General features: G+C 44.7%; 4 protein-coding genes across 5 annotated transcripts; 1 reads left to right on the plus strand and 3 right to left on the minus strand.

Moving 5' to 3' along the window:
* Positions 1-2,139: 2,139 nt before the first annotated feature.
* On the minus strand, positions 2,140-18,840 carry SUCLG1 (succinate-CoA ligase GDP/ADP-forming subunit alpha). 2 transcript variants are annotated; one of them, XM_041470223.1, is made up of 10 exons: positions 18,694-18,798; positions 12,952-13,020; positions 9,871-9,974; positions 8,913-9,029; positions 8,194-8,406; positions 8,048-8,105; positions 5,650-5,733; positions 4,885-5,036; positions 4,135-4,323; positions 2,140-3,201 (listed from the first exon to the last, which is right to left on the minus strand). In XM_041470223.1, the coding sequence occupies exons 1-10, from the start codon at positions 18,743-18,745 to the stop codon at positions 3,175-3,177; spliced, it is 1,065 nt and encodes a 354-aa protein (XP_041326157.1). In that variant the 5' UTR covers positions 18,746-18,798; the 3' UTR covers positions 2,140-3,174. The 2 variants fall into 2 exon arrangements, with proteins under 2 accessions (XP_041326157.1, XP_041326236.1); XM_041470302.1 differs by lacking the exon at positions 12,952-13,020 and having other exon boundaries at positions 18,694-18,840.
* A 17,013-nt stretch (positions 18,841-35,853) lies between these two features.
* Positions 35,854-53,055, minus strand: RPIA (ribose 5-phosphate isomerase A). Its single transcript, XM_041484648.1, has 9 exons — positions 52,791-53,055; positions 47,340-47,400; positions 45,248-45,303; positions 41,360-41,419; positions 40,456-40,520; positions 40,063-40,131; positions 39,415-39,556; positions 38,843-38,942; positions 35,854-37,040 (listed from the first exon to the last, which is right to left on the minus strand). The coding sequence occupies exons 1-9, from the start codon at positions 52,971-52,973 to the stop codon at positions 36,943-36,945; spliced, it is 834 nt and encodes a 277-aa protein (XP_041340582.1). The 5' UTR covers positions 52,974-53,055; the 3' UTR covers positions 35,854-36,942.
* Positions 53,056-60,402: 7,347 nt separating this feature from the next.
* EIF2AK3 (eukaryotic translation initiation factor 2 alpha kinase 3) lies at positions 60,403-103,357 on the plus strand. Its single transcript, XM_041458658.1, has 17 exons — positions 60,403-60,799; positions 67,428-67,557; positions 82,266-82,460; positions 84,095-84,225; positions 86,426-86,660; positions 86,915-87,077; positions 87,962-88,099; positions 88,627-88,749; positions 89,298-89,518; positions 89,849-89,961; positions 91,042-91,164; positions 92,386-92,535; positions 93,593-94,361; positions 98,118-98,285; positions 98,801-98,902; positions 101,068-101,130; positions 102,160-103,357. The coding sequence occupies exons 1-17, from the start codon at positions 60,537-60,539 to the stop codon at positions 102,334-102,336; spliced, it is 3,264 nt and encodes a 1,087-aa protein (XP_041314592.1). The 5' UTR covers positions 60,403-60,536; the 3' UTR covers positions 102,337-103,357.
* A 2,451-nt stretch (positions 103,358-105,808) lies between these two features.
* LOC121363005 (histamine H2 receptor-like) lies at positions 105,809-117,862 on the minus strand. The gene is made up of 5 exons (XM_041485020.1): positions 117,841-117,862; positions 117,207-117,386; positions 110,104-110,377; positions 107,637-107,813; positions 105,809-106,481 (listed from the first exon to the last, which is right to left on the minus strand). Exons 1-5 carry the CDS (start codon positions 117,860-117,862, stop codon positions 105,809-105,811), a joined length of 1,326 nt encoding a protein of 441 aa, XP_041340954.1.
* Between the last annotated feature and the right edge of the window lie 24,436 nt (positions 117,863-142,298).

The raw sequence follows: 142,298 nt of genomic DNA on the forward strand, positions 1-142,298 counted from the left end.
CCCGTGCTGGCGTATAATCTTGGATAGAGAAATACATTTTAAACCCCTTATTCAACAACTCAGGAAAAACAATTATTTAACAATATGGCCAGTAGCATAATCCTAATTTAATTGCTACTGGAGTGCTGCAAGTTGATGGCCAAGCAACTTTTTGGGGGGTTTTTTGGGTTAAAATTTCTGTGGAAAGCATGAAACCTGGACTCTTCCCTCTTCACCAGCTATTTCTAGTCATCCCAAAGCTAGAGGCTGTCTCAGCACTCCAAGCCATGTGCAGATGCTCCAGGTGTGTACACCACCCAGAACCTGCTGCTGCCAGGTATCCACAGCAGCACAGCTCCTTTTGCCACCCTCCAAAATCACCTGCAGGCTCCTAGACCTTCCTAGGAAAAGCTGTCATCTAATCCTGACCAGCACCAGGCGGTGGGAAAGGGAAGGCAAAGGTGATGGTAAACTGAGCAAATAGTTATGTTGGAGCACAAGATTTAATTCCACACTTTCAGCAAAATTAATACTTTGGACAACACAAGATGGACATTGCTTTGAAACCACCAGCACAGAAGTCAGTCTGAAATTCTTATTGAAATGTATCTCTCATGGCTCAGATCCTGGCATTTTCTGGCCCAGTTTGCATTGACACCTGGCTGCTACCAGGGAATCCAATCACTACAAAGTGTTAGGGATCGTCCAGAACCAAGCATTGTCCAGTAAGAGGAAAAATCCCAAGGGGCTCTACATCCTTCTCTCTTTGTTGAAGAAAATCAGCGTGGCAGTAAACTTCCCTGACCAAAATGAACTTACACAATTCATCTCTCAAAAGTGAAACTGATTTATGGACTGACACCACTGTCAAGTGTAGATCAAGAAATACAAGAAGGACTATTTCACAAAACATGGAAACACCAACTTTGGCAGCATTTCTCTTGCACATAAAAACTCTCTGGGTTATACCAGGTTATAGTTATATAGGTTAATTACTAGGTTATAAAGTAGCAACTACTTTAAGGCTCAACACTAATTTAAGTTTGCCTTTTAAAAATGAATAAATAAACAATTTTCCAGATCAGATTACTCAAAATATTTATCCACAAGAACATATGGTACTAAACAGATGTGAACTTTTTCCAAATAGATGCTGTCATTAATTAGCCAATATTTGTCAAGTGCACATTTTTAGGCAGCAAGAAAAAAACTTGCAAACCAAATCTTTCTATCAAAGGTCAGAGTCCTTCTCCATCCTGAGGTGACATCAGTGCCAAGTTAGCACAAACTGCTGCCCAGGCTGGAGCAGATCCAGCAGCTGCTGAGGCACAGCACTGGACACTGCTGCAAACCTCAGAGCCAGGGGTGAATTGCTAAAGCCATCCTCAGATCTCAAAACAGAAGGAAACACTTTCTCAGGGTGCAGCAATCACTGGAGTTTATAGCTGTCTTCTAAAATAGCTGGTTCCTCTAAAAGAGCTCCCAAGGAGCAGTCCTTAGCAGGAAACTCCCTCCACCTCAGCTATCCTGGAAGAGCATCTGTTACAGGGATGAAATTCAGGCAGTTCATCACAGAGCATTGCCCATCCCAAAGGGCACAAGCACAGCACTGCCATGAATTACTCTGATTATCAGGCTCATAAGACTGGCTGCAGTTCCCTGACACTCATTGCTGAGGAACTGCACCCTTGCACAGACTGAGACAATTTAGCAGTGCTATGTCTCCAAAGGGCACCCATCAGTCATTTTGCTCCAGATTAAAACAAGCACCACCAGAAAACTGAGCAGATCTAGTAAAAAAACCCTTCTCTGCTGTCACAGGCTGTATCAAACGATTTACTGCTCAGTGCTGCTTTCAGCTGTCCAGTGACAGGGTGTCAGGTTCCTTTCAGTAAATCATGCCAAGGTGAACAATGCAGCACCTGGTCTCTGTGTCCCAAGGCTGGATCACCTGGCTGGTGCCAGACCATACATCAAGTGCATGAATACACCTGCAGTGTGCAGAGATGTGACCTGTCCCTTATGCACTTCACCAGGGCTTAGCTCCAGGAGCTGCAAATGTCACTACTGACACACCAGATTGCTTCAGGAAGAGAAATTCCACAGGGATTTATTTGAGTAGGAAAACCAAGAACAGTTTTAAATAAATAACGACACGGGTTTTCGTAACAGCACCTTTATGGGAGACAAGGTTAGCTTTAAACAAGTGCCAGGTTACATGAACTTTCAGTCCTCTATATAAAGCAATCTGGGGTTCAATCCATCCTGATGAAACTTGCAACATTTATAGGCACAATACTTGGGCTATATCCACAGTAAAAAAAAAAGAGGGGTATCCATTACAGTGCTGGGAGTGGTTAACAAGAAAGTTACCTTATTATGTTATTTTCTAGAGAATAATAATTGTTCTCCACTATGTCCCATTGTTACTTGGATTTCAGAATACAAGCAGTGCAATGCTAGTTAAGATAAAGATAAAGTGAAAGTTAGGGTAAAAGCAGCTAAAGACCAAATCATCTTCATAGTTCATACAATTTTGAATATATATTTTGCATGTGAAATTATATTAATTTTTATCAGTAACAATTCAATTTTATACACAACAAACGTAACTCCTTGCCAGTAGAGGACTGCACTGTGCATGGCTAATCAGCCTTGAAGAGGAAGTCTGGACCTCAGGCATATCCAGCTACGTGGATCAACACCAATCCCTCCAGATCCAGCAGCTTTGGTTTAATGGACGGAAACTTTGGCCTGTTGTTCAAAGGTACTGGCCAGCAACAAACGAGCAGGACTGGACTTCTTAAAAATAAAGCAAAGTGTGGTATGTGCATAAAGTCAGTGCCTTGATCCTTAAAAGCAGCTCTACAAGCAACTTCACCTTAAAAAGGGGCAGTGCTTAAGTTACAAAAGATTTTGTTTATGATGACTGAAGAAACGGCTCTGCTTCAGGAATTCAAAAGATGGATCAGATTTAGTAGTAGGTTTATTAATTTGCTGTGATTTACAACAGGGTGACAACGTCTGAAACAAGGAGACACCAAAAGAGGTTTAGCCAGGAGGTTTATGGCTTCCCAGTCAAATTCATTGACCAATGTCAAGACATTGGGGCAACTGAAGATTAGCAGACAAAAGATAAGCGGAGGCCGGGTGCTGCACTGGTGTTTTGGAGAAAGTATTCCAGAGTGTCTTCTCTTACAGCAATTTCCTTTTCTCAAACTCCTGCAAAGAGCACACAGATGTTACCAGCAGGAGAAACAGAAAATGCTTCTATTATTCTTTTCTATTTTGAATTACTTTGTATCTTAGGAAGTCTGATGTTAAGAATTAAAAATTAAAATATAAAAAGCATAAAGTGTGCAAGTTAGCGGAAAATGAAACTGTGCATTCTCCCACCTCACATTAACAAGCCAGATATGGAAAGCCAAACTGCAGTCACTGCCAGACTGTAATGCTGTCAAGGAATCATTTGCTCCCAGACACAGCCTAATGGGCTTGAAAAACACCAATTCTGCATCAGAAGTGCAGTAGAATCCTTACGGTGAAGGACTTAAGCCAAGGAAGCAACAAAATCAACATTTTCATTTCAGTAAAGAAAAAGCACAACAAAAGAAGGGAAGAATCCCACAGCAGCCTGTGGAGATGCTGTACTATACAGTCACCACAGGAAACAAAAAACACCTAACAAAGCTGAATTATGCATCTCCTCTAGCTGTGAAGCAATTTCCTTTTTTGGATATGAATTAAGTAAAATGCAAATAATCCCATTCCACACCTCAGTTTTTTAGCAGCATATATTCAACCATAACTCTGAATTATATGCCAAGGCTCTCCTTCCTCAAACACCCTATTTGGAAATAATGTTCTCATATTTTACATTAATTCAGGCTCTTTGCATCCAGAAAATAATTTCAACAAGTCGCTACGCTTGAAAGCAGAATGTAATTTCTTCTCTATTTTGCTACGTTTACTTTTCTATAAAACAATATTAAATAAAACTGTGTGCACATATCTTTTATGTAGCAATTTCAGCTTGTCCAGCAAATAGAGTTCCTATGTTTAAGCAAGTTCAGAGCAGCAGTGTCTGGGTAAGAGATGGACTCCCAGCTCGTATTCCCTCCGAAGTGGCTTCTTGCCAAAGCCTGAGGAACCAACCTTGTAGATGGTGCTGCCCAGCTGGGCAGGGGACATGCTGACCACAACCCCTGCACTCTGGAGGGCTGCAATCTTCTCCTTGGCTCCCCCCTTTCCCCCAGCAATGATGGCTCCAGCGTGGCCCATCCGCCGGCCCGGAGGAGCTGTCAGGCCAGCTATGAAGGACACCACTGGCTTGGCATTGGGGCCCTGGAAGAGATAAATGTGTTATGTGGAGGAGGGTAAGAGGAAAAGAAGTTCCAGGTGGCAAATTGCTCATTTTGTTCATTTTTGTTTTGTTATTTTTTTTATTTAAATTGTTCATTTTTAATTTCAATATCAACTCGCCAGGCAAAGTTATTAAATAAATAGCTCACACAGCACAAAGAAGTGTGGAGTACTTCCTCTCCTGATAATCATCATAAACCAGAAGCAAACCAACTTTAAATCTTTCTACAGACCCATGCATACTACAGAAAAAAAAAAAAAAAAAAAAAGAAATCACTACAAATATTGTTACAGGAATAAAATTCTGAAGTTGACAATGCTCTCCCCATCACAGAACCACAGAATATGCTTGGAAAGACCTTTAAGATCTTCGAGTCCAACCTCAACAACACTCTTAATTTCAACTCTTTTTCTCTAAAAACCCCATGACTCTTTGTGGTTTTTGTAAACAGAGATGAGAGACTGAAATGAGCTTTCCTTGATGTGGCAAAAGAAGCTGGCTAACTATGAAAGTGTCTGGAAGCAAGGTGTTTTAAGACTTACGGAATTATTTTCTTTCAAAAATGCTGCTGCATCTTCTTCAGCATTTCCTCCAATCTCCCCAATCAATATGATCCCCTCAGTATGAGGATCCTTCAGGAAGACATCAAGGCAGTCAATAAAGTTAGTTCCATTGAAGGGATCACCTCCAATACCTACAAAAAAATATTAAAACCATAAAAAAGAGGATAACTCAGGATATTGCACTTACAACTGAAGTTGAGAAGTAAATTTCAGCATGAGAGTATTCCCAAAGGCTCATAAGACAGGCAGCTCTGAAGGCTCTACCCAAGTCAGAGCATGTCAAACTCCTGCTCCAAATACCTCCCCCACAATTCACAGAAAGCTCTGACACCTGAGTGTTCACCTTTCAAACCATAAACCAAATGTTAAGAACACAGCAGGCCCAAGATGCCAGCTCCACAATTTTGGTGTATGAAAACTGAATTTACTTAACACACCCAACTAAATGCCTAAGAATGTCCTAATCCATTATAACTAAACTTCTTGAGACAGTCTGTTTCCAAACTGACATCATATTTGCTGGCAGTTCTCTGTTCAAAGCTGGATTTAAGGCTTTTATTAACCCGATGTGGAAATGATAACAGAAAAGAGCTGTACTCTCCACAGCACAAAGGAATCCCACTTGTCAACACAACTGCCATTCAGCAAATTCTACACTTGCAAAAAGGAATTATTTTGGATTTACACTTGTGAAAGAAAAGCAGATTAGTCCAGGTCCAAGAGGCAGATTCTGAGGGAACCTACCAACACAAAAAGACTGCCCCAACCCAACTTGTGTTGTCTGATGAACAGCTTCGTATGTCAGGGTTCCAGATCTTGACACAATACCTTGAGGAAAGAAAAGAAGATAAACTTACCACTAACACAGCACATAACCAGAGGCAGCTGTTCTTATAGTAATGAAAATCACCTCAGTAAACAACATGAGATTCCAGGTTTTCCAGCTGTCCTTGCCAAAACACTGTAAGATTCTTTCTGTACCACTTCTTGGTTTTCACCTTTTGACACTTAACTCTCAATGGACTAAAGCTGCCCAGAAAGTCAGTAATGTTTTTGTCATGCTAAAGCCTTACCAGGGAAGAAAACTGAAAAGCAAATAAAAGAAAATACTTCTTATCTTGTATGTGAGTAGCTAATGCATGGGACTTAAAACAGAGTTGCAGCTCAACAGTTAACAAAAGGATTCTGTATTGATCACATCTACAGTATGGCCAGGCACACAAGAGATCTTCCATAACAGGAAAATGCTGCACAAATGCAAGTTATCACTATTCAGGTATTTGTTGCTGCTCAACAGAACACACCTGGCATTTACACTGCAGTATCACAAGAGACCCAGTTTTAAATTCAGGATGGAAGGTAGCACAGAGAGCAGGGGCAAAATATTTGCATGGTTTTTTGTTCATTTTTTTCAAGTCAAGACTTCTGTTAGTACTACAAAAGGAAAGGTTTTCAGGAAAAACAGAGACCATCTTCCATCTACTTCAAGCCATATAACAAGGAATATAACACATACATTGCATGAACAGAGGAGAAAATACACCACTAGACTAAGAACCTTAGTTTTATCAACTATTTATACTGTTGGCCAGCTCAGATGTGTTCCAGCACAGGGTTTTTTCCTTGCTATGTTTGAAAAGGCCTCCCTGTTTACCACTAAGATCAGATTGCCTCAGAGAAGCTACAGATGAAAGTCCAAAGACTGTGGCTATTTTTATACCTTGCATCACAGTATATTCAGATGATTATTGGATGCCTCACAGTAATAGAAAGCTGGAGAGCACATCTCACCAAAGGTCACACGTTAGATGAAATTGGGAGGGTGGCATATCTACATTTTTATTCTTTGATTCTTGGATCACCATTGAAAACATTTCCAGCAATGGCAGAGCTACTGGATTCAAGATGTTAAATATTCTTTTGCACTTGATGTGTCTTGCATTCAGATTCTAATAACTTGTGGCTGCAACACATTTCTTGTATATATTTAGAAAATCAGAACAGAACTTTGATTCAGAAGGGAGCTCAGAGTAACACTGGTTGATGTTCCCTTTTACAGTCATAGAGCAATGTCTCAGTGGTTTTTATAAAGGGCCTAATTGCAGCCATTTGATTTTTCACTTCCAGGTTTATGGGTACTTGTGAAAGCTGATGGTGGAACATGAGTGCTAACACATCTTCCAGCATTCCTTAGGTGCAGTCTAGTCTCAAGCCAAGAGTGGTCACATAGCAGAGGGAGCTCCTCATGATAAAAAAATGCACTGAGTCCCTGTAATTCAACAGCACTGAACAGGCTTTCCCACAATAAACACATTTTCCATCAAAAAAAAAGGAAATGCTGCAAAGGGTACTATTGTGCTCAAGTGAAACTAGTTCCCTTGCTGACAGGCAACAGCAGCATGTGCTGTTTACAGAAATATTTCTGAAGCTCTACGTAAGTACAAATGGACATTTCAGAAGAAATCTCTCTACAGGTCTTGAACTGCATTATTTGAAAATAAAAAAATCAAGTTGTTATTTCTATAGTTTACAACAAGGAGCTGACAGAAGTCAGGACAAGAGACTTGCATGTAACAGGGTGTGTAACTCATTACACACAGGGGCTGTGACCAATACTGATTATGAACAAGTCACTGCCTTCCTGCCCTTTACCACACTGCCTGAAAATTTGGTATATTTGTCACTTCCACTTGTGATGGTTTCATAGTTGTCTAAATTGTGTTATAAACTTCTCTGTAGTCTCTTCTCTTTGCTGAAGTACTGAGATCACCAGAAGAGTAGGATCCCAGTCTCAAGCAGCCAAGCTGGTGGAAGGAATAGTGTTGGAGAGCTTAGTGCTCTCAAATCTCAAGAAAAATGAAAGATACCGAGAAAAGTGGACGAGATCAAGTCAATCACATTACCTACAGGAATTCCCAACTGCTTTGCCTCTACCATCAGCACCCAGTGTCTACTGTGGAAGAATTCCAGATTTGGGCCTTCAGGATTGATAATGCTAAAATTCATGTACAAATTGAGGACAGAAAAGCTGTCCCACAGTGTTATCAACTCTCTCCAGGGCAGGATGTGCCTTGCCTCAGAGGAAGAACACTAGAGCACCAAACTTGTGTTTTAGATGACGCATAAATATTCAACAACTCACCAATTCTTCCTTTCTTGTGAATGTGACCAGGCATGATACCAATTTTACATTCTCCAGGCTAAGGAAAGAGTGGGAGAAGTCAGATGGAACATTCAAAGCACCACTAGGAACAGTTCAGCCTTGGACCAAAGCCAGAGGTGACTTACATTGATGACCCCGGGGCAGTTGGGGCCCACCAGGCGGGTCTTGTTCTGCCGCAGCAGCCGGTGTTTGACGCGCACCATGTCCTGCTGGGGGATGCCCTCAGTGATGCACACCACCAGGGGCATCTCTGCATCGATGGCCTCGTTGATGGCAGCAGCAGCAAATGGGGGAGGGACGTAGATGACAGTGGCTGAAGCACCCGTTTGTTCTTTGGCCTGCAAGGGACACAAGAAGAAACACATTGTGTGTTTAGCGGGGCTGAAGAGAATGTTTTTAACAACAGGTCATTTAAAATACATCCATTCTCAGGCATGAATTAAGGATTTGTATTAATCTACTATCATCTAAGCAAGTGTTAAATTCCCTGAAGACGGGGCACAACCAGGAACTGAGAACTGACCACTGTCTGGGAAGGATCTGCCCTGTGATCACCATCATAAATGCTCTTACATAACAGTTTGCTAAAAATTCTTCATGCACAGCAGAATCAATCAGAAACTAGCTGCATTCATAAAGCAAGTGTACCAGGCTCTGTGAACTTCACAGTGGAAGCCAAACTGGTGCCTGACCACCCTGAATGCTCTCTCTTTTACAAGGCTTCTGTTTCACTCTGTGCCCAGTGACATCCACGGCTCAAATATTTGTCTCTCCAGTGTGAGTCATGAAATAAGGAACCCTTCAGCTTTAAACTCTGTGCCCTCCAGTCACTGCTGCAAATTACCTCCTTCACAGAATTAAACACAGGCAGACCTAGATGAGTTTTTCCCCCTTTCCCTGGAGAAATTCCTCCAACTAGATTGGTGCCATAGTCCAATGCCTGCTGGCTGTGAAAGGTGCCCTATGAGAAAGAAAATAAGTAAATTTAGAAGGCATGCAACAGCAAATAAACTTAACCAAAAACTTTGATGTTATCTATAATTCTGAAGGCAATTTATGTCACTGAAATTTGCAATAAGAAGGGAAGTTTTCACTACACATACATATATACATATATAATAACGTATTTTGGCGAGTGCATCCACATGTTTTAAATGCATTTGGAATATGCTAATATGGTATTTTTTTCAATCATGGCACTGTAATTTCATGCTTAAGAGTATTCTGTTGTGTGCTGCTAACACACCTGCAGACACAGCAGCCAGTTTCTTTCCCACATCAAGTCTGGAAGATGACAAACACTACAGTGAAATAGAAATTAGCATGCTCATCCATGACTAGCTGATAGTCTAACAAAAGCAGCCTTCTCTGCCTGCAAATTTGCAAAAGAGTGAATCTGAGAAAATTATTAAATATCCTGAAATAAAAACAGAAATTTAGTTCATAGACATTGATATTGAAATGCATTTGTGAAAGAAGCACTTTGAAAATGGGAAGGTTTTTGCAGTTTTTTTGCAAACAGCCTTTTACAAAGAAAGCCTTTCAGCTGTATACAATATGAAAAAAATGAAAAGCACTATAATAGAGATGACTCAAAACCAACATTCAAGCTTGTGCACAAGTATTTGGGCCAAGGAATGTAAACTACAGTGCTGAAGGGACCTTCCTGATGGTGAAGGAACTCCAGCTTCCTATCAACACAGACAAAGGCAGGATATAAACCATTTCATACATAACTATGTTTTCTGAGCAATTAACCTTCTGACTGAAAGGCTGATAGAAAACATGACTTACAGACATACCTGTTTGCCTGTAAAACCCTGACAGATAACCTTTGTGTTCTTGTTAACATATAGGTTTTTCCTGGATGCTGTGTAGGAGCAGTGTCGGACTCCATTCTGTTGGACTGGAGAGAAAAGAGAAGAGAGCACAAACCATTAATCCTCTCCTTTGGTAGACTCTGAGTCAAAACATGTCCTGCTAAGTAAGTGCATATCAGTCAATGCTTGTATCAAAAAATCACGAGCAGCTCATGTTTTCAAGAAACCTCATTCAGTGCTTGTCAGGCTAAGACATTAAACACCTGTAGCTCACCTATTATGCCAATTACTCAATTTACTAGAAATTAGGAGAGGTTTCTCATGCTGAGTACTCGGTTTCAGGATTCCTCCCGACAGAAACAACTTCTTAAGCACCTCTTTCATTTGCAAACAAACACGTTTTTATCTTCTCAGATACTCTGCAAAGTGACAAAGCAGAGCTAATATCCTGATAAAATCTTGAGACTGTTACAACGCTGGTACTATGTGACACCTCCTGTGAACAGAGCACAGTCCAGAGCAGACAATGAGAGACACTGAGGAGCTTAAGGGTCCCTCAGCCCAGGAAAAACCTGATGCTATGTAAGACAGCAAGAGATCTTTTTCCAAGATTCCTAGCTATGGCATCACTGCTGGACACACATTTGGGCTCAAGAGGAAACACAGCTCTCCAGATACTCCACTAGAGTGATTTTCAATTTAGTTCTCACAACTAGAAAAAGAGCACGGTGTGTGCTGGCAACAAAAAAGCCAAGGGGAATGACTGCATCTGTGCTGAAGGGAAAGGAATGATGACAGCAAATGCACAGAATGTTACCACAGAAGAAAGCCTGAGACGAGAAGAGAGGGCTTCTGGTATAAATAGGATGCACACCTACATTTATTGCCATATGCTTTTTCAAACACCACAGTTTTGAGGGGATCAGAACCAATTTATTCCTTGCAAGTGTCTGACAAAATAAAGCTTAATTTATACATAGAGTGACCCTGGGAAGGCACAATCCTAATACAAGATCTCCAATATATACACCAAAATGTTACTGTTTACCCCTTCAGCTCTTTTAAAACTTTAGCAATTAAGACTTAAGAAAGTAAATAGTGCAGTTGAAATCAAAATAACAGACCCTGAATCATGGTCCCCAGACTGTTCCATATACGTACTCAGGCACATCTGAACAAGAGAATATTTTTTTCCTTTTTCTCTTTTTAGGAAGGGAGTAAAAGCTTTTAAGGAGAAAGAAGCAAAAAGTATCTTTATGATAATACACAGAATTTGTTAAGATGCATTATTAAATTATTATAATAACAGAATTTCTATGGGTTGTAAATCTGCAGAAACATACACACACATTTCCATCACAGAACTTCACGCTTCTCTCTTGCCAACTAAAGTTTAGTGCTACACTGCTTTTATGCTTCAGTTGTATTCAAAGGAGTGAACAGAAAAACCAAACCATGCCAGAAGCAGCCTACACACATCAGTGCTACTGCTAAACCTAAAGTCCTTACTCCATTCTTAGAAAGTGCTGGCAAACCCAGGGTTTAACTCCAGCCACCTTCTGTTCTCTAAGGAGCTGTAGCAAATCCTCAACTTCATGCAGACACAAAGTAAAACTCCACAAAGAAAGGAACAGCCTAAGATGCAGCAAACTTGTGAGAGAAGTGGCAAAAGTGCACTTCAGCTTAGTGACCTTCAGGGTTTTAACCTAAACCACAACAAATACTGCTGCAGAACTTGTTATGCCAGGAAACACAAAGCAGTAACAGACAAAATCCACCTGAAATCCTTAGGAAAAGCCATAAAAACAAACAAACAAACAAACAATTGTATACTGGGCTGCATCCAAAGCAGCGTGGGCAGGGTGAGGGAGGGGATTCTGCCCCTCTGCCCCACTCAGGTGAGACCCCACCTGCAGAGCTGTGTCCAGCTCTGGGGCCCAGCACAGGAAGGATGTGGAGCTGCTGGGGTGAATCCAGAGAAGGGCAGGAAGTTGATGAGAGAGATGGAGCTATGAGGATGCTATGAGGAAATGCTGAGAGAATTGGGATTGCTCAGCCTAGAAAAGTGAAGCCTTTGGGGTGACTCAATTCCCTTCAGTACCTGAAGGAAACTTACAGGAAAGATGGACCAAGACTATTGACAGGGGCATGTAATGACAGGACAAGGGGGAATGGCTTCAAAGTGGAAGAGAGCACATTTAAATTGGGTATTAGAGAAAAAAGCCTGTACTGTGAGGGTGGTGAGCCCCTGGCACTGGTTGTCCACAGCCACGGCTGCCCCATCCCTGGAGTGTTTCAGGCTGGGCTGGATAGGGCTTGGAGCAACCTGGTCTACCTTTGGGGTGACTCAATTCCCTTCAGTACCTGAAGGAAACTTACAGGAAAGATGGACCAAGACTATTGACAGGGGCATGTAATGACAGGACAAGGGGCAATGGCTTCAAAGTGGAAGAGAGCACATTTAAATTGGGTATTAGGGAAAAAAGCCTGTACTGTGAGGGTGGTGAGACCCTGGCACTGGTTGTCCACAGCCACGGCTGCCCCATCCCTGGAGTGTTTCAGGCTGGGCTGGATAGGGCTTGGAGCAACCTGGTCTAGTGGAAGGTGTCCCTGCCCATGGCAGGGGGTGGAACAAGATGATCTTTAAGGTCACCTTCCAAGCCAAAGCATTTTGTGATTTTATGATTTTATGAAAATATGTCTAAGGTCGAGATTTAATGAACAAAGGCTACCAGGCTGGCTGTAGGAGGGGAGAGAGAAGCCACTGCTACAGAAGACAGCACAGGATAATCTTTGTCCTAGGCTGAGGACTTGGTCTTCCTAGGCAGGGCTGCAAGGCCCTGCCTGCAAAGGCACATCTGGTGAAGAGCAGCCTGCCTCCAGAAAGGGGAGAGGCAAAACAAAACCAGGAACAGCTGGAATGCTGGTCAGGAGAGCAGGGAATGATCTACCTGAGCCCAGTCACTCAGGCAATCCCTCACTGTCAGATGTGCCTGGGTGACACCCAACCCTGAGGACAGCAGAGGATGATTCCCCTTGAGAAGGAGCTGTTCCAGTCCTTACCACCAGTGAGGCCTTGGGGAGAACACTCCAGGCTTCCAGGAGAATGGCAATGACTGTTTGAAAATGGGCCTGCAAGGGGAAAGAACAAACAGGCAACATAAACTGATTCAGATCTAAGTTTTACAGAGCCTGTGCCCAATCACTGGCAAATCCAACTGCAAAGAGGAATACTTGCTAGCCACCTGTCACTGAGCAATTTCAGTACTTTGAAAAACATAAAAATCACAAAATGGGTCATGTTGGAAGGGATTACAGTGGGTCACTGGTCCAACCTCCCTGCTCAAGCAGGGTCATCCTACAGCACATTGCACAGGATTGTATCCAGATGGTTCCTCAATATCTCCAGTGAGGGAGACTCCAGCGCCTCCTTGCTGATGACAAACTCACAAATAGTCACAATTTCTCTACACCTTATAGCAATTGTACACTCCCAGTTCAACTGTTCATTCATTCAGATCTAGTTTCAGATTTCTACAACTTTGCACAAAAATGTTTTTGAAAGCTTAAGTTTGCCAGTCCTCCATTTTCAGAAGACAGTAATAATATATTTTTCAAGGACAAAAAGCTCTTGAGCATTTTCTAAACTATCAAAAAAAATTTAGGCACTGATATCTAAACAGCATTAAATTAAAATTTAAGCTTTGTGTGGATTTACCCTTAAAATCCATGTGCTTCTTGCAGTATGGCCTTGCTTCAGAGAAAATATAGCTGGTTCAAAAATCCTGGCTGTAGATTTGAGCCCTTTGCTGTCTCCAGAGGCAGGCAGCTTAGCATGGGCAAATGTCTGGAGAGCAACATATTTTTGACGTGATTTATGGAAAAAAAAAAACCTAAAAATCACCTTGCAGTCTCTGGGCTGGATGAGTCTGAGTTTCTGTGTTTTTTCAAATGGTTTGATACAGTTCTGTACTTGTGCTCCTGGCCCCAGCTGCAGCAGCAAGGTTTGCCTCAGTTATCAGCAGAGGGGAGCAGCAGCAGGGCCATGGGTCAGGATGAGGTTCTGCTCCACGTGGCACAAACAGCAAGCCCTGGGTGCAAGCAGCTGGCAATTTCAATAGTTAAAGACAGATCCAAGATGAGAAGGAAACAGGTGGAAAGTGGAAATGGCATGCCCAAGTTCACAGCAGGTATGAGTCAGAAATAGAAGCCAAGTCTCAACTTCCACCCAGGACCTGCTTCACAACTTCCAAATCCATCCAGACAATTGATTTTACTACAAAAAAAAAAAATCTGGGTGCTTAGGTGTAAATGCATGCTGCTTCATGAAGACTGGAGGAAAAATAAAATTTAAAAAAAATGTTCTTCAGCTGTGAACCAGCAAGGCCAAACCCACTGGTGATGCTATTTTAATGCTCTCATCTAAATTACAGGCCAAAGGTGAAGGCTCCAGATGAAGTCCTAGAGCATAAGGACAAGTCTTATCAAATCCAACTTTTCCCAAAAGCACAGGGAAAATGTTACATTTTGTCAAGTCAGAGTTCTAAGATAACATTACCATGTCCAACAAAGGCCTGTAATAGACTTTTAACAAAGTGTATTAAAAATAAAATAAGAGTCTGGACAATCTTTCCAGACACAATATTCATTTCTGCCCCACCCCTGTTCAGTTTGTGGTTTAAAAATAAAGTTATACAAATAACAAGATTATTTATTTTGGCTTTTCAGTACTTTAATTCTACTTAGCTAAAAAGTGAGATGTACTGTGGCAAGAGCCTACTTTGGTCCATTGTAAAGGAAAACAGTTATGAAAAGTGCTCAAGTACCCAACCTCTGCCATCTCAGGGGAGATTTGAAAAGCAATATCTAAATTTAGCAGTGGGGCATAAGCCTGCATATGGAACACCAGCTGTTTTACAGTCAAGAAACCTTATTAGAAACTAAGGGACAGAGTTACTCCAACACCACACACTGCTGCTGGTTCCTCTGGCATTTCCAGGCAACGAGGCCCCAGCCAAGAGCAGAACTGCTCTTGTACTCACTGCAGTACAAATAATTGGAAAATCTACCTCATTTACCTCTTAGGAAAAAATCTCACAATCCCAAGGCTCAAGCAGGACTTAAAGCTCACTTGTGCATTCCAATTAACAAGCCTTTCTAGAAAAATACCCTATTATATTTATCATGGAGTCCAAACAGGAATTTACACGTTAAAAAGAAAACTGATCCATTTACAAGGTATGTTAAAGAACACAGGGTATTTAAATACCATTTACACTGAGCTTTCAGGCCCTCCTTGAGCAGCAACACCTCTCAGGCTCAAATGTCATTTAAAACAATGCAACCCAAGCTACATTTCATGGAATCACAGAATGGTTTGGGTTGGAAGGGACCTTTAGAGGTCAACTAGTCCAAACCCTTCTCTATTTGGGTTGTTCAAACAGTGACAGCACAGATCCTAAAGGCTGAATCTCTTCTTCATCCAAACTATACAAAGCTCAGAACTTACTATTTTCAGGTCTTCTTGTATGATTTCCTATGGACACAAATCCAATCAAAATGTCTCCTTCTTACCCATATTTACCCCAGATTAAAAAAAAAAAAAAGAAAATTTGGAAGCTGAGGTAGCATCTGTGGCTGTTCATAAAAGAAGCCCAGTATAAGAGGAAGGTGAAACAGCAAATTCCTCTCCACAATGACCTGAGCTGACACCAACATTGCCAGAAGACTGAAATTCTTCCTCTATTGCTCCTTGAAATACCCATAGAACTTGGGAGATGAAGGAAGATATTCCCTTTCTTTTCTATTACCCATTTAAGGAAAGAAGAATAAGTGAAATTCTTCCTCTATTGCTCCTTGAAATAGCCACAGAACTTGGAGATGATGGAAGGTACTCCTTTTCTTTTCTATAACCTATGTAAGGAAAGAAGAAAGCCTTAGAAATCATAGGAGCTCCAATGTAAGTGGGGAAAATGGAGGCCAGTGTAGGGGAAGCTCAGGGAAGGACTGAGGTATGAGGAGAGCTACTTAAAATGCTGTGTCTTTTTTACACACACACATCCCAACTCCTCCTCTTTATCTCCCATCAGTTACGGGCCTTCAGCTTGCTCCTCAGAGTTCCTTCCAATGTTTTCTACAAATTTAATTTACATTTTTATGACCATCTCCTTTCTCCTTCCTCTGCCAACAAATGCAAGGCCCGAGGAAGACACATCAGGAACAGTTGTGGGGAGCTCCTGACAGTGCAGAGGAGCATAAACCCATCCCCAGAACTCACTGAGAAGTTATCAGTTACATTAGCAGAAGATGCTCCTTGATGACAAAGAAGCCTTCATGCTATTGAGGGATTGTTCAAAATATCCTTTAAGAGGATTATGCACTCCAGGATTCCTGTTTATCAGTCCTCAGGTTCTCTCCTCTCACCCTTCCTGCCAAATTCCTGTTAATGACGGAAACCCAGATCTGTGACCATGAAATAGGAGTTGAGGAATTAAGTAAATTAATCAGGCTGCAAAGGGCAGATGCAATGCCTACACTACACCCATCACATTAAAACAAATTGACAACCAGTGGAAGATGACATTCAGAAAAATTTCAGTTCTTTCAACACATCTCTTTCCTAATCCAAGTCTCTCCTCAGTACAAATCCACTACTTCCTACAAGCCAACAAGCTGCTTTTCCCCAGGGATCCTCCACCAAGAATGTGAGCAGGTAAAGGTTTGTGAGCTTTCCTCCCTCCACACTGTTGACATAAAAACAATTAAGGCATTCTTCAGTTTGGGTTGTTATTTCTGCAGCAATCCTTTGCCAGGGTTACTCACATAATTACTGTAATCTTTTAATCTAAGAGCTCTCCAAAGCCTTCTAACACGTCCAGGACATGGAACCCCTAATCCTGACTCTCCAGTCAGTTCAGATGCCTACAAAAACTCTTCAAGGGTATGGACAAGCACAGATCTCTCCTAATGCTGTCCATACACCAGCTGTGCTCTGAGCTGACCTTTGAACAGCACTCACCATTTATTGACAGATTTCATACTCCATTTCCACAGCTTTCTCATCTCAACCTTAGGGATACACACCCTGCACGTTCCTTCAGCAATGCACCAACAAAAACAAGGTTTGCATCTCTTTTGCAACAGAACACACTGGGCACTCATGATTTCAAATCATTCAGAGAAGCAGATGTTAATTGTTAGTGAAAATGTACATACAAAGCTCAAATTTAAGGTTTCAGCAGTCTTTAAAGGGTAAAGAGTATCAAACTAAAGATTTCTAATGAAGGACTATTTCATCTTGCAGGAGTTTCTGTAAAAGACTTAATGAACAGCTGCATAAAGACACTTCTTGAGCCACTTAGATTTCTTCCTCCTTTCTACCCCCCAAAATGATTTTATAACTATTCCCTGTATCTCTTACTGCTGTTTGTAAAGGGAACAATGTGGGGTTTTAACACATAAAACCGCACTCAAGACTAGCTTTGCTGGGAGTATAAATTAAACTAAATTGGAAGGTGCTACATTCCCATCTGTTCCCCTCCATCAGAACCAATTCTTATTGGGCCCACGGGAGCCAATTCAAAAAAGCTGAAGTGGCAGAAATTAACAGCACAAATAGTTTTCTGATCTTGCTTGTGGATAACAAGAGGCAGGAATGGATACCCACCTGGAGAGTAGGTGTGCCACAGGAACTACTCAGAGCAGCCTGGGGTTGTGAGATCACATTACCTGACCTGCAAGTCACCACACCACCGAGACAAAAACACTTTACGTGCAGTCAAATGAGGTAGGTTTGAGTTTGTTCATTCATTTTCAGCTACAAGAACCACATTAATGCACCTCTGTTTACATTCCTAGTAACTGCTCTTGTGCCTGGGCATACCCACACTGATCTCATAGAATGGTTTGGGTTGGAAAGGACCTTAAAGACCATCTCATTCCAATCCCTTGCCATAGGCAGGGACACCTTCCACTAGAGCAGGCTGCTCCAAGCCCCATCAACCTGGCCTTGGACGTGTCCAGGGACGGGGCAGCCACAGCTTCTCTGGGAAACCTGTTCCAGTTTCCTCACTGTAAAAAATTTCTTCCTAATATCCAATCTGAACTTACTCTCTTTCACTTTGAAGCCACTATCCTTTTTCTATCACTACAAGTCTCCTTTTCAAGAGGATGCAGCCAAAGAAAAAGCACACTGGAAAGAAGAGGAAAAAAAAAGAAAAAAAAAAAAAAAAAAAGGAGAAAAGCACTTTATTTTCCATTGTGATGTTCAGAACAACACATATTAAAAGTTTCGAGCTGAAGTACTAGTCTCAGACTGCTCGCATTCTCCAAAAAGGGAAGTCTACAACCTTATCCTTGGCAACAGAAAGAAGTTTAGCAAGCTGTGCTGAAACCACAGGGTAATTCAAGGCCCTCCAGAGGCCTCCAGCCCCAGCTCTACGGGCTCCCTCCGGCCCTTGCCTTTGGAGTCTTTCCGGGGAAAACCTCCCCGTGCCCCACACGTGCGGCCGCCCACCCTCCACGGGAAACTTCCCATTACATTTACAAACAGCTCCCTCGCAGCCAGGCGTGCCCCTGCCCCGATCCTGCCCGCTCCCAACGCCCAGCGATGCCCGGAGCAGCGCCGGCAGCAGCGCGGGTTCCCTCGGGGACAGCCCGAGTCCCGCCCCGGTGCCCGCGGGCCGAGCGCGCCCGGCCGCGCTCCGCCGTGACCTTGCCCGGCCCCTGCCCTGCCCGGCCCGGCCGGGCCCCGGCGCTGCCCCCGGCTCCCGCGGCGGGGCCGGGAGGGCTCGTCCCGGTACTCACGGCGGAGGAAGCGGCCGAGCAGGCGGGCGGCGGCGGGGCTGCAGCGAGACATCGTCCCGTCCGCAATGACGGCGGCGGCGGCCCCGAGCTCGGCCCGCCCCGGCGGCGGAAGCGGCTCCGCGCGGCCTTCTGGGTGTTGTAGGCACGGGAGCCATGAGGGTGGGGAAGGGCTCCGGGATCAGCGAGTCCGAGCTGCCACCCTGCAGCTACGAACACGTCGGTCTGTCCTCAAACACCGCCAGGGACGGTCACTGCGAGGGGCTGTGGACTCCCTCAAAGGCAGGGAGGCCCTGCAGAGAGACCTCAGCGCCTCACAGAATCACAGGAGGGGTCAGGTTGGGAGGAACCACAGTGCATCACCCGATCCAACCCATGCCATCAGCTGCCTCCAGAAACGTTCCTGTAAATATAATGGGTACAAATAATTGTGTATTTTTGGGCATAGATGGGGTGGGGAGGGCTGTGGGAGTGGTTGAGAAGAGAGAAAGTATTGCTTTGGAGCAAAAATAAACAAGCAAAGTCATGCTCTGGTTTCTTCCTGATTTATTAATTAATTGTGTCCCTAAAACTGAGTCTGGAAGGAGGCTGTAATAAATGAAGCATCCAAATGTTAAGCTTCTCATGAGGTACCCCATTAGGTGGACACACATGCACTGATTTTATAAAGAACTCCCTTACTACTAAAAGATTTATACCTGGATCCATTTCCAAATCAATTTTTCCTTGAGGCTTTCACTAAGACTCTTGTGGAGATTACAGAATTTGAGTTAGCTGCCAATGCATCATCATTCTGTATACAGAAACATTTCACTTTTTCAGTGTTTTTAATAGGATCATGTAAGATGAGGGTAGGGGTTGTTGGTTTGATGGCTTGGTTTTTTTAAACCTCAGTAGCAGAAACATCTCTTCAGTCCTTTTCATTCAAACCTTCCTGTGTATGGAGTCTTTTGAGTCTGTAATTAACATCAATGCAAGGCATCATCACTCTAACTGTTGAAGTTTCAGGGTATAGAAACGAGCTGTACAATATGTTAATTGGCCAGACATACATGGAATTGAGGAAAAATAAACTTATTTTCAATTTTTTTTTAATGCAGTGGTTTGGTTCCTGTCAGAGAACACTCTGTCCAACCAACATTAATTTTGCTGATTTATTCAACTGCCTAAAAAGAAACCATTCAGCCCAGGGAGAAACAATGCAGCAATTATCAACACTCAGGTAGCAGTGACAGGGGCTGCCTCACAAAGCTCAGGTCAGAGCCAGTTCTAGTGGCCAAAGGACTCCTAGGATGTTTGCCCCTTCCTTATGCCACAAACATTGTGGTGAACTTCCCACCAGGCAGAAATCCTTCAGGATAATCTTGTTGCCCAGAAAAGCTGTGAATTCCCCATCCCTGGAAGTGTTTGAGACCAGACTTGCTGGGGCTCTGAGCAGCCTGGCCTAGTGGGAGGTGTCCCCACCCATGGCAGGGGATTGGACCTGGGTGGTTTTTAATGTCCCTTCCAAGCCAAGCCATTCTGTAATTCTGTGGCAGGAGTCACACACTCGATCCGTACAATAAACTCAGACATATTAAAAAACTTCAGGTTGTGTTCAGCCTGGCATCTGTACAAACTACACAGTGGGCACAACCACAAAGTGGACTCTGTGGGCAGGTATTTAACAGCATCAAATATACCCCTGATTTCCCATTCAGAACCCAAAGCAGGTTTGTCTCCTGGTGTTGGCCAGAGCTAAAAGACATCCCATTGACAAATGCAGGTTCCAATAGGGAAGGTTTGGCAGGAAGGCCAAACCTTTCCTTTCCTTGGAGGGAAAGCCTGTATTTAGGGAATTGCTAAACCAGGGACAAGTTCTTGAGCTGGTTTTGCCCTTACTCACCTCAGTGATTACTCTGGATCTACATTTCTGGCATCAGCTGATGTCTGATTGCTGCTGACGTCTGATCTGAGGTATGTCTTATCTTACCCTCAATAAAACAACCCAGCAGCTTGAAATCCTCAGGAGGTTTGTTAGCTGTAGTGGCATCATCACCTCCTATCATTGGAACTTAAGGATGTGCAAACAAATTGGTTATCCCCCACCATCTCCCTGGAATCAAGGCAGGAACCCAAGTGTGAAGCTAAACCCTGGCTCACATCTATCCAGCTTCCAGCAGCTAAGAGGAGCTGACCCTTCTAAAAACAGATGAGTTTGTGGATTTCTATACTTAAATTTATAGGCTGTAAGTAAAAATAATCCCAGCATCTCAGCCCTGGGAAAGTGACTGGGAGGAGCTGGACCACTGCTCTCCTTTCCTTCAAAAAGAGCATAGAGAAAATCAGAGCTGAGGATTCCCTCTGGAGGGATTAGCCACACTTGTGCTTTAACCTGCTTTATTTTTAACTTGGAGCCTGTGGTTTTCAGTAACAGAGCTATGGCTGAGAGCATCTGCTAAGGAATTAGTTAGTAATTAACTTTGCTGGGACTTCTGTAACTCCAGAGAGCAGAGATAAGGAGCAGTGGAGAGTTACGGCAGCAAAGGTGTAGGTGGAGCAAGAATCATCCAGCTTGCTCTTTTTCTGTACAGTCCCCATTATGCTTTCAGCAAACAAATTCTATATTTTGCTTCTGAAAAATCCTGCAAATGTTTGTGCTACTATTAGTATAGTTACTGTGGAGGGCTCAGTATTATTAATGCCATATGAAAATAAAGAAGCACACAAACACTACCCCTCATCCCCTAAGCTGTGTCTTGGTGTTTCTGAAGAGGCTGACATTTCTACAGTACTTCACAAACAGGAGATCACATTTCAGCTTGGCACCAACTGTGGTCACAACATCAACATCAGAAGCACTTCAGTGGCAAGTCCTGAGGATGGACACCTGCAGCCTGCTGGCCTCAAAATGATCCTTTCAGGTCCATCATGGCTTGGATTTCTCCTGGAAGGAAGATGCTGCCAAAGACTTGTGATTTTCATCTAAATAGTGGGTTTTTTATTCCCTTTGCTCTGTGATTTGAACCAAGTCTGGCTCTGTCACATATCAGGGGCTTATCAGAGCTTAGTCATTTTATTCAGTAAATTTTGCCAGAAATGCTTCAGCAGCTCCCGGTCTTAGAGAACAGCTTGACATTTGATGGGGTTTTGCAGCAGTTCACTGGGCTGCAGCCATACACCTCCCACTGCCTTTGTCCCTCCTGGAGACAGGGCAGCCAGGCACAGCGATCTGGTTTATTGAAAACACGGGTGTCAGACCTGGGGCTGCCCCACAGAGCTGGGAAAGGTCACATCCTGCAGACCTGCACTTCCAGATCATCAGGTTGCACTAATGGTAACAAGGAGTGAAGCAGACCTGAAGATGGGAGGGGTTCATAAAGGGAAAACAGCAGATTTGGACAAATTCTGTTCTCAGATACCCTGCATGGGCTTTTCCTAGTGTTGGAGCAGGATACAGGATCCTGCAAAGCCTCTGCCACACAGAGAGAAGCAGGAGCAAAATGGTATGCAAGTTCCTTGAAATGCTTATGCCAGAAAAGCCTCTGGCCGTGACTTGCCTCCATGTTGTCAGGAATTGAGTTTGGCTGTTAATTTTTCGTAGAATCATGGAATGGTTTGGGTGGGAAGAGACCTTAAAGACCATTTCGTTCCAATCGTAATTCTTTGCCCTGAAAAAGACTCCATTGAATACCAATGAATCCCTGTGTGATAAATAAACTCGTCTTCTTCCCTGGAGGCCACATTGATTTTTAAGGTTTCTGGATTGTGGGGTGCATCTCAGCAGGAGTTAAGCTGAAAGCTGATAAAACCCTGACATCTAAGAGCCAGAACTGCAGCAGTGGAAATAGGAACATTTCTTTTGACCTCAGCATCCCAGAAATGCTGTGGTTCATGTGTCTCTGCATAATTAGTCATGGAGCAATGACATGGAGCAGTGATCTTTTTTACCCCTGTGGGGTTTAAGAAAGACATAACTCTGAACATCAGCATCAGAAAATAAGAGAGTGGTAAGGACTAAGAGCACCCAAAAGCCACAGCCAAGAGGAAGGTCTCAACCTGGCTAAATATAGCACAGCCTACAACAGATCAGATCAGATCTGGTCTGGTGTCCCCAGATGTCACAAACACATGGAACAATGTGTTCACCTTCACCAGGGAGAGCAATAAATCCAGCTCCTTCCCTTTTGCCCTGTTCCCCCATCATTGTCATCAGCTATTTCACAGGCAGATTGGTCGGGCCACTGCAGAACAACTGGGCTGGGCAGAGCAGGGCTCTGGGGTCCTGCAGCAGGAACTGGTGGCTTTTCCTATCCCCAGGTGACAAACTTCTCCCTCCAGCAGTCTCCTGGGCCTATTCCCTTAGTTCTAGTGATGTTCACCCATCTCTCCTGGACACACACACACAAAAGCACAAAGAGAAGCTCAGCTGCAACTCTTATTTAATTCTGCATCATCAAGCCATAGAATGCCTTGGGTTGGAAGGAACATGTAAAGGTCCTCTAGGCCAATTTCCTGTCATGAGCAGGGACATCTTGCACTAGACCAAGTTTCTCAGAGCCCTGCCCAATCTGAATATATGTCAATGCCTTAAGAAATGCTGAGCTGACAAATTACACATTTTTACTCCCTTTTATTGGATGCCATCAGCTCAATTTCAGTGGTCAGACAGGTCATGTGCAGTCTAGAAATCCCAGAGCTGGCCACAGCAGCTTCACAAACACATCTGTTGGGTTTTTTTCTGCACTAAAATTGCTTTTCTTTTCAGGCACTGTGGGATTGATGAAGAGTAGAAGTTCTCTTGAGTCCACCATTTCTCTGGAGGTTTAACAGCCTCCAGAATAAAATATGAATATAGGTTTATTCCATGTCAAGATTTGTCTTCACCTAAAGAAAAAATTAATTTTGCTCAAATTCGTTGTTACACTGAGGCCAGCTTTGTCCTTGTAAAAGTAACTGAAAACATTAAAAGAACCCAGATTCTTTCTAAAAGGAAGAGTTTTATTTGAGGTTTTTAATTTTGCAGAAATTGCAGAAATTTTGCTGACAGAGCAATGTCAGTGTGCAAAGTTCTGCAGGACCAAGTTAATGTTCTACTGAAATCCTTTGCTTCAGAACTAGTTCTTGAACGTCTACAAAATGTGTACAAATGTCTAAACTAAATCCACAGGGGCTAATCCTCATTTCACATCCTTGCAGTTAAAGTTGGAGCAGCAGTGGTGAAGGCACTGCAGTGCCAGCACTTGAGACCTGGTGACCTTTGTGAGATCCCTCTGATTATTTATCCTTTGAAGCACAAAATCAGTTTTCACTAAGTATACCTATTTTTCATTTTTAATATTATTTAGTATATATTTTTCATTGGCCAGAGAAGCTGTGGCTGCCCCATCCCTGGAATTGTTTAAGGATGAGGCTCTGACCAGCCTGGTCTAGTGGAAGGTGTTGCTGCCCATGGCAGGGGTTTGAACCAGGTGATCTTTCAGGTCCTTTCCAACCCAAACCATTCCACGATTCCCGGATTTTTCCGTGCATTGTAACAGCCACAAACACCACTAGATGTCACAACTGCTTCACTGTTTGACTGCTCCCTCCTGAACTGCCTGGGCTGAGAACAACTTTTGCAGGTTTAACTGAGGAGCAAAATACAAACTAAGCAAAACCAAGGTTTTGTCCTCAGGAAGTGCAGGGTGCTTTAGGACACACTTTTCTTAAAAAAAAAAAAAAAAATCACGTGTTTCTCAAATCGTCTGATTTTGGGCACAAAAAGGCTCTGCAGTTCGTTCAATATGAAGGAAATTCGTGTGCAGGACCACCCTGACCCTTTGAAACTACAGCAAAAAGCTGTGGAGAAGAAGTTGATGTGGAACACAAAACACTGTGCTGGAGGCAGGAAAGCAAAGTGACCACAGGATATTATTTTTGCCTTAATTCTGATAATTTCAGTGCTAGCAGTAACTTCCCTGCACTTTCCCTGGGTATGGCATATGGCATTTGTGTTGTCACTGTGGCTGTTGATGCTTGATGGTCCTGGAACACACAAGCAGCCACCCACCTCCTCCTACTGAAATAGTGAAGAAATAGCAATAACATCAACTGAACTTAATGAGGCCAAACTCGAGGTGTTTTCTGTTGCAGGAGCTAATTTTAGATGCCAAACTGCCACAGAGGCTGGCTGTATCTCTGCCCTATTTTAGCAGCTCGTGGCAGAGAGGCAAATGATTGGAAGGTGAAGGAGCAAGCACAGTTGCTTCAGCCCATGTGAAGGTCAGAGAGGAATATTCTTCCTCTGTTCCCAAGGCAATCTGATTTCTGTCTCTGCTGGTGTCATCCATAGGAACCTGTTCATCCTCAGGTCTTGGCACTGAGGTTGCTACAAAAGAAAAATACACTGTTTTCAGGGGGAGGTTCAAACTAATTATCTCCCACAGGCTTTTAGAGAATTTTTCTCCCTCCCCTAAACACACTGTAGTCAGTGCACCAGCCTGTGCCACCATTATGTGCATGAAAATAATAGCAAAGCTGAAGATAATGAATTCATTTATTCACTCTCTCATGACCAGTAATTGCTCCTGTGGATTCTTTTTTCACTCCAGTGACAACAATTATTGCAAACAAAACCAAAACTGAATTCCTGTGAAATTGCTGTTAAAGCATTCCCTGAAGGTGAAAAAACAACCCCCCCCCCCAAAAAAAAAAAAAAAAAAAAGGAAAAAAAAAAACCAAAAAATCAAAAACTGTGTCAGGAAAAACCAATAAAAAAGTAAAAAGAAAAAGAAAGCAAAAGTGATTGTCAGAACAACAGCACCTTACAAGAAGCAGTGAACATCTTGATGGGGGTGTTCTCACTGTGCTGAATTGTGAAAAAACTTCTTTGTGAGGGGAAAATGAAGGGCAGGCATTGATCTCTGCTCTGTGCCAGGGGACAGGACCCAAGGAATGGCCTGAAGCTGTGTCAGGAGAGGTTTGTATTGGATATCAGGAAAAGGCTCTTCCCCCCGAGGGTGGCTGGCACTGAACAGGCTCCCCAGGGCAGTGCTCACAGCAGCAGCCTGGCAGAGCTCCGGGAGTGTTTGGACAATGCTCTGGGGCACAGGCTGTGACTCCTGGGGATGGTGCTGTGCAGGGCCAGGAGCTGGACTGGGTGATCCTTGGGGGTCCCTTCCAACTCAGCTTGTTCTGTGATTCTGTGAAGAACCTGGTTTAACTTCATCCCTAAAATGGACATGAAATGGGAAAGTCCAGGAACTTCAGCTAAATCAGTTCATATCCCAACTGTCCTTCTCTAAAAGCTGAGTGCATTTAATGGGAAAGCAGATTTAAAATGCCACAGAAAATAAATGGCACTTTTACCTTGAGAGAGCTTTGAGTCAGACCTGCAGTGGGTTCCAGAGGAACCCACTGGAGGTGCTCCCATCTCTCTGGGAGATGTCCCATCACAGCGCATTGGAAGCACAGGCAGGAGCCTGCTTTTCCTGAGCAAGGGGCATTTTTCAGCTCAGTGGGGTTTCTGCTTGGCTGCACCACAGTGGGTACCACAGAGGAGTGTTAGCTGTCTGCTCTCACACTCCACTGAAACACCCAGGCACATTTACCCTCAAACTGAAATAGTTTCAGTGTTTAAATTCACTGGGATTATTGACAGGTTTTGAATGAGACAAGCGCAGGTCCTGTAGGAGACCACAGTGAAGCACCACTCATACACCTGCATGTGAGAAAATATGATTTTTATTAGATTTACCTGTGAGAAATATTTGAAAGGTGAGGTTTTAAATGGCTCGTTCTGGCTGTGCTTCCTCCACGTTGGGGTGGACTGCAGAGGAGGTGAACCACAGAGCAGGGCTGGACCATGGGTTAGGACCCACATCTCTCCACTGTAACAGGAACCCAGAGTGGCACAAAGGTGTGTGAACTGCCTCAGGCCTGGGCAGAGGTTCCCAGCCTGCCTACACTCACCTAATCTGCATGACTTGCCCATCACAAGATTAATTATTACAGTGGCTTTAGTCAAATTCCTGTTCCTCACTTTAAAGCAATGCTTTGTCCATCTGACTTCAGATGCAGCCTAAAACCAACTGAGGGCAATGAGTCTGTTCAAGCTGACAGGCTTTGCTAAATGAGCTTCTCTGCTGGACTCAGTGGTGCTTTCTTTTGAGATGACACCAAATCACAGATCACCCCAGCCTGATGCCAGCTCCCTTTGTGACTGGAGGGAAGAGAAACTTGGCCCACAATTTGCCTGGGAGAAAAGAGGAAAGAAAAGGAAGAAGAGAAATATTTTCAACCACACCCCCATCCTTAATATGTAGCCCAGCTTTTTCTAAATCAATCTAACAAATCCTAGATGAAAACATTAATCATAACTGTAGATAGATATAGATGATATATATATATATATTATATGTGTAGATATAGATATAGATGATATAGACATAGATTAGATTTTGATGTAGATATAGATAGATACAGATATATAGATATAGATTATATAGATTAGATATAAATTATAGGTATAGATGTAAATGATAGATATAGATATAGATATATAGATTAGATATAGATATAGATATAGATATAGATAGATAAATGTAGCCCCTCCTCTGCCCCATGTCAGCCTGGGAAGCACCCTGTGAGACCCAGGTAGCCTTCCTTCCTTTGGTGAACTTCCCAAGCTGTGCCCATTGGACCAACCCATCCTCAGGGCTTGGGGCTGTATCAGAGATGCCCCTGATCATCCTCAAGACACCAAAGGTTCCTTGTGTGTTTTGCTTTGACTGTTTGGGCTACATTGCATATATTTGTCCAGAGAGGCCTTGCCTGTTTCCAGAAAAACAGGATGATTTCAAACCATCTGTTTATCAGCAGGGGTGACAGCTACTACTGCCAGGTGAAAACTGAGATGCTCATCTCTTTTGTCTTCTTGGAACTGTATTGAAAAACAAACAGCCCCATGGCCGGTCAGGTTTGGTCACAACACAGAAATTCTCTTTAGCAACCTGGCTGCTGGCACCTGAGTGTGTTAAATCAGACTTTTGTGGGTGATGAAGGCAATGACAGGGCTGATCCTGGATGTAGGGAGTGACTGGCAAACAGCCCGATCTCCAGCACAGCCACTGTCACCATCCCTGTGATGAGGAGATAAACAACACAAATTTGAATGTTTTGGCTTCATCTCACTCTCCAAAAATCACCTGTCGTGTTTCTGCAGTGACCTGGCTGGTTCCCAGAAAGCATCCCCCGCTCCCACACTGGTTCCATGGAATTTTTCAGCACATGAATCTCCATATCCTCCCCCTGATCACACCTCTGCACAGAACAAGCCCAGTGAATGGGTCCCATCAGGGATCTTTCTGTGAAACACCTTGATTTTTAAAACTGCATTTCACTCAATCTTTCAAAACATCTTTCCTCTCCATCTGGGACTCCATCTGCAGCTGACAGTGATTTCTGGCTCATCAGCTCCACCCACTTCACTGGAGCTGTTCCTGCTGGGTGTGGAGGTGAGGAACCCTCACCGTGGGTTGTCACCCCTGATCAGTGGAAGCCTTTTACAAGATCACATTTTTCCTAGCAAGTAAGCAACAGCTTGGGCCAACATGAGGTACTCTGTGTACTTGAGCAGATCTGAAAAAATTTCTCTGCATCCTCCACTGAATATTCTGAATTCAGGAAAATCTTGTAGGCATCCTTTCTTCTTCTACACATCCCTCCTAGAATCACATTTTCTGCTCTAAGCAATGCAACACTTTGCTAAAGTGTTATTATAGTTCTCTGGTGTTGAGAGACTTGTAGGCAGGAGGGGATGTGGGTTGCCTTTGTCTGGGGTGGGCACCCCCAGGAGATGAGGGGTTCTGCCTAAAATAGATGGGGTGAATCCATTTTGCTCTTTCCATAAGGCTCCAGGTTTGTCCAAGCTCATGTAGCTTTTGAGTGGGAAGTTATGTGAGATAAATCCTATTACTGATGTGGGAAAACTAGGAATAAGTTGTTCCTGGTCCTACCCTATCCATCTGTTTGATCAGCAAAATGAGCACAGAGATGGATCAATAGACAAATAAACGAATTATGGCAGACAGTATTTGTCTGTGCTTGGCCAACCATCTGGCTAAATAGCAATATTGATCCTGTAAATAATGACATCCCTGAAATACCTCACTTACTCCTCAAGCAATAAATACAGGCCTTAGGGCGTGAATTTCTCCACTGAATTTTTCTTGGGGAAGGCAGCCATCCAACACAGAGTAACAGCAACGTGTGGATTCTCTCTCACACATTGGTTTTATCTTACCTATTTCTCTTAAATTAGTCAAATGAAGGCGAGAAAGCATCAGGCTTTTTTTCTGTCTCATTTAGTGAATATTCAGTTTGGAGCTCTGAGCATTATTTATCAATAGAAGTTTGAGTTTTCTAAGCATTCATTGACCAAACAAAGCTTATTTTCCCCTTTATGACCAAAATGTTCCCAAAGTGGATGACTGAAATAAACTTCAAGAACTCGCATTTGGCACTTGGTGACTGCACCACTTTTAGGCAGCCGAGTGGAAGAGCTGCATTAAAACAGAGAACAGCTGTAGAAATGATCCCCTACGTGAGCTGCCCCCATCAAGGCTTGCAGATAAAAAAGGCCCAAGTCAGTCCTGATCCAGAGGGATCCAGGAGTCCAGAGTGAGGGTCTCTGTGGGGCTGTGTGGGAGGGGTGGGATCAGACCAGCTCGGAGGGGAGAGCAGGGGCTGTCCTGTGCTGGGCACAGCCAGCTCTGGGTGCTTCCATGGTTCATGGGGTGTTCCTTTGTGACAGAGGCGTGTTCCAGGGCTCTTTGTGACACAGGGGCCGTGCTGTGCCCAGAGGCCACTGTGACCTCTGGGGGGTTTTTGGGGCACTGAGGCCTGAGATGCCACTGCCCCAAAGCACCTTTCTCAGGAGGCAGCAGCTGCCTGAGAACTCCTGCAGGAAAGCATGACAGAGACACCCAACGGGGAGAAGGTGAATCCCAAATCCCTGCCCACCCAGGGGCTGCTGAGCCTGAAGCGACAAAGGATGGGGCAGGACAGAGAGGCTGGTGATGGCACAAGGCTGGGCTGGAGCTGTGCCAAGACAGCCCCTCCACCCCATGCCTCCTCTGTCCCACAGATGGACTTCAAGCAGCCCCAGGAGGACCGCAGGCAGCCACAGAACGAGAAGCACTGCCCAAATCCTCCTCCTGAGGCAGCAGAGGCAGCAGCCCTGGGCGAGCAGGTGTCCTCAGCAGGGGCACAGAGCCATGTCCCACCCCTGCAGAGCCCCTGCTCTCTCCCAGGCCCCTCATCTGCCCAGGGGACAGCCCAGACCCTCAGCGAGCCTGGCTCAGTGCTGGAAGCACCAGAGCCCGAGGAGGGGTCGTGGGCCTGCGAGGAGGAACAGAGGGAAGTCTGCCATCCCCTCCAGCCCTGCCGAGGGGAAAACCACACGGAACAAGAGCTTTCCCAAGGGGAAGTCAACAGAATCCCCAAGCCTTCCCAAGGGGAAAACAACAGCAAAAAAATACCCCCGCGTGAAAAATGGCGACAGATCACAATCCAGACAGTCTGGGTCAACCCCGACTACCCGGAGCTCTTGTGGGACCCCCTCCAGGAGGAGGCAAAGGCAGCAACTCCTTCTGCCTCAGACGAGCAGGTGCCAGCAGCAGGGACACAGAGCCCTGGCCCGGACAGCCCCTGCTGCTCCCCCTGTTCCTCACGGACCCAGCTGGCAGCCCGGACCCTCGGTGCCCTGCGGGGTGTCCACAGGCAGCCCTCCAGGCGGGCTCTGCAGGCTCTGTGCACCCTGCTCTGGTGCTCCTGCATGGAGCTGCGGCTGGATGATTAGTGCCCACTGCCACACTCAGTTCATTTGGGATAGTTCAGTTGTCAATAAATTTTTTTTTATATTTGCAAAGGGCTCTGGAGAATCGTCGTTGTCCCTCGTTACTGCACAGAGACTCAAAGCAACCAACACCTTTCCTGCAGGAGGACACGCCAATAGAAGATGCTGATTGCCAGCAGTGCTCAGTGAGCCACCTCAGGACCCTGATGGGTTCCAGCAGCACCAGAGATTTGAAAATCAGTGTTTTCATTGTTGTTGTGGCCAAGACAACCACCAATCACCGCCTCACCCATGAGAGCCTCTCTGGGAACAAGTAGCAAAGCACAGAGGGCATCTCTCCACATTAGCTCCCGTGGCCCTCTGCCAAGTTGTCATCCAGGTGTCTTGGGAATCTCCTGGACCTGTCTTTTCCCAGTTAACATCTGGCCAGTGGAATTGCCCCACATGGACAAGGGTGGTTGGGTTGGTGTACTGAGAGCCCTTAAAGAATAATTCCAATATGCCATGTCCTGGCTGGAATAATGAACAATATCCTCTGACTGGTGTCCAGAATTCTGGGCACTTGAAGTGAAGAAATGTCACTTTGAGATAAAGGAGCTTGGATGAAATATACCCTGCTGACCTGGCATATGGGAGATGTAATCAACTTTACTTTCAGTTCACTGTCTCTAGAACATCCATGATTTTTAAGGCTCAGGTATTAGATTTACTCCAGGGGAAAAAAAATCCCAGCTAAGTAACCAGATGGGTTTTCCTCTTCAAAACTTGACACAGGCCAAGCTCAGCTGTGGAGAGGGAACATGGAACTGTGCCTGCCTGCCTGCCTGGGAGCATAAAAACATGTCCTTCTGTTTTTAAAAAAACAATCCTACTTTTTTTATCCTTTATACATGCCCAAAACTGATTTAGTTGAAAAACAGAAGAGGCAAGAAGTTGCCCAGGCAGGATGGATTAAATGACACTGAACCTCTGAGTAATGTTTTGATGTGATTGTGACTGTCACATGTGGCAAAACCTCCAGCTGTACAATCCAATGAGCAGAGATTCTTTTTCTAATGATTCTACAGCTGAGGTTGTTCAACCTGCTAAAAGTTTTTTGCTGACTTGCTTTAAAAGTGATAAAAGCTCTTGGCCAGCCTTGCTGGTGCTGAGGCAATGGTGTTGGTGAGGCACAGCATCCCAGGAACTGGAAATTAAGCCCATGGGGCATCTGTGGGCATCAGAGATATGAATTACAGCAAAGCAACTCCTTGAGCAGCTTCCAAGGATCAGATGAGGGAGCAAAAATGGCCTTGGGCTGCTGGGCAGCCTCTGGAAGGAGGCTGGAAAAGGCTGTTGATAGCCAGGGCTATCACAGCAGCAAATCCAGAGGAAAAACACAGAGCCTGAGCAGGAACCCTCAGTGCAGCCCCTAAAGCCCAGCCAGGGTCAGCACATGCTGCTTGAGCTCTCAGATAAGGATGAAAGAAACATTTCATAAATGATAAACCACAGCCCACAGTTGACCTGCAGAGAAACCTACAAGTACCCTGTCCAAAAAGTGGTGGTCTGTGGCAAAGAGGCTGAGTTTGCCCAAGGTGCTCATATGCAGTGGATCATACCCTGAAAACCCTCTCAGTACAAAGTGTGATTATCTGCTTGCTCTTCAATTAGACAAGGTTTTGGTACATTACTTATGAGCTGTTGGATTTGACTCTTCACTGATCTGTCCAACCCTCATTAAGTTACATATAAAAGTAAAGGAAAGAATTATAATCTCCTCTTCAAAAAATAATACTTATTTAAGGGTTCAAATGAAGGCAGGACTTTTTTTTTTTTTTTTCCACAGCAATAAATTAAAATAGTAAGAAAAGCATCCCAGTGTACCATCTAGATTTACAGCAGGGTTTTTCAATTTCATTTGTCATTGCCAAATACATTACACTGGGATTAAACTGTACAGGTTATTAAATACTGATTACAAGAAGACAGCGTGCTGTGGCAGGCAAATAAAACTTGCAAGTTACTGAAATGAAGGCTTTGAAAATGTTTTAAGGGAATTAATGTTTAATTAGAGATTTTGATCTGTAAGGCATTCTAGTAATAGCTTCAGTAGGAGATTACACAAACCTGTGAGACATTTATAAGTGGAAAGGATACTTGATGTAGTATTTTCTTTAATTAATCCTGCACTGGAAGACCACCACGAGGGAATTTAGAGTTTGGTGCACAATAAAAAAGATCATTCCAGTCAGCAGGCACTTCAGCTTCTGTGGGGTTTTTTGCATTACCAAATTCATGTGCACGTATTTTTAACAATACAGCATGAAATGAACTTTGAATTTAGTGTGATTAAGAATATTTCTAACTCTACATCCCCAAGGGAACTTGGATATTGACATGTTGGGAGGTTTACAGATCTGAGGTATCTGGCTTAATAGTCACTTTTTTCCTCCTGCTGAATTTCATCTTTCTGTTACTGACTTCCAGAAACAACATAAATCATCAAAAGCATTTTGCTTTCCAACATGATTGATGGTTTTATCTTTCACTCAGACATTCTTGTACAAAGTCTTCTGTTTCCACTAAAAAAATAGTTTATGTAATTTCCTGTAGTCAAACCCAGTGACTGATCCTTTACTGTTTTGCTCACTGCATTTAATGTTGATGGTCTGACATGAATTCCACAAGGCGAGAAGTGTCATTAAGGAAGTGTAAGAGGTGTTTGTGTTGGTAGGTGTAAAAATACAAACACAAAAGTCTCATGACTTTTGAAAGTCTCATGAAAAAAAAAAAAAATTCCTGGTCCCAGCTACCAAGGTTATGGAGTTACAGGGATGATAAAATTCCCATCAAAGTTACTGGAAGGGGAAATGAATCAACTTCACAAATTTTCAGTAGAAAAACCCATCAGTTTTAGGTCTTTAAGTTCATCTTTAATCTGAAATGCATCACCTTTCTGCCGATGTACTGAGTGAAATAAGGCTGCAAAGACATTTTTGAGGATTCAAAGGGCTGGATAAATTTGAAAAATTACTTTGAAAACGAGGACATCTTTCCTTTTCCTCCTCCTTTCCAGGTGCAGCTGGACCACGGACAGTGTCATTACACCATTTTTTGTTAAATCCACACAGTTAAAAAATGGATCAGGCTTTATGTTTCAAAGATATTAATACATATTACAGCTTACTAATATTCCTCACAGCTAATTTTTATCACTGGTTATGCTATGCTGATTTTTTCCTCATCACTTTAGCTGTAATTGTTTGGTTTAATACCCAGAGCACACATCCTCTATGCTGCCTGCTTAATTATTTTCACCTCTTTTTGTGTCACATTTCTCAGATCAGTAATTATGTCAGATCATAAACCCCATCCTACACTGACTATAATAACTTGATAAATAGTAATACTTTCTATACAACATGGAATAAGGTGAGTTGGTTTAACAAAACATCATTTCTTTCTAGTTAGTTTAATAATCTTAATTATTTAACCTATTAACCACAGGTTAATTAAGTTAAATCTGATGCACTCTCTTACTATATTTATATTGCTTTTTTTTGGTTTTTTTTTTCCTGAATGGGACTAGTGTTTCATTACCTCTGTTGCTCATTAATTTTAGTGCTGCTGTTGCTCTTTCTTGAAAGGTTTGTTTCCTCCAGGGCCAAGTTAATCCATAATTCAGAGCTAATGGTAAATCTCTGTGCATTACCCACCACGCACAACCCAAAAGGCAATGGGGGTGGGCTGGATCACATCAGGTAACAGAACCCACTGCAGGAATGCACCCTAAATAGCCACCACCAGCCTGCCTTGGGTGTAAAAGGACACCTCCTTCCACCTGCTTTTGATAGCAATTTTTTTCCCAATGCCATCTTCTAAAAATATATCCCTGCTTTTCTTCCTAGGGTGCAAGGGAGCAGGGGGAGAGAAAAGTGGCAGCCCTCTCTAAAGGCTTCTGAAGGCTCTTTTGAAGAGCACCTTGAAAAACCAAAGCCCAGAGCAAATGCCACAGTGAAACCAGCCAAGGTGGTAAAATCAAATTCAGCCAACTCAGGTTCAGGAGCAGCTGCACTGCTTCTGCCCAAGGAAGTGACAGGGAGCTGCAGTGCCTGCCCTCAGCTGCAGATCCACCACAGCCTGCTCATCTATGAACTGTTACCTCTCCAAAAACATATATAATTATGGTGGTAGCCTGGAAAAGCAAGGACCAGGACCAGGGACTAGAAACACCTCTGCTGCCTGTACACTTCACTTTCTTCAAACAGGCTTGTGGCAAGGCAGCTGAGCATCAGAGTAAGTGGGCTGTGGTGGTGACAGGGCAGAGCCAGGGCACAAAGCCACCCCAGGAGGGGATGGAATCCCTGCACCACGCCTGGATGTGCTGGCAGATGAAGATGAGGGTGGTCATGACAGATGAGGGAGCCTGGCAGCCTCCAAGGGAAAGGACACAACCATTCCCAAGAGCCCCTTAAGTCAAACTCCATCTAATCACTCTGCAAATGTCAGCTGGGGGAGCTTGCACAAGGATCCAGACACTGAATTTGCTCCAGGGGTTTTAATTCCACACAGACATTTTATTTCCACCTGTGTGGTACAGTGCACACCGTGGCCATAACCCACAGCCCAAGACCCACTCAAAGTCCCACCCCATCAGGGGAATCTGCTGCAAAAGCCCCCACAGGATCTACCCCAGCACCCAGAGCAGCTCAAGAGTCAGAGCTGCCCATCTTCAGGCTATGGAGCCCCTGCTAAGCACAAAGCTGAATGAGATCACAGCTGGTCCAGGGCCAGAAAGTAATGGTGCAGTAATGGGTTTATTGGCTTTTTGAGAAGGAGCTGTTTGATTTCAGGCAGAGGAGAGTCAACAGCAGCATTCACTCCTGCTAATCTCATTTCCAGCAGCACACTGAGTGAGAAGGCACTTGGGCACAAAGCTGTGCTCGATTGCTCCCTGTTTATCCAGGATTACATTAGGAGCCCAAGAGCATCTGAAAACGCCTCTAGCCAGAGCTAGGGCTTTGCAAATGGCTTCTGCAGCACTTGGCTTGTGGGAAAAGAAATCCCAGTGTTTCCAGCAAGCTTCTGGCAGTTTGCTCAGTACAAGGTTGCACAGATTTTAGATGTAAAAATTGAAGACAGTGTCTGTTGAGGAAAGTACTGCAGATAGCAAGTGTTGACAGATACTTTGGTTCATTTTAAATAATTCATTTACTGTAAGCAAAAAGAAATCAAATGCAGAAAGGGTGGATTTGGCAAGGGTGAGGGATTCTTGCAAGGGGGAGGTTAGCAGAAGTTGGTCTGACTGTGATCTGCCCCATTATCCACAAAATAAGTTACTCTGAGAACAAAATTACCACCAATCTGGTACAAGAGCTCTTTATTTCAGTGTCTAAAACACAAAGAGAGGGCTTGCATTTCGACATCAGAACCATGCAAAGCACCTACACACCAAAAATGAGATACTGAACGAGTGTCTCTCTCCTGCTACACGTTGAAAATTTAGGCAGGAAGACTCCGTTTTCCTGTGCGTTCTGCCCTATCCTTCCACAAATCAACCAGCTGTGAGGGGTGATAATTAACCTTCATTCCACACCAGATCATTTGCCACTGAACACTATTCCATGCTGCCCTAAGCTGCTAAAATATGCTCCTGTAAGCTTCATCAAGCACCCAGTTCTGCTCTCAGTCTAAAAGGACAAAGTCCCAAACATCTCCAGCTACAGGACAGACTTTAATCAGAGGTACTGAATTAAATGAGAGCAAAGTTTGGCTCAAAGGATGAATGTCTCCTCCATACAGAAGCCCAGAAAAGGCCCTTATTAGTTTCCCAGAGAGGGGGATGTAGAGACCACCCTAGGCTCAGAGAATTGTCATGTGCACAGAGGACAACGAGACATCCTGAACTGTTAAAAAACAGTGGTATAGAAAAATAAAAGGCATAAAATACTGAACCAAAAAGGTTCCAAATAAGGCATCAGCAGGTCCCAACTGGATGTGCTCCTGTTACATACATCACCCTCCCAGCCAGGACAGTTAGGAACGATGCATTAAGATTGTATTTCTGACCTCCATCATTAAGTGCTATGAGCAACCCGAAGGGTTCAAGTTCTCTTTGAAAAAAAGAAGAAAAAAAAAAAACAAACCTCCAAACACAAAACCAGGGAGTAATGTTTTTGGTAAGTATTTCTTAGAAAAGAAAACAAAAATGTTAAAGCAATTCATTGAAACGACTCATTAAAAAAAGACGACATTCCTGTAAAGTAAAAATATATATATATAAATAGAATCTATTTTTTGTTTGTTTGTTTTTCTTTAAAAAAAGACATTCAGTATCACATCAGCGGATCCTGATGGGCTTTCCCGCGGGTCTCCTGCGACAGCCGCTGCTCCTTAAGGCAAAACGTGGGCTTGGCACCGGCGGGAAGCTGAGTCCCCGTGGCAGGGCCCTGTCAGCAGGGCTGCTTCTCCCGCACGCTGACGGAGCCGTCCTCCATCCCAAAATACACCACCTCGGCCATGTCGATGAACAGCCCCGTCTCCACCACGCCTGCGGAACGAGAGGTCGCTGGTTACCGCCAGAGCCACCCCTGCTCGTGTCCTCTGCCCTGCCCTCTGTGGTTTGGCTCGTTCAAAAGCACCAGTGTCTCCATCGGAGGTTTGGAGACGTGTCCAGCCTGGATCGGCCACACTGGGAGCTTCTGGGAAGTGTTTTCCATGCAGCCACTTGAGCAAAAACTCTCCAGAGACTGAGGAACAACTCCCAAAGCTCCCCCGACACTCACGCTGCCCCAGCCACCACTGTTGCACCAACACAAACATGAGAAAAGCATTTCCTGCTATCTGATGACCAGTGGGAGCAAGAGGAAGCTGCACACACCCACAGGAGTGGGGATCACTCCCTTTGCCTTTAAACTCACCTGAAAGACTTCCCTGTAAGAGATCACCTGGCTAACATTTGTTTCAAATGTTAAGACTCGGCAGCTCTGGTGCTACCTCTGCAATTTGCAGCCCATTTGTTAACGTACTTTTGACTGCATTTAACTATGGGGTGCTCCTAACTTCACAGTGATCACTGAGACACAGCCAGAGGCCAGGAAGGTGGATAGAAATGGAGGACAAGGGCTACCACAAGCACAAAGTGGACAAAACCCTTCTACCAGCACTGCATTTAGGCTTTAACAGCCACACATTTAGGCTCATCTACTTCTAGGTAGGGAAGATGCTCTTCTTCCCTGAGCAGGTCCATTTCTGAGCAGAAAATAGGTCCCATTATTTACTATTCCTTTCTCAAACAACAAGAAATGCAGGGAAGAAGCTCCTGCTGTGCTGAGCAACCAGGCACTGTCTGCCTCTTGCACAGACACAGCTCTAATGACAGAGATTTGTACAGCCATGGGCAGCAACTGGGTTAGGATACAGAGCACTGCACCAGGGGCAGCCCAGACCTGCAGAGATCCCTTCCAACCCCAACAATTCTGTGATTCTGTGATAAACACGACTGAGGGAAGCAAAACCACTGACCAGAGCCTCTGCCTGGCCTGGTGTTTCACTTGTGGAGCCAGGACAATATATGGCTGCTTTGTGGGGATGTTGGCAACTCAGTTTGCGCAAGAAGATCCCAACCTGCTCCTGCACGTTCTGGCAGCACATGAGCAGTCAGTGAAGGCAGCTGTGTGAAGGCAGGACTCCAGGGACAGGCTTTGCCAAGATAACCAGAAAGACACCCAGATGCTGCTTCCCTGAAGTTAAGAGAGTGGCAGTGCCCCTGGGCAGACCCAGATGGTCCAGAGGCAGCTCTTGCCTGGGCAGCAGGTCTCATACAAGGCAGGAGTCCTTGCAAAGAGGCTGTTTTGTTTGCAAACAGAGCACTCAGCCACTGCTGCTCGAGCCCAGCAAGAGCTTGAGTACACTTCATCCTCACAGCAAGGCCAGCAGGGAGGGCTTCCCAATGGGAATGGGATGCAGAGCTGTGAGCATCTCTTGGAAAATACCATAGCACAGTGCAAACCCTCCCTCCAGAGTGCACTGGTGTTTCCACTAAAGTCCCTCTCTAAATGGGCACAAGGAGAGTAAGGAAGAGGACAGGACTGTTGTGCCTAATGGGAAACAGTGTCAACATCAACCAGCATCACTCCAGGTTTTCACCACTGTATGGAAAAAGCCACATGGGCACAATTGTACCAACTGAGCTGACTGCTCTCGAGTAGAAACAAATGTAAGGACCTGCAGGAGGGCAGCAAACACACACACACACACACATACATTTCCTCACTGCCACAGTCCAGGTTACTTATCACACACCAAGCCTCAGCCAGCTTTTGTGGTTTTTAAAAAATCAGCAGACATCACCTGGTATCATTTTGATAGCAGAGTTCACTTCACGCCACTCGTGAACCTTGTCAAACTTCCAGTCCAAGATGAAGTTCCCATTGTCTGTCACCACAGGGCCCTGGAAGCAAACCCAGTTATCATGGCCTGATCCCAGCCAGGGACTGTCACAGCCCTCACTGGGACCAGCTGTCCCCACTGCAGTGGTTTAGAGTCATCATTCACATAAACTGGGGCTGTCCCCACAATAAATCTGTCAGTGAAACCATCACCCCCAACCTGAGACCCTCTTTGGCAGCTCAGACTGCCCTGCAGCCCCCCCAACACCCCCAGAGCAGGAGGTCAGACCCAGGCTGGCAATTCCTCTGCTCCCTGCTCCAGGATGTTTCTTTAGGAGTCACAGCCAGAGAGGCTTTCACTGAGCAGCCTGAACACATAAATACACAATCCAGTAAGCAAAGTATAACAAGGAGGAATTACACAAGATGTCACTTGTGGGAGTGAAAGCCCAGATGAAGGGCCAGACCTCTGGTCCTCCCTTTGCCCACGTTCAGGTAGGTCCCCAGGGAAGCAGGGCTCACAGGGACACTCACTGCTTTGTTAACAGCCATCCGTAGCTCCACGACACCGCCAAATTTTTTGGTCAGGGCTTTGGTGACAGGGACATAAGCCATGGGGATGACCTCGATAGGAATTCCCTTCTTCCACTGCTCCCCAAGGCTGTCAGATTTTTTCCTGAGGGCACAGTTTGAGGTGGGATTAGTGCTGGACATTACACTGCTGACACCATTAACAGCACCCCAAGCCCTTTGCAAACCCCTCAGGCACAAAGCTCAGGAGGACACAGGGTCAGCCCATGTGTGCCCTGGTGCAGCAAGAGCCAGTCTAATGCAGGATGCTCTATCCACTCAAAAGCCTGTTTTGGCATGTTTTGGACAAGCAGAACAGGAGTTGTTTTCTCCACAGCCCCATGGCTGGAAAATTTATCCCATGCTGACAATCACTGAGCTCAGAGAGCAGAACTGCCACTTCCCCACAAGCTCTGCTGACTCCCAAGCAGGCCTGCTGAGTTGAAAATTAAGAAAAAAAGATAAATTGAATTGCTGAAATACTGGGAGCCAGGCTCATTTCCACCCATTCCTGCTCTCCTGTAACCATTGGAATGACAATAATGGCCTAACACAGCACCATCTGAAACCTCCCATGGAGGAGAAAGGTATTATGAACTGTAATATCTTCACCTGTAATCAGCAATAACAATGAAGCACTTTGCAAATCCTGCAACTATCTTCTCCTGTGTCAAGCAGCCACTGCAAGGGGGAAAAAATAAAAACAAAACCAGAAAACATCAGACTGCTCCTCACTGTGCCTAATGGCCTTGCAATCCAGTCCCCTCTAATATGCTCTTGCTGGTTTTGGTGCTGCCATTGCCCCACACCTTACCCTCCTTATCCTCACCCCTCACTTTGAGCCCCTTGTCCCTGGCAGCCTTGGCCAGGAGCCATCTCCCACTGTGGGTGCACACACAGCCCTGCACAGGATCCCCTCCAGCCCAGCCCAGACACCCACAGCCACACAGGGATGCTCAGAGCTCCCACCAGCACTGGGACAGACAGACAGACAGCAAGGCTCACCCGCCACCTTTGATAAGGTTGAGGTCACAGTCCACCTCATCTGCTCCGTCAATGGCAACATCAAGCTGTGGGAAGAAGAGAAAATGGCTGTGGGAACCCCTCCTGTGCAGCATCCAGGCCCTCTCCTGGTGCAGCTCCAGGGCTGGAGTGTCCCAAGCACCAGCCACAAGTGTCACCAGAGCTGGGAGCACCCTGCTGCCAGCCTGACCAGAGACAAGTGTCTGATGGGCCAGCCAAGGATACCCTGAGACCACCCAAGCCCCTCCAACAACCACAGGCATGTGAGAGGAGGAGAAACCCAAACCAAGTGCTGGCCTGCAAGGCACATCTCTTTAACCTCTGGTGTTGTTTAAGGACCAGCAGGCAACATTTTCCCAGGAAAAATCTTTTCCCTCTCTCAAACTTCATCTTGGAAGAGATGCCAAGCACTTGGAGGCAACACAACCCAGAAGCCCTCTTGGCATCTAAAGGGACAAGAACTAAGAAAGAACTTTGGGGAAAAACAAACTAAAGCTGTTCAAATCACAGAATCATTACGGTCAGAAAACACCTTTAAGATGATTTAGCCCAGTCATTCAACAAACCCTGCAGATCCCCACTAAACTATGTCCCTAAGAATCAAATCTACATGTTTTTTGAACAATTCCAGGGATGCTGATCCCACCACTGCCCTGGGCAGCCTGTTCTAGTGATTGACCAACTTTCCAGTGAAGAAATTTTTCCTAATATCCAATCTGAACCTCCTGTGGCTCAACTTGAGGCTGTTTCCCGTTGTCCCAACTCAAGTTCTGCAGTGTGGCTGCCCAAACTCAGCCTCAGGGGAGGACTAAGGAGCCTGGATGCTTTCTGAAGGACCAGGTGAGAGGAAGATCAGCTGAGGTCTCACCTCTGTGGTCCCACTTACCTCTGGATTTCGGTCCAAGTCACTCAGTGTTAAACCATTCTGCAAGATCAGCTGACGAGCCTGTGCACCAAGAAGAGAAAAAGCACCATTTACCAGTGGCAGGAAAGGAAAACAGACTCTTGGTGTCCTTCCCTGGCTGCAGCAAGGATGGAGCCTCCCTAGGAGAGCTCCACTGCTCGTGGAGAGGCTGCAGCAGGAACACACAGCAAGGAGAAAATGATGTTCCCACACCAGAGCAGTTTAATCAAAAGAAAATCCTGCTGCTGATTTGAACTAAAATGCTCAGGTGGTACAACAGAACTCCTGGGTTTGGGTGTCTCCATACTAAATAGCAGGAGGCCTCAACAGCTTGGTGGGAATCACTTGTACCTAAGCACTAAAGCAGATATGGAATTTTTAAATCCTATGTTGTTTCAGCTTGGACATCATTCTCCCTTACACCTATCTAGCCCTTCTTATCTCCTCTGGCTGAAAAATGGGACAGAGAAAATTAAATATTTACACTACAGCAATGTGGAACTAACAGAGAAAATATTTCTCATATTGGAAATAAGCTAAAAAGTAAACAAGAAACACACAACTCACGGGGAAAGTGTGAGAAGCTGCTGAAACAGCTGCTTGGTGGCTCTGATCTGTCTCCTGCAGTGGCTGTTTCCCTCTAGTGGCAACACAACACAGGGCAGCCAGAGCTGCCCTTGGCTCAGTCCCTCAGCTTGGACAGGCAATCACAGAATTGTTTAGCCAGGTTTGCTAACACCAAGTCCAGCCCTTAACCCAGCACTGCCCAGGCCACTGCTAAACCACGTCCCCAAGTGTCACATGTACATGGCTTTTACATCCCTCCAGGGGTGGTGACTCCACCACTGCCCTGGGCAGCCTGTTCAGTGCTTGACCACCTTCTCAGTGAAGAAACTTTCCCTAATATCCAATGAAAACCTCTCCTGGCACAGCTTGGGGCCATTTCCTCTTGTCCTGTTATTTCTCACTTTGGAGAAAAGACCAACCCCGATGTGGCTGCCCCCTCCTGTCAGGGGGCTGTGGACAGTGGGAAGATTCCTTTCCTGCAGCCCCTCAGCTGCTCCTCATCACACCTGTACTCCAGCCCCCTTCCTTCTCTGGAGGTGCTCCAGCCCTCAGTGTCCTTGTCATGAGGCACAAAACTGAACACAGGATTCCAGGTGTGAAGCTCAGACCCTTGGTCTTGGTCTGTCCATCCATCCATCCATCCATCCATCCATCCATCCATCCAGATCTCTCTGTAGAGCCTTCGTGCCCTGTCACCCTGATTTTTTAAGATTTTCTAAGCCTTCTGATGTTTACATTCTTGTAACTAACTTTCTCACACACTTTATGTAAATAACTTATTGTTTTGCATTTTTATGGAGGAGAAATTTGATGGACTGTTGGTTTGTCCAGTGTCATTGGAGAGGTGGCACTTTCACCCTCCAATCCACTGTCACTTTTGGAAATTTATAAATGCTGGAGTCAGAAAACAAAAAATCCTTTTTACCTTGGAAAGAGCAGTGGGTCCGTGTCATGTTGTTTCGTGTCCTTTAGTGACACTGTCCTCCAGCACATCAACACTCCCACCCAACTTGGTGTCATCTGCAGAATCCCTAACTGGTTGAACTTTCTATGTTACAAATCATCATTCAAGTGAGATTCCCTCCTTGCACAGACTCTGCTCAGTCCAAACTTGCTACCATGCTGCAGCTGGACCAAGAAACCCCAGTGCAACAGCCTGGATCAGCTGATTCCCCTGAATTCCACCCACTAACAATAATAAAGTGCATCAGTCACAGGTACTGGCATCCCAGAAACATCAGAATTAGAGGTGACACTCCTGGCAATGAGATAAGATTTGGATGGTTTATCATGGCATTTCATGGCATGCAGTTTTAACACCCATGGGCTGTGGGGCCCTAAGGACACACAAAATGATAGGAATAAAAATCAGTGGGTTGGCATTCATCACATGGTGTCCACAAAAGGAGATTTCAGGGATCTGGGAAACTCAAAAGCATTGAAAAACACTGTGCTGCACATGCAGGCCAGACCCTGAACAGGCTGAGTCAGCGGTGTGGCAACGAGGTGGCTTGGCTCTCTCCAGGCTCTGCTTGCAAGGCAATGGGAGCAGTGGGAATCAAAAGCAGAGCTCCCATAACTGAGGGAAAAGTGGTGGTAACTGCACAGCACTCGACAGGAGCAGTCCCACTCCGTGCTCTCGGCACACGTCCCGGTGAGAAGAGAGAATGCAAAGGCCAGGGACAGATACTTACCCTGCTCTAGTTTACTGATGGTGATGCATTAATGACCTGACAACAGGGAAGGGAGGAGTATAAAAGCCCACTGAAACCAACTCTTCCTTGCCAGTGACCTCAGGCAGCCATCTACACCTGTACACAGTGAAAATAAAATGCTGTTTTGCTGACCTGGGAATGCTCCACTCAGAATTGGTTGAGGTCTAAGGGACTGCAAGAGATACAAGGCAGCCCCGTGTAGGAATTTTGGCTCCTGCAGGTGTACAATCTCTCTTTTCCCTTTAACAGCAACTTTTTGTTTTTCTGGTAAGAAACTTTGTGGTGTTAAATGAACTATGACAACTTTTCAAGGCAGGACAGGCTCCAGCCCCCGCTCACTACAACAGCTTCATCAGTATTTTCTTTAAGAACTAATGACTCAACTCAGAGCACTTCTAAATTCAAAGGGGACATGGCATTTCAGGGTGGGAATCATTAGAGACAGCTCAAAGAGAGACTCTCACCACAGTCAATATAATCAACAGAAGTACCAATATAGGTTAATTTTTTTTTCACTTTCTGGCCTTTGCAGCACCTTGCACTATACCCCAGTTGTCTGCAACAGCTGGGAAGAGAGAGCCCTGTCACCCCCACACCTATACAACTGCAGGCTAAGAGGATGTTAGGTTTTCCTAAGATTTTAGGATAATTCAGCTTGGTCTCTATCCAACCTGCAGGTCAAAGCAGGGTCAGCTCCCAGGTTGCTCAGGGCTGTACCACCCAGTCCCTGAAGACCTCACAGGACAGGCTCTGCCCGGCCTGCCACACTGCCTGACTGCCCTCAGGGTGACAAGAGTGTGACAAAAGTGCAGTCCCCAGGCCCACACCAGGACCATGACAAGGACACATGCCCAATTCCTTGACTGGGGTATTGCCTCCCAGCCTTGAAGACCCCTCAAGTGGTTGCCATTGTGTCACCTCTGCCTGCTCAAAAGAAGGCTCCCACCTCAGGGAACAGAGGCAAAGAGACCAAAGCCAGTTGCCAGAGGCATGGGAGATGCTCAGAAGCTTCACCAGCAGATCTGTATTCCACCACCAAGCCAGGTTCTCCCTCTCCCTCCAGCCCTCTCAACACCTGGCTTAGTATGAACCAATTCCTGCAAAGGCTGCACAGCCAACGAGAGGTTAAGCCAATTTCTCTTCTGCAATCTCTCATCAAATCCAGCTGATGCATTTCAAGTTCCTGCTGAAAACACAAGAGCTTACTATTATTCTTTACAGCTGTCAGGGCTGATACAGACTCAAAGGAGACAAAGTGTCTCCAGCGAGCTTTGCACTACGAGTCTGGTTCGCCACTAAGCAGCATTTTCCTGCAAGTGGGATCCAGAGGAAGCCACACACCAACCCTGACACAACCAGCCTTACCACACTGGCTCCAAATACACCTCCCAGCCCCAGCTCAGGTCAGGGTAACACAGCACCATCACTTTCTTTGGGAGATCTTTCTGTAGGCTGCACCACAACTCCTTTCACTGGTGCTTTTGGCCACTGTGAACCAGAGAGAGGCAAGGTGGGCTCCCACAGCCCAGCGGGAGATCTCCTGCAGGAGTGTTTGGACTGGCAGGAAGCAAAGGGGGAAAGCACTCACCTGAAAGGATGTAGGGATGCAGACAATTGTCAGGTTCTCCTCCTTAACTCGCTCAGCTGCAGGCAAAAAGCAGAAGCCTTGGTTTGCTCATTGCACAAGGCAAAAACACAGCAACTTTCTCTTTAAGAAACCTCAGTTCAGCACAGCCCCTCTGATTCACTGCAATTACTTGCTTGGCTTGCAAATAATTCAGTCACGCTCAAAACGCAAACAGGTGCCCCCTCCATAGGCTGAGGCTCAGTTTCAACAGTCAGAAATGTTTAAACACCCACTCTGGCCCAGCCCAAGCCACCAAGAGCCATTAACCTTTATGTCTCCAGCAGCACAGGAGCCCCATCAGCAAATCCTCACCTGGGAAATCAGCCCCATCCCCTCTCTCACTCCATCAGACAGGCTTTTGCTGCTCTCCATGTAAACACAGAGCTCCAGCAGCTGTCTGAAAGGTTTGCTGGCTTGTTGCCCTGGGGACATCACATTAATTTATTATAGAACATTTAAATATATAGCAAGGAAAGAACTAATAAAGTACAGTATTCCATTAAATGGAAGGAAATATTTCCTCCCCCAGGCTAACCTCAAATGACTAAAATCTATTACTAAGATATCATTATGGACAAAATGTTATTTTAGTAATTACAATACCCAGGCACAAGCCAGCAGCCCAAGAGCCAGCAAGAGCTCATGCACCAGAGCAAGCACATGAGCTACATGCTCCAAGGTAATGCTGCTGCTGGAAGGATTGAACATGCAGTACATGAGGCTGGATGTTGTTACAAGCCACATCCCAGTTCTAAAGCAATCAGGGGACGTGAAAAGCCAGAATTTGCAGCCTGGAACAGCCACTCCTCTTCAAATACAATAGCCATTTATTTAGAGCTTGATTCTGTGCTCAAGGAGGGAGTGGTTGCAGTAGTGAGCCAAGCCCAGAAGGCTGAACAGCAGCTCCCAGACAATGAAGTGCATCACACACAGAGTGGGGAAATGGGCGACAAGGGGCAGCCCCAGCCGTGCTGTGTCCCTGCACAGCAAAGGGCTGGGCTGTGCTCAGAACTCAGCCTGCTCTGGGCTGCAGGACAGCTCTGCCCAAGGGAGCTGGAGGTCACCAGGGGACTCCCCAGACAGGCAGAGCCACCCAGGTGGGGCACACTGAACTGTGCTGCCCAGGGAAGCGGTGCAATCTTCACATCTGAAGTGTGGCTGTAGCACTTGGGAGTACGGTTTGGTGGTGAACACAGTGGTGCTGTGTGGGATTTGAGGATCTTGGAGGTGTTTTCCAACCTTAATGATTCTGTGTTTCCCCCTCTGTACCCAAGCAAGACCCCCAAGAACAACAGGGCTGATCCTGCACTCCCAACCCACCATGGCCCCACAGCTGCTCTGCTCTGCATCCAAGGACATCCACAGTTTAGCACTTCCACAAGCAGGGCTGAGACTGCTCTGCAAAGGACCTTTAAACCTCTGCACTCTCTGTAATGAGCCGTGACAGTAATTACCCTCACACTCACTCTGCAAAACTGCATTTGCCTCACTTGAATATTTTGCTGAAATTTTTTGAATCACTCCCTGAGCAAATCCCTGCACCTGGAGCAAGCAGGTAAACCTGGCTGCGGGGTACATAAAAAAATGCAGCAGGATTTCACATTCCTCATTTTCATTACACCTCAGCAGGGCCCTCAGTGTGAATCCTGTGGATGTGGGGAGCAAAATGAGCCACAGGCAAACGGGCTCAAGGAAGCAGAGCAGCTGCATGGCCCCGAGCCACACAGCAAGTCAGCACTGGGCAGAGCTGGCAAAGCTGGAACCAGACCAAGGAGTTCAGCTCCAGTTTGTGGTGGGTGCCAGTGGAGAGCTTTTCCTGGCTGTCAGGAACAGGTGGCAAATCATTACCTCCTCAGGACTCTCAGGCAATAAATTTGGAGCCCAAGGCACGGTTTTAACCTTCAGCTTCAAGCAGGACAAAGCAGCCGGTGAACAGACCAAGGCATCAGCTCTAAGTCAGCACCCAGGTGATTTAGGGTGTTTTTCAAGTAGCTGGGGCAGGTGGAAAAGGAGATTTTTTGTGGTGGGAGGGACAGGAAGGGGAGCATCCTACCTAATCGTTGCACCGCGTGTACAATCGTAGATCCGCTTCCGATCCCAAGAACTTGATTGTTCTGCAAGTCAAAGAGAGACAGAGGAATGCTGTTACTGGAGGCTCCAGACTCCACTTTCCCAGTAAAACTGGCATTGTAAACACATGCAAGAGGAGCCTTGTCCAGGGATGCACGTGGACACAGCATCTCAGCACTCTGCAGGCAAGGGAGGGAACACGCTGTGCCAGCAAGGGCACGGCCGTGGTCTGCAGCCAAGGGATTTTAATCAACTCTCCCTCTCATTAAAGGACATGTGCTTGCTAATTACCAGCACAGTCCGATCTCAGGGAGTTCAATGCACGCTCACTGGTGGTTGCTGGCATTCCATGAAAGCTCTCCTGCAGGAAAGCTGTGAATTTCAGACAATACCACAGAGGAAGAAGGGGAAACAACCTCAAGATAAAATCTCCCAAGGAAGCCACACAGTAAAAGGCTGCATTTGCTGCCAACCATATCATTAGTAAACAGCACAGATGCACCAGCAGCCAAAGCAGAGAGCACAGCAGCTGTTCCTGTGAATAATAAAGAATGTTTTCCAAAACAGAGTGTAAAGCTGCCTATAGAAGAGTCCAGCAAAACTTGGAAAGTGGGTGAACCTGGCAGCATGTGCTGAAGAGGATGAAATTTTAACCACAGCTCCATCTTGGCCTTTCTCTGTGTATTGCCTGATTTAAGAAGGATCACTGCCCTGCCATCTGTAACACAGATACACTCCTAAAAGGTGCTGCAGGCTGAGGGTGGATGGGTGCATTTGTGTTACTTCTGCAAGACATGTTCTCTGCCACGTCAGCCTCTGTTTATTATCAACTCAGTTTCCCATCCCCTGTAAGTGACCTGCAGCCTTCTGCACTTCCCATTTTCAGTGTACTTAGTTTTCTTTGGATGGGATCCAAAGCTTAAATTGACTTAAAGAGGCCCAGTATCACCACAGAGACTTCAGATGAGGAACATATGTACACAACCAGAGATGCAGGCACAGAGCTGTTGTGCATTATCTCTTGGACATTAGACAGATCTGGAGCTCTTTCCTCGTGTGCAGCAAATCCAGAGTTCAGCAGCTGTGGAAAAAGCCACACCTGCAGCACTTCAACCAGCTAAAATCTTGCTGTCACTCAAGTTTACCTGGAAAGGTGAAGTTCAAGACAAGTCACACTCCCCTAGGATTAGTCATTTCTCTTGCTTCTGCAAGTTGAAAGCTTAAAGAAAACAGAAGTTCTCCAAAACCAGAGGCTCAGCTTCCATCCCGGCCCTCACTAACCACTGTGACTCTGCAAAAGCTGGGCACAGAACAGGTCCCTGCTGCACACACCCCAACAGCTCCTGAGGCTCTCGTGTCACCCACCCAGCAGGCAGAGCCGAGCAAGGCCAGCCAAGGAAGGGGCAAGCAAAGCTGTGCAGAGGTTGGCAGGACATGGGCAGTACCAGTGTTCCCAAAAGACTTGTTCTGACCCGGGGAGAGGCAGTTTCTTCTCTTTGCCCTCATTTCTGTAGGGTGGGACAGCTTCTTGGAGCAGCTGGGTACCCTAAAGGGACGGGGAAATCTTCAGCATGGGCAACTCCACTGTAATGAAGCAGGAAGAGCTCACAAGGGTCCCAGCCCATCCGTTTATCAGTGATTAGAGGTGAAGCAGCACTTTTAATCAGTCTAAACTGGTGCTGTCACAGCCCCTGCCTTACCGTGACTCCCACCTCTCCCTCCTCAGCTCAAACCCCAGCCGAACCAGGGGCAAAACCAACCACAAAACATTTTAAAAACAGGGGCAGGGCAAACACTGGTGAGAAGCAGAGCACTGAGGAGCAGCACCTCATGCAAAAAAAAATTACATTTCAAGTTGTTTACCATAAGCCCACCAAACAAAACCCAGGCACTGAGCCACAGCACAGCTGAGGACCCTTTTGGGTGAAGTGGCAGCGACCACAGCATTTTCTCAGCCACCCCAAGGGTCTGAAGTCACTGCCCAGCACCACAGAAGCCAACACACATGGAGCAGTACCAGCAGCACACAGGCACTGGCCAGTCCCACCGAAGTTTCCAAGGTCAGAGAACAAAGAGCTCCATCTAAAAGCAGTAGATCAATACAGAGCAAAGCCCAAAGTTTGCTCAGTCTCTCTGGGGCAGTAGGCCATAGGGCAGTACCTGTAATTTCATTTCTAACAGAGGCGCTCGCAGGGCCCGCCCTCAGAGGTGTTGTGTAAACGCAAAGCCAGCTCTCCCCAAGCAGCTTACAGCTCTAAAGCCCCAGCCCTGTGCCAGCCCCACTCCCCCAGGCTGTCACAGCCCCACGGCCTCTGGGGCTGGTCATCTCAGTGTCCACTCCACACCTGGGGAACGCTGCTCCTGCACCTGCCCAAGGACAAGTGTTGTGGGTAAACACACTGATCTAGCTTTAATTTAAAAAAAAGAAAAGAAAAAACAGAAAAGTTATCCTCTCCTAATCCCCCCTCCCACACCCAGGTTTACATCTGCCACACAAGGAGCTGCTGTCCTGGCGAGGCAGGGATGGGTGTGAAGGTGGATGCCAGGTGAGGAGCCTCATCCAGCAGCAGTCACAGACTGATGGCACAGTTAATCAAGAGAGATTTGTCCAGCACAACCAAACCCTGGTGTCTCCCACACCTCCCTGCTGTACAAGGGAAGCCTTAGCTTTGCTTTCAGAGATAACATTGCTCCCCGCGAGAGCTCTAACAAGCAAACACAAAGGTATCCATTACAAACAGCAGCTGCCCCCTGCCAGTGCAAACTGACAGCTGAGACCATCCAGCTCCTGGGCAGTGACCCTGAGCTCCTTCTCCACCATTCCTTGAAGCCAGTTTGCATGAGCATTGCTGTGCTACCCCAGACACTGCCTAATTTACTTAACCGGCATCACAAGCTGGACATTGACCTCTAATTAGCTGGGACACAGCCAGAAACATTATCCTAAATTTGCCTGGCCATAAAACAGCACAAAGGCCAGCAATTTCACTGTTAAAGTCCAAAAGTACTGGTTTTACTCCAAATCAAAGGAGCCCCCATTTATGATACCTCACAGCAACAGTGGTGTCTTGGCTCCACGCCTTGTGAGACGAGTCCTTCTCCCATGACCCCTAATGCACAATTTTGGCCTTGCCTTGGGTAAGAAAGGGGATTTTTACGCAACTGCCAGAGCCCCCAGGCTCCCCCATCTCACAGACTGTTCACTTTTGATGGTGCTGGCCTGGCAGGGGCTGGGTCTCAGGCAGGTACAGACTGCTCAGAGGAACAGCTGCACAACAAGCAAAACTTTCAGGGGACATAAGGGAAGCCATCACAACTGAACCTCAAAACACTACCCCAGCGAGAGGGGAGCGGGAAGGAAAAGGGATTTTTTTTTTTCCTCCCCTAACTGCTAATATCTACATTCTTAGCAGGAACTCCTCACCCCGATTTCACCACTGCTATTGCGAAAGGGCTGGCACAGAACGAAAGGGCTGGCTGTGATAAAAGCCCTGCGTGACTGTAACTGTTGATCGCTGGGCTTCCAAACCAGGCTGTGCCAAACCTCAGGCAGCTCCAGCCCTATCTGACATTCATGGGGCTGAATCAAGCCCCTGGCCGCATTTCCCTCCCTGCAGAGGACAAGACAGAATCCCCTGGTCAGGGACTGTTGCTCCTTGCCTGGGTGCTCAGAAATGGGGTGTAGCAGCAGCGCATCCACGATTTGGAGAAAGAAGCAGTACTTGGCATTAGCCTGAACTCCCACCATAGCCCAGCTCGCAGGAGGGTGCACAGTGAAAGTCTGAAGGTGCAGACATGACCCTAAAATTCCGCATATACAGTGCTGAGCTGGATCAGGTATGAAGCTGCTGCTAGGGAGGCACACACTGGGGAAGGAAAAGCAGTTTTCTCCCTTTGCCTCAGCTAAAGGGAGTGAAGTCCAAAGCGAAGGAGAAAGAGGCTCAGCAGGACCTATCTGTGCACCCCAGGGTCCCTCTTTGCACCCAGGACTGTTCATGCTCCCAGTGCGGGGGGTATTCTCAGTGCCCCCCACTGCATCCATGAACCCTGGGGCTGCTCTCTGCACTGCAGGAGTCCGTGCCACCTGGAACCCATCCATGCCTTGGGAAGTTCGGTACATCCCATGGCCATTCCATACACTTGGGGAGCCCCGGCACTCTACAGTCTGTCCCTGCACCTGGAGCTGCCACAGCCCTGCGTCTGGCCGTGCACTGGAAGGCTCCGTGCATCCCTATGTTTTGTGGCCAAAACATAGGGATGTTTGATGTGTTTTGCGCCGTCCCAGCACCCCCGGGTCCATCCAAGAACCAGACATTCTGTGTACTCCACGGCCCCTCTCCGCATTGCAGGGTCCCAACACCCTAAAACCTCTCCCTGCACCCGGAGCCGCTCCATGAACCGCAGGGTCCATCCGTGCTCTGGGAGAGTCCGTGGCTGCTCTGTGCTTTGGGGTGTCCCTGCACCCCAGAGTCGCTCCATGCGTCCCAAGGTCCGTCCGTGCACCGCGGGACTCTGCACTCCCTGTGGCCGCTTCGTGCTTTGGGGAGTCCCGGCATCCCAGAGCCTCTCTGTGTGCTGGAGATCCGTGCATCCCGCAGCCTGTCCGTGCACTGGGAAGCTCCGTGCACTTCACTGCCGCTCCGTGTACTGGGGGGCCCCGGCACCGCACAGCCTGTCCCTGCAATCCAGAGTCGCTCCATGCACTGCAAAAACCCTTGCACCCCGCGGCCACTCTGTGCTTTGTAGAGTCCTGACACCCCGGAGCTGCTCCGTGCACCGGGGAACTCCGTGCAACTCACGGCCCCTTCGTGCATTCCGAGTCCCAGCACCCCAGAGCCTGTCCCTGCGCCCGGAGCCGCTCCACGCAGCCCGGGACCCGTCCGTGCCTCTGGAGACTCCGCGCACCTTGTGGCAGCTCCGTGCATTAGGGGGTCTCTGCACCCCGGAGTCGCTCCGTGCACCCCGAGCTCCGTCCGTGCACTGGGAGCCTCCACGCACCCCGTGGCCCCTCGTGCACTGGGGGGTCCCGGCACTCCGGAGCCAGTCGCTGCACTCCGGGATCTCTCCGTGTACTGGGGACTCCGTGCACTCCAGAGCCTCTCCATGCGCTGGGAAGCTCCGAGCACCCCATGGCCGCTCAGTGTACTGGAGGTCCCGGCACACCAGATCCTGTCCCGGCAGCCCGGAGCCACTCTGTGTACTGGAGGTCCCGGCAGCCCAGAGCTTGTCCCGTCACCCTGGAGCACTCCATGCCCACTGCATGCATTGGGGGACCCCAACACCCTGCAGACACTCTGTGCTTTGGGGGGTCCCTGCAGCCCCTCCGTGCACTCCGGTCCCGTCCGCGCTCCCGGAGGCTCCGCGCACCCTGCGGCCGCTCCGCGCCCCGGGGCTCCGAGCCCCCCGAGCCCCGCAGCACCCCGGGCTGCCTCACCTGGACGTGCTTGTCCACGGCGGCGAAGGCGGCCCGTTTCTTGGCCTCCTCTGCCATGGTGCCGCCGAGCCGCCCGCGGGAGAAGCCGCGCCGCGCCGCCGCCCGCCCCGTTCGGACTCTCCCTGGCGGCCGGGCAGCCAGGGGCGTGCTCCGGAGCAGGGCGAGCCGGCCGGGGAGCCGCATGCCGGCGCGGCCCGCCCCCGGGGGGCTCTTCCTCACGGGCTGCAGGCCTGGGCTGTGCCGGCTCCTCTCCTCCTCCGCCTCCGCCTCCTCCTCCTCTTTCTCCTCCGCCGGGAGGCTGGGACTTGTAGTGCTGCGAGCGGCGAACTACAGCTCCCACAATGCCCGACAGTCCCCGGAGCCACTTGTTGCATCGATGTGAAAGTACCGAGCACATGCTAAGTACCGAAAGACCGCGTTTGCCGAGGCTGGCAAGGTTCAGGCATTTCCACAAAGAGCAGAGGGATGCGGGGTGTCCCACCGGGAAGTGCGGGGGGAGGAGGGAGGTTGGTGGAGGGAGTCCCTGCAAGGATGTACTGAGCTCAGGGAGTAACTGGAATTCTGGCTGGGCTTCCACAGGTTTTGAGGAAGACCCTTTCTTGGACTTTCAAACTTTAGCACGATCTCCCTCGAAAGTAGCAACATGGACATGAAAAATGCCAGGGGTCCTCTGGGCACACGGTATCAACCAGCACTTGGTCCTTACCCGGCCCTGCAGGAGAGTCCGGACAAAACCCTACAGAGATCTGTGCTGAAGCACACACAGCCGTTTTCTATTTGTCACAGCTTTTCCCTCTACCCTGGGTTGACCTTTGATGAAGTTGTTTCTGAAACAACTTAGAGAGGCAAAGCAACCTTGAAGTCCCTCTACAGCGGCATTTTCACTCCTGTGAGCCACATTAGGACCATTCACAAGCACCTCAGTTTCTTTCCAGCTGCAATCCCACAAAGATGGATGAGAATTGCAGGTATTTACGCCTTTACTACTCACTCCAAGGTCAGGCCACAATTCACAGAGAATAATCCTTTTATTTACTCAACAAAAAAGCTGCCGCTGACTTCTCTTTTTAAATTCTGTGTGATTGGCTTGCTTTTGCTGCCAACCCCTGATTCTGCTGTGATTTTCAAGGACTAGAAACATTTCCTTTTGTTCTCCCTGGGCCGGCACATCAGCCCTTGAACAATGGGGTGGGATTTCGACAAAGACTCTATTATCATTGCCCGGGCTTATCTCATCTCGGTGAGGCCTTACCTTTCTGTACAGAGCAGGTGACTCGCTGTTAAGAGCAGCACGTGATTCTTTGCAGTGGTTCAGTGGTTTCTGCCAGCTGGCAACGATTTTTCCTGCAAGTTACCCATTTTAAAGGGTAAATACACACATCTAGTGGGATATATATTCAGAGGGAATCAGACCCAAGCACTGCGCTCTTCCATGATGCAACAAGGGTAAAACTGAAGGAGCAGCTGACTGAGCTCTGGGAGACATTACAAGAGCATGTAGTGACAGGACAAGGGGGAATGGTGTTAAACTGAGAGTAGGTTTAGATTAAATATTAAGGGAAAAAATTTACTGTGAGGGTGGTGAAGCATTGGAACAGGTTGCCCAGAGAAACTGTCGCTGCCCCAGAGTTTAAAGCTAGGTTGGAAGGAGCTCTGAGCAACTTAGTCTAGTGGAAGGCGTCTGCCCACAGCAGGGGGTTGAAAACAGATGATCTTCAAGGTCTTTTCCAACCCAGGCCACTCCATGATTCTATGATTATTCTGTTCCGTATCCTAAGTATTTGACTGAAATGAAGAACAGTCACTAGGGTTTTATGCTGACCCAGGAAGCCCATCTTGGGCTTCTCTCAAGTCCCACTGTTGTGGGGAGTGTTAGTGCAGACGTGTGGGGTGATAAAGCTGTTGTACCCTCACAGCAACGGCTGATAGCTTTGGCTTGAAAAACATCTTGCAGTGCCTGGGGAAACAAACACTTCCACTTCTAGATAATGACCTTTCTGTTAGCAATTTATCTGAATCTGTTGGTGAGTTACAGCTCCACTGAAAGCAGAAAATCTTTCATTTATGCTGTGCAGAGCCTTGCCTGTGCACTAAAAATTGGTATTGGGCATTTTGGATACGGATCTTCTGTGAATTTCAGCAACAACCAGCTCTGTTTGCAAACAGCTCAAAGTCCTTTTGTACAAGCCTGGTTTTGTCCCATGTCAAAGCTTCTCCAGGAGCCAACTCTCACCCTGTGTGCTTCAGTGCCAGGAGGTGTTTGAACCTGCTCTGAACGAACAGACATTCCACCTGTCAAACGGCAACTACGAGGTGTTAACCCCCACAAAAACCACAAAGCAGCAGCTCAGCCTTTCAGGCTGTCAGGGCGACTGCGTGACTCCGGGTGCTGAATTCTGCATCTGAGGCTGAAATTACATGGTAGGAAAATTACATGGTAGCTGAGATAACAGCTTGCTGTTGACAAAAAGGGAAGAGCCCGCTCCTCACTGCCTTCAGTCACCATCCACACGCAGCCTGGGTACAGTTTATGCTGGTGCTGGCATTCCTATCACCCTGTGCCAGGCAGGCAAGAAAAGGCAGTTTCTTCTTGCCAGGTGAGTGAGGTTGAACTGGGTCAGCCAAACTTAATATATCTCTCTGAAAGGGAGTTTTGTAAGTGGCTTAAGCTGCCCTGGTCTAAGACAGGAGAAAAGGGGAAAAAAAAAAAAAAAAGAAAAAGAAAAAAGAGGATTCCCACCTTATGGTTACTGCCCTGGTCTAAGACAGGAGAGAAAAAAAAAAAAAAAAAAAGGATTCCCACCTTATGGTTCATTGCTTACCAAGTGCTGGCAGAGAGCTGCTCTTTCTGAAAGGTAAAGCAACCAAAAAAATCAAGGTCAGTTTTCCTTGACCTTTCTTGAGGAAGGCAGCAAGATCTATCAGGTGGGAGAGGGAAGGTTGTGGGACCATCTTCCATTGAAGGCTTAGCCCAGCCTGAACCAGCTGGAAAAGTGCATTCTAACCTGAGTGAAATCCTGGTGAAGGCACAGCCCCTCTGGGTGTTAGATGTGTTGATCCAATTAACTACTCCTCCCTCATTGATTAGGCATGAAACAGCTGAAATCCAAGACCCATGACAGTAAAACTTCACCAACACACTGGTAAAACCAAGTGGAAGATGGAGAATTTCCCAGACAAACTCTCTGGTTGGCAGTACAATTCCAAGCCCGTCTCATCCCTGCAATTTACATTCCTGCGACCTAATATTTTATCCTGCAAACTCCAGTTCAGTGACATTTCCTCTGAATAACACCGGCCTCCCTGCTTGTCTCTGGTTTGATCTACTCGGTTTTATTCTGCTTGTGAGAAGGCATCAGCAGGGGTGCCGGTATGCTAATTACAACAGATGCAGATTTTGGAAGGTCTGGATTCTCCTGGAAAAGGGAGGCGCTAGGAACAGCCCTGGGCACAGGGCAGCCACGAGGTGGCACGCTGGGCTTTCACTGCCGTGCCTCGCTCTTCCAGGAGCAAGTTATTCGGGAAAAGCAGGCAGATCTTCAGTGGAATTATGTAAAACACCATTCCTGTTAACATCCATCCATCCTGCAAGAACAGGCTTTGATTTCCACATAAGTGGCTAGTCAGATTCAAAGTTATTGTCATATGACTGAAATAGATCTCTTATGTCAGTCAGTCAAAACAGAATGGAGGATGTGAGTCATGCTTTGCAAAAAGCAGGAAGTTTGGTTTTGTTGGCAAAAATTTTTAATACAGAGAGAAAATTATAGGGCTGCACTGCCATGTTTGTCATAAGGATTCGAGAATAACGTTGTCCATCCCTTGGAGAAATGTTTCCAAAACAAGAAAAATAAGAGCTTTTGCATTCTGATTATTATTCATAATTCCTCGGCGCCACGGAATCTAGGAGGAGTCTAGAAAGAAACGTGTTTTCTGGTGAGAAGCGCCAGATCCTCCCCAAAATAAAAGGCTGGGATTGGAAGGCGGCTGCTCTGGGGCGGGAGGTGGGAGGGAACGCGAGGGAATGAGGTCATGCTCATGGGTGTGAGAGGGACACTTGCACGGGGTGGTTGTTGTTCTGCCTTAAACGTAATAAACCTTCATGACCCAGCGCAAAGGTACAAGGGCAAGTCTAGTCGTGACATATCCCGATGTTCTGGAAGTTTCTGGGATCTGTGGTTATGTCTCTGAGTCCCTCAAATAACCGGTGGGACAAGAGATAAGTTACTGTAGAAAGCATGGCAAGGAATCAGCTTTTCTTCATTGTCTAGGAATATAATGGAGTTTAAAATTTAACTAAATTTACCATTCAGTGTGACTGTTCAAAGCATCACCATGCAAGAAAAATGAATTTAAATGGAGACAGGTGCAGGGGAGGGCAAGTTAGAGCAGAGAGCCAAATGTGTAAGGGAAGAATAAAAGCCTTTGGCTTGGTTTGCTTAGAGAAACAAGGAATTTGATTACTCTTTATAAACATATGAACGGGTAGACAGTCAAGAGAGAGGAGTTCTCTAAATAAAGAAAATAGTAGCACAAGACCATATGGGTATAGTAATAAAATGTCATTTAAGTTACTAAAAATGATATGTGCCATTTGGCATGTGGCACAGGGTAAATTCTTTTGGACTTTGTTATAATGAAGGAAGTAAAAAAACCCAAACAAAGATCCCTGGATTGCAACTCAGTGGTTGGCTGGGGAGCAGTGTTTGTGACCTGGGTTTGCATACACCTGGTGCTCTAAAAGAGCTGTATTTTCAAATCATCAGAAAATAAGAGTGCAAGCAGGAAGAAAAAATTTAGGTATAAGTTTAAAAATGACAATTATGAGCTCTTTTTAAAGAATTCATTGGGCAACCAAAGAGCCACAACTTCAAGAGAGAAAAAACATTGACAGATCTTGTTTCATTAATGGACTGGAGAGTGTGAGTAAAATTCAAAAAGAAATAGCCAAAATGGAGAAAGCAGGAAATAAGAAAGTGTTGGTATAAATGAGAAGCTGTGAGAAGCAGAGTAGTTATTGGAAGTGAAGCACATCAAAGAAAATCCATAGCTGGCAAGGCTAAATCCCAGAAAACCCTAGAAGTGAATGGTACAGGCCCATTACTACATGGACATGATTAAAATGTCAATAGCAATGCAGAAGTGTTCATTGAACATTTATGATCTATGTTTGTAAAGAAGCAGGAAGATACATGTGGGGGGTCACTTGACAGTGGTGTGATTCATTTCAGTGCATTAGTGACCAATGGAGCTCTTGGCTTCCAGGGATAACTGTGGCCCAGGAGGTTGGAAACAGCTGACTGCAGAGACCCCTTGTGTGCTGACATTCCTCTTTATTGAACCTTGATTGACCAGGGCAATTCTAGGAGGCTAAAAAAGTGCCAGGTTGGTGCCTGTCCTCAGGAAAGGAGGCTGCATGATATGGAGGAAATGTAGATTTAATAACATCATATCTGTGGATAATGTTCTGGATAAACACCAAAAAAGGGTGTTATGTCACTCATTAAAGAATTAGTAATGCCAGTCAGAGGTCTAATAGAAATCTCATTTCATGCTTCTAAAAGACAACAAATAATTCAATTTCCTCCGAAAGGAAAGAAAGCTGTAATAAACTTTTAAAAGCATTTTTACTTAGAACTGCACAATATTTTAATTAAACAGGGTAATAAAGCATCACTGAAGAACGCATTAAACACTGGTCACAGAGATTATTTTTTTATAAGTGGTTATAAATCACTATTGAATAAGGCTACATCTAATAGGACCCTCCAGGATCATATGTGCTGCACTACACACATACGTAATCAATATTTTCATTAGTCATTTGGAAGTAAACACAAAATCAGCCCTAATCCAATTTGCAGATGACATCCTCATCAGTCGGCTGGTACCATCAGCATGACAAAGGACTGTTCTTCAAAATGTGGCAAACTGGGTCTGGAAAAAACTGGGGCAAAACTGACCCTGAAGGGAGCAATTATATATCATATATATCATTTATACCAAGTATACCATAAACAGACACTCACAGAATTACAGAGGTAGGAAGGGACCTCAAAGACCACCTCGTTCCAGCCCCTGCCATGGGCAGGGACACCTTCCACTGGCCCAGGATCCTCAGAGCCCCATCCAGCCTGGCCTGGAACACTTCCAGGGATGGGGCATTCACAATTTCCCAGGAGAGATCTGTGAACACATGGAGGTGTGAAAAATGCGTATTTTATGATTGGCTTTTGCCAAATATTAAAATGAATATTATGTGTGTTGTGTTAGAAAGTTATGCTGTATTATTTTTCTTAAGTAGTGTGTTAAATGTAGGTTTAGGTTATAACATAATGTTGAAATAGAAACTACGTATGTGGAATATTTTTTTTAAAGAAAGGAACGAGGTACTCGCACCAGATAGCAGCCACAGGACACCTAAATCTTTCAGAGAAAAATAATTTATTGCTCTATTATCAGAAGAAACTAACTTTTTCCTGCCTCACTCAGCCCTGAAGATGCCATTAGGATTAAGAGGAAGAAGTTGACACTGACCAGACCGGAATCCTTTGTTTGAATGGAATTTATGCATCCTGTATGAGGTGTATGAACATGCAACAGGCTATTGTTTTTAAGGACTAATCCTCTGTTAATGTGGGTCCTTTTTAGGGCTTATTTTGCCAGAAAGAGGTACCCGGACTGTCCATAATTCTTTGTTCTTATTGTCTCATATTGTCCTAATCCAAATTGTCCAAATATTTATTACCCTATTATATTGCTATTTTTATAACCATTTTATTACTATTAAACATTTAAAAATTTAAAAACAAGTGATTGGTGTTTTTCACAGAACACCACTTTAAGGTACCACAGGGGCTTTGTGGGGCTGCCACGACACTTGACCAAAGTGCTGGGGCTGCCGGTCACTGCCGGGGCTGTGTGTGCTGGGGTGGCGGGCACACAAAGCCCTCAGAAAGGTGGGGTCACCGGGGGTGAGGTCACCTGGGGTCAGCACAGGGCCGATTTCGCCATCAGGGTTACCTGTACCCCCACAACAGCCCGGGGGGCATCACCGAATGACAGAATCAATTCGGCTGGACAAGACCTCTGCGCTGGCCGAGTCCCACGTCTGTCCGAACAGCCCCAGGGCACCCAGCGCCGTGTCCGCCCTTCCCTCGACGCCGCCGGGCGCTCCCTCCCTCACGGCCCGCTTCCCGCCCGGCGGCTCCATTCCGCTCCGGGCTGGGGGGAGGCGCTCTCTGCGCCCGCCTCCCCCCCGCGCCGGGTGGTGCGCGCCGCTGGCCCCGCCCTGCCGGCGCCGAGGAACAGCCACGTCTCCAGCCCGGCCGAGGAAGGGGCGGGGCCGCGCCGCCCGCGCGCCGGCCGACAGCCAATAGGCGAGCGGGCCGGTGAATCATGCGCTCGCCGATTGGCCGGCGCGGCGGTAGAGGAGGGGGAGAGAGCGGCGTGGCTCCGATTGGCCCGGCGGGCTCTGTTGACAAACACCCAGCTCCTCCCCGCCCCCCGCCGCTGGACGCGCCAATCGGAAGGAAGCAAAGGGCTGAGCGGCGTGGCGGCTGACCAATGGGGTGCGTGTCCGCCTCGCAGGGGCGGGTGCGCGCGGGGTGCCGGTACGTGGCGGGCGGGCGTGGCGCGGCGGGCAGGGCTGCGCGCGCGGCGGGCGCCCATTCTGTGGCGGCGACAGCGGCGACAGCGACGTTCATGTCCTAACGGGTGGCGGCGGCGGGCGAGCCGGGCCCCTCCATGCGGGGGCCGCGGGGCCGCAGCGCTCTGGCCGCCTTCGCGTTGCTGGTGCTGCTCGGTGTAGCGGCGGGCGGCCCGGAGCCGCCGCCGAGCGATGCCGCGGCTGTGGAGGCCGCGTTCGGGCTGGGGGCGGCCGCCGCTCCCGCCGCTCTACCCGCTGGTTCCGCGGACGTGACAGTGGAGGACGATGAGGGCGGTGTGGCCCCTGCAGGGCCCGGAGAGCCGGACGCTGAGGGCAGCGGAGAGGCCCGGACCGGCAGCAGGTGAGCGGGAGAGGGCGGTGACTGGGGTGGGGATCAGTGCCCGGGTGAGAGTGCGGGGTCGGTGTCTGGGGTGAGGGTCGTGCCTGGGGCTGGTTGGGCAGTGTGTTGGTGCCTGGGATGGCTGTCGGGTCTGGGGTTCCTCAGGGGGCTCGGTGGCTGGCTGGGGGTCAGTGACCGGGTGGGGGTCGGTGTGAGGCAGCTGAGGTGGGGTCAGTGCCTGGGGAGGCTGAGGAGTGCTGGAAATCAGTGTCTGGGTCTGGTTGGAGGAGTATCACTGATTGGGATGGGGACCCCCAGTGTCTGGGACTGTTGAAGGGTGTCTGGGACTGGGCTGGGGGTCAGGGGAGGTGCTGGGGAGGGGGCTCGGCTCCGTGTGGGGCTCAGCGCCTCAGGGAGAAGGGTGCCGTGCCCAGGGGTGCTGCGGGGGACGCGAGTGTGTCCAGGCTAGGAATCAGCACCTGGGAGTGTTGGGGAGGGGGCAGTGCGTGGGAAAAGGGCTGCGGCGTCCCGGGGGTCGTGTGTGGGGAAGGGACCGTGCAGGAGTGGCCTTGGACGGGAATAGCGCTGGGATGGGTCGGGAGTGTCGGAGGGGGAAGAGGGGAGGAGGCAGAGTTGCGCTTGTAGGGTGATCGTAGACAGAATGGTGCTTGGGAAGCGGTGAAATAAGGGTGTCGCAGGCTGGTGCGTGGGGCTGGACTGTGGGACACGCGTGGAAGTGTCCCAGGGCCGGAGGAGAGGTGCAGGGAGAAGGGGTGGAAGGGATGAGTCCCGTGCTGGGGCTGGAGTACCGCTACAGGGATGGACGGGCTGGAGCGAGGGGGAGGCAGTGACAATGAGGAAAAGGACTTCGGGACCTCACCAGCGCTGGGGTGCTTGTTCTTTACGCCGTTGTTAGCAAGGAGAAAGCGTGTCTTAGTTCTTAGACAAACAAGCTGCCGGATGTCACGCTATGTGACATCTGGCCCGTCTGCTTACCCTGGTGATACCGCGTCTCGATCCCTTCCTTGCCTTGGTCCCGGTTCTGTGCCTGCGGGAAGGAGACCCTAAAGCATCTGGAGTCTAAACTCCTCCCAATACCCGCAGCTCACAGTTGTTCAGAGCACGCTGTCCTTTTCTGTCATCGTTTTGTTGTAAAGAAAATGCGGTTCCCCCTGAGTACTTAATTGTCTCTTCAGCGCAGACACTGGCGTGTGCCTGAGGGGAAGCCAAACATGCTAGGCAAACTGATGAACAAGTTTCATAATATAAGAAGGGGAAATAAAATTCTTAATAACTGCGTGTGGCAAGAAGCTCCGGCAAAAGGAAGGCTTGGATGAATGACTCAAGTGCAGAAATGTTACTGAGCTGATTCCAGTCTGTTTCTGAATTGGCTGTTAACGAAGAGATGATAAGCCACAGCCAGAGTTTAAAGGATGACTAAATGCCTGCTGTATTTGAAAACATGAAAATGAATAGCCCAAAGCTTGTTCTCAGTATGCCCAAGCATTCACTTAAAACAAGAAACCGGCTGATAACTTGGCACCCTGTTTTCTTGGAGGACAGTCTCACCAGTTAGCAACAGGATCATTATTTTGTGTATCAGGTGATCAAAACACCACCTGGTTTACTGTAATTCTACTGTATTCAGTTTTTGAGAGGACCTTGTTTATTTAGTCTAGGAAAATTTTAAAAATATATTTTCTGTATGCCTTCTAGAGCTAAATAGAATACACTAAAGATGTTCAATGTAGTAAATTAAGCCTGAGATTAAATGTAGCTGCTCTGTAATTGATTAGTATGTAGAAACAGATTTGCTGTCATCAAATAAAAATAGAATGGCTGCCTGGCCATAGTGTTTGTGTGCATTTATTTTTTTAATCTGTGTTTCTGAGATTTCCACTCAGCTAATTGTTCTTCAGCAATACACAGGCAATACAGAGGTCAATATAATCTGGAAAAAAAAGAACAAAACCAAAACCCCAACTGTCTTTGCTGTAGGCAAATGAATATAATAATCTTGACTTGTTTTGTTTTTCTGAAAGAAAATAGGAGGATTAGTGATTTACTGTGCTCTTTACATACAGATATGCAGGGTTTGCTGTTGGAATTAGAGTTCAAGCTTAGAGTTCAAATTTAACAAACAGCCATATCTGCAATGTCCCAATGGACTTTTGAGGGTTTGATGATTCTTTTAAACTGAAACAGGAACAGTGCTAAAATGTACCACCATGACGATGAGTTCTGCTTTGTTTTTCTAACAAAAACAACTTACTTGAATAAATGCAAAGTTTGGTGCAGTGGAAGGGTGTAGGTGAACTAAAGAATTGTTCCTCCCCTGTCCTGTTTACAACTGCCCTTGCTATCTTAGCCCTTTTGTTTGTGGGTAAATCACACATTCACTTCTTTAAGGTAGCTGTGCTCAGGCTTCTTGATGTCCCAAAGTGGGCTGTATTATTGTGGGATTGTGAGATATTGTGGGATTATTGTGGGATACTGACAAAGGTTTCAAGGCCCAGGACTGGCCTTTTGTCAATGTATGTGGAAGTTTGCAGTAGATATTTTGCATATTTTAAAGGGGGGGGACATTATCACTGCCCTGGAATAACAAGTTCCTGTCTGTGAGCAAAAGAGGATAGGAACTGGTAAGAAATCATTTTAATTCAGCCATAGAGGCTGTTTTTAGATGGTTGGGGTCAGAGAAATGTGTCCAGATGTGCTTTCATAGTGACAAATAAAATCTCACTGCACAACATTAGCTTGTTCTCTGCCAGCTGCTGCAATTACTGATATCTTTGTGCTGCATGAACTGGCCCCTTGCTTTAATCCTGCTGTTGGCCATCTGTAAGGGCCCAGAAGGGATTTTCTTTTCCTCCATCACAATATATTCTGGACCAGCAGCTCAAGGCAAGGAGAAGTGCAGGTCTTCATCTTGTTGATGATTATTTTTCAAGTGATGGATCCCGGGATTTAAGTGACTGCCTAATTTTGAGTTATTTCTTTTTGTATCTTTTTTTTTGTTCTGGCCCAGGCTTGTGGAGACTACTGAAATATAATTTTGTGGTATTGTTCATAGGTTTGGTTTTTTTCTTTCTTTTGTATCCCTGTGATGTGATTCACTCCCTGGTATAGTCTGCGATTTACTGTCAACAAGTATTGACACAGCCTTGATGCTGTTTGTCTCTATCCTCCTCACTTCCTTGGTGTTACAGTTGTGACTTTTGACCTTAAGCTGGGTAATATTTTGTGTTTTCCCTTCTCAGAAGGGAACCTGGTTTGGCAGTGTTCTCAGAAAACCTGTGTGTTCTTGGAAGCTGGCATCTTTGGTCGAGGCAGTCTTTCAGCTGTACCCTAGTCAGGAAGTGATGTTAATAAAGCCAGCAATAAGGTGCTGTTTTTCAGAGAATAAGAGTTTATCAGGCCTAACCAAAATAGAAACTGAGTCAGGAGTTCCTTTTGCTTTTAGTTTGTCAATCAGTTGGCCCAAAGATGCATCAAAAATACACTTTTACAGTTTAATGTGATGGAATTACAGGAATTGCAGCCCTGACATCTTGAGCCAGCAAAGGCTGACAAACAGGTGATTGAAAGGACTCTATTCTGGAACTGTGGCTGTATTCTTTTTGTGTTTCTAAGAATTTGATGTAAGAATTTCCATAATACACTGCAGTAAGCCCACAGTGGCACTGTGGACTGACAAAAAGCAAGTCACCTGCCTGTTTGTTTTTAAGCTCTGAAATATTTTCTTGCTTTTATCATAATGTATGAATTTAGTACTTGACTAGACTACCTGAGTAGCAGAAAGATCTCTTGTCACCACTTGATGCTCCCAGTACACAAAGCTGCAAGCACTGGAATCTCACAGAGAAAGGGAAGGGAAAATCTGACAGTGAGAAAGTGTAACACCAGAGAGAGTGTTGGGCACAAATTTCAGCTCTTACACCAATTAGAGTTCAAATGCTGGGGTTTTAACTTACTGGAGTCCATCAGAGAAGAGGAGAACAGGTATTAAGAATTTAACTCATAGACAAATAAGAGTAAGGAATGAAGGATTTTATCAGAAGAGTGAGGAGTTTTAGCTCTTTTTTCCTGATATGTGGTATCACTGAAGAGCAAGATGAAGTTGGAACCAGAAATGTGACTATTTACTTCAAAATGAATTAGTTATTTAAAAAGCAGAGAGAAATGGATGTTTTTCTTGCACCTAGTTCCAGTTCTAAAGGTAGCCACACCTAAGATTTAGATATAGCTGGGCTGGTTCTGTTCCTCTGTCTCAAGGACGTGTGTGCTCAGTAGGTGAAACAAAGTCCATTCTCCAGCTGGGGACTAACCCTGAGTGCCACTGCACCCAAGAAAAGCCAGGATCACTACAGTGTGCAGAAGTGGTTAGTTAAACCAGTTCCTCCAAGTGCTGCTTTGTGCTGCTGGCACAAAGGTTCCCCACACTCCTCTCCTCTTTCCTAATCAGCTAAACTTAAAACTGAAGTGTGGTTACAGCACCCTTTGGGTGGCTGGAGGTCAGGGTGCAGGTACAAATTCCAAAACCACCGTCTTGAGTGGTGGTGGAGAGCCTTAAATAGTGAAGTAACGCCTAGAGAAGCTTGAGGTTTGCATCTTGTGGGGAAAGATAATACAGAAACGTAAGATACAAAGACATGAAACATTTGTTACTTGAGGGAGAAGTCAAAGAGGAAGAATTAAATAAAGGAAAACAATGGGAGCACACGGGAAGAAAACATTTCACAGTGTGATTTTAGGATTTGTCTTCTCTGCAGTATGGCTGCCAAAATTCCCTTCATTCTAGCTGTATTTCTACCTCTTTTTATAACCTAGTTGTCAGGAGGATCAACATAAAATTTAAGTAGACTCACTTGGAATAATATTTTCTTATGCAATGCTAGAGGGTTTCAGATAAATTGCTTTACCATAAAGCAAACAGATTGTGTTAAATATGTGTCCAAGGCCTTTAGTGTGTGAGCACTTGTTTACAGTACTTGAAAATAGTCAATCTCCTGCAATCTGGTTTATTATTAACCCAGTCTACATTTCTGTGCAGTTGAAAAAAGCATTTGTAATCAGCTTATAAAAACTTAGGTCTTCTACTGTGCAAATATTTGCACAATTGGTATTTTTCTAACAGTTTCTTAAACTTAACTTTTGGAGGAATTTGATGCTTGGCCACCTTCAGAAGTAGGAGCTGCTATGGCATTTTTGGAACAGGTTAAAGATCCTTTATTTTTCTCTTTATTAGTAGTGTAGTGCTGTAAGCATTATAAAATCCTATAAATTGTGTGGGTTACTTTAACATGTAAAATGGCCATGTTTTACATGACCTTTGTTAGAGGTGATGTCATGGGCCACTCTCCCTGAACATGTTTTTAGATCATGATTTCGGTTTTTCCTTCCTTAAAGCAAACTAATAACCCCCATGATTTCTTCCCTAAATTCCTTGTTACTACACCATTGACTTTGGACAAGTGAATATATTCTACACAATAATTTATTGTCCCATATTGTTTAAAGTAAAGATTAATATACATGTCTGTGTGTGCACTACCAGCCTTCTGCCCTTTCACCCTCACCTGAAACTGGTTAATCTCCCCATCACTTTATTTGCACAGTTTCTTATTCTCATTGAAATCAGTGACTATAAAGGTCCTTCTGGGTCACTAGATCCAGCCCCCCTCGGTGCAAGCAGCCTGTAAAGTGATCAAGTTCTGCTCCCTCTGCCTTTGAAGATTGGTGAGCTGCTGCAAGCCAAACTGACAACACAATCTCAGCTTTTTCAGGTCAGAGAGAAACAATCTTCAAGGAAAAAAAAAGGCCTTTCAGAAATGCCTTGTCAGTGCTTTGTCTCTGATGTGTTATTTTGTTTGTTTGTTTGTTTGTTTATTTTAATACTGGCGCTCTAGCCCAACCAGAAATGCTTATTCTAATTGTATGGCTCTGTAAGAAACAAGATTTACTGAAACTGAGGAGCTTCAGGCACCGTGAAAATCTGCAGCCAGCCTGCCATGGCCCTGTATCCCCAGACATCAGGCTACTTAAAGCCCAAGCTGCAAAACCCAGTTTCATTTCTTTGTGTTCTGCAGGTGTTGGAGGTTGTTTGTAGTGGCCTGTGTGTGCCTTTGGAGGGACTTGTTTTATTCAGAGATTTACAAAATATCCCAGAAATTTGATGTTTAATCCAAAATCATTGAAAACTTCGCTGCAATTTAATATTTCTTGCATCTTGGTTGGTTGGGCTAATAGTTTCAGGTTGAGGTTGTTTTGAAAGAATGTATTTAAAGCTCAGTTTGGAAGGGACTGGAAGAAGTGGGATCCATACTGTTTGTATAAATATCTCCAAAAAGATGATCTCATTCAGTATTGTTGTGGTAACATCTGCATGCAAGAGCAAAAAGTCAACTGCCTTCCCCTGAATCTGAACTCTGAAAGTGTCTTACAACACGGAAATTAGTTTCTGACATCCAGCCAGAGACTTCAGCTCTTCCACTCTGTTGTTGGTCTGGTAGAGCTACCCAGTTGAATTGCTTTTCTGCAGAATATAGAGACTTAAGGGTAGGAGTTGGATTTTACTGAGCATGAAAGGCAGCTAATAGGGGAAGTCCATCCTGCTGTAGTTCTGACTGTGAATGTTTCCATCTTGCAGATCTCTAGTAATTATCAGTACTTTGGATGGACGAATTGCTGCACTGGATCCAGAAAACAGTGGGAGGAAACAGTGGGATCTGGATGTGGGATCAGGTTCTCTTGTGTCATCCAGCCTCAGTAAACCAGAGGTAAGGCTTCATTTCTTTCCTGACTAAATATTTTAAAATGGAGTTGTCTGTAATAAAAGGAATGCAGCTTCCTCCCTGTTTGGTAGATGTTAAATAATGGAGCAAACACTTAGAAAACTTTGTCAGTACTATTCTAAACTTTTGGTTTTGAGTACTTACATCATGTTGCCATTTCAAACTGGAGTGTGTCAGCATTTCAGCCTTGGGGTTGACGTATTTGATAACTATCAAACTAGATGATGTAACTGAGTTGGGGAATTGTGTGTAAGTGCTGATTGAAAACAAGTTACTTGTAATTTCAAGCAAATGAAAGGATCATCTGCCTCGTATTACTAGACTATGTCTTGGCAAGTACTGGCTTTTTTTTTCCCTCAAGAAAAGCAAAAGTCCTTGTGACTTAATAAATGAACAAAGGATTGTTTTGGGTGTTTTATACTAGATAAGCAGGCTGCCTGTGAAATAGAATGTGTTAGCAATTAAACAGAGTGCTGAAGGTCACCCTGAAGTACTGAGTGGTAGAGGGTTGCATCACTTCTTGCTGATGAACTGTAAGAAGAAAATGTAGAGTTTAGTTTCTTTGTTTGGTACTATTGGCCACCATCAGTTTCAATTAACTAGGCTAAAAATTAGAAGGAAGTTTTTTTTTCCTTTTTTTTCCTTTTCCTGCACTGGGGAGATCTCTGATTCATTCTCTCCTAGAATTAGGAGGAATAAAAACCCCAGCAAAGAATGATTTGTTTGGTGCTATTGGCCACCATCAGTTTCAATGAACTAGGCTAAAAATTGGAAGTTTTTTTTTCCTTTTTTTCCTTTTCCTGCACTGGGGAGATCTCTGATTCATTCTCTCCTAGAATTAGGAGGAATAAAAACCCCAGCAAAGAGGTAATTTGGGATGATAACACACCACAGACGTACACAGTCCTTCCCTGTCAGGGGTGGTTGGATTTGATGACCAGTCCTGTATCATGCTTTTGCACAATGAGCATCAGAGAATGAAAGTTGGGTTCAGGATTATTCAGACTGCATGACTTTCCTGCTTGTGGTTCTTTGTTGCTATCTGTGGACATGACCTTTGTTTTGGTGTAAAGAAGGCAAAGGAAAGATGTGATCTGTTGCTGTGGGAATGTAAGTATGAGAGCTGCTAATGAGTATCTCAGGTTGCAGAAGTAATATGAATGTTTACTCAAGTTCCTTTGTTTCTGAGAGAGAATTTTATTTATGGGTGCAGCTTTGTGAGATTTGTTCAGGTGTATTTTTGTGGTTTAGCAAAAACACTGTAGGAAAGAAGAACTTTCCCCCCATAATATGTTCAAGAGCACTGAATTGTTTAAGAACATTGAAAAGAATACTAGAGAACTGTAAAGAGCTCTGTGAGGTGAAAGATGTCAGTGATTGTGTGATCCTTCACAAATGTTCTCAGCAGTAGATATATAAAATACTGGTCTGTTACCTGTTGCTGCAAATAGTTTCTGATGACCACATGAAAACAGAACCAGTGGTTATGAAAAGCACACATTTGAAATCTGTGCAAATATAACTTTGTTGTTTCACTACAAGTTAAGTCACAAGCCCAGGTTTTTAAAGATTTTGGGAGTGCAAGCATTTCTAATGATAGAAGTGTTTTTGCAAATATAGATTTTGTCACTCAACTGTCTGTCCAGGGTTTTGATATTTTTCCGATATGATATGCCTGTAGAAATGAAAGGTTGGGGTTTAGACAACAAAAATTGTAGTTTGTCCATGTGGTGTTTAATTCCCTTCTGTGATTACAAGTCAGTAGGTTGTGGCAGTCATAAAAATACATTTTTAAAGAGCTTTTGTTATGGATAGAGGAAGTTGGACTTTCAGATAGGCTTTCAGATAGTTTCATTTCTACAGCTGTGGCCAAAGACACTGAGGGATTTTGGCAGTTATGATGCAGAGCCTATGAGATAACTAATTTTGGAAGGAAAAGGTCATTTTGGCCTTTTAGAAGCTGTTAAGTGTTATGAATATGGGCCTTTTTAGACTTCTTACTGTCATGTAAACAAATGCTGTTAAAACAGAATTTAACAAGAAACATGATGAAAAGTGATGAATACTCTGAATAAACTGCATTTAAATGTTTAATCTGCTGTCAGTAATCAGCTGAAAGACTTCATGCAGTGAATCTATATACCTACTTGAGTAATTCACCTCATGAAAATTGCTGGAAAATTCTGGTTTGGGTCAAAATACTGATGTGGGCATGTGACCTGTTGAGTTTTATTCTCTCAAACTGAGTCTTGAGGATTTTCCTTTCTCTTCCTGCATTTTTGAAGTAGCAAAGGTTTCTGTGCTAGCAACCACAGTATTCATCATAAAGCAGTAACATTATGTAAGTTGTTAAATTACATCTTCTTGCAGGAAATGGTAGATGAGAAACTTTGTGTTACACTTGCAGTGACAAAGATTTGTGTTCTTTCAGAGCAAGGAAGGTGTGTGCTGCTGGGTCTTAATTGTTTTGATGAGGGTTTTTTTAAACTATCTCAAGTGTGACTATAATGAACTGTAGTTCCAAGTCCTGATGCAAAAGCATGAATTTAATTTCCAAGTGCCTTTTAAGAATAGACTTTAGATCTTCAAACTTTCAGTGTTTAACAGAGCTGTAGTTAACTTCCTTTACCTAACTATAAAATGTCAACCTGGCTGTCTGGAGCTCGTGTGTTAATTAGGAAAGTGAGGCAGTGAAATTTCAAATGTTCCAGCAGCTCTGTCAAACGCTTCAGATCTTGAAACTACTGCTTAAGACACTGACAAGTGAGATGTTCATCATTTGTCATGTGAACCAGATCAATTAGAAAGGAAAGGCTGCTGAAGTATTAATTGTGTGTCTGGATAGCTAAAATGCTAAAATTCTTTCCTTGGCTCTAAGCTCCAACATAAACAAATCATGGTTGGGGTGCCAATGCTGAAAAGTTGACTCTGCAGTTCAGGCTTGTGTGTGAGAATTTAAAAACTGTTTCCCTATCCATTGTTTTAAAATGGAAAACCTTTCTCTATAAAAGCCTGGTTACAACTCCAATGTTCCTGTTACCTGCACATAAAGATTGCCTGATTAAATTCACAGTAAAGTCATTGAATCACAACTTTTCTAAAAGGGAGCTTAATTTTAATAAAAACACTTGCTCTTTAAAATTTGGGTTTGTAATTAATACACTGTCCATACTTAGAAAAGAATACTTCTGGGAGTAGCAGCGTGTTGAAATAATGATGCTTAATTATAGTGAGAGAACTGCTTCAGAAGCAGTGGGAAAGGTTCATAGCACATAGTTTGCTGATGAGGATGATTAATTCTTCTACCTGCAAGCTTTATACTAAATTACTTAATGGGCACCAATCAGAGTTGTTTCAGTGCTCTGGGCAGAGGCTACACTGGGATGGACTCAATAATCAAGTACCTGGTAGGCTTGGGCTGTTACAGACTAATCCCTAAGTAAGCATCTTATTTCCTTATTTGAGACATTAAAGATCATGGGACAAAATCAGTTTCAGCTCACAAGGCTGACATTTATAGCAGAGTAAACATACCATTGTATCCTGGAAAAATGGAATAATGTGATTATGCCATGTCACCAAATCTGTCAACATCCTTATTCCAATAAAGACTGTCATGACCTTTGTATTTCATTATGTGTATGTACGTATATAGAGATATATAAACATAAATATATCTTTTTTATTGTGATAGCCACATGAAACAAACTTTTCTACAAACTTAGACATCTGTGTCATCTTTTTTGGACATAGAAGTGGCGTATTTTTATGGAATAGCCTAGTATTATGGTTTTTTTCTCAAGAGAAATCTGAAGAGGTGAGGAAGTTTTATACTGAAGTCATCTGAAAACTCACTGCATTGTTGATGAAGTGAACCCATAGAGACTTTGAGCAGATTGTTCCTTTTTTGCTTAGAGCAGTGAGTTGGAAAAGGATTTTGAAATCTCAAAAAACTCCACTAGTGACTGCATTTAATGTACAGTATGAGTGTATCTTCTTTCTTTTCCCCTCCCTTTATCTGCATCATTAACCCTTCCAAATTTTCAGTGCATTGCTTTCCCAAAAGTAATACAGAATTCTGCTGTAAGTGTCCAGACACATGGGACTCACTTCGAGGTACTGACTTGCCTGCACATTGCTGCACTTTGGATAAGGCAACCTCTGTGCCCAGACAAGCCAGAAAAGAGCCCAGATCTGTTTTAGGTTGCTTTGGGAACACAGGAGGAAACTCAGCAATTCCCATCCTTTGACCTCTTATACTCTGGAATAGAAGAAAATACAAAATCCACACTGAAATGGGTCAGGGCAAGGCAAGAGGTCAAAATGCTCTTTGAGGGGCTTGAATTGTGAATTCTGTTATGTGCCCTCCCAGAGGTTCAGGGAGGGTAAATCATTTAAGTGTCTTTGAAAGAACTAGGAAAGTTTCACCAACCATTTAGGGCAGTATTTTATTAGTTTGAATAAAACTTATGTGTTTGTCTGGCTCATGGCTTTCTATTATAGTTATTTTTCGGTTGAGTCACTGTCTGTAAATACCATCCAAGGAAAAGCTGATAGTGTTTGTCTTGGATATGGGTGGGGAACACTTAAGACTGTCAGACACTTGAGTGTTTTCACTGAAGAGGTTATTATAGCAGCTGTTAAATGCAGTGATGAATATTAGGAATTTATATTAATCCTGCATAAAATTTTTTCTGACTCTGCTAACATTCACTGGCCAAACAAAAAAGAGATGCTTCTGAGAAAATGTCTTTGTTCTGAATTCTGCTTAAAAATTAATGCCTCTGTCTAGTTCACTGTTAGTAATTTTAACTCTTACTCTTGGGTGCATCTTAAAATTAGCATCTGGAATGGGACAGCCAGCAACAGAAACAATCTTTCCTGTTTAGCACTTGGAAGAGTCTCCGTGCACCATCCAGGCAGCTCTCAGGAGAGTCAGACTTTCATATACATAGAATAGCAGGTTGGGTCTCTGAGGTATTTGAGTGTGTACAAAAGGTTTTTAAAGAACAATTCTACTCAACAAAAAAGAAAATTTGTAAAATTACTTTCTGGTTGTAATACGTTTTGAGCAGATGTAAAGCACTGAATTGCCACTCTTCTCAAGCAGGCAGAGTGTAAATCAGTGGTCTGGTTCTTGAGGTGACTAACCTGAGGAAAATATGTTTCCTTGTAGGTAAACTGCTATCATTTTAGTTGTCTGGAAGAGTATTCTAGTGTCCTGTAGTGACCTTTATTTTTGTGTACCACTGAGACATGTAGAACCACCAGATGCTTAGATAGTTGGAGGTGTCATTCCTGCAGAGAAAGACTGGCGCATCAGCTGGTTCTCAGTCACACAGGTTTTCTATAACAGACATGAAATTAAACTGTGCTAAATGAAATACAAGATGTGGGGATTGATAACAGTCGTTTTGTTGTTGAAGGTTGGAGGTGACCAGTTTAAAACTGAGAAAACTGTGTACGAAGATATCCCGTGACAGGGAATCAGCTGCCATCTCCATTCCACTGCAGGGGAAGGAAATGTGATTCCGGTGTTGCCTGCGGGTAGAGAGAGACAGATTAGTGTCTTAAATGGTCCTGGAAACGCTCATAATGAATAAGAAGTGAGTGTCCAGAATTGTACTTCAAAGGAAGATAAATTCTAATTGCAGTTGAGGCAGAGAAGGCTTATTAGAGCCATCAAGGGGAGTGGAGCCTGTCTTTTGCAGGAAGAGAATGGACGTGACTATTCTTTAACTGCATGGATGTATTCCTGATGGCACAAGTGGTTCTTTTCAGTTCTGTTGCTGGAAACACACAAATGTGTGCATGAAGAGGTGACAGGCTTGGGAAACTTCACTAGAGAGACCTGTGGATTTCTGAGTACAGATTTTTGTTGCTTTCCTGATGAAACTAAAACATAATTTACAGTTTTCCTGAAAATAAACTTCTAATGTTGTTTAGTGGACAAAAAGTCATCTGCAAAAGACTAATTGTTTTAAAGTACCCTGATAGCTGGAAGCTGTGCTTTTATGGGAAGCACACCCAACTTTTTACTAGAAAATGGTAAACTTGAGGAAAAGGGGAATTGCTGACAGCTGCCTGAGGTGAGCTGGTGGTCAGTGTGATGCAGCACCATCATACCATTATCACAAGTAGGGCTGTTGCTTAGACAAGTGATGTTACGTATTTATCCAAACTGCACATCTTCAGTCCTCTTAGTTTGGTGTCCTGTTCAGTTAAAAAACCCAAAAGACTTCTGTAGCTGCAGCTTGGTGGCTGCCTTGCTGACACTTGGCGTTAGCACCCAAAGCCCTGAGGAAGTGCTGACACGTGTCCTTTCACTGCTCTAAGGACGCTTTGGAGGATGTCAGCTTCCTTTAGGGGACACGTGAGCAGCTACAGAGCAGGATATTGTGCCTTGAGTGATACCAAAGCTTCTGAGAGCAGTCCTCAGGTGATGCTCTGCCTTGAGCAGAGCCAGGAAAGTTCTTCAGTTGCTCTGTGTACGACCAACTTTGATCTCATGCGCCCAGCCATAGTCAAAATGCTCCAAATATTGGAAAGGCTTTTTACCCTCTCCATTGTCTCTGTTTTTTTATTCTCTTTATAGTAGAATAATAGAATGGTTTAGGTTGGGATACGCCTCTAAGATTACAGAATTACAGAGTCCAAGTGTTAACCCTGCACTGCCAAGGTCATCACTAAACCACATCCTGAAGTGGTACATCCACAAGACTTTTACATCTCCCCAGGAATGGTGACTCCACCATTGCCCTGGGCAGCCTGTTCCATCCCTTCAGTGAAGAAAGTTTTCCTTACAGCCAATCTAAACCTTCCCTGATGGAACTGGAGCCCATTCCTTCTTGTCCTGTTGCTTGTTTCTTGGGAAAAGAGATTGACTCCTCTCACCTGGCTAAAACTTCCATTCAGGTAGTTGTAGGGAGCGATAAGGTCTTCCCTGAGCCTCCTTTTTTTTTTCCAGGCTAACTAACTGCAGTTCCCTCAGTCATTTCTTGCAAATCTTGTGCTCTGGACCATTCACCTCCTGGTCTAGATAAGGGCAGGAAGAGTGCTTGTAATTGCATATGGCCCACTGCATGTTTTATATTGGCTGTTTAGCAGTTCTGGTGTTTACAAATACTAAAATGGATCAACTCTAGTACCTAGACAAATACCAGTTTCAGGTAATGGATAGTTAGAATTCAGCTGCCCAATATACATAAAGTAATTTATTCTGCCCTAGAGCCTTTTTTAACTTTCAGGCTGTATCTTTGTCTATATAAAGAAGGGTCCATTTCGAGGGTTAAGCATTTAGACAGTTTAGAAAATCATTCCTCTAGCAGCGCAGCCACTGACATCTCATTTCCTAATTTCTTCTGGACTTTATACTCCATAAGGAGGTAACTATTAATCTTTGTCAGACTCGCTGCATGTTTCGTGCACTCTTTCTTTGCATCCTTGAAAGAGGAGACTGTGATGTGCCATGTTCTGTTCTCCTCCTGTATCGGACTCTTTTCCTGTAGGAGTTCCTCTGTGACTTAGTTTCTCACAGGGACTCTGTCCTTATCTGCAAAACCATCCTGTCTGTGCAGGTCCAAAGGAAGAAATACACAGGGTTCAGCAGAGATCAGTTTAAATCCTGGTCTCCTTAAGTGCCACAAGAAGCTTCTGCTATTGTCCCTGCATGGATGCCAGGTGCCCACCAAAGCCACGCTGTCACATCCCTTCTCAGCTGGACGGGGGAGAGAAAAATCTGTTGAAAAGGCTTGTGGGTCAAGATAAGGGCAAGGAGAGATCATTCACCAGACACCATCATGGACAAAGCAAACTTGACACAAGGAAACCAGTTTTATTACCAATAAAACCAGAGTAGGATAAGGAGAAATAAAACCAAATCTGAAGAACACCTTCCTCTACCCCTCCCTTCTTCCCAGGCTTAACTTCAGCCTGATTTTCTCTCCCTCCACCCCAGAGTGGTGCAGGGGGATGGGGCATGGAGGCTGCAGTAAGTTCATCACACATTGTCTGTGCCACTTCCTCCTCCTCAGGGGAAAACCTCTCACATTCTTCCCCTGCTCCAGTGTGGGGTTCTTCCCACTCCTGACTAATAAAGCCTTGCCTTGCAAACCAAATACAAGTACCAGTTTTGCCATGGTGCCTGATGAACTGTGTAGGGCCTGTTTCTGGAAAGGCAAGGCTTTGGGTCATTTTTTTTACACTAATCCACTCCTTTAGGTGCTGTTAGTCTCAAGGAGCTCTGTGATGGGCTCGGTAGCAGCAGCACTGGTTTGTCTCAGAAAGCACTGCTCTTAAGTTTCAGAAGACTTGCAGTCTTATTAATAAAACTTGCCATGTAAAAGAGGGGGATGGAATAATGTCAAAATAAAGTCTTTCTTAAAGCACTGTGCAGTTGGGTTTTTTATTATTATTAAGGAGAACAGTTTTTAAAAGTCTGTTACCATGGCAGCAGAGCAGGCTGGCATCTCTGTATCTCAAAACCCCAAGTCTTGTTTGACTGTGATTAAAGTAACTGTGGTATTTCAGTTTGCTTGTCTTCAGAGGAAGGGTCTGTGTGATTGCACAGCAAACAGTATTGGGTTCCTGATCTCTTTTGAAGCTGGGGTGGTCTAGTTAGCACACTGCAGTTCCTCAGATTTCCTTTATGGCCCTTCAGGGGAGGGCAGAGCAGGAATAATTCTTTTAAGGCCAAACTCAAGCTGAACAAGGTAGCGTGCCCCTGACATTGGAAAGCAGAGTATAAGTCTCAGGCTGCTGTGCTCCTGTCATCTGTTGCTTTTTACTCTGTGTAAAAGACAGTTTTGTCGGGACCCTGGTGCTTACTACCTGATCAGATTTTAAGATCTGAAGTGTAGAATCATGACAGAGATACCAGCTCTAGTCTTTTATTAAAGTTGTCGGGGGATGTTGCAGGTGTTGCTTTGAAGAGAGAGAAGAAAGGAGTTTTGAAATGAGTTCTCTAGTACTCATCCAGGCACAGGATTACAGCATCACTTCACACACTCATCATACAGAAAATACAAGACCACGAAAGTTTAATTTATTACTCTTTTCCATGTATTCATGAAAAATGAAATAGAAAATACCAGCTTGTAGAGTATGGAGGATGCTGGGAGGAGAAGAAAGACAGTAATAGATATAAACTTGTGTCATAAGGTACTTTATGCAGGCAGGAGTCAGGGACCAGGTCTGGTCACTTGATAGATGCTGTGAACTGTTGCTGGGTGAGCTGTACAGCCTGATGGTAAAAATCAGCCTGAGCTATGAGAAACATCTCTGCTCACTGTTGCTGTGCAGACCTGGTGTGCTCTTTCAGGCTGTCACAGCCCAGCTGAGATGAAACCTATTTCCATGGCTTCTCTGATGTGCCGCCCTGGAACTGGCTGGCTCTCACCCCTGCAGGGGAGGAAGGCCACCTAACCCCACCTCTGTAAACAGCTCAATAAAATACTGATTATCTGATGTGCAGGTGCAGCCTTTCTCACGGTCCTGGGCTCAGAATGGTTTGGGCATGTTCAGTGCTTAACAGGCACAGGAGGTGGTCAGGACAGGTATGCACTTCATAAACAAGTGTAGTGCTGAGATCAGAAGTAATGGTTCTCACAAGAAGGAAAAATTCTCTAGACAAACAACAACCTGTTGGTGTTTCCTGCCTCAGCTTCCTCATTGCCCTTGAACATGTCTTAGGTTGTTTTACTGATCTAAATCATGGACTTCCTTTCACAGTCAATTTTCTTTTTCCTGGCTGCTTGAACAGTCCATATTTTGAAGAATACTTTGCTCTTTTACCAGTGCTTTAGGCAGTGGAATAGCTCAACTTTTTCAAAAGATTGTGCTTGTGGCTGGGTCTTTGTTCTCTTAAGGAAGTGGGGATGTTGTGCACATTGCAGAACTTGGAAGACTCTGGGTGGCCCCTTCATCCCTGTGTGCTGCTGTTTGATTAGGGTTTGCCTGTTAGTAACAGAACACTGTCATCCTTGTGGTGCCCTGTGCTTCAGGATTTCTGCAGGTAGCTGGAGGCAAAACAGATGAATCAGCATCCTGAAATCTAAGGTGAAGAGGAGAAATAACCTCTTCTGTTGGAAGGAAGTCATAAGCCTGTGGCTCTGTGCAAATAACCTTCCTGCATGCATAGCAAAAAAAGAGGAGACAATAAATCAGTTCCAGACCAGCCCCAACTAGGGACATGTCAAAAATCGTGTGTGTATACGTATATCTATATTTGTCTATATCACCTGAAAAATCTGTAAACAATTACAGTAAGAATACCTGTGTTACTGTCTATGGGTTTGTGTTTTTAATTTGTTTGTTTTTTTAATGTGGAGCATACCAGCTTCCTTTCACTTTCCCAGATTTCTTTGTGCAGACTCTTGTTTCTACCCTTCTGAATAAAGCTGCCATATGTGACTTTTAATATATTGCCTAGATTAATTTTAAAGAGGCTTAAAAGACATAGTTCTCAGTGAGAAGTAGTATTCTTAAGACCATGCCTGATGTCGGCTTTGATCCTGTTTGTTACAGTGATCCTATTGTGGGGATAATCATAAGAGGGGAAAAAAACTGGTACCCTTATCACTTAAGATCATGTAGGTTGGTCTTAGTTAATTGGTAATCGGAATGAAGCTCTTGCAGCTTATAGTAACAGTAAGATTTGAAAACTACAAGCAGAAGTGTTAGAAAAACATAAAGACATCAAATGCTATTTTAAGGAAAATATTTCACTTGTGCGTGGTTATTTCCTTGGAGTTAGTAGATAGTCCAGCCCATCTGTAAACAATAATATTGACTGTTTTGGCACCAGACTTGGCTCAGATGTGTCTGCACGTGAGCAGGCTTGATTTTTGTTTCAGACGATAAAGAGCGTTAGGAAGGGGGTAGAATGTCACGCTTGCTGTTAAACAGCTCCTGGAAGCTTTAGTACTTCAGCTTGTTTTGATCTCTGTTTACACAATTTTTCCTTTTCTTGCTTTTTCTCTTCCCTGCACCGCTGTAAATCAGCGGCTTCCTGCACCGACCAACCTGCCGTGGCACCTGGCGTACGGTGCCCTCCTTTCCAGTAAAGAGTCTAGACAGCAAATTCCCTGGAAGCGTGTGCCATTCCGGATCGTTATGCCTTTTTGCTTTTTTGTGGAGGCTTTTTAGAAACTGCATTACCTCACCCGTCGGCCTGGAGATTGCGCAGCCCGCGCCGCTGATAGGGCTGCAGAGCCCCGCGCGGAGCCAATGGAGAACTTGGGCTGCAAACTCTTAATGAGCAAAAGAGCAGCGGCTCCTTTAGGGCTCCATAGTTAATGTGGGGGCTTTTTTTAAGTGTTACTTCTGAAAGACGAGCCACTTAACAATTATGTGCCATATTGCTGACCAGTGAAGCTGAACAAATAGCTATTTACATTGACAGATCAGAGGAATGTGTAAGTGCATCGTGGTAACCTACATTTTCTGTGCCAAGAGATTTGCAGCTGACTGCCTGGGTGACTCACTCCTTGGATTAGGAGATGAGGTAATGCTTTTGAGATACAGGGTGATGTCATTCCTTTACCTGAGCTGCATGCCGATGCTAGTTGCTAGTACTTTCAAGGAAAGTCCCTTTTTTGCCTCTCATGTACTAGAGAATGAGCTGCATAATTCAGATGGTTGTTGTTATTAATGTCCTTCTAAAGCCTCTGGCTGAACTTCTCTTTTGAAAACGGATGTCACCACAAGTGGCCACAAATGCCTTTTGTTACACATGTATGTGGGCACCTGCAAGTGGCACATATGCATACCTGTCCCATTCTTCAAATAAAGCTATTTTGTTGAAAGAAGACCTTTATGGTAATCAGGTACTATCTCTTGTCAGCACTGTGTCATGTAATCCATTTATAAATAAAGTCATCTTAAAAGAAGGTGATTTTTTTTTTCCCTGTTCTGTTTCTGTAATGAAGTAGCTCATTTGTGATGGTAAGTAACCCAAACGTCTCGCTTGCACTTAGGGTCAGATTAACCTTATCCACTCCTAACTCTGGCATTGTCCTTCACGGCAGCAGCTCTTCCTGCTGCTCCTGCTCCCTTTCCTGATGTGTTCACAGACAGCAGCTGTGTCTTTTCTCAGCTTTTCCCTCCCAGTGTCACCCAGGACATGCTGCTCCTGTGGATGCCCTCAAGGTTGGGAGCATGGACAGGTGACCAGCAGAGCTGACCGACTGTCAGCTGTCCTCTGCACTTTATGGGGACCGAGGTTTCAACACTGGAGCAGGCAGAGAGCCACTGTCAGGGAATGTTCAAAGCCATAACCTGATTTGATCCATATTTTGAGAGCATACAGGTGTGTGCTGCTCAGTCAGCTTCGTGCATCTTGGAAATTCGGGTGTGGTTCCTAGAAATGGCCAGTGTGTGTGTGTTGTTTGCTGGTGGAAAATTTCCTACTCGGGCCCTGGAGTGAGAGCTTTAATACAGGGGAGACACTTAAGGTGACATGTGTCACGCTGTCCCCAGAGCTTGCAGTTGCCCACAGAGAGTGTTCCTTGCTCAGCAGCAATTCCTGGGCAGTTTACAGCACTGTCTCCATTCTTCACAAACCATGGAATGGTCTCCAGCCCCTGGAGCAGAGTATCTCCTACTGGCTGGGCTTTCAGACTACTTGCATGTGTGTGGATCATGTGCAGATCCATTCAGAGGATTTGTTAATGCAAAGTAACAGCTGCACAGGCTAAAAGTTGTCATCAGAATTATTATGGGCTTCTGAAAGAATATATTACAGAAACATTTTGTGGCATTACTCCTCTGTGTTGAATGTTTTAACAAGGTACTTCCACCATGGTTACAGCTGCAATTTTGGCACTGGCATTTTGGTTTTAAAAATGTGTTTTCCAAATCTTCTCTGTCTCTTGTTTTTCAAGACCGCAAGATTGCTCTTGAATATGAATGTTTATATAAACCTTGTTTGTTTTATTTGTCCACCAATCAGGTGATCTCTACAAATGACATGCCCCACTCCCCACTGGAATATTTCCTTTTTTGTTGGTTTATTTCTGTGTGTGTGTATAGGGCTGTGTGTGTTTATTTTTCCTCCCCAATAATGCATATATATTATAGATATATATTGCCATAATGCAACATTTGTATGTCGCATGCAATGTTTTTTCCAGGATGTTTAGCCTTTATTGCCATAAGGTAAATATCTGAGAGGGAAACAACACACCTGGTTTTGCTTTGTAAGAGCTTCGCAGCTAATCTCAGGAGCTTATTTTTATCATCTCTTCAGTTACAAATTGTGCTCCTGAGAGGAGTTTTTATTTCAATTGTCTGTCATCCTGAGGCTTCTCAAAGCTGGAAAGCATTGGTGTTGCATCCTTTAGGGATCTTAAATACCAGCAGTGTGGGGTAACTCACCTGAATTTTCTCTTTAAATAAGGTGTGTCGAACAGTGTATGAGGAGATACTAGTCATGACATGCACACGTCTACAACATCTGTCTTTCCCCCCCTCTTCAGGTGAATCCCAACTTTGCTTAATGATGTTTTCTCGACTCTGACCCAGTTAGAGGAACAAAAATTCCATGCTACATGGAATTTGAATCATACAGACAGAGTATGTGGTTTCAGATCCTCACAGTAGCTCCAGAAATAATAACAAGAAACCTTCCTGCACCTTTTGTAGCACTTTGTAATACACATCTGTGCCTTGGCGTCTGAGCAGGAATGTTTTTTTCCAAGTGACTAATACACATGTACCAGAAGCTGTCTTTAATTCCTAATGTGTTCAAGTATCCAAATTTAATGTAATTATGTTGTAGGATACTGCCCAAATGGACAGAGGTTCTGAAAAAGCAGTAAAACCTCCCCTGTTAATCCATATACTCAGAAGCTAAGATAATGTGGATTACAGTTTCTCAGTTCTTGATGGGCACAGCCAGTGTGGCTCCACAGCATTAGTTATGGTCCATCATGCTGATAATGAGTTTCTTAATAAGTCCCTTAGTACTCACTGACAATGACTCATACTTCCGAGCTAGGATCTCCTTGAAAATCTCTGTGTAATGGGTGAAATATTGTATCCCAGTGAAGATTGTTTTCCTTACTTATGTGTCTAGGGAAAAGCCAGGCAATTTTTAAAGGAATGATGTGCTTAAAGATAAGAAATTCCAAGGAGAAGTGAGATTTAACTGTCTGTAGAGGCAAAGGTGAAATGTGAGTTCTTATCTCAGTGATCATTGCTCTCTCTGCTTTACAGCAAGTTGGATATTCTGAAATAGACATTAATTGTGAAAACAGCCTCAGTTGTACTTTCAAAATTACTCTATTTTGAAACTATCACAAATAATCTGCAAAACTTTGCACTTTAACCAGTGCCTGTCTCTTGGAGAATGCTTCAACCCACATCATATTTTCTGCAGTTTTGAATGAAACCTGTCAACTCGTCGAGCTTTCAAATGTTTTGAAGAAGTGTCACACACTGAACTGTTTTTTAACTAAGAATAGTGAAATATGGATTTGATTTGAATGCCTGGAAGTTTTCTGTCTTCAGTATAACTTTGAAAAACAGGACGCTGAGATAGAAGACCAGTAGGACTTTGAGACACAAAACCATTAGGACACTGGAGCATAACGCACTCAACTTCCTTGTACAGCATTTCTGTTGCCATGTACGGTCTGTGTGCTTTGATAAAATTACGGTTAAATCATAGCTAACCTTGAATTCACATATTTTAGGTGTTTGGAAACAAGATGATTATCCCTTCCTTGGATGGGGGCCTCTTCCAGTGGGATCGGGATCGAGAGAGCATGGAAGCCGTTCCTTTCACGGTTGAATCTCTTCTCGAGTCATCCTACAAGTTTGGCGAGGATGTTGTCTTAGTTGGGGGAAAGTCTTTGACCACCTACGGGCTGAGCTCCTATTCAGGGAAGGTAAGAGCCTGAAAAGGTGTTTTGTGTCTGTGTGTTTCGAGTTCTGCCTTGCAAACAGGTAACTCCTGAGGTTTGGGCTGTGGTGCAGCTCAAGAGTTTAAATGCAGGGCACAAAAGGGCAGAACCTGAGCCTTGTGGGCTGCAGTAGCTGGCATGGCACTGCAATCTCCTCCTGCCTGGGGGCTCCTGCTCTGCCCCCTGTGCTGGCTTTAACCCTTGTCTCACCATTTGCTAACCCAGCAGAGCACTGTTCACTTTTTACTGGATTTGTTTTGTGCTGGGTTAGCTGTAGCAGGGGATCGGGGAGTGCCAGAGCACGGGAAGGGACAGGGGCTTTGTCCCCGGAGCATAGTGAGAGGATAAGAGGGATAACCCCTTTCTGGGGAAGCAGTTCATCTTTATCATCTGGCTCTGTCTGAAGGAGACTTTGCAGTCCAGCTCACTGTGTATCAATTAATGCTTTAGGTGACACCTTTTTAAAAACTAATTTCAGATTTTTAAAACTACTGAGAACACAAAAAATTCAACATATGCAAAAGTTAAGGACTTTTAGTTGTTGTCAGTGTGCTTACTATTAGAAGTTCTCCTTATATTTTAAAGTCATTTAAAAGTTGAATGTCAGACGTCATTGAAGTGCTTGTAAATACTTTGTGTAGTGAAGAACAGACATTTGATAATTCAGAAACGTTGCATTTTAAAACAAGTTAAAAATAGATTCAGTTAAAAAAAAAAAAAAAGGAAAGTTCCCAGTGTTTGTTTTCAACAAAATCAGGGGGGTTTTTTTTTTGGTTTTTTTTTTTTTTTATTTTCACCGTACATTTTAATGTGGAACACTTCTGTGGTGTGGTGTGGAATCATCACTAATGATAAAAAGCACAAACCCCAAACCAGAGATCATGAATTCCTTTTGGTTTCCTCACTGGTAGCAGAGGGCTCTGTGCACCAACAGGCTCCTCCTCCAGTGCTCAGAAGAGGAAATTTTCATTTCTGTTTTGATTCCTGGCTTATGCTCACAGTAGCAAAGCTGCCTCTTAGAGGAAATAGTGCCTGACTCTTCCTTCCTAAGAGTTTGGGCAGTTTAATCTCTCTGGCATTGCCCATATAATGCAAGTTCTGCTTGAGATTGAGACTGTTGGAAACTGTGACTGTGAAAGTTCATTAAGGTTTTCTTTTCCTTTTGATAACTGACAAGGCAAAGGGGGAAGGCTTTGTGGTATCTTACATAAATCAATAGTAGTTCATTTGAAGCTGATAGAGTTATGCTGAGATAAATATGACATGAAAGCAGAATTATGCTGTGAGTCTTGCAGGAATGTTCCTTTGATGTCCATAGAAATAGTGGAGAAAAGAGAGCTCAAATCTCTTTTTCTTAGAAGTACATGCAAAATATAGTCAAATGGTAGTCAAAATACCACAGGCTGTAAACTTTCTAGAATCCTTTGAAAGTTTTTGTTCTGAAAAGCCATTATCTCTTAAACCAGGCTTTTCAACATCCCTCCAGCCGAACATCTAAAGTCACGGTGTTCCAAATTGCCTGCCAGCCAAGAGCAGGCTGTAAGGACTGTTAGCTTTGAATATTGCTGTTGATGATACTTGGTTTGAAGTCACACATGTGAGCCTGCCTTGTCCCTCAGGTGAAGTACATCTGCTCAGCCGTGGGCTGCCGCCGCTGGGACGATGAGGAGAGCGAGCAGGAGGAGACGCTGCTGCTGCACCGCACCCAGAAAACCGTCCGGGCTGTGGGGCCACGCAGTGGCAATGAGAAGTGAGTCTGAGCTGCTCAGGAACTGTCCTGTAGAGGTGGTGGGGCAGAAAAGATGGGAATCATACCACATTGCTCACCTCTGTCGCAATACAACACGAAATGAACGACACTCACACTCTGAGATGTTTAAGGCAAAAAAGTGTGTTTATTTTTCGACTCTGATATTTATAGAATTCCAAAGGTGACCATGGATTGGAGGATGAAATTGCCACCTCTCCAACCACACTGGTCAAACCAACAGTCCATTAATTCTCTCTTCCTCCAGAAAGGAATGAAAAGCAATCATTATTTACATGAAAAGTGTGTGAGAAACTCCATTACAAAAATGTAAACATCAGAAGGCTTAGAAGAACTTTAGAAGAACAGGGCGACACACCTCAGAAAAGTTTGTCACTGCTGCACTGCACAGGGCAAATGTCAATATAATGTCTGTTCTAACTGCTGTTTTTGTACAAGAGGAGACAGTTTAAAAGTCTTCTTATAATCTACTCCTTTAAGGTTCTTTACCTACTAATGGTAACTGTCTCTGAGGAGGGAGGTTATACATGATTAAGTTTTCATGTTAAGTTGGTATTTTAAACCATTCTTAAATTTATGTTGTTCATTCCATAATGTAGGTGGTTTGTTGTTTCTAAGCTGTAGAAACTGATTCAATCTGTGATTTTTCTGACACTCTCATCCTGAAGTTTTAATACATCAAGATTTCTGTAAAATTACAGACGTGCATTTTCTGGAAAAAAAAACCCACTTTATAAAACACAGACTTAAAAAGATGGGTTCTGTACATAGACTCTTAAGTTTTTATGTTAAGTTGGTATTTTAAACCATTCTTAAATTTATGTTGTTCATTCCATAATGTAGGTGGTTTGTTGTTTCTAAGCTGTAGAAACTGATTCAATCTGTGATTTTTCTGACACTCTCATCCTGAAGTTTTAATACATCAAGATTTCTGTAAAATTACAGACCTGCATTTTCTGGAAAAAAAAACCCACTTTATAAAACACAGACTTAAAAAGATGGGTTCTGTACATAGATACAAGTAACTGCCCAGCAACATAGTGGAGAATCAGTCATTCCCTGTTCCCTTGCTCCCTCTTCTGTTTGCAGCAGGATGTGACAAGTTGTGAATTTGTAGCCTATCAGAGAGAACCTAATGAGAACTCAGTAACAGATCAGATGTCTGAGAGGATAAATCTTGGTTTCTGTGTTTCTTGGAGACAGATATTAGCCAGGAGAGGTATGTCAAAACCGTAGTATTTAGTCTTGTGTCTCAGAAGTCTTTGTGGTGAGAAACAGGAGTGCTTTCCTGGTGACATGGAATGGGTAGGAAACATCTGGGGTTTTAATCCAGAGGGAAAAAAGTAATATCTTCAATAAATCGACTGATTGTTTAAAATACGCCAAACTTTTACCATAAGGTTGTAAATTCTTTAAATAGCCAGTTTGGGCTCCTAGTGGTTGCCAGACTGATAAGAAGCTTTAGGTACCCAAATATACTGTTCAAGAAATATTTACCCCTTCATGCTGTCCAAACATGCCATGCTTTTCCCATCTGTATCTTTGTAGGTTTACAAGAATTGAATAATTTTTTGCTGTGCAAGAAAACTGTGCTCCTTGCACATTTCATTATACATTTGTATTTTTTTGGTGTTAACCTATGGGACATGAGTAGTCCTTTTTTCATGAAGTACCTGTCAAGGGATCTGTGTTAGGTTGTATGTGGGGTTAAACAAAAACTCATAGTCCCTTTCCCAGTTTGAAAAATCTTATGTTTCCAGTTAAATCCACTTAATTAGTGAAGAGAAAAATGGCTTGTTAGAATGCTGCTTCCTAACAGCTTTGTACTTACTGCTTTCATCAGCTACAGAATGTTTTCTTACTAGGCAGACCCCGCTCTAGTACGTGGTGATTTTAATTTCCCCCCCTCATACACTAAACCTTTAGTGCCATTGGCCTTACTTTACCAGTTTTTTTCTCAGTTCACCCATCATGTTGGACAACATTCTCAGCTAGTTTGATTTGTATTCTGGATTAGCACACCCGTCCTGGTACAGTTTTGTTATTTGACAGTCTGAGAGTTTACTGTAAAAATATGGGCTAAATACAGGTAATTCAGTTTAGCAATCTTCTGCACAGAGGACTTGGGACTTCCTCAGAATATAAAAGCTGTTTCTACAAAGGTTTTCTCTTTCTCTTTGAGGTGGAATTTCAGTGTTGGTCACTTTGAGCTGCGCTATGTCCCAGATATTGAAACTAGAGCAGGATACATTGAGAGCAATTTTAAATCAACTATGAACAAAGAAGAAACAAAAATTATTTCAGACGTGGATGAGCAGGAAGCTATGATGAAAGACACAGTGATAAAGGTCTCCGTGGCTGACTGGAAGGTGATGGCTTTTAACAGACGAGGAGGACATCTGGAATGGGAATACCAGGTAGGTGGAAAGACAGAATATTAAATATCACAAAAGTAGATGTTTTGAAGATGTCTTTCATCTTTGGTTTCAGGCACTGTCTTTGTAAAGGAGCACACATCTGCTTGTAATTTTATAACTGAAGTTCTGACTTTGAGCTGCTGCATCTGTTACAAAAATTTAAACAAGAAATTTAAGCACTTTGTTTTTTATTATTCTTATTTAATAGCTCATTAATACTACATTCATTTTCCAATTACTTCTCTCCTCTTCAGTTTTGCACTCCAATTGCTTCTGCATGGCTGCTTAAGGATGGCAAAGTAATTCCAATCAGTCTGTTTGATGACACGAGTTACACAACAAATAACGAGGTACTGGAAGATGAAGAAGATCTTGTGGAAGCTGCCAGAGGGGCCACAGAATCCAGTGTCTATTTGGGTGAGACACCAACTGCAGCATTTTCTGTAGTAAACATTATTCATTTCTCTATTGAGGTTGTAGTAAAGCAAATCTTTTTGTACTGGTAGATTTCAAACCCATAAATCTTTTCCATTTTGATTCTGAAATGTTCATTGCTTTGTAGTTTCAGTACACTGGAGATGACTAAAAGTCTTGAAACTTTAGAAGACAGGTTGACAGCTAACAAAGCAGTCTTATTGCCCATTAATTTGTACACTGATTGCAGTAACATACTGTGAAGAAAATTCAGATAAGATTTTACATGGCTTAGTTTTCATCCAGTTGTCAGGATCCATTGGATGTGGTTTGGGACAATTTGAAATAGAGTGGCTGGAGATCCTCCTCCTCAGCTGTTTGTCTCTGGGAGGTAAAATGTGCTTTAGATTCCTAAGACTTGGTTTGCCTTAAGCCTTTTTCTCTTAAGTCTTTGCACCTTGTAGCTTTCCAGTTAATGGTTAGAATAACACATAAAGAATAACACTAGAAAGAAGACAGATTGTTGCAGCCTTCCTGGTAGTGGCTGTTTTGTGCAGCATTAACAAGGGTAGGAAGTTTGAATGAGGTCTTACTTCTGCAAATCCCAAACTCCTTTATAGCTCTTAAAAATTGCTGGCATTTTCCTGTAGCACCAGGTTTCCAGCAGTAAAAATGAGATGTTCTGAACTCTCGCTTTCCTAGAACAGAGGGAGGATATTACTTGAATTCATCCAGCTTACCAATCAGAGTCAGGATCTCAGGTTCTCAGAATAAGCAGAAATATTTTCAAAAATGTTGTTAACCACGTGTTTTGACTAGATAGTTTTATTCCAGGAGTGAAGAGAACCATGTGTTTTGACTAATACACTTCCTTGTTTATTACTTAGGTATGTTCAGGGGCCAGTTGTATCTTCAGTCATCAGTCAGAATTTTTGAGAAATTCCCAACCAACCCAAAGGCTCTGGAATCCAGGAATGATAATGCAATTATTCCTCTTCCCAAAATCAAATGGAAACCTTTAATCCGTAAGTAACAATTCAGAGTTTAATTTAGTATCTTAGCTCAGAAAAGACAGGGCATCTTTCCGGTTTCCAATATGTTTCAAACTAGTCTGATATTTCCAACTGTAAACTACTTCAGGATATCTCTGTGCTGTATTAAGTGTTTATTTTTTCCTAATTAAATGTTTAATGTTTAAATGTTTTCTTTTACAATGGATTTGACAGAGTCTTTGTTAGTAATTAAATGTTGGGTCTTCTTAATCAAATTTTTCAACAAAAAGAGGAAGAAGTTTTTTGCAGTGATGTCAATAGGAGTGACTTGGCTTGTCAAGGGGGAGAATTATTAAGTAACTGTTACCTTAAAGTAGCATTCTTAATGTTTCTTTCTATAAAATTTACTTCTCATTACCTGATTCAAGAGACATTTTTTAATATTATGCAATTGGAGTTCTCTTTAACGTAAATAAACAATTGACATTTTATATACTCTGCAGAATGAGCAGTCTTTACTTGAAATTAAGCTCAGAGAATTTTGTCTTTTCTGTGCTTAGAGTCTCCTTCCAGGACTCCAGTGTTGGTGGGCTCTGATGAGTTTGATAAGTGTCTCAGCAATGACAAGTATTCTCACGAGGAATACAGCAATGGAGCACTGTCAGTTCTGCAGTACCCCTACGGTAGGTGAAATTCCAGACTTAGAAGTGTTTCAAATACCCACGTTTTATTATCTGGGAATTTCAATAAATGCCCATTTGTTAGACCTTAAATATGTGTCTTTTTAAAAATATTTAATGAATTAAGAAATTATTGCCCAAGCTAGGATTTCCAGATTGCAATGTAGGTACAATTAGTGCCACGTAAAGCACAACACAGTGCCAGGAATTGCCACTGAAGAGCTGTTGTGTGTGCTGCTGTTGCCTCTGAGAGTTGTTTGGAGGGGAAAAATCTTGGGAATTACTTTTTTTCAGAATTTACTGACAGTGCTGGAGACTCAGGATGGTTGTCACAAGTTTTCCATATGGAAGATATTCTGGTTTAAAGCTAGAGAGACCTAGTTGCTGTCCACAACCTTAATTAACTGAATTTGCTTATGTGCTATTTAAAATCGTGAGGCATAGAAATAAAAACACACCATATCTGTTGAGGAGACCTCTAAGAGAAGGCAGAGTTGTTTCGTAGGTAGCTGCAGGTAAATCTGTGTTCTCTTGGTGTGTTTTATACACAGATAATGGTTATTACTTACCCTACTACAAGAGGGAGAGAAACAAACGCAGCAACCAGATCACGGTTCGATTTTTTGACGACACGAATTACAAGAACATTCGCAAAAAGGATCCTGTTCTTCTGCTCCACTGGTGGAAGGAGATTGTTGGCACCATTTTATTTTGTATCGTGGCCACCACCTTCATTGTGCGCAAACTCTTCCACCCCCACCCTTACAGCAGGGTGAGTATTTTTTTCGGAATCCCAAATACTGAAGGAATTCTTTTAGCTGTTTCTTTCAGTTTGGACTCTGCAATGAGTAATATTACTAAGTTAATAACTAATGAGATAACAAAATCAAAAGCCTAAATTTATTGTTTAATCTGTGTGTGAAGGCTGCCAGCTGCCACATACAATTTGCTTAACTGCTTCAGCAAGCAGATTAGACTGCTTCTGACGTGTCTGGAGATATTTATTTAATGCCATATCTAGGGTACAAACCAGTCTCAGGCACTCAAGGAGTTGATTTTGTTTGTTTGTTTGTTTTGTTCTTGTTTTGGAAATCCTTGTTAGCTGCGGAAGGAGTCTGAAACACAGTGTCAGACTGATTGTAAGTATGAGCCCACTTGTGGAGACATTAAAGACAACAGCTGGAGTGATGCCAAGAACTCTGGATATGTGTCAAGGTGAGGTCTGTTCAACACAACATAAACAGGGTGTTTAATCAGTGGCTACTAATGCTGTCAGGAGATAGAAAGAGTAGGTGTTTGCCTGTTCTTATGTAAGAACTCCCAGTCCTCTGACTTCCCAGGATAATCAGCAACTGGCACAAAGGACTCTGTGACCCCATTACTCATGGGAGATTGCAGTTTTGATTAGTCTCAGAAATTCCAGAGAGTCAACAGGTTACATGTGATCAGAAGTATTGCTCTCATACTTCTTGCTGATAAGCAAAATGGGAGATTGATCCTTGTAGGTCTTAATCAGTGGCTACTCCATCTGTTCCTGTGTTTATGGTGTAAGGCAGAGAAAGGCAGTTGCAGATGGAAGCAGATGACATCTTATATACTCTGTAGAATAAACAGTCTATACTTGAAATAAAATCTTTATTGATTTTACAAAGGAGTTGGTTAAGACAAAAGGCTTAATAGGGGCATGCCATTATGCTCCAGAGCAAATGTGACCATTTCCTGTACATTTGTAACTCAATGAAAGTAAGAACTGGAGTGTTTAAAATGAGGAAGAGTAAGAAATGTAGTGATATATAAGAACAGTGATGCTTTGGATTGGATATTGTGCTGGTTTTGCATTAATTGATTTGTGGTGAGGAGGGAAAAATGCCAGGACTAGAAGGACTAGTTGCAGAAACAGTTATTTGGGGTAGGGTTAAAGGCAAATCATGATTTAGAAAATACTCAGCTATAGAAACATGGGCTGTATACTCAGGATCCAGTAGGCATGCAATCTGGTATTCTGAAAAACCTTTCCAGTTTGTCCAGTGCATGCAGAATGGGTTCTGCTGGCCTGTGATAGGCTCTGCATAAATACATATTTAGCAACTGTCCATTTCGTAGATAGGGAATTGCTCACAGTGTGTGAGCAGGAAAAAAAAAAAAAAAAAAAGAAATTCTGCACATGTTTTGCCTGTACAGAACTACTTCAATCATGGTCATAAATGACTTTATTTTTCTATCTGTACTAACGCATTTTTCTCCTCTATCCTCCCTCCCTTCTTCTGTCCCTTCCACACACCCCTCTCTTCCCAGATATCTGACAGATTTTGAACCAATCCAGTGTCTGGGTCGTGGAGGTTTTGGAGTGGTTTTTGAAGCCAGAAATAAAGTAGATGATTGCAACTATGCCATCAAGAGGATCCGATTGCCCAACAGGTAATGAATGGCTTGGTTGGGACACAGAATCATGAATGAGTGGTGGGATCCCATCCTACACAGAACCGTCTGCTCCTGAGCCGATTTCCCAGATATTTCATTAGGGTGAATGACATACTTTTTAACGGGGGGCTGTCTCAGTTTTGGCACAGAGGATTTGGCATATGCAGTCCCAGCAGAGCTGACCTGCTTGGCTCAAACACTTGCATCACAGATCTCTTTGTGGGGATGCTGCTCCACAGGGATTTCCTTGGTGAATGGAGCCTTTGCTAACAGGACCAGTTATTGTAGTGCTGTTAAAGTGCTTTTCTCCTTTCTCTCCTTACCTTTCCTACTCCACCTCCTCTTTTTTTTTTTCTCTCTCCCTCACCTCCTTTTTTGACTCCATTTGCCCATTTGTTTCATTTTCTGGTCCCACAACCCCTACCTTTTCTCTCAGTCATAGGTGGTCAAGCCATGCTGCTGGATTACCCTACCCAGAGCTTGCAGCACTTCTTTTTAGTGGGAGATGGGAGACACTGCTGCTGAAAATCTCAAGTTAGAACAGCAAGAGGGAGGGGGTAAAGCTATGAAATCTAGAATTACTATTTTTTTAATGTGTTAAATAAGCATAACTATTTAAGATTAAAGGTTTTGTTCAGAAACTTAAGGTAGCCTAAATTCTTCTTTTCCAAGAATATTCAAAGCCATTAAATAAAACCATCAGACTTTATTTGATCCAGTTACAGTCTTATGAAGAGAGATAAATTCCTTCAATAAAACAGGAGGCTGCCTGCTTTCCTGTCCACAGAACAGAAATAGTCCTTATGCAACCTCCTTACCTATTGCCAGTTAAAAAACAAATACTAAGGTATTGCTGTCTGTCTTGTGTGTCAGTGTCTTCTACATCCCTGTAGAATATTGTTGTTTAAAATCTTTTTTTCTATCCTTGAGAACAGTTAAGAGGATGATGAATTTCTTCTTGTTTTTGCTGTCTGTAATTATGTGAAAAGGGAACTCCAAATATTGAGCCATTATTAGCACATTCTGCTCCTCCACACTTCTAAGCTAAAGGAGTTACCCTGGGGAATTCAAGACATATTTTTGTTTTGATGTGAAAAGCAATGCTATTGGCCTGGTGTACACTGGGGCAGCTTTGATTAAATTCCTTTGCAGAAATTTTTGTGCTGTGCTGTTGCTTTTTGTGACCATGTCTCTTTTTCTCCTCACCCCAAACTGTAGGGAGCTGGCTCGTGAAAAGGTGATGAGGGAAGTGAAGGCTCTGGCTAAGCTCGAGCATCCAGGGATTGTTCGGTATTTCAATGCATGGCTGGAAGCTCCCCCTGAGAGATGGCAGGAAAAGATGGATGAGCAGTGGTTAAAAGATGAAAGGTAACTCATGGGGCTCTTTTTAACAATTGAATTTGAGATTGTATGTCAAGAGAACTAGAAAACTGGTCGAGGATCCAGGAAGATGAAGAGACTATCTAGGAAGAGAGGTGGTTGTTAATTTAGCCTGCCAACTTTTCAGTTGAACAGATAGAAATATATCACACTTCTGCATAAAGTTCTTAATTTATGGGTCCTCTCTTGTGTTAACATCCTTCTTTCAGCTTAGGAAACATTACATGGTTGTTAATTGAACTTGTGTAGCTGAACCTTGCTGTGATTGGAAGGTTGAAGCATTGCTGCTGTGATTCAGTTGCAAACTTTGGCATCTCTGCTTTCTTTGTTCCTTTCTACTGCTTTCTTCCTCTTCAATGTCTTGAGTTAGATGGACCTGATACAGTACTCCAAGAATTCAATTAATTTATTAATTTAATTATTTATTCAATTTAATTTCACTAGAAATATGAGGGATAATCAGACTGAGGATTTGTGAAGCTTGGTAGAAGTAGGTTAAAAATGGAAAATTAGATAAAGGAGTTAGAGAAGTGAAGAGAGAGGAAAAAGTGGGTGTATGTTGGCATTTATAGAATGAGGCCTAATACAAGACTGCTGGGTGGTTTCATAATAACATCTTAACATGCCTCACAATTTTTAGAATACAGCGACCTTTATATTTCAGGCATCAAATTAACATTTCACAGCTGTAATTCTTCCAAGGCACTTTAAATAGTCCTTGCAGTACATGTTCCAAAGGGCTGGATTTTTTCAAACTGAAGATGAGCCTGATTGCACATTAGGAATCCAGGCAGTAGAGCTTGTTAAATATTCCTTTATCAACGCTTTTGTCTCAATGAGAAAACATTTTCCTTGCCAAGACACAGATGCTACATCCTGGTTATTGGTGGTTCCCACACTTGGGTAGTCACTCCTTGTTGCAGTGTGACACAGGTGTCAGGGGTAGCAGTTGTTAAAATCTGGGCTTTCAGGGGTGCATTTTTAGTGGAATGATTGGAATCTGCTACAATTTCTCTAGTATTGATCTCTCAACTTTGTCTTCCAGCACTGATTGGCCACTCAGTTCTCCCAGCCCAATGGATGTCCCATCATTTAAGATCACAACAGAGCCATTTTCAACAAAGGAACACATTGAAGTTACTGCAGCTTCATCGGAGAGGGTGAGGTCTGTGGGGATACCCTGTGGTCAGTCAGATTCATCTGGAAGCCAGTTTTCCCCTCTGGAATTTTCTGACACAGACAACAGGGACTTGCAGCACTCAGAAGATCCACTATTAAACCTTCAGGACAGTGTCCTTACAGGCTGTGATGTAGAAGACAGTACTATCAACAGTAATGAGCTGGGTCACTCCTTGGAAATTTGTTCTTCAGCTGTTCCTGTTGTACATCTGAAGGAAGGGACCTCCTCCTCTATTGTGTTTGAGGATTCTGGCTGTGGAAATGCCTCTAGTAAGGAAGATAAAGTTGATGTTTCACATAATGAGAGTCCTTCTGAGGATAAAGGGAAAACTACAAAGGAATCTGATAACAAGAAATCTGCTTCAGGAAGTCCCCTGTCTGTTTCTCCTCCAAGGCCAACGAGTTTAAGCCTGGACCTTTCTAAAAACACTGCAGAAAAAGTCAAGCCCACCTCTCCAAAAGTGTATCTGTACATCCAGATGCAGCTCTGCCGGAAAGAGAACCTTAAAGACTGGATGAGCAGAAGATGCACCATAGAGGAGAGGGAAAGGACAGAGTGTCTGCAGATCTTTCTGCAGATTGCTGAAGCTGTTGACTTTCTGCACAGCAAGGGATTGATGCACAGGGATCTCAAGGTTTGTATCCATAGGTTGCTGTATGTGGGAGGAATGTGGCACTGCAGACAAAGCCTGCCAAAATAGCTGACTCCTCTCAATGACCTCAGCATGGGTGTTAAAAAAGCTGAATTAATTTCTGTACAATAATCTGGAGGTGCAGTGCTCCAGGAAAATAAATATTCATCACTTGTTACTGCAATTAAAGTCTTTCTTACAGCAAGACTTCTTGTACCTGGCACAGATCAGTGGCATTTGTCCTGTGGTATTTTTAATTCATGTTCTTTGTACAGGGTTGTTCAGTGCTGAGCTGTATGACAAAGCTATTTTGGATCCTGTTCTACTATTTCAAATGAAGCAGATAATTGGCAGTGTGGAGCTTGCAGTTGGATTTATTTTAAAAGTCTTTTCCAACCTAAATAATTCTGTTATTCTAATTCTGGTATTTTCCTTCTTTCTATAGAAATACAGCCTAAAAGGAGCAGTGTTACTCTTGGTTAGAGAAAGTAAAAATTAAGCAGTACTTCTCTGGGATTGAAATGTAAACTGTCCTGGAGCAGAATTGTGAGCCAATGCCAGCTATCACAATGAAGTTTTCTGAAGGATTCACAGTATTTTTAATGTCTTACAGCATCCAGACAGTGAGGACTGGGAAAGGTGGTTTGCACCTCTGGTGTTTAGTGTAACTGAAGTCAGGAGTAACTTGTACCTTTTCTTTCATTTTCTTCATGATCCTCCTGATTTTGCTGCAACTTAAAGCACTGGAAGTGTCAGTATGTGTTACCACATAAATAAATTTAATTGATGAGCCCAGCCAGGGTTAGTTTTATTAGGTTTAGCTCTGAGAAATTGATCCCCTTTGCCAAATGTGGACAATTCTGTTTCTCTTTGCTAGTTTGAGGAGGCATTAGTAGCCTGCCTCAGTGGAGTAATTACTGAAATGATTGTGGCTTCTCTGATGGTAATTTGGCATCAGCAGAAGCAAAAGATAAAAAATACCATGTCAGATGTGGCAGTAAAAGGAGGTTCAGATTAAATAATCCTCAAAGGATATGTCAGAGTTAGAAAAACTCGTGAGCCCTTCCAAGTATTTTCTTTTCCCATCAGCATTAGGCAATTACCTTGAACCAGTTATCTGACAAATCTTTAGTGCTTGAGAAACTGACCATAAAAGTAATTAAATCCCTGTACTAATACATTGCTAGACATGTTAATTAATAACCTTTCTTAACAATACTGTCAGGTGTAGCCCTCTGCAGTCTTCACTGAGCTCACTGTTCAGTAAACCTTACCTAGATCTTCACTTAAAACTGTATTAGTCTTAATCAGCAGGTGTGGAGTGTTTTGTTGGAACATCTTAAACGTTCAGTGCTGGCAGCAGTTTGAACAAGAGATTTAATTTTGTTTACTTGGTATAACCAGCTTGGAAACAATCTCCCTGGATGAACACCATCCTCCTTCAGGAAACTTTCTGTGCTTGTATAGATGTTATTCTTTGATCCCAAAGTTTATTTGTCTGTTATGTGTTAATTTGGTCAAAACAACAGCCAGTTTATTTAATTGTTTTCTATACTTTTCAGAAGCTCCTAGGAAGAGATCTCATCTAATTTTGTAATTTGTCCAAGAGGTTGGTCATGCAGCCCTGAGTTGGTGCCAGCACTAACAACTGAATAACCTGCGAAGTTGCTTTGGCTTGGCTGCAGGCAGAGCTCACTGATAGCAGAGACCACTTCTTGCTCCCATTGGCACCAACAAAAGCTGGTGGATCTGTGTGAAAATAAATTTCTATATGGGCATATTAAAAGTTCCAAGAAGTAATCGAAATATTTAAATTAACAGCGCACATTAAAAATGCGGTAATTAGGCTCCTGCTAATCAGGGATACTGCAGTGACAAGATGGTAGGAATTTATGTGGGCAAGTGAAGAGGTCGGAGTTCAAATTCTTTTGAAGAAAATGAAGTGCAGAAACAAAAGTCTGCCTGTCAAGTGAATTTACTGTTATTCCCAGGATAAGCTGTCGGTCATGCTTGACAGCTCAAAAGAAATTATCAGTTTCACAGAACTGCAAGAACAGGCTTGGATACATTTTGCAGCATTAATTGAATTAAACAGAGTATTCCAGATGTGTGAGAAGCTTATTCATGTGGAAAAATGAGAATACTCTTTCTGACTGCAGAATATGGAGAGAAATTTCTTTGTGCAGGTGGCAAGATAACTAAAATAGAGGTTATATTTGATTGTACTCAGCTGATGATTTAAATCAAAACTGTGTGCTTCTGCCTTAGGCTTTTTCTTCTCCCAAATGTGGTCTTGATGGTTTCTTTTTGTTGATGTTTTGCAATAGCAGAGAGTCCATTCCCCTTATTTGTAGAAGCTATGTGCAAGGCTGTTCAGAGGCAGTATGTGTCCAGCCAGAGAAGTATCAAAATAAACTTTCTGTTACAAGTTTTTCCCCAGGAAGCAAGACAAATCTTGCCTTGTATGCTTGTTGGAAGAGAAAGGAGATCAAGGCAATGGGATACAAACTCCTAATGGAGATGTTTATTCCTTGAGCATTGAAATTCTGATACCAAGACTTCTGACCCTGTGGGTGTGCACTGAGGGTGGGTGCTCTGTAAATGCTTCAGCCAGAGCCTGAAGACACTGTGGGTTTACAGGGCAGTGGCTTTTGTGCCCTCAAGGCACTGTGACTCCAAAGGGCTGGATATTCATTACAGGGATATACAGTGGGGAATAAGAGCTGGCTCAGGAGGCAGAGGCAGGGTGTGGGCACTGTGGAACTGTTTCTGTAGTGCTTCCCTCAGAGTTGACCATTGCCTACAAAAAAAAACAACCAAGAAAAAGAATCCTTTTCTGTGTCTTGTTTCTTGTGCATACAGTGGGTTTGTCTTTAACTGAGGAAGTCAGATGGACTTTGAAATACAGTCCTTTATCTTGTGAGAAAATATTACCTTCTATCTGTCTGCCTGCTCCTGCCATACTGTCTGTATTTGTAACCCAGCTGGAGTGGTTATATTTCAAGGGAGTAATCATTCTTTTGGTGGGTGCTGTTCTGTCAGCTAGGAAGCAAATTTCTTGAGTAACTCTCTTGGATGTGCACCATTGGCCAAGGGGCAGCTCTGTTCCAGTCTCTTTTATCAGTAGCCAAGGATGGAGGAGTGTGGCAAACAAGCTAAAGGAGAGTTCAGCCAGATCATCACTGTTGCTGCCTTTATGAATTGCAAAGTTCTTAAGTTTCTATCAAAAGTAAACTTTTAATTCTGCAATGCAAACAGCTGTTCCCACGTTAAACTGCACAGTTGCACTGAAAATCAGACCTTGTTCCCACTGTATCTGTAATTTAACACTGAGATGATGTGCTGTGTGCTGGTTAATAATACAGCAAATTACTTTAGCACTTAGGGATTAAAATACACAAGCCCAGGAGATGGAACTGCAGCATGTGGTGTGAAAGTGTCATGTGGGCTGTGTAACTTACCTCTGCTGTTCCCAGCAGTGTTGACTCTGTGTGTGTTCCTCAGCAGAGCTGTGTGCTGCTGGTAAACCTCTGCTGAAGGACAAGAAATGAGCAGTCTGAGCTTCAGGAAGAGACAATGGTTAATGCAGGAGTAATTCCTTTTACCTGAATAGTTACAATTCTTTACTGCTATTCTTCAGCACTTTTATGAGTGTTTTTAACCTTGACAGTTTCTGAGTTAGAGCCAAGTGCTATAACCACTGAAGTACAGTCACTTTGTTACTTACTTTCTTTTCTTTTCACCTCTTTGTTTTCTATGCCTTCCAATATATTTTTCACAATGGATGACATAGTGAAGGTTGGGGATTTTGGACTGGTGACTGCTATGGACCAAGATGAGGAGGAGGAATCAGTTCTGACCCCAATGCCAGCTTATGCCAGGCACACAGGACAAGTAGGGACCAAACTCTACATGAGCCCGGAACAGGTTTGTGCTCTCTTCTCCAAAGCTATGCTTGGCAGTGCCTGGAAGAGCCCTGAATTTTTGGGAGCTCTAGGATCAGGCATTCCTAGTAAACCATTGCAATCAAGTCATTTAAACTCTTTCTCATCAAAATAGAGTTTTGAGCTAAATTGAATTCCAAAATGAATATTTATGTATTTGTTATAGCAAAAACAGTGGCCAGTTACTCAGACTGAATGTGCTCATTTTTCTTGTTTTTAATGCAGTATAGGAAGGTAAATGTAAGAGATTCCACTTAATTGAGGAAGAACACACTCTTGTGCATGACGTTAAGTAAGGTGAAACATTTTGCTTCGCAGCACAGAGGAGCTGAGGATCAGGACCTTGCTCCCTGGTGCTCATTGCTGAAGTTCACCAACAGAGCTTTCAGCTCTGCACAGGGCTGGTGACTTGCGCAGGTGAACTTGCAAGGGTGATGTTTACTTTGTAGATAATTGCATGCAGTAGCTTGATTGCTGACCCTGACTTTGCCTCCTCAGATCTGTGGCAACACCTATTCGCACAAGGTGGATATCTTCTCTCTGGGACTGATTCTCTTTGAGCTGCTCTACCCCTTCAGCACACAGATGGAGAGGGTCAAGGTATGTGTGGTGTTGGGTTATCTTCAGTTTGAGCATTTGTTTAAAACAGCTATTTGCTTGGTGAAACACTGGCAAGAGGTTCCTGTCCTGTTTTCTTTGGAGAAAAGCCTTGCAGCTAGGAGCACAGCTTCTTTATCAGCCTTGTACAGACCCCCTGAATCACTGAAAATAAACTGCAGTCTTCCTAATGTGTGTAGCTGAATTGAGGCTTTAATTTCTTTACAAAGCTCCTCTGTTGTGAAGCCAAGTAAGAGAAACTATTGAACTATGGTATCCAAGAGCTCAAGCAATAAATATAGCTTGTGACTTTAAGCCTACCAGCTTGGTTTTCATTCAAGAATTGGAACCATGCTGTGCATTTTGATTATTTCTTCCTTCTTTTGCATCTGCAGTGCTTTTTCACCCAGAGCACTTGGTGAAAAATGACTGTTCCTTTTCCTATAGTGAGTCTTAGCTGTGAGTCTCACTCAGCTTCAAGCACAATCTTCCCATAACTGCTGACATTCATTGCAGCAGGTGTGAATTTGGGATGTTTGATGGTGCATTACAGCTCTTGCTTGCTGTTAAAATGAGAGATCCATCTTGCTCAGGAGCAAGTTCATGGAGAACAGGGGCTACAGCCAGAAAGGTCTCTCCTCTCTGACAACCAGTGACCTGTTTAGGAAAGAAAGAGTCATTAAAACTTGTATTTATCATTTGAATGTGCTTGGGGGTGTTACATTCTCAGGTGAAGATGGAGTGGGTTTTGCAGAGAGAACAGCAGCCTGGCCAAGTGCATTCTCTTGATTAAGATACTCTGGCTTTTAATGGCACAAAGAGTACAGTGCAGAGGATGAATTGGTGTTTAATTTGAACCTCTGGCACTGAAATCAGTTTCAATTTCTCTAAATCAGTTTTACTGAAACAAAATACCTGGGAAAGAGCCATCCTGGATTCTCAGATCTCTTGCAGCAGTGATTACAGGCTTTGCCCTTCCAGTTTCTTTCCTAAGAATAGAAGCAAAGCAAGTAATCAGAATGAAACCTAAATTCCATCTAATTTGAATTTTTACTTGAAGAGAGTGTTAAAAGAGTGCCCTGACTTTCCAGTCAGGATTTTCACTGTCATTTCACTCTTTTGCTAAAAAGAAACCCCTGCCCTTTCATTGCCAGGTTCTGGAGTTTGGCTACTTCAGTAGTTATTTCTGAGTTGTTACACTGAGGTTTTCACTGGCATCAGCCAAGCATTAGCACTGCTTGCTGAAGCAAAACATGCTCTGCCTGACCAAGTAACCCAGCAAATTCTAGGAATTTGTGACGACTGGCTGGAAAAATCCCCAGAGGTGGAGCGTGAGAGCTGCCTCTGTCTCAAGCTGTGAGCAGTTAGTCAGTAGCAGTGCAATTTATTTCCAAGTGACATGCTGGAAAACAGATCACTAAATGCAGACTGAACTGACAGAAAAGGAGAAAAGTTTTCTGAAGCATTTTAATGTCATCTAACTCAGTTCTCTTGAAGAGGAGTTTGGCTGTTGCCCATCACTATTAATTGGTCACTTTATACTTCCAATGGAGTAATAGTGAAATGAATTTTGATTTAACTTTAGAACTCTAGTATTTTGTGCTCAAACTTCTGTAAAAGGAGATCCTTCCAAGAAAATTGAAGTGCTAAATACTGAACATGGGAAAAACACAGTCACTAGATGGAGCCAGTGGCCTTTGTATGAAAGGAGCACAGAAATACCCAACACAACTGTTTTCCAAACTGATGATAAATCTTCTCATTCCTCTTTAAATGTTAAACAAAGACAGGTGCTTACATTGGTAATGCAGAGACAGTCCTTTCATGTGTCTTAATACCGGTGTAGGCCAGTTATGGGTGGTGCACAGATTTGTTGATTTTCTTCAGCTAAAGTGAGAAAGTACAAGTTCATGTGTCTGACTGATTTAAAACTGCAGAGATCACAATTCTTGTAGAACAACTCCTCCTGTTGCAGGCTCAGTACCTAGGGAAGCAGCAACTCACCTGTTGTGATTTTTAACCACTAAAGCAGCACTTGAAAACAAAGGGCTTTCTTTCCAGCAGGCTGATTTCTTTGCATAATTTGCATATTTTTGAAGGATGTAGGATAATATTACTAAGGAATTATATTTTGGAAAAGTTACATGTCGTTGTTCATATTTTTGCAGACCTTAAGTGATGTTCGAAATTTGAAGTTTCCACCATTGTTCACTCAGAAATATGCACAAGAGGTAGGTACAGCTGATGCTATTAATTATAGCCTTTTCATTAATAATTGTAGCTTTTTTTCCTTTGCTTTCCAACTGCTTTGCAGGTAAAAATGGAGAAACCACGTTGCTTTCATGTTATTAAGATGCATTTCTCTATCCCAGTACTTCTCTACATTTCAAAGCTATAACATTGCAATAATGGGCACAATGACACTTCTGTCACAGTTTTCCTCCAGGAATATATTTTTACCTGGCTTCCCTTTGTCACTTACAGTCATTCATTTCACATACATCCTGTCATGATTTCCTGCAACAAATCCATTTTCCCAAAGAGAAAGTGCAAGACTTCAGACAGGTAAAGGAGAGGCTCTAGGTAGCACCATGGCTGTATGGGATCCCCTCCAGAACTGGACCTCCCAAGAGGGAAATCACATGAGCAAATTGTGCTCTGTTCTCATTAGTCAGGTCTGTTAAGTGATGTGGTTGTAGCTAAAGACGAGGTGATGTACAAAACCTCCCCAGTAAAAAGCTGAGGTTCTTTCAGGTCTTCAGGATAGCTTCAGACCAGTGGCCAAATGAGAGCAGCCTTTCCTGCTTTACAGCTGAAAGCTGCCTGGGAGAAAGCTGCTGTGCTCAGCAGGAGCAGGACACTAATTCTGATTAAATTTGAAACAAATATTCAAACTACTTGTATATTTGAAGGAAAAATTCTAATTTGCCACTAGACAAATTCAGTGTGCCTAAATATGTGATGGCTAAACATGAATCTAAAAATTACATATAAATGATGTATCATGATTGATTGCAAATAATGTGAAGTTTTTTATAACTCAATTAAATCTTGAGTCCAGTGACAGTAAAGACAGTTTAACAGATGCACAGTGATACATTTTAAAATATTTAGTGCACACCTAACTGCTGAGCCAAATAACTCAGAAAGCAGCTGGGGGTATTTTCCACTAGTTCACACAGCCACAGCTGACACCAGGACATGAAATGAGGAAGAGTTCGTGGATTAGTTCATGTAATAGGTGTTGTGTTTTCTTTCAGTACACCATGGTGAAGGACATGCTCTCTCCAAGTCCCACTGAACGACCAGAGGCTGCAGCAATCATAGAAAATCCTGTCTTTGAAGACTTGGAGCTCCCACCCAAGCCCGTGCTCAGGCAGAGGTCACGGACAATGAGCCTATCAGGAAATAAACATTCCAGACAACCAAGCAAATAACTATCCTCAGGATCACTTCTTCCACTCGGCAGGTTTCACAGGGATTGTTCAGCAGAAGGATCCTATGATGCAGAATGTTCATCTTGGGAATAGTTTACTTCAGCTTTTTTTGCCATGTTTAATGTAGAAGACATGTTGGACAGATTTTTGTTTACTTTGACAGCCAATGAAGCCCAGTAACCAAACCTTTCACATTCCATTTTCGTTACCTTTGCTCTCCTAAGCGGACGGGTCCAGCTGCTGTGCTTGCCAATATTGTGCTCCATTATCCTTTTTTTGGGGGGGTTTCTTGGGGTTTTTTGAAGCTTGTAAATGTCAGCTTGCTGGGTGAGTGAGAGATCTGTAACATGTAAATAGAATTAAAATACTGTATTTTTATAGAGCAAATTACAGTCTCTAAGCCTAGTGAGTGTCTATCTGGGTCACTTGCTCTTTGGTGAAATGAAGATGATTTTCAAATTAACTTTGACTCCATTTTTGTCCCTGGTGGGTAAAGTGGGAATCTGCACTATTTTTAAAGCAAAAAAGTACCACATTTGTACATATTGTCACTGTCCATAGCCTGTCATTAGAGGAAATAATTTCATACTTCTGCACTACAGTAGATCTTAGGGAATGCATCTTACACAGATGAAGCTGTAGAGAAGGAAAAGGAGCTTTTTGCCATTAAATGGGGGGTTTTATAGGCAGTGGTTGGAAGAGCCATAGTCAAAATTATGTGCAAAAATGTTGTGATTCTGAAAATTTAAACCTAATGAAGTCATACATGTCGTATGTAATCTTGTAGATTTGTACTTTAAAAAAAATCAACTGGTAGGCATTTGTGTAATCTGCTAATTTAACTGCCTAATGCCATGCTTTTATTTCTCACTGTAAATATGTTAATTTTTATTTATAAAATACAGAATCAATCCATTTGGGTTGGTGGTGTACAGGATGCACTTGCTGTAATTGTTGAGTGCATTGATTATTGTGACTTCTTTCAAGTCTAAATGATTTAATAAACTTTTTTTATTTATAAGACAAAATAGTAGTTGCTTCTGTTGGAAGCCTGCATCGGTGTGTGCTGCAGATGGCAGCCCTGTGCAGTGGGAACAGGATGGGCTCTGCATTCCTGAAACTTCCTTTGCTTCCCTGTCTCACACTGGCCACAGCGTGTGTGATGACGCAAAACGCAATGTGCTGCTTGGAAGTGAGACAGGATCTGGAGAAAGAAGGGAATTGAGCTCTAAACTGGGTGGATTATAGATGCAATTGCTCACCAGAGAGGGGAGAAGGGATAATTCTTATGCTGTTAGAGCTGTTGTTGTACCATTTTATTTTTCTGTTTTACAGACTTAAATTTGTTAAAGTCTCTGAGATCAGTTTCTTAAAAAGATACTGGACTCAAATCCTTCTGAGGATTACTCTGCTGTGGTGTGACACTGTGAGCAGCAATTAAATCAGCTGACACCCTGCAGCTTTGTGATAAGGCAGTAGATTACAATGGTTGTCTTCCATGTCCTCTTGGATAACTCTCCCAGATACTGGCTTGTCCAGGTGAAACCAGAATGCTGCAGTGAGTGTCTCATCAGGAACAGAATTTGTGTTTAGCTGGGTTAAAGCAGCAGAGTTAAGTGTGTCCTCTCCCCTTGGCTGTCCCTGTTTGCATCAGCTGCAGCTGCACAGTGAAATGGCCACGTGTGGAGCCTCTTTGCCCTCCCTGCCAGCTCAGTGATTACAGGTGCAGCACAGGAAATGAGGATTAAGGTATTTTTAACTTGCTGTGTATGTGGATGTGGGTAGCTGCCTATTCCAAGGGCCCTGCAGCATTCAGTACCAGAACTGGCATATGTGTTGACACCTATGGTGTGTCTGCATATTCTGGGGTGTTGCATTTGCCCTGCAAGGGGTGGATGAGTCCTCCCCTGTGGGGTCTCTGCCCAGCCACAAAAGCATCTGGCCATGCTCAGCTCTGAGCTGCCTGGTCAGTCTTTGCTTCTCTAAGCACTGGAGTGTGTTGTCCCTGTCTTTGTCCCTTGTTGCTCCAGGGTTTGACAGAGAAAGGTTTTTCTCTGACCTGGAGGGGTTTCCTCTGAATAATGTGTTCTTTCCCGACAGCTGTTTTGTGGAAGAACACCCAAACTGGGATAGCTGTGAGCTCACAGCCCTGCAGAAGGAGCTTTGGCCTGGGGTTCTGCTGTGCTGTTCCATTCTTTCACAGGAAATTGCCTATCCCTCCTTTCCTCCCCCATAGCTCTTGGGAGTGAAACCCCATTCCTTGTCCTGTTCTACCAAAATGAGCTGGGTGCCAGCAGCAGGATTTCTGCCCTGCCCACCGTTGTGCCCACAGGATGCTTCCCTCAGGATAAGGTGTAGTTAGTTGCCAATTCCATGTTGTTGCTGGAGTCAAAGGGTCTGGAACACCTCACCCTCTCCATGGAGAATCATTTCACAGGAGAACCACTGTTGCCCAGCTCAGGGCTGTTTTTTCTTCCAGGCTCTTGAGAGAGAACTCCTGACCCTTGTGCTGGCTTCTTCAGTAGCTCAGCTGCTCCAGGCAGGTCCTACTGCATTTGCTACCTCTGAGGACAATCCCCTGCTGCCTTTTCAGAGTAACCCTTCAGTGAGGCACTTGTAGCTTTCCTACAGGGAGCCAGTGCTGTTGGAAGTCCAGATGAGCACTTGGGAGTAGTAAAAATAATAATTTCCATTTATCATTATTTTTTTATGTCTCTGTGGTATTTACTACAGTGGTCACACAAGTAATAATTCCTGTTCACATCCCATCTTCAGATGGTATCAAAGCTGTAGCTTTGAAACTGCAGTGCTCCTGCTGTTGCAGCAAGTCTTTGTCATTTCCTGGGGTCTGCCATAGGGAATGTCCCCTTCCAGAATTAACAAGGAAACCCACAGGTAATTCACAGAAGGCCACGGAAAGTTCTGAATATCCAGATATTGTAGAAGCCAGTGAGCTGAACCCTGAGCAACAGCCCAGGCTGCAGAGTGGTGGCTCTTTAGGAAGTGAGCACATCCCTCAGTTCCCATACACAGACTGGCACATGTGGAGTTATTAAAACTGGTCAAATCTGTAATGAAACTTCGAGATGAAAAGCTACAGTAGCTTGATAAGAAACACTGTCCCACCTGACACAGATCACCAGGATGTGCACAAATGTAAGGTGACATTATACCGTACTGGTTTGGGTTTTTTTACCCACCATGAAGGTTGAATTTGTCTTAGAAAGTGCTCATTAGAAAAATAATTATCTAGGAATTAATTAGTTCCATTAATATGTAACAAATTGCCCCTAAAATATGTGAGTTCCTCATTGTTGAAACTGTGGAAGGTGAAGAAATGCATCTTTGTTGTATTGTCCCCAGCTGTAATATTCCGGCCCCTCCTTCCCCTATTTTCCTACCCTTTGTTTTTCCATTGGGATGTGCTCCAGCACTTTCTATATCACCACCTCCAGCAACTGATCCTGAATCCCTATGACTTGGGTTTGCCCTTCGGGGCACCGTTGGGCACCGTCACACTGTATTCCAGGTTGGGAGCGGTCTTGGAAAACGTGGCTATGGAAACCATGTCTTCCCCAGCGTCCACCTGAGACCTGCGCCTGCACAGGAGCAGCTTCCTGAGGGCGTGCTGGAAGTCCCTGTTGAGGAAGGCGTAGAGCAGGGGGTTGATGGTGGAGTTGCAGTAGCCCAGCCAGGTGATGATCTTGAAGGTGCCGAGCAGCACGGTGCTGGTGGAGTCGGTGCCTCTGGCCGCCAGCCAGACGTTCAGCACGAAGTAGGGCAGCCAGCACAGCACGAACACGGAGATGATGATGCTGATGGTCCTCGTGGCCTTGTTCTCCAGCTGCAGGTGGTTCTGCCTCTTGCTGTTGGGGTGGTAGTGGATCTCCAGCGTCTGGGACATGATGCGCGTGGCCTTGAGGCGGGAGGCTCGGTAGATGAAGAAGTACATGCTGCACATGACCATGAAGGGAAGGAAAAAGGCCAGGGCGGAAGCCACGATGGCAAAAACCCAGTTGGTGACGAAGATGCATTCTCTGCCCGCATCAAAGTCCACCCCGGGGATCTCGTTCCAGCCTTGCATGACAGGAAGGAAGGAGATGAGGGAGGAATAGACCCAGACCGTGCAGGTCATCACGATGCATCTGCAAAAGGAAAGAGATGCAGAGTGGAGGGAGGGCCTGAGTAATTTTGGGTTGAGAACATCCAGTACGATCCAATCCCCATGGTAACCTGTGTGGGATATCGCTGCTGAGCAGTCCAGCAGGGCGTGGAGAAGGGAAAAAGCTAGACTACAACCAGTCCAGACTTGCATATCTCTTACAATTGGGTAATTGGTCTGTAGTTGACAGAATTGGGGTCAGCTCAAGGAGTGCTCAGAGCTGGCTGAGAAAAGATGAGGAAAGGTTTTACAGAAGATGTTTGTTAGTATTTGAAGCAACAGCATGTAGATATTTTTGCTTTCAGCTTTAGTATCTGGCCATTATCTCACCCTCTGGGGCCTGATGAGGATGGAGCTGATGGACACCAGATGGCAGAATCTGCAAGGGGGGCCACAGAGCCCCCTCCTCTCTTTGCCTGTGGTCCACAAATCACACAAAGCAAGAGTGACAGTGTGAAAAACATGCCTGAACCCACCCTGTAAAGCACTCCACTGCTGCAGTGTCCTCTCTGCCCACCCTCAGATGACTTTCCTCACCCTGCAGTCCTCATTTCAGCCTTTCACATGAAACCCTTGTGGGAACTCAGAAACTCTTGTTTTCCCTGAATATCACTTCAGAAAAGATGGTGAGTTCAAGAGAGGGAAGACTACAGCTACATGCATCCTCTGGGTCTCCCTTCACCTAGTCCTTAGAAGTTCTTCAAAGTCCTTCCCCATCTCTGAAAATGTTTTAGGCCAAGGCTTGAGCAACCTGGTCTAGTGGAAGGTGTCCCTGCTCACAGCAGGGGGATGGAACAAGGTCTTCTTTAAGGTCCCTTCCAACCCAAGCCATTCTGTCATTCTATGAAATTCCTGTGAAATGACTGCACAGGGAAAAACCTGTAGGTCCAACTCAGCCCATATCACTGGTTTGTTTCTACCCCATTTTGCAACCCTTCCTTAGCTCAAAAAATATTCTCCCAGGAGCCTCAGCTGCATCCTCCTTGTCCTCTCCTTCACCATGTTAAGCATTTTCTGCAGTTTTAAATAGTGAAAGTTCCTTTCTCCACATCACTCTGCTCATCCAGCCTCAGCTCAGTGTAGGCCATGGCCAAGTGACAGCCTGGAGGGACCCAAAGGGAGCAGCAGCTGCACTCACCTGCCCCGGGACATCCTCCTGGAGTAGTGGTAGGGGGTGACCACGGAGCAGTACCTGTCCAGGCTGATGAAGCACAGCGTGACAATGGATGCGGTGCAGAACATGACATCGAAGGAGATCCAGACTTTGCAGAACAGCTTCCCAAAGAGCCACATCCCTGTCACCTCGTAAATGATGCTGGGAGAGGAAACAGGTGGAAATCAGAGCTGGAGGGGCTCTTTGTGCAGTCCCTGCAGGTGTGTGAGGCCAGGCTGGGTGAGCAGCCTGCTCTAGTGGGAGGAGTTCCTGCCCAGGGCTGGAACAAGATTATCTTTAAGGTTCCTTCCAACCCAAACCATTCTGTTTCTATTTCTTTGTGACTGAGGTAACGCTGTATTTATCACACAGGTACTAAAGGTGGGCAGCTCCGACAGCAGAGATTCATCCTCCAAGCACAACCCAAAAAAGGAGCACCCCACACCTAGAGCATGACTGAACAAGAGCAAAGCTGTGCTTCTTGCAGCCCAAGGGCCTTGAGAGAGTCCTTTGCCCCACAAAACTCCCCAAATTTACATCTGCACAGCTTGTCTGTCATAGCATTTTTCCAGTGCCTGGCACAGCACAGTCTTTTACGATTTCTCCCCAGTTCCTAGATGAAACACTCATATTTTCTGAAAAAATCCATTTGCCCAGGATTTTTCTTCTGGGAAGCTGAGAAGCCTCAGAGAAAAAGGAAAACAAAAATTATCTCATTTGCCTGTGTTTTGCTGCTTTGGAATGTGTTTGGAGATTGTTTACCCACAGGTGATTTCATTGTTTCACTGGATTCTGCTGTGAGTTGTTTTCACTCTTTGGCCAATATCCTTTCTGTATTCTTGATATCATTTAGTATAGTATTCTTTAATATAATATAGTATCATAAAATAATAAATTAACCTTCTGATACATGGAGTCAGATTCATCATTCCTTCCTTCATCAGGGCACCCCACAAATACAGTTCCTGGGGCACGGGACATCTCCAAGAAACTCACTTCACATCCAATCAAATGCTTCAAAACCAGGAAGGATTTCCACTCTTGGTTAAAAAAAAAATACAAAACAACAACATCCTAGGAGGAAGCCCATACAGCTTGTATGTTATTTGGCTCATAAATGCCTCAGCAAGGTAAACACACCAGCAAAAACAGACACAGTACCAAAAATATTTCTAACAAAGTCAAGAGGGGCCTGTGAGAAGTGAGCAGTGAAGGAAGGAACATATGGCAGCTGTAGGAAGGCTGATGCATGTTTCTATAGCATTCAGTGAGATGCCATTTGCTTCTTTCTTTCTCCAGCTTTCTGCAACTCCCAAGGTGCTGCTGAAATCACCATTGTGAGTGAATTTGATGAGTAATTCCCTAGTCCTGCAAAGCTTTAATTGTCTTGTAACTTCCCATCTTGCTGGTAAAATACAGCGAGCTCAGGGCTGCTGAGCTGCAGAGCTCAGGTGTCCAGCAAAGGGGAAAGATTCAACCTGATGTCAGAAAACAATGCCTGATCTACATCTCATCACAAGCTCACTAAATCGAGTTGTGAGGGCTGTCCCAGAGCACAGCAACTGCTGTAGGTGGGGGCAGTGCTGCTGAAGGGTCCCAGCTCCCTGTGTCCCTGCTCAGTGCAGGGGCTGGGTTAGATGACCCCTAAAGGCCCCTGCCAACCCAAACTACACTATGGTTCTATAATTTCAGAACCTGAACTTTAAATTCCTTGAGCACAGAATTTAAGTTATAGTAAAGTTCTTTCTAAAAGAACATCATTAACTGCTTTTTTTCACCTGATACCATGAACTTTTAAGTCAGTTTGTAATTGCTTGTTGGGACAATACCTTTCAGTGCCAAATTCAAAGGAATAGGCAGCCCAATGAGAACTGAAGCATAGAACATGGAAAGAATTCAGCTTCCTCATGTTGCCCCATGAACTCAAAACAGGGTGCAGCTCCCTGATTTACACAAACCTCTGGCTGCTTTGCAGGACAAGACAGCCAGGACCACAAGCCAGCTGCTTCCTGCTTTTGTTTCACTGTTTTATCCAGGTAGTGAAGCTCCCATCAATATAAACCTCATGCAGGGACACCTGCCCTCTCAAGAGCCCCTTCCTCCATGAAATGTAGGGGAACCCTAAATTACTCTGCTCATCCTGAATAAATTCCTTACATTCCACATACAGGGCTAGTCCTGGAAGAGGGAGCAACGACTGGAGCTCCACGTACAAAGCTGGAAATCAAGTTCAGATCAGCAGCCAGGATCCCTGTGAGGCCAGCAGGAGGAAAACCCTTGGGAATTGTGTCTCCATGCATGACGAGGGGATTGTAACACAGAGCAGAGTCAGGGAAGCACATACAGCCAGCAGCCCTTGGGAGAGCCCAGCAGGTGAATCCCAGCCCTGCCCCAAGAGCAGGGAGAAAGGACATTTGTCCTCCTGTGCTGTCACCCCCCAGACACTCCTCACCTGAAGGGCATCACCAGACAGGCCACGAGGAAGTCTGCCGTGGCCAGGGACATGATGAACATGTAGGTGACAGTGCGCAGCCTCTTCTCCACCACGGGGCAGAGGAACACCACGGTGTTTCCCAGCAGTGTCACCACGTCAATGAGGGTGAGGACAAGCCCCACGAGCACCTCCTGGAGCCCAACCCCTCCCCTTGCAAAGGAGGAGGCAGCAGAGGAGAAATTAGAGAGCCAGGATTCATTCCTGTCCGTCAGCATCTTCCCACTGTTAAAATCTGAACGAGACAAAAGAGGAGAAAAAGAATTACTTCAATGATGATTTGTAGGTGTGTGAAGGGGGGGATGGAAATAATACTTTTGCTTCATTTGCTCCAGGAAAAATCCACATACCCTGCTGTTCCTGTGTCCTGGGTTAGCAGCCCATTAGAAGTGTCTGAAATCCTGAGGGTAGGATAAATGTGAAGCATTGACTGAAGTCCTTCACAGCAATTAAAAGCCCTCCTGTGAATGAAAATGCATCATCAGATGAAGCATGAGACCAGGAAAAAAAAAAAAAAAAAAGTACTGAGAGCAGAGAGAGGAAAAGAAAACAACAGAAATCAAAAATTAAAGCAGCTGGGCTAAATCCCACTGAACAGCATGCCAAGTCCACACGACGTGGGGGCTGGAACTAGATGATCTTTAAGGTCCTTTCCAGCCATTCTGTGGCTCTACATTCTCATTACCATCCTTGCCACCCCCAGAGCAGCTGGGGCTGCTTGCCCAGGCTGGCTGCTGCCACAGCCCCACTGCTCAGTCTGTGCTGTGCCCCAGCTTGTCCTGGTGCTCTTTCAGACTCTGAAGTTTAGGGGTTTTTTACTACCACAGTGGGCAGCTCCATCCTCCAGCCTGAATGGCCAAGCAGGGCTGCCAGCAGCTCCACAGGGAGCAGAATCATGGAATCACAGAGTTATTTGTGCTGGAGGACCATCACATTGAGGTGTCTCAGGTGCAGCCCTGACCCCAGAGTCCCTGACTCATGTTCCCTCTGTGCCCAGATGGGAGTGATGCTCCCAACTCCTTAAGTGGGGACTTTTCTGTTGAGGAAATCCACATGCCTGTGTCCACAGCTCAGTTCCCAGACTCTACAAAGTGGTGTCACAGGTAGGTGGGAAGGTGGGAATGATGCCCTGCACAAACTCCAGCAGTTCAAAGCTCACTGGTGTAGCTGAGGGAACACAAAGACAAAACTCGTGGGGAAAAGAGAATTATAGAAATATTTCCAAATGACAAATTGTTCTATTTAAATATCATCACTTCTCCTGTGACCAGGGTCTGCTTCCACAGTACCCTCAGGTCAATCCCACATCTCCAGGGCATCCTTCTGAGTGCAGTGTGAGGGTGGGCCTGGATAACATCCCTGTAGCCCAACTTGCCTGACCTCACAGGGGCCAGACTTTGTCTTAGGAGGGGTGTAAGAACAAGGCAGCTAAATACTCCCAACATCTCTTTGTCCTTCCTGCAGCCTATGGTCCAGGATGCCTCTTAAGATGTTTCCAATGATTTCTGAATCACGAAATTGTCCTGCCTCTCTGGCCCAGCAAACTTTTTATGGCCAAACCTCCTATGGCAACAACTCCCTTGGCTCAGCTCTGCACCCAGCAGAGAAACCTCTCTGTGCTTGTTCTGAGCCTGTCCCCAGCCAGCTGCATTCGGTGCCTCTGGTCCTTGCCTTGGAAGGGACACCACAGCCCATCCCCACGCACTCCTCAGTGCCACTGCTGGCTCCGCAGCCTCTGTCACACCCCACCAGCTCCCCCCTCACCTGCCAGCCTGCTCATTCCTCACAGGGAAGCAGCAGAGGATTCCTGCCCATCCCTCCTGCTCCTCTGAGCCTCTGAGAAGGACCAGAGCTCCAAACAAGCTCCAAGATTTACCTGTGGATTTGCCTAAGGGCATGATCTGCTCTGTCCTGCTCCCCCGTCACCACCATCCTGACATGATTTGCTCAGTGAGTGGCACTGAGCTGCCCTTTCCCCTGGGCTGTGGCCATCCCAAGGTCCTGTTCCTGGACAGCAGCAAGAGCTCAGAGTCCTTTAGACGGGAAAATACCATGAAATGAGGAAATTAAGTTATCTCCATCTTTTCAAAACCCCATCACTTCACAGATGATTTCTTTCTTCCACTGTAATGCTCAATGAGTCTCATAAAAACTTTTCTTCACTTCATTAAGTCAGACATTTTCCTTCATGCCCTGGTTAAACTTTCTTCAGCCTGTAAATATCACCATTTCATGATCCACAGTCTCTAGAACCTCATATATCCCAACCCCCATCCCTGTAAAGAGCATCCCTGACCTCTCTGTAACTCACCATGCACTTACCCCTCCTGCATGTCACCTTTCAGACAAGTATTTCAATGTGGGAAATGGATTTGTAGATTTCTACCAATACATTTCCCACATTTTTTCACACAGGGAACTTCCTTCTTAACTCAGGACTATTACATTTCCTTAAAAGCTCCCTCCATGAAGGACTGTATTGAAAACTTTTCAGAATTCCAAGCAGCCTACACCACCCAGGTGTTTCTTTTCCACCTGCTGACTTCTTCCAAGTGTTCCTATACAAGTGTGAAGCTGCATTTTCTGAAAGCAATAGTGACTTTGTCTTTGGATGTAATTGTCTGCTCATGCACCTACCCATCCTTCAAAATCCTCAGCTCCATCCCCTGACTCCTGTTTATTTCCTGGATTTAGTGGTTTCCTTTCTTTCAAGGAAAAAATTTAAAAAATTTAAAAAATTAAAAACAAAATTAAGAGAAGGCTCAAGCTGTCTAGAAAAGAAAAAAAAAAATAAAGAAGGAAGCTCTTCCTCACTGGAGCTGGGAGCCACTGGCTGAAACCTGAAGCTCTCCTGCTCCTCCAGCACTGAGAACAAGCAGGTTTTTGGGCATCATCTCAGGCAGCCCCCTGGGCCAGCACTGCTGAAAGTCTGCAGGGTGTCTTAAGTTCCTCAGTCCTAATGAAAATGCTCCTTGGACAACATTCCACATCCTGGTAACGCCCCATAAAAATAAAATAAAATAAAAAATCCAGTCTCCATCTCTCCCATAATTGCCAGGAAAGAGGATATTTTGTGCCATTCTTTCTAACAGCTCCCCTGAGGGTGTCATCAGGCTGGATGAGCTCCTGTGGAACAGTTGGGTTTCAATGCAGCCACGTTTCCTGGCAGAAGGAATTGTTCAGGCTGTTCTCCTCCCTGTGTGCTCCACACAGACAGCTCGGGGACAGCGGGATGGGAAATCCACAGGGATGGGGATGGGAGATCCACAGGGACAGGGATGGGAGATCCATGGGGATGGGAGATCCACCGGGACAGGGATGGGAGATCCACAGGGATGGAAAATCCACAGGGACAGGGATGGGAGATCCACAGGGACAGGGATGGGAGATCCACAGGGACGGGGATGGGAGATCCACAGGGACATGACTGGGGAGTCCACAGGGACATGGGTGGAAAATCCACAGGGACACGGGTGGGAGATCCACAGGGACATGGGTGGGAAATCGACAGGAACAGGGATAGGAGATCCACAGGGACACGGCTGGGGAGTCCACAGGGACACGGGTGGGAGATCCACAGGGACAGGGGTGAAAAATCTACATAGATACAGCTGGGAAATCCACAAGGACACAGCTGGGAAATCTACATGGGCACAGCTGGGAAATCCACATGGACATGGCTGGGAAATCCACAGGGACACGGGTGGGAAGTCCACAGGGACATGGCACATGGCCACACAGGAGCCAGGCTCCAGAACCCTCCTCTACAAGGGCCATTCCTGCTCCACATCCATCCTCCATCTCATCTCCCACCCCTGCTGGTGTCCTCACACCTCTGGTGCCTCTACAGGATTTGGAAAATGCCCTCTGACCCCACCTCGAGTTGACCCCTAACCAGTTTAAACACTTGAGCACATCCAGTGAACCCCCTAATGCCCATCCAGCATTAGGATAGGCTGCTAAGACATGAACAGCAAAAAATCAAGTTTGATGAAAAATCAGGTTTTTTTAAGAAAAAAAAAAACAAATTATGTCAAATTTTAAAGCTTAAAACATTCAGTCTTCAGGTTTTTAAAAATCACTGTCAAATTTTTGTTCATGGGTAGATGAGAATGATAGATGAGAATTCTGGATTAATTATTTGGGTTTTTTTAGATGTAACACTGAGACAAGAAGGTTTTGAAGTCACACCTTCCTGCGAAGAATGACTGTTCCCACACAGTCATTAAGTTTGTATCAGTGTTAGAACGACTCCAATTAAAGCAGATCATTACTCACATTGCTCTGTGAACACACACCACTCTCAGACTTTGAGCAGAATTAGGACAAGGTTATTAGAATTAGTCTTTGCGAGCTCTTTGTGCTCCTCAAGTACCATCTCAGCCACCAGCCTGGTTCAAAGGTCTTCTCCAGTGAAAAACTCACAGCAGCATTATCCTTAATGCAGGATGCACACAGGAGCATGACAGTGCACAAAACCAGCAGACAGATGTGCCCACACTCACAAAACACCAGAGAAACACTCTTGTCTTTTTTTTTTTTTTTTTTTTTTAAATCCACACAAAGGCTGAGGGACTGGAAATAAGCCTGTCCTTATTCGACATCCATCTCTCCAACAATAAAAACAAGGGGTGAGGGATTCTTGAAACTTCAGGTTTGCACCTTGAACTCTATTTCAGGGTGCAGGCAACAGGATCCTGCTGCCCCTGATCCCTTTCAAGAATGCCCTGGCAGAGTCCCTGGAATCTCATCCACAGTCCCTCTCACAGCCCAGGGTGGATGTCTGGATCCTTTTGCCTCTGACTGAGAAGCCAACCTTTATCCCAAGTGTGCTAAATTAAGTAAGTTCACTAAGAAGTGCCGCTCTCAAACTGGAGAATTGTCAACACAGGGAAGCAGGGGATGATACCATCTCAGCCTCTCTGTGGTAAGTTCACTAAGAAGAGCTGCTCTCAAACTGCCTGGAGAATTGTCAATACAGGGAAGCAGGGGATGATACCATCTCAGCCTCTCTGTGGAAATTATTGGGACAAATCAGGACATGTCATCTTTCCCAGGGATGCACTTCCTCAGCTTGAAATATTGGAGCTTTTAAATACTCCTGTGAGGTGCAGCAGCCCATGTGGCTACACTGCTGAGACAGCCCAATCTTTCTACATCAGTCATGCAGCTTCCTTGTATGAGCCCTCTTAAACCAAAGGGACAAATGCCCAGTTGCACCATGATATGGGATCTCCCCAGGTTTCCTGGGGATCTCAGATGCCTTAGGGTTTGCAGTGATTTTTTTTGGATATTATAATTTTACTTCCTTTCAAAAAACTGATGGGTTGGATTCTGCTCTGAGGCTGCCTGAGCAAAGAAACTCCACCATTTCTGTTCCCCTTTAATATCCAGAAAGTTTGACCTAATTTATACAGCAGACAAATCCCAAGCTAAAGGTTAATTTCATCAGTAAAAGGCATATTTTGATGGCAAGGGAGGGGGGGAAAAAAGTTCTGCAATCTCAAGGCTGACTGCACTTTAAAATCTTAGAGGAATGATGAAAACTGAAAACATATTACTGGGAATTATTTGCTGCCAGGCTTTGTTGCTCCACCGAATCAGGCACAAACCAGCACATGGGAGCAGGGAACAATGCCTGCCCCAGGACCTCGCACACCTTTCCCTCCTCCTCCCATGAGGAAACTGCAGCAGCTCAGTGATTTTTGAACAGGGCGAGCCATTTGTCGAGCCGTGCAAGGCTGTGGGTGGTGATAAAGGAGGGGGAGAACGCCTGGGGATGCTTCCACCGGCACAACACGCACTCGAGGCAGCGAGTGAGCCTCTGCACTGACTTCCCTTCCCTCTCTCCCCCTCTATCCAACTTTCCCGCTGGAAGGACAGCGTTTCTCAGGGCACGATTTCTTGCCACCCCCAAACCTGCGCTCCTACGTCCTCTCGGAGAGCCGCGGGGCTGGGAACCGTGGGAATCTATAAAATCAGAGGGGTTTGGGAGAGCTGTGAAAGGCAGGTCTGCCGGCGATAGGAACACAGTAAAACACAACATCCTTACCCTCCAAGGTGTCGGCAGAAGCAGCCCAGGCTGTCCCCGAGCCCGGAGCGCGTTTTCCCAGCCCGGAGGGAACCCCGATCCCTCCCCAGGGAGCTGCTCCCAGCCTGGCTGCCTGAGGATGATGGTTCCTGCCCCGAAGCGGGACAAAATCCTCACCCACAGCCGGCACAGCGTTTGGGATGCCCCCCGGCAGACGGGAAGGCTCCTGCACGGCCACAGCAGGTCTGGCAGCCCCGGGGAGAGAGGAGGGACCGGGGCGACGTCGCAGCAGTAAAACTCAAGGCGAGGTCAGACCCGCGCTGCGAGCACCGGGGTGCTCACCGGAGTCAGGAGCTGAGCCGGGGTGCCAAAACCCCGACCCTGGGGTGCCAAACCCCAAACCCTGGGGTGCCAGAACCCCTCATTCTCTGGGGAGCAAAACCCCCAACCCTTGGAGTGTAAAAAGCCCAACCCCTTAGGTGCAAAAAACCCCAACCCCTGGGGTGCAAAATCTCCAAACCCAGTGGTGCAAAAAACCCCAACCCCTGTAGTGCAGAGCACCAAACCCTTAATTACAAAGACACTACAACCGGGGTGCAAATCCACAGTCCCGGGGTGCCAAATCCACCCTTCCTGGGGTCAAACCTGCCAAACCTTTGGGGACAAAAGCCCCAACCCCCAGGGCAGCAAAACCCCCGGCCCCAGGTAGGGCAAAACGCCGAGGATGCTGCGGAGCATCAGCCCGGGCAGCAGGGATCGGCCCGGGGAGGGGCTGGGGTCCTGCCCGCGGAGGGGATCTGTCTTGGAGGTGGGGAAGAAGAGGGGGGAACCCTTCCCGAGGGGGAGATCGTGTTTGAAGGAGGTCTGTCCTTCGGACAGAGGGTTCAGGACGTGCCTGGAGTAGCCTGCAATAGAGGGGGTCCCACCCGGAGCGGGGAGCGGCAGCGGTGCCCGGGGGGAGCCCCGGCCGGTGTCAGGATCTGCCCGGGGATGGGGATGAGGATGAGGATGGGGATTCCGAGGCAGCACTTACCGAGGCAGGCGGAGGAGCCGCCCCCTCTCTCCTCCGCCCCGCAGCGCCCGCTGCTCCCGCTCCAGCAGGGAATCCTTCCTTCCTTCCCTCCGGGAAACGCGTGGAAACGCTGCTCCCTGTTCTCCTGCTTCCCAACCAGCCCTTCCCACTCCCCCTCGGCAGCCGCGGGCACACGGCGACCTGATGCGTGAAAACAGCAATAAAAAAAATTAAAAAAAAAAAAAAAAAAAAAAAAAAAGAGGCGTTCCGTGGGTTTGGCTCATAAACTAAAGGGAAAAACGCGAAAAATGCCGGGCTGGAAGAGGAACCTGTGGCAGGAGGTTGGTGAGATGTCACCCGGGCAGCCCCGCTGTGCCTCGTCCCCGAGGCTGGGAGGGCTGGCGTGGATTTTGGGAGCCGGCAGAGGGTTCTTCAGGCGTGTCCCTGGCTGAGCCGGCCTGGGCAGGAGCGGTCCCGTTCCCGGGTCCGGGCTCAGGGAGCTCAGCGACAGAAAATGAGCCCGGAGAGCAGCTGTGAAAATCATCTTTGAGTGCAAGGGTGAGTGTCACACACAAAGAATGCGGGTGTAACCCTCGAACACAGCTCCTGTCCTAAAACAACCCCCAAATCCCGCTCAAAGGCATCGGCTCCTCACACTGAATTGTTGTCATTGGCATGTCGGGCTCCTTTTCCATTTGTTTCCCAAAGATTTTCGCAAAGGTTTTGAAAGCTGGCTTCACCCATCACCAAAAATGGCACTGGAGAAATTTTTTTTCATTGGGTTTTTCAATGGATTTCCTTTTTATCAAAAGGAAATCTCTTGATCCGGGTTGGTGGAAAGTAAAGTAACTCAGATTTTCTGTCCTCTCCCTAGGATAGCTCAGCTCCTGGCTGGCAATTGGCCGCTCAGGTTTCAGGTTTGTCTGCGACATTAACACCCAAACTGTGATGGAAGAGCATGTTTGGGTCATTTTGTGTCATACTTATTGCTTCAGAAATGGAGGATTGCCCTTTGAACATAATAAAATCTTTAATTTCAAATACTTTAAATTAAGGAGTTTCCACCCCAGGAGGGAAAAGAAAAGAAAAGAAAAGAAAAGAAAAGAAAAGAAAAGAAAAGAAAAGAAAAGAAAAGAAAAGAAAAGAAAAGAAAAATTACACAGCCAAACATACCCTAATCCCTGTATTTTCTTTTAATAAGAACAAAATATTTTCTATAAAGCAGGAGAAATAAGTAATGTGGGAACCAGAGTTTTCTGTGAAGTTAGAGCAATCATGTTACTTTAGTCAAAATAAGCGTCCATGTGTCAATCAGCTTTGACAACTTTGATGTAAATATTTTAAATTATTGTGTTTAAAGTTGTCTTCTAATTTACATTTAATTTTAAAAAGTTTTAATAAAACTTGAAATCTGAGCAAAATATTTTACTTCTGATCAAAAAGAATAATTTTCAAACCTGAAGAAAAGGGTCACCAGCCTCTTTGAAAGCTGAGCTCTTGAAGCCACTTTTTCATCTCCTTCTCACTCCATTAATGCCACTGAACCAAACAGGAGCATCTGAGCAGGGAAGATAAGCAAAAGGGTAGAAGTTTTATTTATAAGCTTGTACCAAGGTCTTCTATTTCTCAATTTGCTGACAAACAAACATCAACAAATAGAATTAAAGTACACATATTATATACACATTTTATATAAATTATATTTTGTGCCATATTAATATATTAATAGTATAATAAATATGTTAAATTGTAGAAACAAGAAAAAATATGTGATTTTTAATAACAACTAGTTTATTGTTTTTGTTTTGGTTTTGTTGTGGTTTTTTTTGACAGAACCTTCCTAAAACATACTTTTCCATAGACCCATAGAATCACAGAATGGACCTTTCAAGGTCTTGTGGCTCCAATCCCCCTGCCATGGACAGGGATCCCCAATCCTTTTTGCCAGGGCTGCTCCTGGTCTGTTCATCCCTCAGCCTGGACTGACAATGGGGTCGCACCCACCCGGGTTCAGCTCCTGGCCTTGCCAAAACCCCCTTCTCCTTTATTTCCCTTGAATTCAGAGTAAAAAACCAGTCCAAAACTCCCAAAGGAAGCTACCTCTTTCCCTAATTAGCGTTAATTGCCCATTCCTGCCGCCCTCTGTGGTACCAGAGGGTGGCACAGCTGGCTCCTGGTTTTCCTTTGGCTGGGCCCTTCTTTGTCCCCCTGGATTCCAGGCAGGCTCTCAGACTCCAGTAATTGAGTTTTTATGGAGTAGAGAATAATAGCAAAGGCCTGCAGCTCTTCTAAAGCACCAGTCTCAAAAGAAATGACAAAGGAGAGAGCAAAACAGCAAGAAGAAGTGGTCTGGACAGAGTGCTGCAAATGCTGTGTCAGCCACTCGTATTAATGTGATCAATTCACCTGCCAGCATGTCACAAACCATCAAAAAAAAACCATGACAAAATTTAACATTTACTGGAAATTCAAGGATATTGTCAAGCAGGGATTCCTGGGATGTCTTCTCATGGGTTCTGGGGTTCTGGTTTTACAGTACATTTTCATTATATTTACATTATATTTTCAATGCTACCTGGAAAGAGAGGAATAAGGGAAAATGGAGTTTATTTAGCTTCCTGACCTTTACAACAAGAAGGGTAACAGGAAATGCACATTTCAGAGCCTTTTGCATATCAAAAGTAGCTTGATCTTAAAAAATTCGAGAAGTAGTAGAGCTGTTTATGCAGACACCAAGGTACAGCTCCTTAAACTGGCAGATAAGGTGGTGCAGGGAATACTCAGGAATGGTTTGAGGCTTCATTTACACTCAGTGGCCACTTGGACATCATTGTTAAATCCCTTGGGAAGGAGGGAAGGAGCTCAGGGCAATGTGCTTTGTTGCCAGGCAGAAGGACTCAAGGAAACTTGGCGGGTCTTCGACCTCATGGTTCAGCAGTGGAGATGCTGCTGTGGCAGGTGATAACCCCACCATGCACAGAGATTTACAAAATGCACAGAGAATGATGGATAAAATAGACCTGTAAATCACATGGCATTGGGCAAATAGACCCGTAGGAGTGGCAGCTTTGGTGTTTTCCTCCTGAGGGGGAGCCTGCCCTGACAGCACTGCCCCTTCTCCAGCCCCTCCTTAAGGCAGCAGCACGAGAAGAAGGAGGAAGAAAGAACCATTTGCTTGCTTGATTTAGCCAAGCGTGGAACTGTACAAACAATTGTCTGGACTGTTAAACAGCTCTTTCCTGCTGACTGACAGGGTTTCTGGGCAGAAGCCTCTGGAGGTGCCTGCTAACCACTCGTGTGGCAGCCCCAGAGGGAGCTGCTGTGGGCTGTGCTCTGTGCCAGGCTGCCCTGGCATGCTGCACTGGGGCTGTGCTCTGTGCCAGGCTGCCCTGGCATGCTGCACTGGGGCTGTGCTCTGTGCCAGGCTGCCCTGGCATTCTCACTCCATCCCTGTGGAAGTTCTTGAGTCACCAGCCAGGCAGGGAAGCTCCTCGGACACACGATCCCTGCTGTGCTTATGTGCTGCAGTGTCTGAGGCATTCCTTGTGCTTGATGAATCCTGCCTGACAAATTCTCTCTCTCTCTTCCTTCACCAGGCCCCATATATTTATATTTTATTTTTCAGGTGGGATTTGTAATCTTCCTACTTTGGCATAATCACTCCTGAAATGATTGCTCCTGCTGCCTGTGGCAGGCTCAGCTGTTCTGTGCTGCTCCCACTTCCCCCTCAGACCCCAAAAGGGGTTTCTCTTCTTTCTAATGGATATCTAGGGGGAATACACTCCTCATTTTTCTGTCTTAACAGCATGCAATTTATACTCTGGAAATAAATAATACAACTATTCCCACTACTTTCCAACAATGTTTATGCTGGTACACTTTTAACCCTGCAAATAGCTCCATGTCTCTGGGTGTGCCTCAGCTGAACAGCAGCCTGTGTCACACTGCTGAAAAACCAGGATCCTCCCCGCTATCAAGGGAACTGGAGAGACCCAAAACATTCTTGGTGAAATCCATGGGAATTACTGGAGCCTGAGATAGTTTATTAGACATTTATTATCATCACACCCATTAATTTGAGTAAGTAAGATGGATATGCAGTTATAGAATAATAAAAAAAAATAAAAGAAAAAATCCTCAAAAATTTTAACTGGCTCATGAGAGCTGGTGTTTGTACATATCAAGAATTTTGTATGGATATGCTCAATGGTTCTGGTCTTAAGGGCAATTTGGGGTCATAGGATCAATCCCACTTGGAGAGGAAGGAGAGCAATCACACTTTAAATCTTCAGAACCGAAACCCTAAAATGCCGTGGGCATCTCCCAGCCAGTGTGGATTCAGCCCAGTCTGTCCTGGTGCCAGGATGCAGATGTGACCCCTGGCACAGGGCAGGGAATGCAGAGGGCTGGGCTGCAGGGCGCTGCTGGGGAACAGCCTGTGACTCCTTTGGAGCTGCTTGATTGTAGTTTCAAGGAGAACCCCAGCCAGGGAACAACATGCAATGACTCAAATGATTCAGAAGGCTGGACAAATGCTTTATTAAGCTATACTATATTACACTACATACTATATTAATCCTATACTAAACTATATTACACTAATACTAAACTATACTACTAAAGAAAAACCCGTGACCCTTACCAGACAGTCACAACACAGCTTTGACTAATTGGCCAGTCAGTCCAAACAACCATCAGCAGAGTCCAATTAACAAATGACTCCTCAGTAAACAACCTCCCTAACACATTCCACATGTGCCAAACAACAGGAGCAGCAAATAGAGATAAAAATTGTTTTCTCTTCTCTCTCTGATCTTTCTCACTGCCTTCCCCCGGAAAAATCCACAGAGAGAGCACTATGTCTCTCTCTGTTCAAAGATTATGTGAATACTGCACTTGATGGTGAAAATGAGTTCCAAAATCTTTTTTTCTGTCACTGCCCATGAGTTTCCCATAGGTGCAAAGCAGCCATGTGTGTTTGCCAGAGGGACTTCTGGTCACTGTCCCCAGAACTCTGCTGACAGAGGCTGCAGGTACTGAACTGAGTTAATCAGCACATGAAGTTTTGCGTCCAAATTCTGCTCTGTCATGGATTTTCCCTTCAGCTAGAGAAGAGTTTGAGGCTCATAAGCTCTAAAAGCACATCCAGACAAAGAAATGGCCCAGCTCTGCCTCGTGACTTCCAACGGCGGCAGCTCCTGAGAGCTCTTGAATGTTGGAGTTGTTCTCTGCAGCTTCACTTCAGCCACACTCTGGTGTCACTCCACACAGGAGGGAGCAATTCCAGCTTCACCACTGCTTGGGGAGACCTTGGGCATTTCATCCCAGAGAGGGATAATGGATCTGGTGCTGCCAGATCACCATTCTCTCACAGCAGCCATAACCCAACAGAGAGACATCCTGTAATTCAAGCATGTGGCATTCACATTCTCTGAAAAATCCCTTTGCCCAGGATTTTTCTCCTGGGAAGCTGAGAGGCCTCAGATTCCCTGCAAATACAATACAAGCAGAAGTATCCAGGGCTGGCAGGGAGCTGTCCCCGAGTTTACTTGAAAGCAATAATGATTTTTACAGCTGTTAGACACCAGGAGACTCTCTGGGAGCTCTGGATAGCTTGCACACATCTGCTAGGTATTCTCCTGGAATTGCTTGCTCACATCTCTGAAGTGGCTTGTTTATCTGCTGGTAGCTGTTGGGCAGATGACTTTTATTTGTGTGGGAGATGTCCCCAAAAATTTGATGGTACTTCTAAGCAAAATGCTTTTCCCTGCACAGGGCATGTCCCAGGTATCAGATGGTCAGGGTTTCACCATGGTCACGCTCCTTGCATGTTCACACCACGGCACTTTCACCTGAGGATCTCCATGCTGAGCAAACAGAAACCCTCTGTCCAGAAGGAACCTTGGTATTTTTTATCCTTAAACTGAAACCCAGTGAGTAACATTCCCCAAAGTGCTCTCTAATTATGGGCTTCTCCATTCCTAGGCATCCAGACTGGGCTGGGCTTGCAGCAGGGTTGAGCTTGATGTGTGCTTTGAGTTCTCAAAGACCATCAGGAAATTCAAGCCCAGGAGGTATGAAAATGCTCAAACTGAGTCATCAGAAATGAGTGGACATTTTTCAAGCCTTCACTGCCTGCCAAAAGCTGCACAATGACTCAACATCATGGTCTGAGGCAAAGCCTCTGGTTCTGTGTGTTAACTATTAGACCGTGTCGGATGCGAGGGATGGAGAAAATGATAAATCTAGTCAGAAATGCCACTGAGGAGACACCAGAGATCTGCTGCAGAAACCACTAAGGGGAGTTTCAAGGGCTTTTTGTTGATCTTGGAAGAAAAGGCACCATTAATACACAAAACATTGTCCTGAGAGAGAGGAGAGCATGAAACACCCACAGACAAAACCACTGGAGGAAAAATCTCAGGATATCCTACATGCTGTATCAGGACACAGAATCTATTTGAATAGCTGCCATATTTTAATTGCTTCCAACAGTCCTGTTTCTTGGCTCTGTTGTGTATTTCTAGCAATGGTGCTGAAATTATTGTATAACTCTGAGGGAAAAAAAAGAGAAACTTATCATTGGGACCACTTGTCAGGCTGAAATAAGCTGCCAAAGAAAATTTTCTTTTTTATTGTTGTCCTGAGAAGCTGGACAGGGGCTCTTTTCTCTCATGCTGAAAAATCTAATTATATACATACATAAAAAAATAGATAGCACCAACCATTTGTCTCGCATGACTCACCACTGTCTTTGCAAATGTCATAAATGCTGGCAAGCAAACTACAATCACAGAACACATTAGTGTCTCACAAGGCTGCCTGGCTTGATTACAGGCTGGCAAGGATTAGGCTGAGTAATTGGGAGAAGATGGGAGGAAGATTTCACTGGACATCTGGGATTATTGTGTGCAGGAAGCATGGCAGGAGACAAACCACTAAAGGACAATCCAGTCCTTTCAATGGCAATCCCTGCTGCAGGCTGATACCATTTGTACATCTCAGAAGAGATGAAGAAACAGAGCCTGTAATTTAAATAAACGGCTGTGGAACCCTTTATTCATTTATTACTTGGGCCTCCTATTTTAAAGAAAAAAGGGGATCCCTGTCTGGGATAAATCTCCATGGCCACCTCATGTGCAGGAGCAAGGCTGGCTCCTGAAAGCCCTGCCCTGCACCAGGTGGTGGGAGGAAGGTTTGGGACCTGGACACCCTCATCAGGGCGCACAGTAAATGCATTTCACTTCCTCACCAGCCCCACTGGAACACCTGGGTCCTTCTGGGTCCTGCAGCACCTCTTCCTCCCTGTCCTGGGGCTACACCAGCTCCTGAGACCTCACCTGTTATTCCCACTCCCATATTTTTGCCTGAGAGCCCATTAATTTCAAATTTATAACAATTCAGAGGGAGGGGCTTTACATTTTCCATTTCAAGGGAGGCTCCTGCCTTCCTTAGCAGACACCTGTCTTTTCAAACCAAGACAACTTTTTTAAAAAAACAAAGCTACTTTTAAAACCCTGGAGAGCTCTGAAGAAACTCATCCTTTCACAGTGAGATGGACAGTGAATTTCTGAAGCACAGGGTTTCTGAAATGCTCTTCCTCAACTTCCATGGCACTGATGCCAGAACCTGTCCCAACAAGAGCCCATCTCATTTCAATTTTACAGTCCCGTTTGAAAATGCATTCCCTTGCTGCTTAATTTTTGAAGTTTAATCCCTTGAACAAACCCTTGTTTAATCCCTGGAGCACTGCACTCAGTCCCATTCACATGCACAGCATTTCCTGGGCCAGGGACAGCTCCTGAGCTGTGAAATATGTTTGAAATGTGTGAAATGAACTGTGTGCATTCCCCAGCTCCTTGGATGTGCCTGGAGCACAGATTTTACCTTCCTGGATGATGTCAGGTCAGTGATGCCTGATTTTTGGAGGTTTCACAGTAAAAAAATAACAAATCAGGAGGAAATACTCATGTGGACAGGGAGATTTTGGATGGGAAAAGAACAGCTCTGTTTCAATGTGAGGCCACATGCTGCATTGGGAAGTTGTGCTCTTCTCCACAAAAAGCTGTGCTGTCCTTTTTTCATTTGACAAGTAGATCTGTAGTTTATTTTTATCTTTAATTAGGTATTCTTTCAAATCCTATCACTGCCCACCCAGAGCAAGTGGAGTAGCATAAATACAGAGACGATGCAGAGTACCTTATGCTGAAGAGCACAGCAACAGCAAATTAATAATCTTTTCTTTTTCCCAGGCGTTTCATCTTGAATCCAGCAGAGGACTTGTTTACTGATTTGGTTCATTAGTTGAAGAATGAAATGTTGTCTGGCAAGGTTAATATTTCACATTTTGTTATGGCTTTTCACTTGAGGATCTAAAAATTATTTACAAGACTCAAAGCTTGAAATATATATATATATATTTTTTTTTTTTTCCCCAGCAAATTGTGGATGCCCTATCCCTGGCAGTACTCAAGGCCACGTTGGATGGGGCTTTGTGCAACCTGGTCTAGTGGAAGAAGTTTTAGTTTTTTGGTTTTTTTAGAACATGATTTCCCTTCCCCCATTACTTTTACCTATCAAAAATTTTACATATAAAATCATAATTAGTGTTATAAAATACTGTAGAGCTGTGTAACAAAGCATCCCTTGCCACTATACTTTTACTAAGTTAAGCAACGTGCATTTTCATGTAAAAAACATTTCACTGCTTGTCTTTTAAAGCTCAACTAAAGCTGCAAAATACCTCACAGCTCCATGGGTGGAAAGTGGATCAGAGCAGCCAAAGCCCGGCTGTTCCAGCGGGAATGGTGGGATAATTGCCCGCGGTTGTGCTGAGAGCACACACCTGATCTGAATGCCTGTGGAGGAGTTTGTGGAAAGCAGGATGTGTCTGGAGCAGCAGGAGGAGCGTGCAGCTCCTCTGCCGTGGGAAATTGCTCTCTGGAAATGCTGCTTTGCTCCGGAGATAAGTGAGCCCCAGGGAGATTAAAGAAGCATGTGTTGGAAATCAGGTGTTATTCTCCAAGGATTTTTCTTTTGGCGTGATGTGTGAGTATGACTTGGTCATTAACTCTGGGTGGCAAGAGAAGGGATGGAATATAAATGCGAGGCTGGGAAGGCAGGTGAAAAATTGGAATGGTTTTGGGGCAGGAATCACTGCACGCGTTGGTGGGTTGCCTAGGGCACGTGTTCGTGCTGGCACCTCTGCTGGGGATGCCCAGCTGTGCCCAGCTGTGGCCTTGCCACCCCACAATTGCATCTCTGGGTCTCAGAAAGAGCAGGAGAGAGTATAACTCTCTGTTATACTCATATATATAACTCATCTGTGGGTTATGATATGGGAGAGGTGGAATAGAGGAAAATACATCCTGCCTGCTAGGATGGTGAACTTTGAGCTGGATCACGCAGCTCTTCAGGGCAGGGCAAAATCCTTCTCATCAAAACCTCATCTTTTCCAGGAACAGGTATAAAGAAAGCGGGGAAGGGAATGAAAATCCTCATCATTGATGAGGACAACAGAAACTGGGGAGGGGGGTGAGAGTGTGTGCACATTGCCCTGCCAGACAGCCCTGCCCACCCAGCAGGTCTCTGCAGCATCTCCCTGCTTTCTCATGTTTGTTTTTTTGCCCCTTTTCCCCAGTTCTCCCAGCTCAGTAATTCTTTCCCAGGAATTCACACAAAACAGTGCACCAGGTGCTGTCCCTAGCCAACAGCTTAGGAACAAAATCCAAAAATGCTGGCAACTGTGTCAGACTGATTCCTAAGGACCACTAAAATCCTCCTCTCCCAGTAATAACCTGTCTGCTTTCCACCGTCTACTCTGTAATACCAAGACTCATTTTTGGTTGTTCTGTTTTTCATGTCTGGCTTTGTACAAGCCAGGCTACATTTGTTTATCTGACACTGACTTGTGCTAGATAAATATGATCTATGCCAGATAAATATAGGTTGGATTCAAAGAATTGGTATCCAGGCTATTTATGTTAGCAGCTTGACTGAATCATTTTTAACCAAGGTAAAGAAGTAAAATCTGAATCTTGAAAAGGAACCAGGTAATAAACAAGAACAATAAACAACAAATAAGTTGCTTTTATCTATTTTCTTCTCTTTGCAAAACTATGTTTTTCTGACCTTTGTGATGAAGTTGCCACTCACCCCCTTTAGCTCTGACAGCATCCATAGCCACAGAGCTGACATTTCCCAAATCAGGGACATCCACAAAAGAAGATGAAGGTCAGAGTGACCTTCAGGCTCGCCTGGGGAGTCACTGTCCTGTCTGGTCTGACTGTGAGCAGCACCTGCAGCAGAGCTCTGCTCTCTGCTTCTGCTCACTCAGGCTGTGCAACCCTCCCAAAACCAGGAGAGGCAGCCCAAAGAATCACAGCTGGCAGAGGATCCCCAGGAGCCTTTGGGCAATGAGCTGGAAGTGGCTGCATTTTACAGGAATTCACAGTCAAAAATTAGTGCTTACCTATTAAAACTGTGGCTGAAGCAGAGTCCTCTGGAGGCTGAATCCCACATTATTCCAGGAATAAAATGAGGAAAACCACCTGATCTGAAATCATCACCTCAGACAGCAAAGACTTCCCAACCACGGGCTGCCACTTTCTGATGCTCAGTGATGGGCAGTCCCAGGGAGGGTCTGGACACTGAATTTAAAGCATTTCACATTCTCTGCTCCATTAACTGGGAGGGATAAATACCTCCCTGCAGCTTGGGGGGAATGGTGGGATAATTGCCCGCGGTTGTGCTGAGAGCACACACCTGATCTGAATGCCTGTGGAGGAGTTTGTGGAAAGCAGGATGTGTCTGGAGCAGCAGGAGGAGCGTGCAGCTCCTCTGCCGTGGGAAATTGCTCTCTGGAAATGCTGCTTTGCTCCGGAGATAAGTGAGCCCCAGGGAGATTAAAGAAGCATGTGTTGGAAATCAGGTGTTATTCTCCAAGGATTTTTCTTTTGGCGTGATGTGTGAGTATGACTTGGTCATTAACTCTGGGTGGCAAGAGAAGGGATGGAATATAAATGCGAGGCTGGGAAGGCAGGTGAAAAATTGGAATGGTTTTGGGGCAGGAATCACTGCACGCGTTGGTGGGTTGCCTAGGGCACGTGTTCGTGCTGGCACCTCTGCTGGGGATGCCCAGCTGTGCCCAGCTGTGGCCTTGCCACCCCACAATTGCATCTCTGGGTCTCAGAAAGAGCAGGAGAGAGTATAACTCTCTGTTATACTCATATATATAACTCATCTGTGGGTTATGATATGGGAGAGGTGGAATAGAGGAAAATACATCCTGCCTGCTAGGATGGTGAACTTTGAGCTGGATCACGCAGCTCTTCAGGGCAGGGCAAAATCCTTCTCATCAAAACCTCATCTTTTCCAGGAACAGGTATAAAGAAAGCGGGGAAGGGAATGAAAATCCTCATCATTGATGAGGACAACAGAAACTGGGGAGGGGGGTGAGGGTGTGTGCACATTGCCCTGCCAGACAGCCCTGCCCACCCAGCAGGTCTCTGCAGCATCTCCCTGCTTTCTCATGTTTGTTTTTTTGCCCCTTTTCCCCAGTTCTCCCAGCTCAGTAATTCTTTCCCAGGAATTCACACAAAACAGTGCACCAGGTGCTGTCCCTAGCCAACAGCTTAGGAACAAAATCCAAAAATGCTGGCAACTGTGTCAGACTGATTCCTAAGGACCACTAAAATCCTCCTCTCCCAGTAATAACCTGTCTGCTTTCCACTGCCTGCTCTGTAATACCAAGACTCATTTTTGGTTGTTCTGTTTTTCATGTCTGGCTTTGTACAAGCCAGGCTACATTTGTTTATCTGACACTGACTTGTGCTAGATAAATATGATCTATGCCAGATAAATATAGGTTGGATTCAAAGAATTGGTATCCAGGCTATTTATGTTAGCAGCTTGACTGAATCATTTTTAACCAACGTAAAGAAATAAAATCTGAATCTAGAAAAGGAACCAGGTAATAAAGAACAATAAACAACAAATAAGTTGCTTTTATCTATTTTCTTCTCTTTGCAAAACTATGTTTTTCTGACCTTTGTGATGAAGTTGCCACTCACCCCCTTTAGCTCTGACAGCATCCATAGCCACAGAGCTGACATTTCCCAAATCAGGGACATCCACAAAAGAAGATGAAGGTCAGAGTGACCTTCAGGCTCGCCTGGGGAGTCACTGTCCTGTCTGGTCTGACTGTGAGCAGCACCTGCAGCAGAGCTCTGCTCTCTGCTTCTGCTCACTCAGGCTGTGCAACCCTCCCAAAACCAGGAGAGGCAGCCCAAAGAATCACAGCTGGCAGAGGATCCCCAGGAGCCTTTGGGCAATGAGCTGGAAGTGGCTGCATTTTACAGGAATTCACAGTCAAAAATTAGTGCTTACCTATTAAAACTGTGGCTGAAGCAGAGTCCTCTGGAGGCTGAATCCCACATTATTCCAGGAATAAAATGAGGAAAACCACCTGATCTGAAATCATCACCTCAGACAGCAAAGACTTCCCAACCACGGGCTGCCACTTTCTGATGCTCAGTGATGGGCAGTCCCAGGGAGGGTCTGGACACTGAATTTAAAGCATTTCACATTCTCTGCTCCATTAACTGGGAGGGATAAATACCTCCCTGCAGCTTGGGGGTGAGTCTGCAGAGGTAGACAAGGGGATGGGTGAAGGCAGGGACACCTTCCACTACCCCAGGTTGCTCCAAGCCCCATCCAGCCTGTCCTTGGACACTTCCAGGGACAGGGCAGCCCATCATTCTAGCAACGGGTCCCTTGATGGATCAGATTTTATGTAAATTCATCAGATTTTATGTAGATTATGGCAGAAGATTAAGATACACATGAAGATTTTTTTTTTCTGATAATTTGGTTTTTAACTTTTTTTTTCTTAATATATAGTTCATGTTGCACAGAGCATTGATGAAGAGCACTGTATCCTGTCCCTTTTTTAATGAACACCCAGGGTGTGCCAAAAGGCTGCTCTAATTAGAGCAATTTTAGAGCTTTCCAGTGAGGTCACTGCTTGGGAAATGCTACTCCATTAAACAGATCAAAAAATATCACCTAGAACCCCACCTACCCCCCAAAAAAGCCAAACAAAATACAAAAACTGTTGTTGGGGGACAGAAAATCAAAGAGTTTCTGGCAAGAGAAAAGACCACCACGCAAATCAGATTCCTCACCACTGCCCAGTTCAGACTTTTGCCTCTTGGTGCTACATGGTGTTCTGTTAAAAGCCTTTATTTTTTGGTAGAAGGAAATCCTGTTTTTCTGGCTTGTGCTTGTCATGATGGCCCCAAGGGAGCTTTAAATATTCATTTACTTTACCAGAGTTCAGAAATACTTAGCTCAAACCAATTAAGTTTTTAATTAAAATGCATTAGAAGGAGAATCTTGCATATTAAATTTCTCCCTTTATTTTCTTTTTTTAAGAGACACAGCAATCAGTAGATTTTGGCAGCCCCTGCATTACAACAAGTGGAAGCCCAATAACATTTTTAACCTTTGCTTGTGAATTGCATGAGTCACAGAATTGAAACTCCCAGAGCAGAACCTTGCAACTCCATTTCCTTTTCCCAACGTGCTGATTTATGTATTGACCATATTCCCCAGCTCCCTGTGACAGAAATGCTGTCATTTTAAAAAGGAACAGGGTTTCATCTGTGGGCTCCGTGCTTCTGTGCATTGCAAGGCCAATATCTGCAATTCTGCTAATGTAGGAGCTGCTGCAGTAATTGATCTGTGCCAGCACCCACCGCCACTTGAATGATAAATCCATGTTTTAAACAAACTGCTCTAAAAAACTGCAGGGAGCCTGGCCAAAAAAAAAAAAAAAATCCTGGAGAGAGCCAATAAAGAAAGATAAAATAAACTGTTACAGAGCCTTTGTGCAGTGTCTTGGGAGGGGACTTAGGTATGGGGTGTCTAGAAGAGATGAACAGTGGTGTTGGTTTTAAAAAAAATGAATCTTCAGTCTTCTTATTGTTTTATGCTTACCCAAAACACACAGAATCCCATACTGGGACAGCAGGATACAGAAAACATTGCCATTAGTGGGATGAGTCTGAAATGTAGTTTTTCATGGTTGTTATTAGAGATAGGAAAACTTATTTGCAGTCTTCATAAACTTGATTTAGTGTAGGGATTTTGATAGAAAATGAAAAATGCCACTAAAACACAAAAATACTTTTGGCTCGGTTGGAAAACAAATTGTGTACAGTGAAAAACAGCCATCTCCAAAGTAAGGATGGGAATATTTTATAAAGATACATTAATCTCAGGTGAACTTCAGGTGAAATTGCTTTTCTGTAAGGCCAAAACGATAAGAACAAAAATAAAGGGAAAATTCAGGGCTCATATCTTCCCAGAGGAGAAAAATGTCTGTATTTGAACATTTTCTAGACTGCTCAGATGGAGACACCTGGCAGCACCTCCTCACTGGCTCATGGTGTGACATGAAATAATGAAAATATCTTACTGCAGAGGCAGAAGTGTCTCCTCAGAGGTGGGGAATGAGCAGCAGAGCCCACCCAAAACACAACCCCAAGGGGCCCAGGAGAGCCTTCCATCAAAATAGAAAATGTATTGGCTGGCTTTGAGTCTAGGATTAAAGCAGCAGCAATTCTCCATGTGTAATTTGTAGGTCACAGTGTCAGTGTCAGCCTTGGCTGCTCCTGCTGAGGTGACATCCTCCTCCCTGATTCACCCTCATCCCTGGCAGGGATAAATGTGGAATAAGAAAACTGTGGCAAGAGGCAGTCTATATTTTTCATTTCATACTCTGACACATGAAACAGAGCCCATTTCAACTCAGTGCTTTTAAATTTACCCTTCCAGTTATGTGTTTAGGCAAAAAAAAACCTGTTTGCTTTTTAAATATTTCATTTTCTGTTGTTCACCATCCTTTGTCCCTTTAAATAGGGGCCCATTGTTACCTTTTTCAAGTTGGCAAGAACACTGGGAAATAGAAAACATGAAGAAATTTTTATTCCTAAATTGAGAAATAAATATTTTCATTTTTTAAATCTGATATCAGCTAGAAACTTGGTTTTGGTGAACAAATGGACAGAATTAACTTTTCAGATGCTTTTCCACAGCTATCCAAGTGTCATCTCCTCCCAGCCATGGCCCTCACCACCAGATCCCAGCACCAGGAGTCAGCCCTGGCTGAGCTACATGGAAAATATCATGATCAGAACAAGAAATTCCCCCTCATGCCTGTGAAAATGAGCTGCCTGATTTCCCAGGGAGGAGCTGAGCTCAGCATCACCCCATGGAGATGTTCAGCTGTTTCCCCTTCCCAACGTGTCTGGATCACATTTCCAACGTGCCCAGCTCTCCCTTTGTCTTGTGGTGGGCTTGAAGGCACCAAACCCATGCAGACAATTGCCCAAAAGACAAGAATGGTGTTGGAAAATGGATGCTCTGAGCATTCCTGGCCACCTTTCCCAAAGAGCACCTTGCTGCCACACTCAGCAGTTTTCCAGTTCCAGTTTCTGCCAGTCCCAGATTGTGGTGGGAACTCAGTTTGAAGAGGAGCAGAAGAGGAACAGGACCTCTGGTCAAGGCCAGGTCTTGTTTGGGAGGTCCTCAGTCCCAAATGTGAATTATAGATGGAATTAGGTCATCCCTGAAGAACAATCAGAATCCTCTTTCTTTGTCAGATGATCAGCTCCCTAAAAACTCTTCCTACCAAAAGCACAGGGACCACATGGATTTCCAAGCCATAATTGGACTTGTGTGCTTAAATCCCTTCATGGCATAGCCAAGGGCCTGTAAGTCACAGGGACACTTTGGAAAGAGACCCACATTCAAAAAAAACCCACTTTTTTAATGATTAAAAAAAAAAAAAGGATAAAAAGTTTTGGTTTGTTTAGGTTTTTCTGCCTGCAGGAATCCTTTAGCAAATTCATCTAATGGGTCAGCCAGGGATGAACAAACACAGGGAGAAAGCTGCTGGAGCCTGCAGGGCTCCTGTAGGCACTCAGAGAGCTGTTCATAAAAACAGGGAACTGCAGCAGGACTGACCTGCAGCTCTCTGGCCCTGCTCCTCTGTGACACTTAGGGTCTGCCTGTGTAATTGGCACCAAAAAATACACATATTTTATATTTATATATGTGTACAGATGTATTGATATGGGTTTTGTTTGTTTGTTTTGAGGTTTTTTGTCTGGTTGGTTTGGTTTTTTTGGGTTTTTTTTTCCCAGCCATAGAGGCAGTGGCTGAAGCACGTGTTGGAAATACCCAGAGGAAGCAAGCCATGAGTGTGAGTAGGGATGGATCAAGCATTTAAACCTTCCTACTGCTCTCACCTGTCCTGAAGGTGTTCCTGAAACTCCTGACAGGAGCCAAGGTCCCCAGTGAGATCCCTGACCATTACACTGAGACTCCAGCTGCTGTGCCAAATTCTGTCCATTGTACAACACAATCCCAGAAGGCAAAACCCTTCCAGCAGTGAAACACACCTGTGCTGGTGGCCACTGGTGGTCCAAACCTGGGAGCAAGTGCTTCTGCAGTAAAAAATTGGCCTGGAGGCCAGAAAAAGCCTGAGGATAAAATTGTCACGCACTGAAGTTCCCAGCTCAACCTTAGACGAAACCACTGACGTATGGCAGCCTCACAAAACAACCCAAAAGCTGTTGAGTTTAATACTTTATGCTCAGTATGGAAAGCTGAAGCTCCATCTTGCCTTTGGCACAACTAATGGACTGGCTGAAGAAAGTGCTTTATAACTGCAGAGTGCCCAGTGACCCCGAAGATGTTTCTGCAGCATCCAGGGGCTGGAACCCTGGACACAGAATGGGAGGGAAAATGCAGATTTCATGAGCAGCTGTTGGAACCCTGGTTAAGTAATACTGTGTAATTAAATAAAAAAGCCCACATTGAGGCCACGAGTAGTTAGTTATTGAGTTAAAAGTAAAAATAATTTCTTAATTAAACAATTTATCTTTAAAAAGCCTTGTAGAGAGAGAGACAAAGCTCCATTTTTAGTTCGTTAAAGTACTATGAAATTAATAGTTTACAAAAATATAATATAAACAAAAACAAATAAACATCTGAGACCAAACAAAAAATACCGTCTCACTCATTTAATCCTGACAAAAAAAATTAAAAAAAAAAAAAAATTAAAGCACCAAAACAACAACAAAACAAGACTCCACATGTTGCCAGTGGAGATTTGTGTTCAGCTGGTTAAACCTGTGAGCTTTCCTCCCCAGAAAAGTGCTGCTCCCTGTCACAGCAAGCTGTGCTGCATGGTCAAGCCTGGCAAAGCAATTCCTGCTGAGCTGGAGGTGAAGGGCAGGCAGGCACTGCTGGGATGCTTCTGGCATTAATGGATCTCCTCACCCCCATTTGGGAATGCAGCAGTTAAATGTGCTCCGTGCCATGCTGTGTCACACATGTGAGCATCCTTTCTCAGCTCTCTGCTGCCAGAAAAACTCCACGATGATGCAGGCTGCAGGAGATGGATGTTTGTTGTTGTTAAACAATGAACAACGTTAAATAAATCTCTGAATAAATGTCTGGAGTGTATCATGAGGTTGGCTCACAGTGAGAGGTACTGTACAGAGTAAGGTGTGCAGCCAGAAGGTGCCAGCTATTAAAACTTGAATTCCCAAAGCAGAGCTCTGCCAGGAGCTTGCTTGGGTGTTAAGCAAGGAGATAAAAACTTAAATTAAAGAATGATTTGTGACAGAAGAATGGCTGATGGTGACAGGCTGCAGGAGGTCTGGTATGATGTAGTAGGGATTGATTAGGGGTTGGCACTTGGGATGTTGGATTTCTGGCACGTGCACGAGCTGTTCTTGCAAACACAGAGAAACCAGGCTGGAACACACAGGTGCACACACACACAGAGGTACATCCACACAGTGGATAAATAAATAAAAATTTAAAAATATACAATGCTAAATGAAAAAATGCTCAAACCCAAACCCTGGCCACGAGGCTGGGCAGCCAGATCTGGCTTTCATCCACACCAATTGTCACTAATCCTCTACAGCAGCTTTGTCTTGCTGAGTCGTGGGCTAAGCACAAATTCATTTACATGGACCACCCTGTTCCAGTGCTTCAGCTGATTGATTTCCCTGGCCCACTGATTTAGCATCGTAGAAGTGCCTTCAGGATTCCTTTCAAACCCACTCTACATAGTCTGGTTTAATGTGGAAACAATACAATAAATAAAGATAAAAGGAAACAAGCGAAAAACCAAACAAAATTTTAAAAACCAACACAAAACAAAACAACCCCCAAAAATCAGCTTTCAGTACTATCCCCCAGACAAGATTATTTATTGTACATAATGGTCAAAGTTTTGAGTGATCAACAAATGAAGGAGTGGGTTGCTGCCTTCTCTCAGTGTTTGAGTAGGAAAACATCTATTACAGGATGTGCACTAACCGTGGAAAATGTGAATCCAGGAGCAGCTTTATGAGGGGTGACTCAGACATTGGTCATCCCCAGAAGAGTGGTCAAAACAGTGAGGAAAGAGTGGCAGGAAAGCACCTGCATTGCAGAGCTGAGTGACTCAGTGGAGAGTTTCATCTCCAGCCTCACACATTTCTGTCCTGTCGTGCAAGTCTCATCCCCAGGAGCATCCCAAATCCATCCATCTGTCTTTCCCTACCAGCTGCAGGCCTGGGAGTTTGGGGCTCGCCCTCAGGAACTTTTCCCTTCCTTCCCAGAGGTGAAATTTTGGGGGAAGAGAGGATCCCCTTCAATGCAGTTTTCATTCAGGATGAAAAAAATTTGGCCACAAAACTATTTGAAAATTCAGGTGGGTTTCACCAAACACCCCCTGCTAGCATGGTTAGGATTATGTTGATTAAAGGGACAGCTGATTCTGCCCTGACAAAGGTGGACAATCAAATTAGGTCAAAAATTAATGGAAAAAGACTTACCGTTTTCTAAAAGCCCAAGTATTGTCTTTTCTCCAGTTCCTCTGTTTTTCAATCTTCTTCAAAAGCTAGAAATGTGCCAGTGAAAGGAAAAGGCCTGACTCAGTTTCAGAGACTATTCCCACACTTATTTTAACCTTGAGCAACTTGCTCCTGAAACCACAAACCTTACCAACCTTGATCTCCTGACACCCCACAGCTCGCTCCCGACCAGGATGGGCTTGTTCCCACACCCTGCACTCCTTCCCTTCTGCCTGGGCAGCTCCAAATTCTCCAGCACACAAAGTCACAGGCCAATGGCATTCCTGTCTCACCAGGGAGACCTCCAGAGAGCACTGCAGTTAGATATTAGAGCTCTCCAAGAAATGCAGAAATATTGCTTGCATGATTTTCCTGCAAATACCATATAGGGATCAGAAAGAATTGTATGAAAAACTAAAGAATCAGAGCTGGAATTTCTCCATCTGGCTTGCACAGCTCCATTTGGAATAAAAAAAAAAAAAAAGAAAAAGCCCATTTATATGGGAATAGGCAAGCAGAGAAGCAGAACAAAGCAACACTGGGTACACACCACCTCTTATACGTGCAGCGGCTGGGTTCCAAGGTGGACAGCCACAAGACAAAAGATGCCAAAATTAACCCAGAGATGTTGCAAAAGTAGGAGAAAAAATCGAAGAGGAAGACAGAACTTTGAGGGGAAATTTGAAAAAAAAACCCCAAAATTCATCAAAAAAGTCAAAGCCATCAAAAGTCATGGGATGCCAGGAGCTGCAGGGACATGGACCAAAGATTGCCCACTCGATCCCCATTGAAATGAAATTTCATTTTGGGAAGGGAAACGAAATCTTGTGAGCCACAAAAGGAATACTTACAAACAAATAAAAAATAGTTACAAACAAACAAAAAAAAATGCTTACAAATGAAATGTGTCTGAAAAAAACCCAAAAAAACAGAAAATTGGGACATTTAGTGACCACAAGAAAATCGTCTGGAAGGAAATGAGGTGAAGTGCAAAGGACCCAAACATGCCAAACCTAACCTCAGAGATGTTGCAAAAGCAGGAGAAAAACTCAAGGAGGAAGACACAACTTTGTGAGGAGGATAAGAGTGACATGGCATGGATACCGAAAAAAAAAATTGGGAAATTTAGTGACTACAAGAAAATGGACCAGGATTACATGAGGTGCAGTGCAAAGGGCCAAAACATGCCAAAACTAACCTCAGAGATGTTGCAAAAGCAGGAGAAAAAAATTGAGGAGGAACACAGAACTTTGAGGGGAAATTAAAAAAAAAAAATCATAAAAAAGTCAAAGCCATCAAACGGCATGGGATGCCTGGAGCTGCAGGGACATGGACCAAAGATTGCCAACTTGATTCCCATTGAAATTGTAAGATTTTGCTAGAATCACAAAAGTCAAAGCCATCAAAAGTCATGGGAGGCTCGAGGGCACCGATTCCCCAAGCACATCAGCTGCTGCACAGCTCTTCTCCTCCTGCTTTGCACCTCTTCTTGATTTCTTTGCTAGTCTTGAAGCAGTTTTTCCCACCTCTCAAGAGTCACACTCCTCCCAAAGCCTCAGTGGGGTGTGCTAATGTTTGGGGCTCTATTTTGAGCCAGTGCCCCAATTTCTGAGGGTTCTGTTACTGTGCCATCTTTACTGCCCTGCCACACCAGTCTGGGCAGTATTATCACATGAACAAGCCTAACTCAGTGCCAGCACCTTGCAAATCTAGGCTAAGGCAGAATTTAGACCTGCAGGCTGGTGTTTGTAGCAGCACAACTGGGTTTGTTGGTTTTATTGCAGGAAGCTGTGAGCACTGCCAGGAGCAGTGCAGGGGAGGCTATGGGGAAAGTGAGCACTTTCAGCAAAGGGTCACATCAAGGGTCTCCTCTCTCTGATTTTTATAAATTTACTTCTAATTTTTTTTTAAATTATTTATTTTTTCAAAGCCTGAGCCTCTTGGAATAAGTGGAAAATTTTCCAGGAACCCAACAGCCTTTGGATGCATTTTGTCAGGGTGTGTGAACCCACCACCACCACAGTGAGAGATGCAATGGGATTTTGGGAGCTCCTCTGCCACCTGCAGTGCAATACAGCTGATCTGGCTCTCCAGGTAAGGCAGTTTTTGGTCACAGCTGAATTGAAGAAGGTGTAGGTGATTGTAAAGGTGTCACATCAATCACAGCCTGTATGTGCTTTTTGAGGCATTGTGATTGAAATAAAATGCTGAAGAGTTCGTTTTCACTTTCTGTCATTATTTATGTCTTTCACACACACATTCCTTGGATAAATCCAGTGAAATCTCACAGAGTGAGCAGTGATGGAAAGCAGGAGCAGCTGGCAGAAGAAGGAGCAGCTCCCAGCCTGGAAGAGCCTCACGTGCTGCTTAGAGCAGGAGCTTCCTGACGGGACTGTTTGGCCTGCTGACCTGCTTAATTAATTGACTCATTATCAGCAACTCACCCAGGAGCCATCAAACATCACCTATGAGAATATTTTCCCTAGATATCCATCCCATAGAGAAATAAAATCTACTTATTTTTCATATTTCTCTGGCATATTATTTTCCTGCTGAGTCACACACACAGGTGGATGTTTCCATGAAAGGATGAGAACTGAATTTGCAAATATTACAGCATGTTTCCATTTAACAATTGCTTTTTTAAAAAGGGAAATATTTTATACAGGATTAGTTCCATGTAAGAGTGGCTCCTCCTAAGGGGGATAGGCCTGGTTGGACACCAGAACTGTTCACAGGGACAGCAGCAATGCTCAGGTCTACAAAGGCCACATGAACCCAGAACACTTGAGATGTGTCCAAGAGTGACCTCCAAGGTAAAAGAAAGGCTCAGGCCACCCAAAACCCAATTTTTTCAAGGTCCAGTGACCGAGGAGATGAAGAGGAAAGTAAAATATGTGGGTCAGCATGACCCTGGGTTGAAATATTTTGTTTTGATCTCATGGAAGGAGAACTGAAAAATATGGGCAAAATCAAAACATATTACAGAATATGTCACTTGTAATTTAAAAACAAAAATAAAGTAGTATCAATGGAAAATTCTAACAGTTTTACCAGCATGGTTTATATTTGATGGGGGAAAATCCATCAAGCAGCTTTCAAGCTGACTACAGAATCACAGAATAAACTGAGTTGGGAGGGACCCAGAAAAATCATCAAATCCAGCTCCCTCCTGGCCCTGCACAGCACCATCCCCAGGAGTCACAGCCTGTGCCCCAGAGCATTGTCCAAACACTCCCGGAGCTCTGCCAGGCTGCTGCTGTGAGCACTGCCCTGGGGAGCCTGTTCAGTGCCAGCCACCCTCGGGGGGAAGAGCCTTTTCCCTTTTCCTGATATCCAACCTAAACCTCCCCTGGCACAGCTCCAGGCCATTCCCTCAGGTCCTGACAGCAGGAGTGTGGTTCCTTCCAGAAGCAGGAGGACTGAGGCAGAGCCCTTGGAGCCCTCTGAGCTGAGCACAGATGCCTGCAGAGGACTTGTCATCATCATGTAGTCATTTACAGCTGCAGTCATTTACAGCTGTAAACTCACTTTTATCTTGCAGCAGCATCAGACAGATCTGTACACCCTAAATGGAGTCATCCCATCCAGCAATACATCCCCTTTCACTTTCTACTGATGATTCACGTAGCTTTTAACCAAACCAAAGGAACCCTCTTCATCTAAGCAAAGCATCAAATAAAGCAGTGAAGAACTTTTAGTGGTTTATGAACTTCTCTGAAGGTTGTGTCTCAAATTCAAGCGCAGCAGACTGCTCCCAAGCACTAACAGCACCTGAGCTGCCACAGAAACAGCACAGAAGCAGTGTGGAAACAGGCATGAGGCCAGCTGAGTCTGGCTGGAAAGCAAAAACCTGCTTGTAGGAAAACTGGGAGGAGTGGCTGGCACTTGCTTTTGTTCTGGACTGCCAAGCCATCGCCATAAGCGTTTCACACTTCTCTCTGTTTCTCTCCATCTCTATTGAGCTCCATCACTTGCCCAAGGAAGTGCCATTAAAACTGTACCACACAAAAAGAGTAGTTTGACCACCATCCCCTGAAAAAAAAAATCAGTTTTGTGAAACGTTGATTGGCAAATTCTTTGCTTATAACTTCTGCTGAGGCTGGTGGCTGAGCCAAGGGCAGGGCTGACCTGGCTGATGTGGATTTGCATCTTTAATTCCTCTGTTAACATGAAGCATATGCTGAATGATTTATTGCACAATTGTGACTTGGGTGGTGGCCATGGGAAGAATTTTGTCCAAAACAGGAGGAAAAGTAGATTGTTCAGTGATGGGGCTCAGGACCAGCCCTTGAATGTCCTTGCAGCTTTCTTCAAAGATGTGGCATTCGTGGGCAGTGCTGTTTGCAGAGCAGTGGGGGTGTCCAAGCATTTACTGCAGGTGCTTCTCTTTTATAAATGCCACACCATGCCACTGAAATCTCAACCACCAATGTTTTGTTCTGCTGGGATAAATTAATCCTCTAATTACATTTGCAAAAACACCTCAGGAAATTTGTGCCTGTTACAACACAAATCACCAGTTCTTCCCAAGCAGGCTCTTCCAAGGAAGCTGCTGTGGGATTTCTGCCTTTTCCCATGCAAGGTGCAGGCAGCATCAAACACATTTGAGGGTTCAGTCATTCCTTGGTGAAGTAGATGCTCTGTAGTGGTGGCCAGAATGACCACAGACATATTTTAGCCTGTCTTTCAGCACTGTGAAATTCATTTAGCCATTCAATAAGGATGTTTTGCACCTCTGATGTACAATGAGATAATCTGTGGAGAATTCTGGAAAGACTCAAAGTAGAGAAAGTCATCAATGGATTAACCCATGATAATTTTGAATTAATTTTTCCATAAAGTACTCATGAAGTAAATTTAGAGCTCAGCCACTGCTTCCATGCTGGGAAACAGAAAAGACAAAATTAAAGATGGAAAATGCTACTTCAAAATTCGTGATGAAGATGAGGGATGAACCCAGAGCATCCTTTTCCCTGAACAGACATCTCCATTATGAATCCCAAGGAAGACAATTCTTTAGCAGCTCAGCAGGACCAGGCAGAGGGGGGGATCCTGATGCCAATCAGGATTCTAACGGCTGAAGAGCCAAGGGAGTTCAGTTCCACTTCCAAAATGAGAATTTCCCCTTCTACCCAGGAGATGGCACTAAGGCATTCAGGTAAAAAGCATCACTTCAGCCTTACTAAAAACCTGGTTTTTCTGAAGTTGCACACTGTGGGGGGAAGCTGCAAATTTTTACATTCACTGGGTTGTGCTTCTTGTGATGGGACCAGCTGAGTGTCCTGAGAGGGAACATGTTTCTGATTGTCCCTCTCATGGCTCCAGTGAGTTCTCCCCAGAGCAGAGCACCCTCCATCCAGGGATGTTCCTCTGGCTTGGACACAGAGAGGCACCAAATACTCTGAAGAAATGGCTCAACCATAGCAGTAATGAGGCAACAGGATCCTGGAAAACATCTCCTCGTCTCTACCAGCCACTCCCTGACTCATGCCCAGCTTGTTTCTCTGCGTTGTTTCAGGGTTTTTCTCTTGGATTTTGTTACTTATGTAAAAGCTGGTTGCATCCCCTTTTGAACCCTGTTGAGCTCATGGCTGGTGTCATCTTGGTGCTGCAGAAAAAAGACTGAAAATGTATGGTGTTCAGGTAAAGCCAGTATTATCTAGAACTTCTCACCTCTTTTTGACCCCAGTGCTCTTCAATGTTAACCCTGTGTCACTCACATGAACAGGATCCATCCACTAAAAAGCCCTGGATGCAATTTGAAAATTAAAATTGAAAACCTGATTCTGTGTCAGCTCCCTTCTGCCATCTGGGTATATTTGCATGCAGCCTGAATGTCCCTGCATGCAGCAGTGACTCCTGGGGAGGTGTGAGAGCCTTTTGGTGCATTTGAACTGCCTTGGCACCATCACAATTTCCATTCCCAGGGAGCTGGGATGGGGGAGAAGCGCTAACAGCAATCACTGCCATGACACACAGACCTGTATTTGGCAGGGACAATGAGGGCTGGAGAAACAAAGGTTTGAATGACAATTTTGGGAAGAGGAATGGCAGGAGATGAGGATGCAGCAGGCTGGATTCTTTGTGGGGGCTGAACTTTCAAAAGCTGCCTCTCTGAGCCTGGTCTCCAAATCTGAGAAGTACCTGAGCCAGGATGCTGCCAGAAAAACCAGGAAGGACATTTATCTCC

This window comes from Pyrgilauda ruficollis, unplaced genomic scaffold (genome assembly GCF_017590135.1).
Source record: "Pyrgilauda ruficollis isolate IOZ18807 unplaced genomic scaffold, ASM1759013v1 scaffold1, whole genome shotgun sequence".
Taxonomy (NCBI): domain Eukaryota; kingdom Metazoa; phylum Chordata; class Aves; order Passeriformes; family Passeridae; genus Pyrgilauda; species Pyrgilauda ruficollis.

What these genes read in the sequence shown, in the direction of transcription:
- SUCLG1 (XM_041470223.1), bottom strand. Translation starts at nt 18,745, where the DNA reads ATGTCTCGCTGCAGCCCCGCCGCCGCCCGCCTGCTCGGCCGCTTCCTC. An exon ending in GCTCGGCCGCTTCCTCCGCC is followed by an intron (nt 13,021 to 18,693) that starts GTGAGTACCGGG and finishes TTCCCCTTGCAG; the next exon opens with GCCCATTTTCAAACAGTCAT. An exon ending in TTTTGAAAGAAAATAATTCC is followed by an intron (nt 4,324 to 4,884) that starts GTAAGTCTTAAA and finishes TATCTCTTCCAG; the next exon opens with GGCCCCAATGCCAAGCCAGT.
- RPIA (XM_041484648.1), bottom strand. Translation starts at nt 52,973, where the DNA reads ATGCGGCTCCCCGGCCGGCTCGCCCTGCTCCGGAGCACGCCCCTGGCT. An exon ending in ACTTGGACCGAAATCCAGAG is followed by an intron (nt 40,521 to 41,359) that starts GTAAGTGGGACC and finishes TTCTTCCCACAG; the next exon opens with CTTGATGTTGCCATTGACGG. An exon ending in AACCTTATCAAAGGTGGCGG is followed by an intron (nt 40,132 to 40,455) that starts GTGAGCCTTGCT and finishes TCCCCCTTGCAG; the next exon opens with TGGCTGCTTGACACAGGAGA.
- EIF2AK3 (XM_041458658.1), top strand. Translation starts at nt 60,537, where the DNA reads ATGCGGGGGCCGCGGGGCCGCAGCGCTCTGGCCGCCTTCGCGTTGCTG. An exon ending in AGAATCCAGTGTCTATTTGG is followed by an intron (nt 87,078 to 87,961) that starts GTGAGACACCAA and finishes TTTATTACTTAG; the next exon opens with GTATGTTCAGGGGCCAGTTG. An exon ending in AGTTCTGCAGTACCCCTACG is followed by an intron (nt 88,750 to 89,297) that starts GTAGGTGAAATT and finishes TTTTATACACAG; the next exon opens with ATAATGGTTATTACTTACCC.
- LOC121363005 (XM_041485020.1), bottom strand. Translation starts at nt 117,862, where the DNA reads ATGCCAATGACAACAATTCAGT. An exon ending in CGGCTCCTCCGCCTGCCTCG is followed by an intron (nt 110,378 to 117,206) that starts GTAAGTGCTGCC and finishes TGTCTCGTTCAG; the next exon opens with ATTTTAACAGTGGGAAGATG. An exon ending in TGTCTGGTGATGCCCTTCAG is followed by an intron (nt 107,814 to 110,103) that starts GTGAGGAGTGTC and finishes TTCCTCTCCCAG; the next exon opens with CATCATTTACGAGGTGACAG.